At 40.0% G+C, this 112,455-nt stretch overlaps 4 protein-coding genes and 1 long non-coding RNA gene across 7 annotated transcripts; 1 reads left to right on the plus strand and 4 right to left on the minus strand.

The window, feature by feature from the left end:
* Positions 1–7,513: 7,513 nt before the first annotated feature.
* On the minus strand, positions 7,514–26,460 carry mterf3 (mitochondrial transcription termination factor 3). 2 transcript variants are annotated; one of them, XM_060823697.1, is made up of 8 exons: positions 26,306–26,460; positions 21,378–21,730; positions 18,706–18,855; positions 17,474–17,663; positions 15,144–15,291; positions 12,411–12,482; positions 11,602–11,763; positions 7,514–10,685 (listed from the first exon to the last, which is right to left on the minus strand). In XM_060823697.1, exons 2-8 carry the CDS (start codon positions 21,706–21,708, stop codon positions 10,491–10,493), a joined length of 1,248 nt encoding a protein of 415 aa, XP_060679680.1. In that variant the 5' UTR covers positions 21,709–21,730; positions 26,306–26,460; the 3' UTR covers positions 7,514–10,490. The 2 variants fall into 2 exon arrangements, with proteins under 2 accessions (XP_060679680.1, XP_060679679.1); XM_060823696.1 differs by lacking the exon at positions 26,306–26,460 and adding an exon at positions 21,845–22,484.
* On the minus strand, positions 23,315–26,297 carry LOC132815230 (jerky protein-like). Its single transcript, XM_060824043.1, has 3 exons — positions 26,247–26,297; positions 25,581–25,647; positions 23,315–25,462 (listed from the first exon to the last, which is right to left on the minus strand). Exon 3 carries the CDS (start codon positions 25,106–25,108, stop codon positions 23,315–23,317), a length of 1,794 nt encoding a protein of 597 aa, XP_060680026.1. The 5' UTR covers positions 25,109–25,462; positions 25,581–25,647; positions 26,247–26,297.
* A 10,288-nt stretch (positions 26,461–36,748) lies between the features above and the next one.
* LOC132815038 (uncharacterized) lies at positions 36,749–46,716 on the minus strand. Its single transcript, XR_009644622.1, has 5 exons — positions 46,361–46,716; positions 45,907–46,244; positions 43,245–43,394; positions 42,290–42,456; positions 36,749–36,875 (listed from the first exon to the last, which is right to left on the minus strand). It is a non-coding gene; the product is annotated as an uncharacterized LOC132815038 (long non-coding RNA).
* A 2,347-nt stretch (positions 46,717–49,063) lies between these two features.
* Positions 49,064–53,055, minus strand: LOC132815037 (jerky protein homolog-like). The gene is made up of 2 exons (XM_060823698.1): positions 53,012–53,055; positions 49,064–51,795 (listed from the first exon to the last, which is right to left on the minus strand). The coding sequence occupies exon 2, from the start codon at positions 51,680–51,682 to the stop codon at positions 49,889–49,891; it is 1,794 nt and encodes a 597-aa protein (XP_060679681.1). The 5' UTR covers positions 51,683–51,795; positions 53,012–53,055; the 3' UTR covers positions 49,064–49,888.
* Positions 53,056–55,258: 2,203 nt separating this feature from the next.
* ptdss1b (phosphatidylserine synthase 1b) lies at positions 55,259–106,439 on the plus strand. Of its 2 annotated transcripts, none has more exons than XM_060824435.1 (13): positions 55,259–55,456; positions 55,782–55,873; positions 55,998–56,042; positions 58,652–58,776; positions 61,790–61,948; positions 65,371–65,522; positions 69,779–69,920; positions 71,808–71,920; positions 80,337–80,402; positions 85,534–85,633; positions 88,384–88,452; positions 93,044–93,122; positions 104,983–106,439. In XM_060824435.1, exons 1-13 carry the CDS (start codon positions 55,278–55,280, stop codon positions 105,090–105,092), a joined length of 1,431 nt encoding a protein of 476 aa, XP_060680418.1. In that variant the 5' UTR covers positions 55,259–55,277; the 3' UTR covers positions 105,093–106,439. The 2 variants fall into 2 exon arrangements, with proteins under 2 accessions (XP_060680418.1, XP_060680419.1); XM_060824436.1 differs by having other exon boundaries at positions 55,370–55,456; positions 55,782–55,848.
* The last annotated feature ends 6,016 nt before the right edge of the window (positions 106,440–112,455 follow it).

Raw genomic sequence — 112,455 nt, forward strand, 5'->3', positions numbered from 1 at the left:
CATCATCAGTGCGGTGGGAGCCTCGTGTGAAGCGCTGCTTTGATGTTTCTTCCGGTATTTATATTGGTTTGTTCTTGCCGCTTCCGGGTGTCAGTTTCAGCTGCAGTGATTTGTATCTGGGGTCCAGGTCGATGTGTCTGTTGATGGATGTTCTTGCCGTTTCCGGGTGTCAGTTTCAGCTGTAGTGGTTTGTATATGGTGTCCAGGTCAATGTGTCTATTGATGGAGTTTGGGGATGAATGCCATGCTTCTAGGAATTCTCTGGCTGTTCTCTGTCTGGCTTGTCCTATGATAGTGGTGTTTTCCCAGTCAAATTCATGTTGCTGGTTGTCTGAGTGTATGGCTACTAGAGATAGCTGGTCGTGTCGTTTTGTGGCTAGCTGATGTTCGTGGATGCGGATTGTTAGCTGTCTTCCTGTTTGTCCTATATAGTGTTTTGTGCAGTCCTTGCATGGTATTTTGTAAACTACGTTAGTTTGGCTCATGCTGGGTATTGGGTCCTTTGTTCTAGTGAGTTGTTGTCTGAGCGTGGATGTTGGCTTGTGTGCTGTTATGAGTCCTAAGGGTCGCAGTAGTCTGGCTGTCAGTTCTGAGACACTCCTGACGTATGGTAGAGTGGCTAGTCCTTTTGGTTGTGGCATGTCCTCGTTCCGTGGTCTATCTCTTAGGCATCTGGTGATAAAGTTGCGTGGGTATCCGTTTTTGGCGAATACCTTGTATAGATGTTCCTCTTCCTCTTTTCGCAGTTCTGGTGTACTGCAGTGTGTTGTGGCCCTTTTGAATAGTGTCCTGATGCAGCTTCGTTTGTGTGTGTTGGGGTGGTTACTTTCATAGTTTAAGACTTGGTCTGTGTGTGTTGGTTTCCTGTGTATCCTTGTGGTGAATTCTCCGTTGGGTGTTCTCTCTACTAACACGTCTAGGAATGGGAGTTGGCTATCCTTTTCTTCTTCTCGTGTGAATCGGATTCCTGTGAGTGTGGCATTGATGATTCTGTGTGTTTTTTCTATATCTGTGTTTTTGATGATTACAAAGGTGATGATGTTCCCTAGCCAGGGAACGAAACGTTTGCAGCAAAAACTTACAGCTCGGCGAGCAGAACCACAACAACGGATACCCGAGCTACAAATCTTCAATCAGATTTTAAACACTTACGGGCGAGAAACGCTGAAACAAGCCAGGAGATGGGAATCCTGCGCTAACCGCCTCAGCGCAACATATGAACAACTCCGGTTCCTCCACGAATGCAGAAAAAATCAAATCCTTCCACAATGTGTCAAGTACAGACCTCCAGTAAATAACCCACAAGCCAGGGAAACAGCCAAGAAGAACGGATTCAGGATGGTCCAGGTAATGATCACAGACGCTCACAACCGACTGCACAGATACAAGCAAGAAATTGCGCGCCAAAAGTCGTTAATTTCAAAAACCACTAATCAGGAATGGACCCGGACCATAGAACAGGCTATCACTATAGGACAGAACAGGACAACACTCCGCAAAAAAACAGCACTAAGAGAAAAAATGGACAAACTAACACACAAAAAGGAGGACACTACAACACACAACTGGGTTAAAAACCTCTCCCACAGACAGCTCACAGACATGGAAAGAACTATACTGGCCAAGGGACTCAAATACAACCACAGGGATGCCAACACAGCAGACTTCCTAGCAGCACTAGAAAGCACACTCAGGAACAATGGACTGACAGAAGAGACACAACAAACAGTGAGACAAACGGTAGTACCCATGATGATAAGAAAACGACAAACACATAACCTCAACACCAAGGAGAGGGAAGCACTGAAAGCACTGAAAAATGACAAAAACATAATCATACTACCGGCAGATAAAGGCAGAATGACGGTCATCCTAGATAAATCAGACTACATCAGTAAAGCACAACAACTACTCGCAGACACCAACACCTACCAAATGAAGGATTCCGACCCCACACCACAACTCACCAGTAGAATAATCAACACACTAAGGAATCTACAAAAAAACGGACAGATAACCAAAGTGGACCAGCAAAGAATGAAACCTGAAAGCAACAACACCCCCAGATTCTATGGACTACCCAAAGTACACAAACCAGACATCCCACTCAGACCCATAGTATCACTACCAGGGACACCAGCATACAAACTTGCCAAAGAACTACAACAAAAACTGAAACACCTAGTCAGCGGATCCAAACACTCCATACAATCAACACAGGAATTCTTGGACGTCATCAGGAAGACACACATAGACAAAGAAGAAACCATGGTATCATTCGACGTGACGGCACTGTTCACTTCAATTGACAAAACCCTAGCCAGAGAAACAATAGCCAACCTACTGGACATACATAACAGAACACAGGAGGCCGAACCTATCAACAAGGACGGCATACTTAAACTACTGGACCTGTGCCTCACCACACACTTTACATTCAACAATCAGATATACGAACAAATCAACGGAACACCCATGGGATCACCAATCTCGGGACTCATAGCAGAGGCAGTTATGCAAAGATTAGAACATACAGCCATATCACAAATCCAACCCAAACTCTGGATCAGATATGTTGATGACACCTTTGTAATCATCAAAAACACAGATATAGAAAAAACACACAGAATCATCAATGCCACACTCACAGGAATCCGATTCACACGAGAAGAAGAAAAGGATAGCCAACTCCCATTCCTAGACGTGTTAGTAGAGAGAACACCCAACGGAGAATTCACCACAAGGATACACAGGAGACCAACACACACAGACCAAGTCTTAAACTATGAAAGTAACCACCCCAACACACACAAACGAAGCTGCATCAGGACACTATTCAAAAGGGCCACAACACACTGCAGTACACCAGAACTGCGAAAAGAGGAAGAGGAACATCTATACAAGGTATTCGCCAAAAACGGATACCCACGCAACTTTATCACCAGATGCCTAAGAGATAGACCACGGAACGAGGACATGCCACAACCAAAAGGACTAGCCACTCTACCATACGTCAGGAGTGTCTCAGAACTGACAGCCAGACTACTGCGACCCTTAGGACTCATAACAGCACACAAGCCAACATCCACGCTCAGACAACAACTCACTAGAACAAAGGACCCAATACCCAGCATGAGCCAAACTAACGTAGTTTACAAAATACCATGCAAGGACTGCACAAAACACTATATAGGACAAACAGGAAGACAGCTAACAATCCGCATCCACGAACATCAGCTAGCCACAAAACGACACGACCAGCTATCTCTAGTAGCCATACACTCAGACAACCAGCAACATGCATTTGACTGGGAAAACACCACTATCATAGGACAAGCCAGACAGAGAACAGCCAGAGAATTCCTAGAAGCATGGCATTCATCCCCAAACTCCATCAATAGACACATTGACCTGGACACCATATACAAACCACTACAGCTGAAACTGACACCCGGAAACGGCAAGAACATCCATCAACAGACACATCGACCTGGACCCCAGATACAAATCACTGCAGCTGAAACTGACACCCAGAAGCGGCAAGAACAAACCAATATAAATACCGGAAGAAACATCAAAGCAGCGCTTCACACGAGGCTCCCACCGCACTGATGATGTTCCCTAGCCAGGGAACGAAACGTTTGCAGCAAAAACTTACAGCTCGGCGAGCAGAACCACAACAACTTGTAATAGACCTGTTAGTAAGTTTAAAGTCCATAGGACAGTAAACGTGTGGATACAAAATATCTTGGGGTATAGAAAGCAGAGTATAATTGAATGGTTCTTTTTCAAACTAAAAGGAAATGTGTTGTGACAATTTTTTTTAATACAGAATAATAAGACCATTAGACATAGGAGTGGAAGTAAGTGGTGGGTCCACTCCGCCATTCAATCATGGCTGATGGGCATTTCAACACCACTTACCCGCACTTTCCCCATATCTCTTAATTCCTTGCGTGATTAAGGATTTATCAATCTCTGCCTTGAAGACATTTAACGTCCTGGCTCCACTGTATTCTGTGGCAATGAATTCCACAGGCCCACCATTCTCTGGCTGAAGAAATGTCTCTTCATTTCCATTCTAAATTGACTCTTCTAATTCTGAGGCTGTACCCATGGGTCCTAGTTTCTCTGTCTAACGGAAACAAATAGCGTCCATCATTTCTAAGCCATGCATTAATTTGTAAGTTTCTATTAGATCAACCCCTCAACCTTCTAAACTCTAATGAATACAATCCCAGGATCCTCAGCTGTTCATCATATGTTAGGCCTACCATTCCAGGGATCGTCTGTATGAATCTCAGCTGGACATGCTCCAGTGCCAGTATGTCCTTCCTGAGGCCCAAAACTGGGCAGAGTATTCTAAATGGAGCATAACCAGAGCTTTACAAAGTCTCAGTAGCACATTGCTGCTTTTACATTCCAACCCTCTTGAAATAAATGATAACATTACGTTTGCTTTCTTAATTATGGACTCAACCTACAAGTCAACCTTTAAAGAGTCCTGGACTAACACTCCCAGATCCCTTTGTACTTTGGCTTTAGGAATTTTCTCACCGTTTAGAAAAAAGTCCATCCCTGTATTCTTTTTTTCGAATTGCAAGACCTCACATTGAATTACATCAGCCTTTTCTTGGACCTTTTATCCCAACTCTCTGCCTTCTGTCAGACTGGCCAATCCTCAATCCATGCCAGCTCATCTTGAACACCATGGGCTCTCTCCTTACTCAGCAGCCCTCATGAGGCATCTTATCAAAGGCCTTTTGGAAGTCTAGGTAGATAACATCCACTGTGTTTCCCTGGTCTAACCTACTTGTTATCTCTTCAAAGAATTCTGAGTAAAATATATGATCTGGATTAAAATATATAGTGCATAATCCCAAAATTTTCACATTAGACAAACTTTGGAATTGTTGTTGTGGTTCTGTTCGCCGAGCTGGGAATTTGTGTTGCAGACGTTTCGTTCCCTGTCTAGGTGACATCCTCAGTGCTTGGGAGCCTCCTGTGAAGCGCTTCTGTGGTGTTTCCTCTAGCATTTACCGAACACTGAATGGAGAATTCACCACAAATGTATACAGGAAGCCACACACACAGACCAAGTCCTAAACTACGAAAGCAACCACCCCAACACACAAAAGAAGTTGCATCAAGACACTGTTCAAAAGGGCCACAACACACTGCAGTACACCAGAACTGCAAAGAGAGGAAGAAGAACACCTATACAACGTATTCACCAAAAACGGATACCCGCGCAATTTCATCAACAGATGCCTAAGGGAAAGACAACGGAACGAGGACATGCCACAACCCAAAGGATTAGCCACACTCCCAAACATCAAAAATATTTCTGAACTGACAGCCAGACTACTGCGACCACTAGGACTCATAACAGCACACAAACCAACAGCCACCCTCAGACAACTACGCACCAGGAAGAAGGACCCAATACCCAGCATGACCAAAACCAATGTAGTGTACAAAATTCCATGCAAGGACTGCACAAAACACTACATAGGACAAACAGGAAGACATCTAACAATCCGCATCCATGAACACCAACTAGCCACGAAACGACATGACCAGCTATACTTAGTAGCCACACACTCAGATGACAAACAACATGAGTTCAACTGGGACAACACTACTAATATAGGACAAGCCAGACAAAGAACAGCCAGGAATTCCTAGAGGCATGGCACTCATCCACTGATTCAAACAACAAGCACATCGACCTGGACCCATTATACCGGCCACTGCAGCGGACAGCTGGAACTGACAACCGGAAGCGGCAGGTACAAATCACTATAAATGCCAGAGGAAACATCATAGAAGTGCTTCACAAGAGGCTCCCAAGCACTGAGGATGTCACTTAGATAGGGGATGAAACATTTGCAACACAAATTCCCAGCACGGCGAACAGAACCACAACAACGAGCACCCGAGCTACAAATCTTCTCCCAAACTTTGGAATTGTTGTAAGGAGATTAGCATCAAACTTTAGAGGAATACAACGGGATCATGGTAGAAATATCAGACATATCAGATTAAAGCAGAGACCTATGGTCGGCTTTAGGGAAGAATAATAAGGAAAGATAATATAAACTCAAGTGGTACAATTTAAAGTCAGTTCTGAAGTGGACCCAGGCTGTAAGTACAAAATTTGTGGAAAAGAAAGTCCAGTTGAAGAAGTCACTGAAAGGGAATTTATGAACTTTAGTTTCATACATAGAGGCAGTGCACAAAACCAAGTTTTGCTAAACTTTTATACAACACTTGTTCTGTCCCCACTGGGGACTATTGCAGCCAATTCTAAACACCACAGTTAAATAAAAATGTCAAAGATTGAAATAAGGTACATTGGAGCATTAGTAAAACTGAAGCAGGTAGTTAATAAAAACAAGAAACATACTGCAGATACTGGGAGTCTGAAATAAAACAGGAAAATGCTGTAGAAACTCAGCAGGTCCAGCAGCATTTTTGAAGGGAAAAACAGTAAATATTCTGGATCCAAAGGTATTTCTTCAGAAGAGTCTGAAGACATTCTGAAGAGTTGTTGGGTTAAAAATGCTGACTCACTTTCCCGCTTCACAGATTCAGCCAGATCTGAGTTTCTCCAGCATTTTCTGTTTTTAATTCAGGTATTAAAGACTTCGGTTACATGGAAAAATCTGAAAAACTGGGATTATTCTTCTTTGTGCAGACGTTTAAGAATAGACTTAGGACAATAAGTCCATAAGAAATAGGAACAAGAATACGCTACTCAGTTCCTTAAGCTTGCTGTACTATTCAGTAGGATTATGGCTGATCTGATACTCCTCACATCCACTTTCCTGCTCTTTCCTATAATCTTTGATTCCATTACTATGTCATCCCTAAAGAGACTTCAGGACTCTAACCCCACAGCTCTCTGTGGCAAACAATGCCAAAGACTCTGAACCTTCAAAAGAAATTCTTCCTTATCTCAATTTTAAATTAGCATTCAGAGACGATGCTTTCTGGCCCTAGATTTCCCCATGAGGGGAAACGATTGTCAAGCCCCTGAAAAATCCTATATATTTCAATGAGATGGTGTTGGGGATATTAGCACGGACAAGTGATTGGCTAATGAGTAGAAGAATAAGATTGGGATAAAAGGGGCAGATTCAGGATGGCAACTTGGAAGTAGTGGAATGCCACAGTGATCAGTGCTGGGGCCACAGTTATTAGCAATATATATTCATGATTTGGGTGATGGAAGTTAAAGTACTATTGCCAAGTTTGCAGATGACACTGAAACAGATGAGAAGATACGTATTGAAGATGACAGTCAACAAAGGGATACAGAAAGCTTAGGTAACTGGACAGATGGAAGATAATGTGGAAAATGTGAGGTCGTGCACTTTTGTAGGCAGAAGAACTAAGTCTAATTTAAATTGAAAAATACTGCAGAAAGCTGCAGTACAAAGAGAGGTCTTCCTAAAACATACAAGGCACTAATCGGTCAAATCTAGAATACTGGGAACAGGTTTGAAGCATTTATCTAAAGAAAGAAGCACTGGCATTAGAAACATTAGAGACATAGTTGATTTCGGTAGGGAGAGATTTTCTGAACAGTAAATATTGAATAGGTTGGGCTGATACTTACTAAAGTTTATAAGATTGAGAAAAGACTGTCTTTAAACATATATGATTCTTGAGACATTTAGCAGGGTAGATGAGAAGAGCTTGTTTCCCTTTGGGAGAGTCTGGCACCACAGAGCATAAACTCAGGAGTAATGTAATGCCCATTTAAGACAGATACAAGAAGGAATTTCTTCTCATAATAGTGAATCTGTGAAATTCTGTACATCAGAGAGAGCTGTCAAGGTTGGGTCATTAAGTGTGGTGAAGGCTGAGGTAGACAAATTTTTACCCAGCATGTAACAGATTATGTATAAAGCAGTCTTCACTCCCTCCACCACTGATACACAGCAACATCTACAATTTGCACAGAAGTAACTCATCAGGTTATTTTGAAAGCACCTTCCAAACCTGTAACTGTTATTAGCTCAAAGGACAATGTCGGCACATGGGAACACCAACACTTGCATGTTTCTTCCAAGCCACTTGCATTCCTGACTTGTAACTATATCTTCAGTGCCACTGGCTTAAAATTTTGGAACTCGCTCCCTAACAGCACTCAGGTTGACCTACAACACACGGACCACTCAACAAGGTGCCTATCACCACTTTCTCAAGGACAATTAGGGATGAGCAATAAATGCTGGCCTAGGCAGCAAAGCACATATCCCTGGAATGAAAGATAAACTGTAAGTGCCATCTTAAATAGGATACGTCAAACCCTACACTTGGTCATTCATCACTTCAATGCTCAGCAGCAAAGTTTCTTCCAATCGTATTTAAGTCTGACTGCTGTGAAGAAAATCAAGCAGGTTAAATACATTTATCAATATGAATCTGTAATAGCACTTTTATTAAAATGTTCCAAGGAGCTTTACAAGAATGTTTTCAAACAAAACTTGAAATTGAGCTCCTCAAAAATATTAAGGCACGTGGTAAACAGGAACATGTTAAAGGAAGAGATGGAGACAGTCTGTTGGAAATGGTTGACGGAGAGTTTAGGTCCTTGCCAGCTGAAACCACAGCTGCAAAGTGGATTAATGAAAATTGGAGATTTGCAAGAAGCCTCTGTTGAAGAAACCAGATGCCTAAGGATTATTGGGCTGGAGGGTGCAGGGAGAGGGAGAGCCAAGACCATGAAGACATGTCAAAATAAGATGAGAATTTCAAAGTGACAAGCATAGGGTCTTGCGTGAACAGGAGTTTTTAAGAGTTAGGATGGAAGCAACATAATTTTGGAGTAGCTGAGGTTAAAGGGATGGTAGCTAGGAGAGCACTGAACCAATTAAACCTAAAGGTAACAGCTACATGTGACAGTGACAGCTATGGCTCAGTCAGTACCTTCAAGTCAGAAGTTATGGATTCAAGTCCCACCTCAGGACCTGAGTTACAAAACTCACATCCAATGCAGTACTGAAGAAAATGTTATATTTCAGTTGAAACATTAAACTATGGCCTAATCTATCCTTTCTGTCGGACATTAAAGATCCTATGGCACTATTTCAAACAGCAAAAGAATTATTCCCAATGTCTTAGCTAATAATCATCCTTAAATATCACATTATCTTTTCAATATTATTTTGTTGCTGTGGGAGCCTTCAGCATACAATTTGGCTGCCATTTTTCCCACATTTATCTCTCAGGAAAAAAATGAATTTAATCAGCTATAAAGAGCTTTGGGATTTTGTGTAAGGCACATATCTTCATGGATGATGATTTCAGCAATAGGCGGAGACAGATCATTTGACAGTGGTGCAAGCACTCTTGGTCATATATAGAATACAGAGTTGGACTCTCAGCTCAGGGTTGCAAGTTAATAGTTTAATTTAGCTTCAGAGCGACCAAAGAGAAGAATGGCATCAGTGGTGATGGAATTTGTAGCTGTGTCTCAAAGACAATAAAAGATTAACAAAATATTGTGGACGCTGAAGATCTGATAGACAAACAAAAATTGCTGGACATACTTATCAGATCTGGCAGCATCTGTGGAGAGAACAGAATTACATGTGTGCTCTGATGAAAGGTCACATATGTTACCAAACCCAATAGAGAACTGGGGAATTTTCTGTGTGCTCCATATTGGATAAAAAAAAGGTGGCAGATCAGAAGTAGTGGAGAGGTCAACAGAGGTGATAATATACGTTGCTGAATAAAAACATGTCTACCATTGTCAATAATTGTTGAGTAAAAGCCTTCAAAGTTTCACTGAAATAAAACAGCAGCTCAAGAAACATTGTCTTGACCTATGTACAATCCTGATAGAGGCACTGTCTACCTTCAGCAATTGCTTTTTAGGTTAGCTGCAAGTCAAAATACACAACTAAGGGTTTAGAATATTAGTTGCAAAGTTACAGTTTATCTACATTCAAGATTATTCAGAGCCAAATAACACTGCATCATTTCACAAATATAAATACCTATTTGCATCAAGAAATTATTGAATTTTAACCCGGTGGCTTTCAAAAGAATTCACATAATTTTCAACATTTTTGGGAGAAATTCTTAGTCCAACTGCCATTAAAATATTCTTACCAAATGTGTAGAATATTCACCTCTTGGCCCTGGAATAAATCCTGCTCATAATAAAAGGATAAAGGTAGCAGTTTTCTGGCAAGCATTGACCGCAGAAATTAGTTCGAGGAAAGTTAAATCCATTTCCCAATGAGGACTGATTCAGAGTAATGAAACTAGAGGCAAAATTGACAATTGCACTCAGAAGAATTACAGTTTTTTTTTGGATTCACTGTCAGATAGCTCTCTTATTGCTACTAAGCAAACTACTGGTCTGGAAGTAGTTGATTTAGTTATCGGATATACAGGAAAATAGTCATGACTCTACATTTACTTATTTTTTTTGTAAATGAGCACATATTGAAACCATTTAACAGAATTTAAAGTGTTTTTTGGAATGCCTCAAAGTCCAGCAATGTGCCTTTTGCTATCTCCACGCAGAATACTTCATCAGGTGTTGCAACCAACTTATCCAGTGAGACGTAGTTAGGCTGAGTTGGATCATATTGCGCTCGTCCCAAGTGTTCAAGAAACAGATGTCTGTCTTTTATTCTCAGAAATTTTGCATTAAAAACCTAAGGCAAGAATAAAGTTTTTTTTAAAAGTTAGATGCAGAAAGTTAATTCTCAACACATGCTGTAACAAAAATAATAAGTAATAACATTTCTCCATCACCTTAACACACATTCTTTTATAACACCAAAGCCAATAAGTTAATATTCAAAATGAATAATTTTGAAGTCTTTAATTACAGTCACTAATATGACAAGAAAAACTATTTATCCATATTAAATTACATAGACAAGATATTTTGTGAAAAATTAATAAATCTCTATACCACTGATTGTGTTAAGATGTTGATGGTAAGGAGATGTGTTCCCTCATGGTGTTGAATGGAGAGGTTTTGGGTTTTGGCAAAGATTGGAAGGAAACTGGGGTGTAAAGTGGTGGGGGAAGAGGGAGAAGAAAATAATAACCATTCCTACATCAATAGTGCACACAAGTCTATGCAAGGAGAGGATGCTGGTCACCCATCCAACCTCGTATGCGAACACAGACCCTGATAATGATGGAGCTCAGAAATAAAAAAAAATCCTGAAAGGTTTGACCAGGTGACTGACTCATAACCCTTTTACATTTTGTAGGAATAGTAGGCTGTTCTTAGGTTGGTTGCTATTATGCACTCCCTCACTACAGCTAAACATATTTGCAAACTTACATGTTATAAAGTCTTTATTATCAGCACAGTTTCATTGAATGAGACACTGCAGAGGGAAATTCATTTCTCAGACTGCATTGGTCCAATTCAATTGAAACGTGCTGTGGTAATGCCATTTTAATTTTAAAATAATTTCTCATTATCTAAAAAGGAATCAATATTAATAAAGCAATAAATAATTACTTCAATCATGATCCTGGATTCATTGGAATATTGTTAGATTAGGACATAGTACAGTTAACATAAAAAGGTGAACAGAATGTCATGCATACCTGAGGAAATTTTGTAATTAGGTGGTGGGGGATTCCCATGGTATTGTGTAAGTAATCAAACAGTTGAGTCAATTTTTTCTTACTAGCCAGGAGGAGTTTGGGGACGCTGATTGCCATGTGCTGGATTTCATTATCACGAAATCCCAATTCAATCCGACAAACCTGGAAAACAACAAAATTGCCTGAGGGAGAGCTTTGCAATGATAAAATTGGCACAACTGAATGGAAAACTAGCTACTACAGCCGTTAGATAATAGTCAAAGTTAAATCGGTTCAATTTTGGTTCAAAAATAGGAAGTAGGAAATCTGTACGACCTGTTGACTATTTCCAGCATTTTCTGCTCATAGTCAAGATGAGCTTGTCATGTAACTGTTTGTAATGGCTTTCCTTTTAAATAAGAAACGTTGAAATACAAATTGTAAAATGCATTATTTGAAGTATTAATCTTTTTAACAGAAATTGCCTTTGTAAACTTAATGTTGAAATCTTGGGATTTCTATTGCATTTAAGATTAGGACACTTCTTGCCTTGACTTTTGTAATGTTTATGTTTTTGTGTATGAGTTTAAAGTTAATCTTTTTCCGATATAAATTAAGTATAATTGCATAATGAAAGGGTTAGGGATTTTGGGATGACCGTCTTGAGACTTAGATGCTTTCCAGCAAAGGCAATTTGATGTGGGTTGTGTGATCCTGCTCGCTGAGACTCGCAGGAGAAAGAGGATCAATATCTCACAGGCAACAGAGGGACCGAGCGTCTTGTAAATACCTTTACTCTTGGGGGGAAAAAAAGGAGTCATTCCACCTACTTTCAGATTTTCTTTGACTGGTTCCAAGCTGCCAGTTAACAATTTGGGAAGACGGGTGACCAGATCACGTGTCTAGCAGAAAATAAAAGACACTCAAATTAAAATTTAAGGTAAAAAGAGAAGAACATGTCAAATGCAAATGAAAAACAGAATTTATAGACTCTGGAAAAAAAAATGTTAACATTTAGATAAAGATCCATTATCAGAATCTAATCTGGTGAGAGCGAAAGGTTGAATGAAGACCCATTATTACTTTTTCTTGATAAAATAGTATTTTTCATTTAGAAAGAATGGGGAATAAATTCATAGAACCCCTACACAGTGTGGAAGCAAGCTATTCAGCTCATCAACACATTGACTCTCCATTCAGCATCCCACCCAGACCCATCCCCGAACCTATCCCGTAACCCTACATTCACTATGGCCAATCTAGCTAACCTGCACATCTCTGGATATGAGGAAATCGGAACCCACGAGGAAACCGACGCAGACACGGGGAGAACATGCAAACTCTACACAGTCAGTTGGCCAAAGCTGGAATCAAATCTGGGTCACTGGCGCTGTGAGGCAGCAGTACTGAACACTGAGCCACTGTACTGCCCTTTGTAATCTTGCTCTAGATTATCACCAAGTGTCCAATCAATTCACTACTAATTAAATTGAATATAACACCTGCTGAATGTTTCCAGCGTCTTTTGCCTTAGATTCATTATTCCTCTGCTCATGCCACTGTCCATCACCTTTTGCTGTGAACTATCGACCCTTTCATTACAATTAATCTCTCTCACCTTCCGTCAGAGCACTTACCTTCCCTTTTCCCATTCCCAACATTCATCATTTCTACATTTTGTTTGTTGCTTAAAATTGGTTCCATCTGCAACCTTGTCCGGTTTTGAAGAAAGATTATCGAACTGAAATCTTAAATGTTTCTTTTCTTTCCACGGATGCTCATCTATGGAAGATTGCCAGTAATTTCTCCTTTTACTTCTTTTGACTTGAGCCTTGACTTCTCAACACCCTCAACTGTGTCACCATTCGCTGCTAAGCCTTAAAGTGCTACAATTTTCTCCATAAACCCCTCTGACTGTTCTCTTCCTTTCAGAAGATTCTTCCATTGGTTTAACCAAGCTTTTGATTTCTGTTGTATTCTCTCTATGTGGCACAACAATCAATTTGTTTGGAAACAATTCGTAAAAGTCTCATGGGATATTTTCTCTTCTTAAAATGCATTGTATAGCTGTTACATAGAAGAATGCTGTAGGCCATCATCTAGCATAGCAAAAGCAAACAGCAATACTGATGAAGAATAATGTTAATCTAATTTCAGCTGAAAAGGCATTTCAACATTTGAAAAATTCACATTAGAGTTCAAATCTACTTTGATTTTACCACAAACAGCAAAAAGTAAGCACTCTGTTAGCTGTATATTTACAATAAAACCATATTAAGTTCTGCTAGAGGAACATAAAGATCCACTTGCAGTTCCAACTTGATGGGCTATAACATTCGAGTGTAATTCCTTAATAAGGATTCTCCATATGATAAACTTTCTCTCAGCTGTGCACTTGAAATGCTCTGAATTCCAAGGGGTGTGTGTGTGTGTGTGTGTGTGTGTGTGTGTGTGTGTGTGTGTGTGTGTGTGTGTGAGAGAAAGAGAGAGAGAGAGAGTGGGTGGTGATAGTATTCACTTGTTAGGATGTTCGCACGCATCAAGAAGGTAATGGACAACTGCCTGGTAACCTTTTCAGCTAGATTCATTTTACTAGATGGTACTGAGTATGTGTGCAAAAGAGAGAGGTCTCAGCAACCTCAGATTAATAAGTATTTCACCAAAGACTCTCTAAACAGAATTTCAGCAGGAATCTGTAACAACGAGGATGCGGATCCCATGAAAAAGGAATGCTGCCTGTCGCCAGTGCAAAACAAAGTATAACCTTGTCCTTTTACATTGTCAACTATTCATATCATATTGTAACATGCTGTCGCAACAAAAATATTCACTTGTCTCATATAACTCTTACTTCTTACAAATGTAGTAAGGCTCAGTTTAAAACACTCTTACAATGGAGTCTGAATGTTGACAACTCAAGGTCTATTGCAGAAAAACAACACACCATGTAAACTGGCAGACCAGTACAATACTAAAAAAGCCTTGTATTATTGAAGGAGTCACTCTTTGGTGAGGTGTTAAACTGAGGCTGGTTCTCTTGTCTCAGTGATTTAGTTGGATATTAAAAATTTCATGTCAGACCTGTGAATATTAAGGAATTTTTGTTAGTACACTGGTCAATCTCTCCAGATCACCAAAATTAAATTAATTAATCGTCCGTCACACTGTTCTTTATGGTATCTTTGTTGTACAACCCCTATAATGCACTTCAAAGCAACTCATTTCAGATGAAGTATTTTGAAATATGGTAAGGTGTCAAGTAAAACAAGGTTTCCTTTTTTCTTTTAAATGCCAAAGTAATTAAGCATCACTTTAAAATCAAGACTGCCCATTAACAGGCCATCCAATTAACAGTCTCATGCTATGGGTAACATTGATGATAATGATTAAATACATGTTAAGTGGCGTTAAGGTTTGGTTATTCTGTGTCCATGACTGGATTACAGAAACAGCAATTATAGAAGGTCTCCTCAGCCCATAGCATCAAGTCTCAACACATACTGCTTCACTTCCCTCATGACAGCCACATATACACAGTGTTAAAATTCATCAGACAGCAGTACCTTTTGCACATTTAATCTCAGTTCTCTCTGGTAGAATGCCAGCCTATTGTCCAGTCTTTCCACACTGAAATTTAGCAAATAAGGGGCTCCTGACACCATCCTTGAAATGGCTTCTTTGCTGAATTTCTTTGATTGCAAATACTGTACTCTAAAAGAAAATGAAAAACCATTAGTACTGAATTGAGAAAAAAGGATACTTAAACCAAAGATATCACCAAACATCTTGCATCTATATTTGGATTTTACAAAGTTTATTTTAGGATATAGGGGAACATGTTATTTATCTGATTATTTGGTACAATGACTGATGACAGCTAAGAAATCATGGAGTCAAGAGGCAGAGGGCAGAGTTGATTACTACTGGCTTCAAGGCTAAAAGCAGAGAGTGAGAATAACTGGTAATTAATCTCAGTTGCAGCAATGGGAAGTAGTGTTCCACGACGATCAGAATTGGTATTGCTGCTATTCAAAATTTACATGAACAACTCAGACTTCAGAATCAAAAACATAACTTCCAACTTCAGTGCAACAAATTGGAGGAAGGGCTATTCATAAACCACATTGAAGAGGACTGGACAAATTAAGGAGGACATTAATACGCTTGTAAATGGACAAATAATTAGCAAATGAAGTTCAACATAGGTGAATAATAAATGTGAGGTAGTTTTTTTGATAAAACATAATGTGGTCATTTATTACTTTGAATGGACATGTCTTAATGGGAAGGAGGAACAAAGGGATATTTCAGAATACAAATACACCTGAACACTAAAAACCATGCCATATGTTAGCGAGGGATAGAATAGAAAAGGATGGGATTGATGCTAAATCTGAATTGATGTGTGCATTCTTATTGGAAAAATTGACAGGCTAGACCTCTTTTCTCTATGAAACAAAGAGGGCCGTAAGTGACGATATAAAGCTTTCTAAAATTGAGAAACATTTTGATACACAAAGAGCATTTTTCCACTGGTGAGGAAGAACATAACTTCCATCATCGGGATAAGCACCAAGAAGTCTAATAGGGAATTCAGAAGGATATTCTTTATCCAGAGTTGTGAGAATATACAAATTGCACCACTGTGACAGTCTGAATTGAATAATACAAATACATTTAAGGAAAATTACAGAAGAATATGATGGAGAAGGGTTATAATGGCAGATTTAGATGAGGATATGTGGGAAGGGGAGAGAGTGGAACATAAGCCTTGATGTTAACTAGGTCAGTCGGTTTGGTTGTGACTGTGCCGTACACCCTATGTAATCCCACAAACAATGTCCTGACATACCAGTTAGTTAATAGGTTTTTCTTAATGAACTTTATCTCAACAATCTTTGTAGCTTTAACAAAATTATCTTTTAATTGTAGTTTATCTAGACTTGTTTAATACCCTGTAAATAAAGCAGCATTATTATATCAATTTAGTGGTAATACTACTACCGCTACTGCCACATCAACTTGGATTCACACTGGTCCTCTACAATACTCAATTGTTGAGAAAAAACATTTTAAAATATTTATAAGGGAAAAAAATCAAACTCAAGAGAAATTAAGATAAGAAAATTTTGCTCAAACTCATTTGATTCAAGGGGTTCTTAATAAGAGAAAATGAAGATGGAAAGTTTAAGGAGTGAACTCTGGAGTGTTCAAAGACATAACAATATTAGGTTGGGACAGGGGGATCCCCCAGAACGCTGGATCCAGAGGAAAGGAGAGTCGCTGAGTTGTTTTATATTGCTGAAGGGATTGGAGAGGTAAAAGGGGAATAAATCATAATTTTAAAGTTGAGACAGAGGGGCTGGGATCCAAGATGTTCATAAAGAAAAGAAGTGACAAGTGATCAGGACTTGGTATAGGAAGGAGTACAACATTTTGCCTAAGCTAAAAGATTAGAGGGTGAAGGATAGATTCATTGGAAGAGATTAGTTTGGCAATAACAAAGATATGTATGAAGTTCACAACGACAAATACATTCCTAGAACTGGACTCAAAAGTCTGAATCATGTCCTCCCATGCTGGAATGACCAAGACTCTATGTCTCATAATCTTTAAACTGCAGGCCAAGTCTTGCAGTCTCCCACTATTTTATTTTACAAGCATTAAGAACCACAGAGAACCACAGTACTTCAGCTTTTTTTCCGTCTTTAGATGGCATTTCTCCATTGATATTTATTGGGCGAATACCTCTTTTTACCTATTATGCATTCTTGTCATTCTTGGAAATAGCTCTGTTTTCTGCTTCTAGCTAGATTTCCCTTCTGATTTTTTCTTTGCCACCAGTTTCTTTGTATTTCTTATGCTAGATAGATCTCAATATCCCTTACATTACCTCATCCATAGATTCTCCACATCCTCAGTCAGAATGAAGGGGTTTCTGGTGAGGAATGCTCCAAGCAAATGATCATCTACTCCTATATCTTTTAGGAACAGAAGTCTCTCTTTTACATCTCTGTTAAAATCCAGTCTTAATAGCATATTGGCCACATTTGGTCGCCTTTCTAGTTTAGACAGATCTACACCTGTAAGATAGGATTTATAAGAAAATTGATCAATACAGCACAATGTTAATCACAGTTATTTGTTTTCTGGCTGTGACAATTAGTTTAAAAGAAAGGCATTCTGCTTTTATAGATGTTAACAGCATACTTTTGTACACAGCAATACTACTTGTCCAGAATTCTAACAAAAATTTGTTCATATGTGGAGTTTGAATGAATATGGTATACACTAGCACAGACAGGGAATCTAGAGGACGTGATCTAGGAGATGAAGAAACAAGTAACGTCAAAGTGAATGATGAGTGTTCCCTATTTGAAATTTCCCCACAAGACTCGAAAAACTTATGATGAGAGCCATCAGGCTTTAATAAAAGCTAATAGAATCCATGCATGCATATTCTAATGCTGAACAAAATCACCATAACATCCTTCCACAAGAATGCAGTTAGGCTTCATTCAGAACATGACGTATGGTTCGAGACCTGTTTTGTGATGGAGAATTACAGGAACTTAAAAAAGGTCAGAGAAAGGCCATGAGAATAATACCAACTTTGAAATCTCCTAGCTATCAGCATAGAATTAGACAGCAGAAAATGTTTTCACCTAAATAACTGGACTTTGGAGAGATTTGAAAAAAAATATTAAAAGTAATGAAAGAGTTAGTCAAATAAGCACAGAACTATCTTAGATTGCAAGAGGTTTTTTTTCTATCAAGGATCATCAACCTCATTTTCTTTTCTCCAGTACTGTCCAGCTGTTTTCCTATGTTTTTGCACCTTTTAGGAGTTACTTTCCATTTGGGATCGTAATTCTTAATAACACCATGTCTGTATTGGAAATACTCAGTGGACTGAATGTCCTCTTTCCTCTCGTTTCAGATGTCTGCAATCCACAAGAATTTAATTCTTGAGTGGAAGTTAAATAAAAGAAAATTAACCATGAAGCTTGGGCAAATAAAGATAGCTAGCACTTGTGAGGAAGAGTCAGCTAGGAGAGTCTGCTGCATCAATGCCCCCAAAGTACTTTAATTATTTAGATTTATTTTCATAGAATCATTACATACCTAGAAGGACCAGCTTGGTTAGCGTCTCTGACTGGTCAACATATTCACACAAGGTAAATGAGGTAGGAGGGAGTGAAGGACTTGCCTCAATTTGCAAAGCCTCTTCTTCAGATAATTCATCAAATGGAGAATGAGGTGGAACATCTAATTCTGAGATTTGAATAAAAATATTAAATTAACTGAAGAGTACAGTTGTAAAGCAGAACAGATGCAAAGTCCTCTTCATACTTAACACTTTTTTCTTTTAACCACACATGTAGTAGATTTCATGGAATTATAAGGCACAGAAATGGGCTATTTGGGTCAACCAGTCAATGCCAGTGGTTCTGAAAAATCATGCTGGACTCAACATTAATTCTGTTTCTCTTTTCACATATACTACCAGACCTGCTGAGTTTCTCCAGCATTAACTGTGTTTGTTTCATATCAGTGGTTTTGTTCAACTTGAACCTTCTCACCTTACCTATTCAAACCTTTACTCCCTTCTCCCAAATCTGCTTGTTTACCTGTGCCTTGAATTCTTAACTATAGGATTTAACCAAATCCTGTGGCAGGGAGTTTCACAATTCTTCAGGTAGATTGTTACTTTTGATTTCCCTTTTGAATGTGGTGACATCCTATATTGATGGCCTGTAGTTATGCTCTTCCCCACAAGAAGCAACTTTCCGTGAGCACTCTATCAAAATCTTTAGTAATTTTAAAGGTCTCCTTTCAGCCTTTTTGCCTAAGAATAATAGACTCATCTGTTAATCCTTTCCTGCTATGTCTATCCATGCCTTTATGGTATCATCCTTATAATTCTTCTCTGCATTCTTTACAGTCTTACTCTATTTTTCTCTGATAAGACACTTCTGAGTACTGAACCCTTTTGGTAACCTGATCCAATATCTCACCTGTCTCTGTGACATACATTGTTTATAATGCTCCTGTGAAGTGCCTGTTCATTACATTACAGATGTTATACAAGTTGTTGCTGTACAGCAATTTACATAATATAATGACCAGAACAATATGCAATACACTCAGTGTAGTCTAAGCAAGGTTTGATATAGGTTGAGCATAGCTTCCCTACTCTTCAATTCTGTCCCTCTTGAAATAAAACTAATATTTGGTGTACTTCATTTTTAATGACTTAGCTAACTTTTGGCACAACTTTTAGCAATTGTTGCATTTATTCTCCCTGGACCCCTTTACAGTGTACCTCCACCTCATGTAGACTGCACCTTCCAAGTAATTAGTGACCTCCTTATTTTCCCTAGAAAATATAATCTGTGTTGAAATTGATTTGCCAATTATTTTTCCACTCTGCAAGTTTATTAATGCCCTTCTGTAATTTGTTAGCAGACTTCCTCAGAATTGAGTATCCATTCTCCCCCACTCCTGTCCGAATTTGCTTTTGATTCTAGACCTGTTTATTTCCATCAGTTTCTGTTTTCGTTTCCGATTTCCAGCATCCACAGTACCTTGCTGTTGTGATCTGTTAACCTTCCTACTTTCCTAACAATCATGAGGCACTTTATTTGTGGTCAATGTTGTAGAACTTCTCAGATCTAATGTGATTCTTAACACCATTCAAAAGTAAGACCTGTAAGTATGTAATCAGGAAACTCCATTATGAGACATGTATAGCTCCATTGAATGTTACTGGAACTAATCAATGTAATTTCTTTCAGCTCGATAAAAGTACAATGTAGTGCATCACTCATTCATACAATTTAGGGACATTACAAGTATCACGCAGGATTTATGTACCTGTAATGTTGCTACCTCATGGGTGTGCACTGCATAGGTTTTGTCTGTAGTTTGAACACAATCACATCACAAGTACATGGAAGGGATAGCAATATATATCTAAATCTCAGGTGAAAACAGGCTTAAGCCTATGTGATAGGTGAAATTGGATACTGCAGATGCTGGAGATGAGAGTCACGATTAGAGTAATGCTCGAAAAGCACAGCAGGCCAGGCAGTATCTGAGGAGCAGGAAAATCAACGTTTTGAGATTCCTGATGAAGGGATTTTGCCCAAAATGTCAATTTTACTGCTCTTAGGTTGCTGCCTGACCTGCTACGCTTTTCCAACACTACTCTAATCTTAGACTATATGGTGCTGACCTCAGTTGGTCAAGTAGTCTACGGATGTTTAAGACTTCAGCTTATTAGAAAAATAAATTGATATTTGACTGAGGTACCACAAGATAAAAACCTAAAAGCACATTTTAATTATGGATAACTGATACAAAGGCATTTAAAAAGCACCTTTAACAGAATACAATATTCCAAGGAGCTTCAGGCTATTAAATAAGATTTCACACTGAGCCACTCAAGGTGCCAGTAAGATAGACTTGATCAAAGGAAGACAAAGATAGAGAGGTTTAGGGAGGGGTTCCAGAGTTTAGGACCCAGCCAGCTGAATGTCAAATGAAGATGAACCCAGGTCAAAGGCACCAACACCATCGTTCTGTATGTGTTCACATGAAGGTGCTGAAATATTCTTGCAATGGCATTTCATTGATCTAATGGATCACCCCTGGTTCATTGGCTGAATTAAAGATGTGCAACTAGTGGAGTGATCTATGAAGAAGAAACTGTCAGCATCTAGTTGTTCTATAATGTATTAAATGTATGTCAATTTACATATTGAATGCATTCAACAAAACAAAACATAGCTTACCCACAGATTGTACATCTTTCACCACACAAGGCAGTTCTGTTTTGCCATGGGTATGATCTGTGTTTAGAAAAATACAGCTTTCTGTGAACCGGTATCCACTGTCATCTTCTTTACTTGGTGGCAAACTTGATGCTGAAGAATTCAAGTCAGATCTTTTCAACATCCAGAGTTTTTGAGTCAAAAGGCGTTGACGTGCATCTAAACCAAAGCGACTTTGAAGACTATAGGATGCTACAGGCACCACTTTTATTTCTTGCTTTGAAGACCAAACTAGACCAACAATTCTCAATGAAGACCATCGGTGACAAATGCGGTGGCACAGTGAAGACATTTTTGTTCAATTTAACATGAACCTGTAAACAATAAACGTAATGAGTAAATAGTAGTTGTATTCATGAGAACTGTGGTAAATGTTATGCTAAAGTTAAAATTACGTGTTTCAAAGCATTAACCCTTTGGATACTTACAGATTTGAAATAGTTGATAAAAATATAAAATGAAGATCATGGGCTGAATTTTCGTTCTGGAATTGCAACTCTGGCACGGGTACATTTCCGGGTCCTGACCCCATCAAATACGCCTGATGTGCAACACGAGTTTTAACCAGAAGTACAGTGTGTCCATCACCAACCAATTAAAGATGGTGACTAGAGGGCCAACAGGAGGCTATCGAGCACTGAATGATCAGATTGTTCACCTGTTAGAGTGAAGCTATGTCAATGTAGTGGAGGAGGCTGTCGATGTTAGTAGGACAGTGATAGAAGGTGCCCTTTGAAGACCAATTCATACATTTTTAACATAAAAAGTGACACAGCTGCCAGGCCAGCAATGAGGATGGGCAATCTTTAGAATAGCTATGGTGGTTATGGAGGTTAGGGCTCTCTGACAAATATCATACTAAAAGGGAGCATAGCCTCAAGGTTTCTGATGGAAGTAATGGTGAAAATCACCCAGGCTCCGGCCACAATCATCAACTCCTTACCATATACTGGGGTGCTGCCAGAAAATTGGAATCATAAAAATGTTTAATACCTATGTTTAGAGAACTCAATAACTGCAGACCTGACCAAAAAACATTGACAACAGGGAATTCTTTTGAGACAAAATGCAAAATTATTGGTACTTGGAAAAATTTGGGTTAAGAAACATTAGCTTTGTGAAAAGTAAATCATGTTTGACTAGGGTTCCTTGATGCAGACTGTTTAAATGTACTTTTGAAAGGTCTGATGTACTTGTTAACAAAATTGAAAAGGACAGTGGTTACATGGGTATAAAGATGGTTAAGGGTCAGAAAGAAACTCCAAACTGCATGTGCTGTAGTGTTACCCCAGAGCTCAATGGCTGAAACCACAGCACTCTGATAAATACAGTGCGGGAAAGTAATAGGTGTTGTGGCCAACAGTGATACCACGAACAAGGACATAATCTAGCAAACAACTGGGAGATAGAATTTTAATACGCAGAAGTGAGAGGTGATTCATCAGGCAATAAGGACTTAATGGCATAAACTAAATAAGTGCAGGAACAATGAGAAAATCATGTACATATGCATATACCATTGAAGGTTTCAGACATATTGAGAGAGTGGTTAGCAAAGCATATCAGATCTTCATCTTCATAAACAGGAGTATACAAAAATACAAAATGAATTTATGCTGAACCCTTATAAAGCTCTGATTAAGCCATACTGCAACCTTTCGAGTCTACAATGTTTGGGACCAAGCCATTTCTGGAGAATGGATATTAGAATTCTGAATCAAAAGTAATAGGATTGGAAAACATCATGGATATAAAATTTTTTATGAAACATGAAATACTTCTCAATTCTGTTACTACTTTATAAATATTATTTTACTTATTCAACTATGCTTTTTCATGTCCAGTTCCAAAGTACTTTATCAAAATGTTGTTGATGACGTAAAGGGAATAAATGTATGTTATTCCATACATTGCTTTATTTCACCAATATTTAGAAGAGGTGTAGGAGAGAGTGGATGATAATTGATGACAAGAGCAGTCAAGTCTGGGTCCTTTGTGTCATCGCGTCCACTGGTTGATGGGATCGAGCTCAGTGATGCTAATGGTGTGTGCGCAAAGGATTTTCCAACTTCATCAAACATTTGCTGCAACCTCATTTGTTTCATGTGTTTCGGCTGCTCATTTATCAACTTCTCTTGGATCCTGTGTATGTGCATTACATCTTGCTGGCTTACAAAACTTTGTTGCTCAAGAAAACGAATGAAGCGGGAAGCTAGACTGATTCCCTCTTCCAAGGTAATCTTATCCCCAGTAACATTGTCTTCTTCATCACTGTTGTCACTATCCTCAGACTTGTAGTGTAAAACACCCTCAATTATCTCTGAATCTGTTACTTGTTGTACAACTGAAGTATTATCTTCACCATTTAACCACGCCAAAATGTCTTCCTCATCCAAGTCACTTCCTATTTGCTTAGTACAACACAAGAGGTCAGTCACCATTGCCTTGGTTTCACTTAAACTAAAGGCGTCAGAGCTTTCACCCATGTCCTCATCATTCAATATAATTTCAGGACACAATTTACGCCAGGCATTTTGTAAGGTTCTCCTCGTTACACTGTCCCATGCATTTGTCAAACACCATATAGCATCTTTGAGACTGAGGGCAGTCTTAAAGGCATCAATACCACCAGTATTGTAGCTGGTCACAAGACGACGTAAAAAACTCTTCCTGTAGTGACTTTTCATTGACCTAATAACTCCTTGGTCCATTGGCTGAATTAAAGATGTACAACTAGGGGGTAGATAGGTAGGGAAGACATTGTCAGCATCTAATTGCTCTCTAGGAGGATGAGGTGCACAGTTGTCTAAAAGAAGAACAATTTTGCAGTCTGCAGCCAAACCAACCTTTTGACAGTGTGCACGAGCCTCTGGAACAAAATGATTATGGAACCAGTCGCTCAATATTTCCTCGGTAACACACGAACATTTATTAGCTTCATAAAGCACTGGCATAATTTTCATCCCTTTGAAAACACGAGGCTTAGGACTTTTACCAACAACCAAAAGTTTACACTTATGTGTTCCAGCAGCATTTGTGCATGCAAGCACAGTTAGTCTTTCTGTTGATTCCTTGTAATCATGTACCATCATTTCCTCTGTACCAACAGGCCTGTGTTGTGGCAAACATCTCCAGAAAATATCTGTCTCATCCACATTATATATTTGTTCAGGGCTAAGATCCTCATCTTTCATCAACTTTGCAAAGTCAGTTATGTAACATTTGACAGCCTCTGTATTTGCAGAGCTCTTTTCACCAGTCTCTTTCAGATGAATTCCATGCCTATGCTTAAATCTCTGCAACCAGCCTTGAGAGTACTCGCACACAGAATTAATCTTCAAATCATTATGAAATTGTTTGGCCTTTTCCATAAGCATTGTCCCTGAAATAGGGAGTCCCTCGCTACGACGTTGTCTGAACCATTTATACAGGGCATCATCATGGTCAGTAGACTTAGCACGATGCAGCGTTTTACGCTCACTAATTCCTTGAACTGTGTCACTTTCAGCACAGAATTTAAATAGCTTTTCACGTTGCTTCTTGATGTCATAAATTGTTGTGATTCCCACACCATATGCCTCACACAACGTTTTTACTGCAGAACCTTGATCTAGTTTATTTATGATTTCAACCTTTTCTGATATTGTAAGTGTAACATGCTTACGTTTTGCTGTACTTTTCTTACATGCCATGGTGAGAGATTAAAAAAACAAACTATATCCTGAGAATAAAAAGGATATTTTTATTCCTGAAGAAGAGCTCATGCCCGAAATGTCGATTCTCCTGCTCCTTGGATGCTGCCTGACCTGCTGCGCATTTTCGGCAACACATTTTCAACTCAAAAGCCTGAGAATAATTGGGTCTGCTCAAAAACACTTCAGCAAAGAGAGTTTGCGTGAAAAATGGTAGTTGGTAGAGAAGGTGAGATGATCCTGTCGGGTGTGAAAGTACAACACAAGGTTACAAAGTCACTCAGCCCTCGAAATCCTGTGCTCTCCTCAACCAGATGAACTCATGCTTCCCGATCTGCTGCAGCTGGCTCTGGTCTGCTCAAAGAAAAATTCCAGAGAACTTTTTTTTAAGTTTCTAAACAATAAGTTTCCAGACGGAGAGATTATGCAACTAGTTCTTGTGATCACAGTTGAGGGTGCAGGGGGAACTTACCTAAATGGCTGCATGGATGAGTGATATTAACTGCAAAGTTAGTTTGGAAAAGTTGGGGGTTGTTCTCCTGAAACAAAGGAGATTTAGTAAGAGCTGTAAAAGACTGTGACAAGATTGAATAAAGTAGACAAGGAAAAACTGTCCCCAACTAAGCGATGGTGCAAGGGCTGAGGAACACAGAATTTAAAGCTTTGGGTAAGACAAACAGAGAGAAAGTGAGGAACAATCTTTTTTAAAGCAACAAGTACAAATGACCTTAAAGATGCTGCCCATCAGGGTGTTGGAAATAGAGACCATCAATGATTTATAAAGGAGATTGAACAGGCACTGTGAGACCTTACAGTGATTGGGAAGGGGAATGGGATGGAATGATTGTTCTGAAGGGAGCTGGCATATCCTCGAGTGGCCAAATGGTATCCTTCTATGTCCCCAATGACTACATCCTATTCATGTTCTAAATTGTACTCATTTAAAAGAAGCGGCGGGGGAACAGAAACGAGTTGGGAAAGCTGTTAAAAACGCGTTGAGGCCTTTATCAGGCGCCGATTATTCAGCAGCTGGAGGATCCCGTCCATGTGGGGACAGCAGCCCACTTTCGGAAGGAGATGTCAGTCTGGGGGAGTTTATCGGAGCGGTAACAGGGATTAAATACTTAGGTTGGAGTACCTGGAGAGAGTAGGGTCAAAGCACCAGATAGTGCAGACAACAGTCCTCCCAGTACTCACCTTAATCATTCCGACCGGGAAACACAGAGTCAATACCGAGTCAGCACTGCTCCAGGGAGGAAGAGAAACAGGACAGCACAGGCTGCAGCTCCGCCGTACGGCACATGGTCTCCCGGCTGCAGCTCCGCCGTACGGCACAAGGTCTCCCGGCTGCAGCTCCGCCGTACGGCACATGGTTCCCCGGCTGCAGCTCTGCCGTACGACACATTGTCCCCCGGCTGCAGCTCCGCCGTACGGCACATAGTTCCCCGCTGATTCACTGCTTAATCATGGTTGATCTGGTAATCCTCAGTTCCACTTTGCTGCCTTCCTCCTCAATCCTTGATTCCCTTATACTTATTAAGTATTTTAAGTATGTTATATTAAGCATACGAGAATTATACTCAAGTTATTAAACTCTAATAACTTGAATATATTTTAAACCTCTGCCTCAAAAGCCTTTTTGGATGAAAAAAAGTCCAAAGAATAATTGACCCTTTAGAGAAAGAAAATCCTCCACGTCCTTGTTTTAAGCCCCTTGTTACGATTATGCCCTCTGGTCCCAGTCTCTCCCAAGGGGGAAACAATCTTTCCTCATGTACCCTTTGAGTCCTCTAAAGAATCTTGTAATATTTCAGTAAGGTTGCCTTTCATTCTTCTAAATTCCACTGAGTACAGGCATAACCTACTCAATCTCTCTCTCTCTCCACTCTGTGTCCTGCTGGGCTGGATAAGAAGGTCTCTTTCATCTGCTACAGTTTAGATTCAGGATGCTTTTTCAATCTACGAGTCTCAAGATGAATTGAGAGCTATCTCTTTCTCTCTCCTGATAGGGGTGGCTGGGAGATGCCTCTCTGTGTGTCCTGCTAGGCTGGGTTCGGAATTTTCTCTGTCTCTTTGTGCTGTTGATCTGGGTTAGCTGGTGCCTCTGTCTTAGTTAAGAGTGTTTCTGTGTGTAATCTGTTGATCTGAGTGAAGTGATGGCTTTCCATCTCTGTCTAGATTAGTAAATGTATCTCTTTGTGTACTGAATATCTTGGGCCAGCTCCTGCTATCTTGGTTAGGAAGTGTGTGTGTTTCTCTTTCTCCCACTCTGTCTGTGTGGCTGGGGTAGGAGGTATCACTCTGTCTGGCAGACTGAATATCTGGGTTACAATGTTTGGGTATCTCTCTTCCTCTCTGTTTGGGTAAGAAGGTGTCCTACTGTCTGTCTAGCTTAGGAGGTCTCTCTCTCGGTTAGATGTCTCTCTCTCGAGAGTGTGGCGCTGGAAAAGCACAGCAGGTCAGGCAGCATCCGAGGAGTACGAAAATAGACGTTTCGGGCAAAAGCCCTTCATCAGGAATGAAGTCTCACTGTCTGTCTTTCTGGAAGAGGAGGTGTCTCTGTCTCTCTGGGTTCAGAGGTCTCTGTTTCTCTGCATTAGGAGGTATGTTTCTGTTTCTGTCTGACGTAGGACGTATCTCTGGGTCTGGGGGTTTGGAGGTCTCTCTCTCTCTCTGTCTGGGTAAGAAGCATCTCTCTGTCTGTTTGGGCGAAGAGGTGTGTCTCTGTCTTTCTCTCTCTCTGTCTGGCTGTCTGTTTGGATTAGGAGGTGTGTCTCTGTCTTTCTCTCTAGCAGTCTCTAGCACTCCCACACTCACACATGCACCTCCTCACAGACTCACATACACATATATATATATACACTCTCTCACATTCACAATGTGAATCCAATCCAGACAGACTCCTATACATACACACACACAAAAACCCACATGCACACATATACATATATGTTTGTGGAGTGAATTTGTACTTGCAAAGTTACATTATACTCTGCTCAAAAACTGCATAAGTTCATGTAACACTCTTGTTAACTAATTTTTTTAGATTAGAATCAGTCCAAACATTATGGCACAGACAGAGAACACAGGGGGCTAACACCTTCAACATAGTATCTGGTGAACACCAACTGTTACAGTTAACCTGAGAATGTAACTTTAAAAACAACGTTTTGCCATTTACATATGAAAGGAGTGAAACTATCATGGTATTCAAACAGATGAAAGACTCAACAAACAATCAAGGTATTTTTCAATGTATAATTTCAGCTATGTCACACTATAAACTTTTGCTATAAATTCTGTGTCTTATAATTGTGTACTCCACAACCATCTGATGAAGGAGCAGTGCTCTGAAAGCTAGTGCTTCCAATTAAACCTTTGGACTATAACCTGGTGTTGTGTGAGTTTTAACTAATGGTAAGTTGTTTGTTACAAGTGAGAATTGTGATTGATCACACTTCTTATATATTATTTTCCACATTCTAAAATAATTTGTTTATTCATGCAATGTTGTTAAGGATATTTCCATTAATGTTTCAGGTCCTTTCACCAGACCACATCCAGCAATATGGAAGATGGTTTTTAGTCAGCTCTAAAGCTAGAATAAAAGCTGCAAGTCTTTCCTGACATTTGGGACTTGAATTTCTTTCTTCTCCCAGTTAATTTTCAAAAACATAACATACTAAACTATTTGTGAATTGTTTATGAAAACTTAGCAAGTGAGTCCAAAAGGTGAATCATTGATTCCTGGTTTGAATCCATATGAATAAATGGTTGTGAATGCTTATAACTTTTGCCTAGACCTAGCTGATATAGAGGAAAGAGTGAGGACTGCAGATGCTGGAGATCAGAGCTGAAAAATGTGTTGCTGGAAAAGCGCCACAGGTCAGGCAGCATCAAAGGAGCAGGAGAATCGATGTTTCGGGCATAAGCCCTTCTTCAGGAATGAGGAAGCTGTGCCAATCAGGCTAAGATAAAAGGTAGGGGGAGGGGCATTGGGAATGCGATAGGTGGAAGGTGGTTAAGGTGAGGGTGATAGGCCAGAGAGGGGGTGGGGGCAAAGAGGTCGGGAAGAAGATTGCAGGTCAAGAAGGCGGTGCTGAGTCTGAGGGTTGGGACTGAGATAAGGTGGGAGGGGAAATGAGGAAGCTGGAGAAATCTGCATTCATCCCTTGTGGTTGAAGGGTTCCTAGGCGGAAGATGAGGCGCTCTTCCTCCAGGCGTCGTGTTGCCATGGTCTGGCGATGGAGGAGACCAAGGACCTGCATGTCCTTGGCGGAGTGGGAGGGGGAGTTAAAGTGTTCCGCCACGGGGAGCTAGGGTTGGTTGGTGCGGGTGTCCCAGAGGTGTTCTCTGAAACCTTCCGCAAGTAGCCGGCCTGTCTCCCCAATATAGAGGAGGCCACATCGGGTGCAGCGGATGCAGTAAATGATGTGTGTGGAGGTGCTGGTGAATTTGTGATGGATATGGAAGGATCCCTTGGGGTCTTGGAGGGAAGTGAGGGGGGAGGTGTGGGTGCAAGTTTTGCATTTCTTGCAATTGCAGGGGAAGGTGCCGTGAGTGGAAGTTGGGTTGGTGGAGGGTGTGGACCTGACAAGGGAGTCAGATTCACACCCCCCACCAACCCAACCTCCACTCCCAGCACCTTCCCCTGCAACCGCAAGAAATGCAAACCTTGCGCCCACACCTCCCCCCTCACTTCCCTCCAAGACCCCAAGAGATCCTTCCATATCCATCACAAATTCACCTGCACCTCCACACACATCATTTACTGCATCCGCTGCACCCGATGTGGCCTTCTCTACATTGGGGAGACAGGCCATCTACTTGCGGACAGTTTCAGAGAACACCTCTGGGACACCAACCAACCAACCCAACCATCCCCTGGCGGAACACTTTAACTCCCCCTCCCACTCCGCCAAGGTCATGCAGGTCCTTGGCCTCCTCCATTGCCAGAATATGGCAACACGATGCCTGGAGGAAGAGCGCCTCATCTTCCGCCTCGGAATCCTCCAACCACAAGGGTTGAATGCAGATTTCTCCAGCTTCCTCATTTCCCCTCCCACCTTATCTCAGTCCCAACCCTCAGACTCAGCACCGCCTTCTTGACCTGCAATTTTCTTCCCGACCTCTCCGCCCCCACCCCCTCTCCGGCCGATCACCCTCACCTTAACCTCCTTCCACCTATCGCATTCCCAACGCCCCTCTGCCAAGTCCCTCCTCCCTACTTTTTATCTTAATCTGCTTGGCACGTACACCTCATTCCTGAAGAAGGGCTTATGCCCAAAGCGTCGATTCTCCTGCTCCTTGGATGCTGCCTGACATGCTGCGCTTTTCCAGCAGGACATTTTCTAGCTGATATAGAGTCATAGAGATGTACAGCATGGAAGCAGACCCTTTGGCCCAACCTGTCCATGCCGACCAGATATCCATAACCCAATCTAGTCCCACCTGCCAGCACTCAGCCCATATTCCTCCAAACCCTTCCTATTTATATACCCATCCAAATGCCTCTTAAATGTTGCAATTGTATCAGCTTCCACCACTTTCTCTGGCAGCTCATTCCATACACGTACCACCCTATGTGTGAAAATATTTTCCCCTTAGGCCTCTTTTATATCTTTCCCCTCTCACCCTAAACCTATGCCCTCTAGTCTGAACTCCCTGACCCCAGGAAAAAGACTTTGTCTACTTACCCTATCCATGCCCCTCATAATTTTGTAAACCTCTATAAGGTCACCCATCAGCCACCGATGCTCCAGGGAAAACAGCCTCAACCTGTTCAGCCTCTCCCTATCACTCATTTCCTCCAACCCTGGCAACATCCTTGTAAATCTTTTCTGAACCCTTTCAAGTTTCACAACATCTTTCTGATAAGAAGGAGACCAGAATTGCATGCAATATTCCAACAGTGGCCTAACCAATGTCCTGTACAGCCGCAACATGACCTCCTAACTCCTGTACTCAATATTCTGACCAACAAAGGAAAGCATACCAAACGCCTTCTTCACTATCCTATCTACCTGCGACTCTACTTTCATGGAGCTATGAACCTGCACTCCGAGGTCTCTTTGTTCAGCAACACTCCCTTGGACCTTATCATTAAGTGTACAAGTCCTGCTAAGATTTGCTTTCCCAAAATGCAGTACCTCACATTTGTCTGAATTAAACTCTGCCACTTCTCAGCCCATTGGCCCATCTAGTCAAGATCCCGTTGCAATCTGAGGTAACCCTCTTCGTTGTCCACTACACCTCCAATTTTTGTGCAGGTATCTGTGCACACGTGCATGTGCAGAGAGTTTGGGACAGGAGTACATCATCTAAGAATAAGAGATCACACACTTAAATTGGAGGTGAAAAGGGATTTCTTCTCTGAGGGAAGTGAATCTGTGGAATTCTTTACTGCAGAAAGCAATTGAAGCTGGATCATTAAGTATATTCAAGACTTGGATGGATAGATTTTTAATCAGTGAATGAAGGGTTACATGGAAAAAGCAAGAACATAGAATTGAGGATTTTTTGGGTCTGTCAAGATTTCACTGAATGGCAGATCAGATTTAAGGGATTTATTTGGTGAATTGATGAGATGCAAAATTCAGATGCAACTTGACATAATGGATCACTGCTGACATCTTGTGTTGGAGTTTCAATTGCAAACTGGGTGATTCCAAATATGAAATTTAATTCAGCTTCTGCTTTGACTTACACAATGTAAAATCTGTACAGTACAGATAGAGGCAATGTTGCCCATCAAGACCATACCGTCCCTTGAAGAGCATCCTACCCTTTCCCCATAGCCCCATATTTACCACAGTTAGCCTATCTTGCCTGGGCACTACAGTATGGCCAATCCACCTAATCTGCACATCTTTGGACTGTGGGAGTAAACCAGAGCAGCCGGAGGAAACCCACACAAGCACAACGTACAAACCCCACACAGTCACCTCAGATTGGAATTGAACCGAGGTCCCTGGCATTGCATTTACTAAAAGCTTGTAGATCATAACAAGTGCACCATTTGAGCTCACCATTAGCTAACATGTTGTTTACTATGGGTTTTGCTTTATCTTGTGCATCACTTCAGGCCTCAGTGTGCTGTATTTTCTTTTCCTGGTACTTTTGCCATTCCTGAATTTTGAACAAGTGAAATCTGTAATGTATTGGCTGGATCCTAATCTACGCTATGCCACACGTGAAGCAGATGTAATGGTATGTAGGACAAGAAGGCGTTCAGATTATCAAGTTGCTGTCTGTTGTAACAATACTTTCATGAAGATGAAAAGCCTGCGGCTCTTATCATTTGTCATTCCTTAGTAATATTCTATAATGAGAAAAATCCAAGATGCATTAAAGTTATTCCTTAATTTAATTTCATTCATTTTGCATTCATTTATAGTATCCAGCTGTCTTTAGCACTTTTGTATTCTTATTTTTCTTCACTTTCACGATGGGTATATGAATAGGAAGAGTTTGGAGGAATGTGGGCCAGGTGCTGGCAGGTGGGACTAGACTGGGTTTAGATATCTGGTGGGCATGGACGAGTTGGACTGAAGGGTCTGTTTCCATGCTGTACATCTCTATGACTCTCTGACTCTAAGTGACTGACTTGTATGATTTCTATAAACATCACATGTTTTATTGTTTCAGTTGATGTGATGCTCCTGGAGTCTGTCAAACCTAACTGATGAGCATTGATGCAGTTAGACCCTTGGACGTACAAATGGCAGTGAATAGTCAAAGCTTGTAATCAAAATTAATTTAGAAATATTCTTTTGTTATCACTAGTTGAAAATTTTTAATTTTTTTCATCTCATGTTGTTCTTGGTAGCAATATAACCAAACATATTTGTAAAAATACTTGTCGTATATATCCTGACATTTATTAAGAAGGTGAGAAGGATATTACACAATTTGGAATCCAATGCCTACCTATTCTGTTGTAAATAAGTACCTTTGAAGGGTAATTCTATGGAAATTCTTGGCTGAGATTGCTGGTTTGTTCTAATATAGGTCAGTACCTAGCAAGGAGACTCAATTCAACTATAGTCACAGCTCGTCTTTTGCAGTTGAGTTTTCTTCCTATTTTTAATCAGTTTCTGTGATCACTATTATCAACATTTTAGGAAGAAAAGTTGAATCTGCAGTGCTACTGAGAGGCAGTTGAGGTTTCTTTCCCCCTGGCTCAATGAAAGGAACAACATTCATAATTTTACAGAAATATGAATTTAATGTTTCTTTGCTGATTTGCAGTTGAATTTTAAAAGATTTTGAAGCAGTGTTGTGTTATTTTGGACGGCATCTGCATCTTGACATCTCAATCTCAATTTAATCCATTTTAAATAAGGGGACAGAATATAAACTAGACATTATTTTTTTAACTACCAAACCAAGGAACAGAGTGACAATACATTTTCTTGTGCTGTTACACAAAACCATATGAGTGGCAGATGGTTGGTGTTTGTTATATTATTTTGAATTTTACCAGCATTAAATCTGAAAATTGACACAATCTAGGTTCAATCTGTGCTGAAAAAGCAATTTATTTTCCATTGCTAAAGAAAATTGTGACACACTTTCATCGACTAGTGGGGGGGAAAAAAATCGAAGTCCCCGATCCTGTTTGCAATCAAGTTTCCCTTGCTTGGAGTAAATCTGTAATGATGTTAAAACATTGAAAATTTGTATAAATGTATAAATCTCAATAGTATTTAGGAATTAGGAACAAATGCTAATAATGTCCATGACCGAATAAAAAAACATTTGATTTTGTAAAAATAACTTTGATAAGAGAAAGCGCTGTGGTGGTGGGAATCTGTTATTGGAGCAAGTGTGCTGCTTTAATGAAACCTTCCTCAATTACAGTTTGCAACTCTTTTGTATACATTAAGACACTTAATCCCAAGGAGACTATAGCAACCGTTGAATTTACAGGTCGATTCCAGGAGCATTTGCTCATTAGATATTGTTCAGCCAACATTATAATTGATCACCAGACATTTTGTAAATGACCCAAGAATTGTTCCCCGGAGAGTATTATGTGGGTTTGTGTTTTCTGCTGCAACTATTCTTTGTCAGTCTGCAGAAAGTGTTAATCTGTAACCCTGTTATTCATGGTAGCAGTTCCAGTTTTCATCACAGAATTGAGTAGTGGAATAGCATTTATTCGGTGATCTAATTTTTAAATTGGTTCTTAAGATGTACACAATGTTACAAGATCCCATTTATTCACATAAACATTTTAATTTTTCTGCTGAGTTGTGGGGATAGTTTCCTTCTCAGTAAAGGGTGGAAAGGGCAGAGTAATCCCCTGGTAACAACTTTGTGTTGTTCTAATTCCAACAGATAATCATCCTGGAAATGTCATTTCATATTCCAGAAAGAAACCTGGATTGATAAGATTTTTTTTTCAACATTTTGTGGTTGGTTAATGTTGTGATTAGTTACAGAAACTCATGTATTCTCTTAACATGAGGTTATTGTGCAAAAGATGAACAAAAGCAACCAAAGGTAGACATATATAGAACACAGTTGGAAACATCTTAACAAGCAGAATAAAACAGTTTCAACCTGTTTCCCAACACTCTATTTGTTACAGACACTCCATTCCAGAGAAAGAGGAACTTTTACCTCTATATCAACTCATTAAGTTGTTACAAAATTAACTTTCCCCAATTTCCTTTCATTAATTACATGCCTCCCTATCAAGAAAAAGTTTTCATCTCAAACTGTGACATTTTACTTGCAGTTCTGAATGACAAATTCTCTGTGTACCTGGTGAATGGTGGTGGTCCCATTGCTGATTCTTGTGAAATACTGCTAGCTACCTTTTTCTATTCTATCTGATCCTTATTATCTTTTTCATTTGTAACCAGCATGCTGTCCGTTTCGTTATTTGTTTCCCTAACTCCGTATGTTATGATATAATAATGATTCTACTGTGCAGTTTCAGAAATGTTTCTGAATCCAAATATATTACATTTACTGCATTACCTTTAGCTATCCTGTTATTTCAAATCATTTAATAAGGTTGTTCAGGCATGACCTTTCCTTTTGGAATTCACGCTGACTACTCTCATTTTTAGTTTCTCAATGTTTTATGCATATAAATTTTATGCATATATCATTATCTCTTTCTTTTGCCTTTAGCATTTAACCAATTTATGTATAGTTCTCAAGATGTTTTCAATTTCCGTTTTTATATATATAGGAAGCATGTAAGCACACTGCCAGTTCTCTCACACTATTCCCTTTTCTAATGACTTTTTATGTGTGTAGTAATGCCTAATGTACTTTAATGTGCATCTTGAGGATAAAAGATCTATTATTACTTTATCTTCTCTAATACAAGCCTTTACTGAAATTTCAACATAAGCCCAAAAAACAGCTTGTCACCTTAGATTAAGTATATTGTAGTCTTCCACATTCAAACTGAAGTTTGTTGATTTCAGACTGCAATCTCTGCCTGCCTTTTGTTATTCCTGCACAGTTTTCGGTTTTCCCACCTTCTCCTTTACTCCAGGCTGGCAGCTGTCCATCACACCTTCTCCAGCCATTTCGTTTGTTTCTTTCCTTGTTCGATTACTACTGACACAAAAACTAAAATTGCTGGAAAAGCTCAGCAAGTCAGACAGCATCTGTGGAGAGTTAACATTTTGGGTCAGTTTTCCAGCAATTTCTGATTTGCTGCATCTGCAGTTCTTTCAATGTTTTATCTATTATTACTGTTCTGGCCTTGCACCACAACACTTTAATTTAATTTAATTTCGCCTCTCTTCCACGTTAGGAGAGCTTCCCTTTTGTTCTTTTCCAACCCTCCTCATTTCACGTATTTAAAAACAAGCATGTTGCCTGACTTGAGTAGTTCCAACATTTTCTGTTGCCTTCTTTTCCATTCTCCATAATGATTACTTTATCAATTCTTCTTCCCCTCTATCCCTCCCAATCTTTCTGTCCTGTATGTCTTTACACCTTTTCTCAGTATCTTTTTGTAATATCATGTCCACCATGTTAGTTTCCTGGGTAATTACTGACAGAAAGCAAATTGGCAGAAATATTATCAACTGTATTCTTTAGTGAACCCATCCCAAACCTGAACTGTAATTTTTAAAATGGTGCTCATGGACTAATTTTGTTTTCCTTTTCTATCCCTTCATGGTTTTTCTTAATTCTTTCTCTGCAACTTTTCTCATTCGCCTTTGTTGTCATCTCCTTTCTTGCCTTTATAGATCAACCTGATTCAGGCATGTTATGACATCGCTCTGAAACAGGTGGGACTTGAACCCAGAGCTCCTGGCCCAGAGGTAGGGACACTACCACTGTGCCACAAGGGCGCTATTATGCACCTTTTATTGGGAATTCTTATGAGAAGTGCACGCTCACAAAGCGAGTGGAACCTATGAGATTGCAGATGTAACGCTGTTTAATAATAAGGGCAATGTCACAGCAGTTGGGGTGGTCAGATGGTTCATGAGTTATTTTCACCGACCTACCCGGACATAATCTGGCAGTGACACTGCTGCTATGCCACAGGACCTCTTTGTTTATTTCTCTTTCTTTAGTTTCAGTTTTACTTTTATTTGCTTCTCTATCTGTTTCTCTGTGTGTTGGTCATGGCTGATTTGGTAGAACACTCACCTCTGAATCACAAGGTCACAGGTTCAATACCCGCTGCAGATCTTGATCGTGAAAATAAAGATGGACATTGAGTGTAGTTGTGAAGAGGTCCCAGCTGTCTCTTTGGACGGGATGAAAAATTCACGGCACTATTCTGAAGAAGAACAGGGGAGTTATTTTCGATGCTCTCATTAATGCATCCTTGATCAACATCACAAAAACTACAAATGGTCAGGTCATTATTTTTAAACACCAAAAGAATTCTGGATGCTGTAAATCAGAAACAAAAGAGTTTGCTGGTAAAGATCAGCAAATTTGGCAGCATTTGTGGAGAGAAATCAAAGTGAACCGTAACATTCTGAAGAAGGGTCGCTGGATCTGAAACATTAACTTTGATTCCTCTGCGTAGGTGTTGCCAGACCTGCTGAGCTTTTCCAGCAAACTCTGTTTTGTGTAAGACATTATTTTTGTTATGCATAGGAGTTTGCTGAGACCAAATAATTAATACCTGCATTAGAACAGTTTGTACACTCTGAAAAGTATTTAATCATCTGTCAGGTACAGGTACTTGAAGGAGTCCTGTGCTTGTGAAGAACACTATATAAATGCAATTTGTCTTTCCTTATTTATACTGTGCTGTTATTAGCTTTGTCTTGTTTTACGTGCAATATATTACTTTCCTATTTATCACCATTGTACATGCTTCCTATTACTCTTCTATTTCTTTGTTATCTTTTTTAATTATTATTTTCCCTAATTGCAATCTTATCACCGCAAAATCTTTTTTTTTTCCCAATTTATTAGTTTGGTCTTGGACCTATTTGCATCCTTTTTGACCCTGATTTTAATACACTATAATTGCTGTTGCCTAAAGGTACCCCAACACTTGCTTCTCATTATGACCCCTCCTACCAGTTTTGTAACTTCACAGCCACTACAACAGCTAACAAAAGCAATGATTTAAAAAACGTATACTTTTTGTGTTGGATGACGAAAGGGTTTTTCATTTTCTGTTATGCCCGTACTAATATTACATGTCTTCATCAGGGCAATACACACAACCAGTGGAAAGCTGAAACGGGCAGTGTTGCAGTTTACTCCGGCCAGCTGGACGTACGTTCGGTGGTTTGACCCAAAATCTTCCTTTCAGAGGTTGGCTGGAATCTACCTCTTCCTAATTATCTGGCAGGTAACAAACATAAATTTGCAGAGCAAATGTGACGTCTCATTCTGAGAAAGATGTTTCTTTGTGACTTATTGGATGCAACTTTCAATTTCAGTGGGGCTAGAAATTGGGCGAAAGCAGATCAGTCCCCCATCCTGTTGTGCTGATGATGGATCTGCCTCAGCACTCTACCTTCTAGATCATACCCACTCCTCCTGAAATTGCACCTCTCACTCTTTTGTCACTTTGTTTAACCCCATGTTGTAGTGTCAATGGTGTGGGAAGTGTGGGATAAAAATGAAGGAAAGAGAGGAAACACCAAATGAGAAAGAAAGAACACAATGGGAGAGAGTAAAACAAGTGAAGTGGAGAGAGAGGGACGTCTGGCCGTGCCAGTAAGAGAACTGTGAAATCTCGGACCCATTTTCTCACTTCCATAAGCCAGTGGTTTGTGAGTTAATAAAACCTTTTTATTGGTTTGGCCTGAGCTGGACTATTTTGAAAGCACAGTACTGCATCATCTTTGGTTGAACATTCTGCTGGTGTTTGCCCACTTGCCCAACTGCTCAATGCTTGAGACTGTGAGGTACGTGAAATGGTGTTGTTCCTTACGGGAAATCTAACTGACATTTAACAGTTCAGCTCTTTGCTGTATGTGGAGAAAGTGAGGACTGCAGATGCCGGAGATCAGAGTCGAGAGTGTGTGCTGGAAGAGCACAGCAGCATCCAAGGAGCAGGAGAATTGATATTTCAGGTGTTTTGGGCTTATGCCCAAAACGTTGATTCTCCTGCTCCTCGGATGCTGCTTGACTTGCTGTGCTTTTCCAGCACACACTCTCAACTCTGTTGAATGTGGAGCTTTGAACTGATGGGATGAAAACCTGATGAGAATTGAAGCATATTTTGGTAGTTATTAATTAATTTTAATTTAAGTCTGGGTGGAGTGGAGGGAGAATGAAAGCTGGTGCTTTAAATTGTATGGAACCTTCAAAATAGATACTATACTTGGTTGGAAATCTTGTAGTTATAAGGATAGCAACAGTCTCTGCAGCCTAATTTATCTCCTGTTAGTGGTGCAAGGAATTAATGTTCATGTAACTGTGAAGGATGTAGTCTTATCAAATTTCACTGCTTATTTTTAATATACGATGAAATAAATGCAAATCTGATGTCTAGTTTGCATTTCTACAACATGTTACTTCACTGATTTCGTTCTTCTCTGAAATGATATTGAAATCCCTTCTTCTTGCCTTTGTTATCTGCAGACTCCATTATTCCAGTACACTCCTGGTTAATCTCCCACATAAACTTCATAAACTTGAGCTTATTTAAAACTCCAAGGCCCGTATCTTAACGTGCAGCAAGTTCCATTTCTCTGTCACCATTGTGTTTGCTGATTTTCATTGCCTTCTGATCAAGCATCATTATGATTTTAAAATTTTCATCCTTGTTTTCAAATTCCTCCATGATTTCATTCCCTCCTGACTTCTTAGTTTATTCCAGCCCCATAACTCTCTGAGATTAGCACTCTGCTCATTCTGCCAACGTCTGCCCTTACATTTTGCAGCATTTGTGGATATGTTGTGGTTCTGTTCGCCGAGCTGAGAATTTGTGTTGCAGACGTTTCGTCCCCTGTCTAGGTGACATCCTCAGTGCTTGGGAGCCTCCTGTGAAGTGCTTCTGTGATGTTTCCTCCGGCATTTATAGTGGTTTTTCTCTGCCGCTTCCGGTTCCAGCTGTACTCTATCAACATGTATGTCATTACATACAGGTTTCATGTCGGTAACATGTTTCCTGTATATCCAGTAAGCTTTGATTTAGTAGATTACATTAATATCAACCAATTTTCATTAGAAAACCTTGAACACATCTGTTGAATATTTTATCAAGTTGTGTAAGTTAGCTGGGAGACATCCAAGTTTTAGCTTGTGAAAGTTAGCAAGTATATTGTGAAATAGTTAACTGTTCTAATACCTCCATGCGGGACACTGAAATTATTTACAATTTCATGGCATATTAAGAAAGTTCAAAAAGTTATTTGAGTTCATTATACGTTTTTTTCTGTTTTTTAGTTGACTGAACTGAACACCTTTTTCTTGAAGCACGTCTTTGTGTTTCAAGCAGGCCATGTGCTGAGTTATGGTAGAATTCTCTTCATTGGTGTGATCACAGCTCCGACTGTACGGTAAAGCTCCTTTATCACTTGTTTTCAAATGTACTGTTGATCTCCTGTAGCATTGCTTACATGTATAAAATTAATAATTGTTTTCTAATTTTAATCTGCTGCTGATAATATGTGTTTTCTTCTAATTATTTGTCTCCAGTCTTTTTCTCCTAAATTTTCCTCACTCTTGTTCATTATTTTTCCCTCTCAAGTATCACCCTTCCGTACCATCCCTTTTGGAATAGCTACTTGTAGGAAGTTTTATATCAGAGCAGTAGAAGACTTTCAAAAAGGAAATCGTGAAAACACAGGACCAACATATTCCTGTAAAAGTGAAGGGTGGGACCAAGTCCAGAAACTCCTGGATATCGAGGAAGTACAGAACTGGAAAAGGTTTATGTAAAAAAGGGAGCTTGTGGTAGAAGTGGAGGGCTCAAAGCATCAATAGCTCTAGAGGTGTATAGAAAGCTCAGGACACGTGAAGAGACTGTAGGTCTGTAATACAGAGGAGGTGGTAGGACACTGCGAACCGGAATTTCTGAAACTAATACAAAGCATCAGAGGAATCGTGGAAGCAAGTGGAAAGGGACTAGACAAGAGGAGAAACGAAAACCACAACTCAGCTTATGCTCACCCTGGACAACTTCTCTTTTAACTCCTTTCACTTCCTTCAAGACAAAGGTGTGACCATGGGTACCCGTATGTACCCCAGTTAAGCCTTTTTTGTTGTGGAGTACGTTTTCATGTTCCAGTCCGATTCTGGCTCCCACCCACAACTCTTTCTCTGGTACATCAATGACATCATCAATACTACCTCCTTCTCTCATCTGGAATTGGATAAGTTATTGATTTTGCTTCCGATTTTCACCCCACTCTAACGTTCACATGGTCAACCTCTGACTTCTCTCTTCCCTTCCTCGACATTTGTTTCCATTTTGGAGATAGGCTGGCTACCAATGTCCATTATAAACCAATTGACTCCCACAGTTGCCTTGATTATATACCCTCATACCCTGCTTCCTGTAAACACTCCATCCCATTCTCCCAGTTCATCTATGGCACATCTGTTCTGATGATGGCAACCTCAATAACGAGTCCTCTAAAATGTCCACGTTCTTCCACAAGCAAGGATTCCCCAGTGCCGTAACTGACAGGACACTCAACTGAGTGTAACCCACCTCTCACACCTGAGACCCTCTCTTTCCTTACACAACAGTGATAGGGTCCCCCTTGTCCTCACTTACCATCGTATCAGCATCCATATCTGAGAGGATCATTAGCCACTATTTCCAACACCACATTAGGGGTGTTGCTTGAGACACACATTCTCCTCCCTTCTAGTCAGTCTTCCGCAAGGACCATTCCCTCCAGACCACCTGGTCCACTCCTCCTGCACTCCCAATACATCCCCACAGTCTCACGTCCCTTCCAATGCAATTGCAGAAAGTGGTACCATCTGCCCATTTACTTTCTCCTTCCTCAGTATCCAAGGTCTCAAACACACCTTCCAGGTGAAACAGCACTTTATCTGCACTTCACTGAATCCAGTCTACTGTATTTGCTGCTCACAGCATGGTCTCCCCTACATTGGGGAAATAAAGTACAGCTTGGGTGACTGCTTCACAGAATACTTACTTTCTGTCGACAAAAAAAGGCCTTGAGCTTCCAGCTACTTGCTACTTCAACATACCACCTTGTTCTCTGGCCAACATTATCTCAGGCTTCTGCAGCGCTCCAGCGAAATTTGATGCAAACTGGAAGAACAGGAGGTCAGTTTCCGAGAGTGGTCAGTGAAAACTTGCTACAAGTAGCAATCGAGGGGAATAGCCTTTCAGGGAAAACTAGATAGGGATAGAAAAATATGCTGATTGGGTTAAATGAAAAGTGGTGGAACCGCTGTTTGTGAAATGTGTCTGATGGGCCGACTGGCCCTTTTCTCTGCTATTGATTCTAAATCAGACCCAGTGAGGAGTTCCTGTTGGTTCGAATCCAGACCTTGCTCCATCAAAAGGGCTGGAGAAAGAAAAAGGCAAGATAAACGAACCAGCCGTGACTGTTTTCTAAGTCAAAGGGTTCATGCATGCTGTAGGTGCTTGGGTTAAAGATAACTGTCAAGGAAATTACAGCGTAGCTGGTGGGACTGAAGTACACAGGTGCAGCAAAAGGACAAACAGAGAACAAATGCTATTGCAGTAAACATTTTCCTTTTTACAGAAATCAGTACTAATGCCGAGATTACCTGCTCATATTTTGTCCACATCTCCTTTGGAAGGATTGGATGCTTCAGGCTCAAATCCAAAGCTCGCTTTATGCGGAACATTCACTCATTGTAAAGGTTTTCAGGTAATCGTTTTATAGCTTCTTGCACATCATCATCTTCATACAGTGTGTCATTCCGCACGAGTCCTAAAAACAAACACAGTTTATTTTTTGTGGTAATTTAGAGAATGTATCTTACTGAATGGTAATTCTTTAAAACAAGAAAATATATAGTACTGAAGGAGAATTGACTTACGAGATAAGAATGATGGATAATGGTAGTAAACCATAAATAAAAATGGGAAAAGCTATGTTTTAAGGTTGCATTTTATGGTTCATATGGAAGGTCTCTATTTCAAGAAATGGATTTTTCTTAATTATTAAAAAAAGGTCAGAGGAAGGCCATGAGAATAATAACTACTTTGAAATCTCCTAGCTATCAGCATAGAATTAGACAGCAGAGAATTTTTTCATCTAAATAACTGGACTTTGGAAAGATTTGAAAGGAGTATTAAAAGTAATGAAAGAGTTAGTCAAATAAGCACAGAACTAACTTAGGTCACAAGAGATTTTTTTTCTCTATCAAAAATCATCAACTTCATTTTCTTTTCTCCAGTACTCTCCAGCTGTTTTCCTATGTTTTTGCACCTTTTAGGAGTTACTTTCCATTTGGGATCATAATTCTTAATAACACCATGTCTGTATTGGAAATACTCAGTGGACTGAATGTCCTCTTTCCTGTCGTTTCAGATGTCTGCAATCCACAAGAATTTAATTCTTGAGTGGAAGTTAAATAAAAGAAAATTAACCATGAAGCTTGGGCAAATAAAGATAGCTAGCACTTGTGAGGAAGAGTCAGCTAGGAGAGTCTGCTGCATCAATGCCCCCAAAGTACTTTAATTATTTAGATTTATTTTCATAGAATCATTACATACCTAGAAGGACCAGCTTGGTTAGCGTCTCTGATTGGTCAACATAGTCACACAAGGTAAATGAGGTAGGAGGGGGTGAAGGACTTGCCTCAATTTGCAAAGCCTCTTCTTCAGGTAATTCATCAAATGGAGAATAAGGTGGAACATCTAATTCTGAGATTTGAATAAAAATATTAAATTAATTGAAGAGTACAATTGCAGAGCAGAGCAGAACAGATGCAAGGTCCTCTTCATACTTAACACTTTTTCTTTTAACCACACATGTAGTAGATTTCATGGAATTATAAGGCACAGAAATGGGCTATTTGGGTCAACCAGTCAATGCCAGTGGTTCTGAAGGATCATACTGGACTCAACATTAATTTTGTCTTTCTTTTCACATATACTACCAGACCTGCTGAGTTTCTCCAGCATTAACTGTGTTTGTTTCATATCAGTGGTTTTGCTCAACTTAAACCTTCTCACCTTACCTATTCAAACCTTTACTCCCTTCTCCCAAATCTGCTTGTTTACCTGTGCCTTAAATTCTTAACTATAGGATTTAACCAAATCCTATGGCAGGAAGTTTCACAATTCTTCAGATAGATTGTTACTTTTGATTTCCCTTTTGAATGTGGTGACATCCTATATTGATGGCCTGTAGTTATGCTCTCCCCACAAGAAGCAACTTTTCGTGAGCACTCTATCAAAATCTTTAGTAATTTTAAAGGTCTCCTTTCAGCCTTTTTGCCCAAGAATAACAGACTCATCTGTTAATCGTTTCCTATGTCTATCCACGCATTTATGGTATCATCCTTATAATTCTTCTCTGCATTCTTTACAGTCATGACTTGGAGATGCCGGTGTTGGACTGGGGTGTACAAAGTTAAAAAATCACACAACACCAGATTATAGTCTAACAGGTTTAACTGGAAGCACACGAGTTTTTGGAGCGCTCCTCCTTCATCAGGTGGTTGCTTCCAATTAAACCTGTTGGGACTATTTCCTGGTGTTGTGTGATTTTCAACTTCTTTACAATCCTTCTCTACTTTTCTCTGATAAGACACTTCTGAGTACTGAACATGACCCAATATCTCACCTGTCTCTGTGACATACGTTGTTTATAATGCTCCTATTAAGTGCCTATTCATTACATTACAGATGTTATACAAGTTGTTGCTGTATAGCAATTTACATAATATAATGATCAGAACAATATGCAGTACATTCAGTGTAGTCTAAGCAAGGTTTGATATAGGTTGAGCATAGCTTCCCTACTTTTCAATTCTATCCCTCTTGAAACAAAGATGAGTGTTTGGTGTACTTCATTTTTAATGACTTAGCTAACTTTTGGCACAACCTTTAGCAATTGGTGCATTTATTCTCCCTGGACCCCTTTATAGTTTACCTCTACCTCACGTAGACTGCATCTTCTAAGTAATTAGTGACCTCCTTATTCTTCCTAGAAAATATAATCCCTCATAGTTATCTGTGTTGAAATTGATTTGCCAATTATTTTTCCACTCTGCAAGTTTATTAATGCACTTCTGTAATTTGTTAGCAGACTTCCTCAGAATTGAGTATCCATTCTCCCCCACTCCTGTCCGAATTTGCTTTTGATTCTAGACCTGTTTATTTCCAGCAGTTTCTGTTTTCGTTTCAGATTTCCAACGTCCGCAGTACCTTGCTGTTGTGGTCAGCTAACCTTCCTACTTTCCTAACAATCATGAGGCACTTTATTTGTGGTCAATGTTGTAGAACTTCTCAGATCTAATGTGATTCTTAACACCATTCAAAAGTAAGACCTGTAAGTATGTAATCAGGAAACTCCATTATGAGACATGTATAGCTCCACTGAATATTACTGGAACTAACCAATTTAATTTCTTTCAGCTCGATAAAAGTTCAATACAGTGCATCACTAATTCATACAATTTAGGGACATTACAAGTATCACATAAAATTTATGTATCTGTAATGTTGCTACCTCATGTGTGTGCACTGCATAGGTTTGGTCTGTAGTTTGAACTCAGTCACATAACAAGTACATGGAAGGGTTAGCAATACATATCCAAATCCCAGGTGAAGACAGGCTTAGACTATGTGGTGCTGACCTCACTTGGTCAATTAGTCTATGTATGCTTAACACTTATTAGAAAAATAAATTGATATTTGAGTGAGGTACCACAAGATAAAAACGTAAAAGCACATTTCAATTATGGATAACTGATACAAAGGCATTTAAAAGGCACCTTTAACAGAATACAATATTCCAAGGAGCTTCAGGCTATTTAATAAGATTTCACACTGAGCTACTCAAGGTGCCAGTAAGATAGACTTGATCAAAGGAAGACAAAGGTAAAGAGGTTTAGGGAAGGCTTCCAGAGTTTAGGACCCAGCCAGCCAGCTAATTGAAGATGAACTCAGGTCAATTTGATATTGAAGCCTTCTTAACAGCACAAACACCATCGTTCTGTATGTGTTCACATCAAGATGCAGAAAAATTCTTGCAATGGCATTTCATTGATCTAATGGATCAGCCCTGGTTCATTAGCTGAATTAAAGATGTGCAACTAGTGGAGTGAGCTATGAAGAAGAAACTGTCAGCATCTAGTTGTTCTATAATGTATTAAATGTATGCCAATTTACATATTGAATGCATTCAACAAAACAAAACATAGCTTACCCACAGATTGTACATCTTTCACCACACAAGGCAGTTCTGTTTTGCCATGGGTATGATCTGTATTTAGAAAAATACAGCTTTCTGTGAACCGGTATCCACTGTCATCTTCTTTACTTGGTGGCAAACCTGATGCTGAAGAACTCAACATCCAGAGTTTTTGAGTCAAAAGGCATTGACGTGCATCTAAACCAAAGTGACTTTGAAGTCTATAGGCTCTGATAGACACCACTTTTATTTCTTGCTTTGAAGATCAAACTAGACCAATAACTCTCAATGAAGACCATCGGTAACAAATGCGGTGGCACAGTGAGGACATTTCTGTTCAATTTAACATGAACCTGTAAACAATAAATGTAATGAGTAAATAGTAATTGTATTCATTAGAATTGCGGTAAAAGTTAAGTTAAAGTTAAAATTAAGTGTTTCAAAGCATTAAAACACTTTGGATACTTACAGATTTGAAATAATAGATCAAAATATGAAATGTAGACCATGGGCTGAATTTTCATTCTGGGATTGCGACTCTGGCACGGGTACATTTCCGGGTCCTGACCCCATCAAATACACCTGATGTACAACACGAGTTTTAACCAGAAGGCCAGTTCAAACTTTGTGAAAAGATTTGTAGCTCGGGTGCTCGTTGTTGTGGTTCTGTTCGCCGAGCTGGGAATTTGTGTTGCAGACGTTTCGTCCCCTGTCTAGGTGACATCCTCAGTGCTTGGGAGCCTCCGGTGAAGCGCTTCTGTGATCTTTCCTCCGGCATTTGTAGTGGTTTGAATCTGCCGCTTCTGGTTGTCTATTCCAGCTTTCCGTTGCAGTGGCCGGTATATTGGTCGATGTGCTTATTGATTGAATCTGTGGATGAGTGCTATGCCTCTAGGAATTCCTTGGCTGTTCTCTATTTGGCTTGTCCTATAATAGTAGTGTTGTCCCAATCAAATTCATGTTGCTTGTCATCTGCGTGTGTAGCTACTAAGGATAGCTGGTCGTGTCATTTTGTGGCTAGTTGGTGTTCATGGATGCGGATTGTTAGCTGCCTTCCTGTTTGTCCTATGTTGTGTTTTGTGCAGTCCTTGCATGGGATTTTGTACACTACATTGGTTTTGCTCATGCTGTGTATCGGGTCCTTCGTTCTGGTGAGTTGTTGTCTGAGAGTGGCTGTTGGTTTGTGTGCTGTTATGAGTCCTAGTGGTCATAGTAGTCTGGCTGTCAGTTCAGAAATGTTCTTGATGTATGGTAACGTGGCTAGTCCTTTGGGCTGTGGCATGTCCTCGTTCCGTTGTCTTTCCCTTAGGCATCTGTTGATGAAATTGCGCGGGTATCCGTTTTTGGTGAATATGTTGTATAGGTGTTCTTCTTCCTCTTTTTGCAGTTCTGGTGTACTGCAGTGTGTTGTAGCCCTTTTGAATAGTGTCTTGATGCAATTTCTTTTGTGGGTTGGGGTGGTTGCTTTCGTAGTTCAGGACTTGGTCTGTGTGTGTGGCTTTTCTGTATACCTTTGTGGTGAATTCTTTGTTCAGTGTTCTCTGTACCATCACGTCTAGGAATGGGAGTTAGTTGTCCTTTTCTTCCTCTCTCGTGAATTGGATTTCTGTGAGTGTGGCATTGATGATCCGGTGTGTGTTCTCTATTTTTGTGTTTTTAATGATTACAAAAGGTGTCAGCCACATATCTGACCCAGAATTTGAGTTGAATTTGTGTTAAGACTGTTTGTTCTAATCTTTGCATTACCGCTTCTGCTATGAACCCAGAGATGGGTGAGCCCATGGGTGTGCCGTTGATTTGTTCATATATTTGGTTGTTGAATGTGAAGTGTGTTGTGAGGCACAGGTCCAGTAGTTTGAGTATGCCGTCTTTGTTGATAGGTTCAACGTCCTGTTGTCTGTTCTGTATGTCCAGCAGGTTGGCTATTGTTTCTCTGGCTAGGGTTTTGTCGATAGAGGTGAACAGTGCCGTTACATCGAATGAGACCATGGTTTCTTCCTTGTCTATGTGTATATTTCTGATGATGTCCAAGAATTCCTGTGTTGATTGTATAGTGTCTGGATCCGCTGATCAGGTGTTTCAGTTTCTGCTGTAGTTCTTTAGCCAGTTTGTGAGGTGGTGTCCCTGGTAGTGATACTATGGGTCTGAGTGGGATGTCTGGTTTGTGCACTTTAGAATCTGGGAGTGTTGTTGCTTTCAGGTTTCATTCTTTGTAGGTCAAACCTGGTTATCTGTCCGTTTTTTTGTAGGTTCCTCAGTGTGTTGTTTTATCCTATTAGTGAGCTGTGGGATGGGGTCAAATTCCCTCTTTTGGTAGGGGGTGGTACCTGCAAGTAGTTGTTGTGCTTTTGGATGTAGTCTGCTTTGTCCAGGATGACCATCATTCTACCTTTGTCTGCTGGTAGTATGATTCCTAGATGTATGGTATTCATCCACAGATTCAATCAATAAGCACATCGACCTGGACCCAATATACCGGCCACTGCAACGGATAGCTGGAACTGAAAACCGGAAGAGGCCGATTCAAACCACTACAAATGCCGGAGGAAAGGTCACAGAAACGCTTCACAGGAGGCTCCCAAGTACTGAGGATGTCACCTAGACAGAGGACGAAACGTCTGTAACACAAATTCCCAGCTCAGCGAACAGAACTATAACAGAAGGCCAGTCTCCATCACCAACCAATTAAAGATGGTGACTAAAGGGTCAACAGGAGGCTCTAGAACACTGAATGATAAGATTGTTCACCCGTTAGAATGGAGCTATGTCAATGTAGTGGAGGGGGCTGTCAATGTCAGGAAGACATTGATAGGAGGTGCTCTCTGAACACCGATTCTTACGTTTTTAACATAAAAAGGGACACAGATGCCAGAATGGGCAATCTTTAGAATAGCTATGTTTGTTGTGGCATTCAAGGCTCTATGACAAATCTCATACTAAAAGGGAATGTAGCCTCTAGGTTTATCATAGAAGTAACGGTGAAAATCATCCAGGCTCTGGCCACAATCACCAAATCCTTACCATATACCAGGGTGCTGCTAGAAAATTGGAGACTTAGAAATGTTTAATACCGATGTTTAATAATGAAAGAACCCAATAACTGCAGGCTCAACAAAAAAGCTATTGACAGCATGGAATTTTTTGAAACAAAAATGCAAAATCATTGGTACTTGGAAAAATTTGGGTGAATAAACATTAGCTTTTTGAAAAGGAAATCATGTTTGACTAAGGTTCCTTGATGCAGACTGTGTAAATGGACTTTTGAAAGGTCTGATGTACTTTTTAACAAAATTCAAAAGGACAGTGGGTTACATGGGTATAAAGATGGTTAAGGGTCAGAAAGAAACTCCAAACTGCATGTGCTGTAGGGTTACCCCAGGGCTCAATGGCTGAAACCACAGCACTCTGATAAATACAGTGCAGAAAAGTAATAGGTGGTGTGGCCAACAGTGATACCACGAACAAGGACATCATCTAGCAAACAACTGGGAGATAGAATTTTAATACAAAAAAGAGAGAGGTGATACATTTTTGCATAGGTCTAAGAGGCAATATGGACTTAATGGCATAATCTAAATAAGTGCATGAACAATGAGAACATCATGTACATATGCATATACCATTGAAGGTTTCAGACATATTGAAAGAATGGTTAGCAAAGTATATCAGATCTTCATCTTCATAAACAGAAGTATACAAAAATACAAAATGAATTTATGCTGAACCCTTATAAAGCTCTGATTAAGCCATACTGCAACCTTTCGAGTCTACAATGTTTGTGACCAAGCTATTTCTGGACAATGGGTATTAGAATTCTGAATCACAAGTAATATGATTGGAAAACATCACGGATATAAAAAATTTCATGAAACATAAAATACTGATCAATTCTGTTTTTCCTTTATAAATGTTATTTTACTTATTCAAATATGATTATTCATGCGTCCAGTTCCAAAGTATTTTATCAAAATGTTGTTGATGGCTTAAAGGGAACAAGTTATTCCATACATTGCTTTATTTCACCAATATTTAGAAGAGGTGTAGGAGAGAGTGGATGATAATTGACGGCAAAAGCAGTCAACTCTGGGTCCTTTGTGTCATCGAGTCCACTGGTTGATGGGATCGAGCTCAGTGATGCTAATGGTGTGTGCGCAAAGGATTTTCCAACTTCATCAAACATTTGCTGCAACCTCATTTGTTTCATGTGTTTCGGCTGCTCATTTATCAACTTCTCTTGGATCCTGTGTATGTGCATTACATCTTGCTGGCTTACAAAACTTTGTTGCTCAAGAAAACGAATGAAGCGGGAAGCTAGACTGATTCCCTCTTCCAAGGTAATCTTATCCCCAGTAACATTGTCTTCTTCATCACTGTTGTCACTATCCTCAGACTTGTAGTGTAAAACACCCTCAATTATCTCTGAATCTGTTACTTGTTGTACAACTGAAGTATTATCTTCACCATTTAACCACGCCAAAATGTCTTCCTCATCCAAGTCACTTCCCATTTGCTTGGTACAACACAAGAGGTCAGTCACCATTGCCTTGGTTTCACTTAAACTAAAGGCGTCAGAGCTTTCACCCATGTCCTCATCATTCAATATAATTTCAGGACACAATTTACGCCAGGCATTTTGTAAGGTTCTCCTCGTTACACTGTCCCATGCATTTGTCAAACACCATATAGCATCTTTGAGACTGAGGGCAGTCTTAAAGGCATCAATACCACCAGTATTGTAGCTGGTCACAAGACGACGTAAGAAACTCTTCCTGTAGTGACTTTTCATTGACCTAATAACTCCTTGGTCCATTGGCTGAATTAAAGAAGTACAACTAGGGGGTAGATAGGTAGGGAAGACATTGTCAGCATCTAATTGCTCTCTAGGCGGATGAGGTGTACAGTTGTCTAAAAGAAGAACAATTTTGCAATCTGCAGCCAAACCAACCTTTTGACAGTGTGCACGAGCCTCTGGAACAAAATGATTATGGAACCAGTCGCTCAATATTTCCTCGGTAACACACGAACATTTATTAGCTTCATAAAGCACCGGCATAATTTTCATCCCTTTGAAAACACGAGGCTTAGGACTTTTACCAACAACCAAAAGTTTACACTTATGTGTTCCAGCAGCATTTGTGCATGCAAGCACAGTTAGTCTTTCTGTTGATTCCTTGTAATCATGTACCATCATTTCCTCTGTACCAACAGGCCTGTGTTGTGGCAAACATCTCCAGAAAATATCTGTCTCATCCACATTATATATTTGTTCAGGGCTAAGATCCTCATCTTTCATCAACTTTGCAAAGTCAGTTATGTAACATTTGACAGCCTCTGTATTTGCAGAGCTCTTTTCACCAGTCGCCTTCAGGTGAATTCCATGCCTATGCTTAAACCTCTGCAACCAGCCTTGAGAGTACTCGCACACAGAATTAATCTTCATATCATTATGAAATTGTTTGGCCTTTTCCATAAGCATTGTCCCCGAAATAGGGAGTCCCTCGCTACGACGTTGTCTGAACCACTTATACAGGGCATCATCATGGTCAGCAGACTTAGCACGTCGTAGCATTTTACGCTCACTAATTCCTTGAACTGTGTCGCTTTCAGCACAGAATTTAAATAGCTTTTCACGCTGCTTCTTGATGTCATAAATTGTTGTGATTCCCACACCATATGCCTCACACAACGTTTTCACTGAAGATCCTTGATCTAGTTTATTTATGATTTCAACCTTTTCTAATATTGTAAGTGCAACACGCTTACGTTTTGCTGTACTCTTCTTCGATGCCATAATGAGAGATAAAAAACAAACTATATCCTGAGAATAATTGGATCTGCTCAAAAACACTTGAGCAAAGAGAATTTGCGTGGAAAATGGCAGTTGGTAGAGAGAATGAGGTGATCCTGTAGGGTGTGAAAGTACAACACAAGGTTACAAAGTCACTCAGCCCTCGAAATCCTGTGCTCTCCTCAACCAGATGAACTCATGCTTCCCGATCTGCTGCAGCTGGCTCTGGTCTGCTCAAAGAAAAATTCCAGAGAACTTATTTTTTAAGTTTCTAAACAATAAGTTTCCAGACAGAGAGATTATAGAGTATGCAACTAGTTCTTGTGATCACAGTTGAGGGTGCAAGGGGAACTTACCCAAATGGCTGCATGGATGAGTGATTAGATTAGATTACTTAGTGTGGAAACAGGCCCTTCGGCCCAACAAGTCCACACTGACCCGCCGAAGCGTATACCACCCAGACCCATACTCCTCCATTTACCTCTTCACCTAACAATTTGGGCAATTTAGCATGGCCAATTCACCTAACCTGCATATTTTTGGATTGTGGGAAGAAACCGGAGCACCCGGAGAAAACCCGAGCAGACACGGGGAGAATGTACAAACTCCACGCAGAGTCGCCTGAGGCGGGAATTGAACCCGGGTCTCTGGTACTGTGAGGCAGCAGTGCTAACCACTGTGCCACTGTGATATTAACTGCAAGGTAGGTTTGGAAAAGTTGGGGGTTGTTCTCCTGAAACAAAGGAGATTTAGTAAGAGCTGTAAAAGACTGTGACAAGATTGAATAAAGTAGACAAGGAAAAACTGTCCCCAACTAAGCGATGTTGCAAGGGCTGAGGAACACAGAATTTAAAGCTTTGGGTAAGACAAACAGAGAGAAAGTGAGGAACAACCTTTTTTAAAGCAACAAGTACAAATGACCTTAAAGATGCTGCCCATCAGGGTGTTGGAAATAGAGACCATCAATGATTTATAAAGGAGATTGAACAGGCACTGTGAGACCTTACAGTGATTGGGAAGGGGAATGGGATGGAATGATTGTTCTGAAGGGAGCTGGCATATCCTCGAGTGACCAAATGGTATCCTTCTATGTCCCCAATGACTACATCCTGTTCATGTTCTAAATTGTACTCATTTAAAAGAAGCGGCGGGGGAACAGAAACGAGTTGGGAAAGCTGTTAAAAACGCGTTGAGGCCTTTATCAGGCGCCGATTATTCAGCAGCTGGAGGATCCCGTCCATGTGGGGACAGCAGCCCACTTTCGGAAGGAGATGTCAGTCTGGGGGAGTTTATCGGAGCGGTAACAGGGATTAAATACTTAGGTTGGAGTACCTGGAGAGAGTAGGGTCAAAGCACCGGATAGTGCAGACAACAGTCCTCCCAGTACTCACCTTAATCATTCCGACCGGGAAACACAGAGTCAATACCGAGTCAGCACTGCTCCAGGGAGGAAGAGAAACAGGACAGCACAGGCTGCAGCTCCGCCGTACGGCACATGGTTCCCCGGCTGCAGCTCCGCCGTACGGCACAAGGTCTCCCGGCTGCAGCTCCGCCGTACGGCACATGGTCCCCCCGCTGCAGCTCCGCCGTACGGCACATGGTCTCCCGGCTGCAGCTCCGCCGTACGGCACATGGTCCCCCCGCTGCAGCTCCGCCGTACGGCACATGGTCTCCCGGCTGCAGCTCCGCCGTACGGCACATGGTTCCCCGCTGATTCACTGCTTAATCATGGTTGATCTGGTAATCCTCGATTCCACTTTGCTGCCTTCCCCCTCAACTCATGATTCACTTAAATTTAGTACAATATATTTGGTATCTCTAATCATGTGAATATACAATATCTCTGCCTCAAAAGCCTTTTGGTGTAAAGAATTCCACAGCATAATTGCCCTTTTAGGGAAAGAAAATCCTCCACATCCCTGTTTTAAGCTCCTTGTTGAGATCATGCCCTCTGGTCCCAGCCTCTCCCAATGGGGTTAAATAATCTTTCCACATCTACCCTCTTGAGTCTTTTAAGAATCTTGTAACATTTCAGTAAGGTTGCCTTTCATTCTTCTAAATTCCACTGAGTACAGGCATAATCTACTCAGCCTTTCCTTAAAGACAGTCTTTCATACCCTCGTATCAGCCGAGTGAACCTTTGCTGGATTGCCTCCAAAACCAGGATATCATTCTTCAGGTGAGAGTCCCATAACTTCCCAGTATCCCAGCTATGGTCCAACTAGTGCCTTGTATAGTTTGGGCAAAACTTCCCTTCTTCTCTACTCCATTCTCTTTGAAATAAATGCCAACAATGCATTTGCTCTTTTCCTGGTTATGGATGAAGAAAGTGAGGACTGCAGATGCTGGAGATCAGAGTCAAAAACTATGGCGCTGGAAAAGCACAGTAGGTCAGGCAGCATCCGAGAAGCAGGAGAGCTGACGAATTGGGCATAATCCCTAATCTATGCTGCTCCACACAGTTGGGGAATTATTTCTTTCTCTTGTCAAGTTTAGTAGGCCTCTTGTTCTCTCTCCACTCTGTGTCCTGCTGGCTTGGGTATGAAGGCCTCTCTTTCTCATCTGCTACAGCTGAGATTCAGGACACTCTCATTCTAGGAGACTCAAGATGGATTCGGAGCTATCTCTTTCTCCCTCCTGGTAGAGTTGGGTGGAAGATATCTCTCTGTGTGTCCTGCTCGGCTGGGTTAGGAATTTCCACTGTCTCTTTGTGATGTTGATCTGTTAGCTGATGCCTCTGTGTCTGTTTTGAGAGACATCTCTCTGCCTTCGTTCAGAACGTTTCTGTTTATGGCCTGTTGGTCTGAGTAAAGATATCACCTTCTGTTTCTGTTTAGATTAGTAAACGTATCTCTTTATGTCCTGAATATCCTGGGCTAGGGTGCATCTCCCGCTGTCTTTGTTCGGAAGTGTGTGTGTTTCTCTTTCTGCCGCTCTGACTGTGTGGCTGGGGTAGGAGGTATCACTCTGGCAGACTGAGTATCTGGGTTACAATGTTTGTGTATCTCTTTTCCTCTCTGTTACGGTAAGGTGTCTGGCTTAATAAATCTCTCTCTCGGTTAGTTGTGTGGATGAAGAGATGTGTCTGTCTATCTGTCTGGGTTCGGAGGTCTCTATTTCTCTCTGTCTGCGTTCGGAGGTGTGTTTCTGTTTCTACCTAGGAAGTATCTCTGGGTCTGGGGGTTTGGAGGTCTCTCTGTCTGTCTGTCTGTGTTAGGAGGCGTGTCCCTATCTTTCTCTCTATCTGGGTTAGGAGGTGTCTGCAAATTTTCTGGCGCTGCTCCCGTACCCCCACGTGCACCAAGGACGTTCTAAAATGTAACATTTACCAGAATGGAATAGTCCATCACAAAAAAAGAGGAGAGACATGTACAAATCACTTTTAGATTTGCTATCAACAATACCTCTATTCAAAATATTCCAGCTTTGTTTTAAATAAATTGCTGTTTAATATCTGATAAATGTCCCTCCGTTTTGTCCTGAGGGGGTTGTTTGTATTTGAGGATGAGCTGATTTCTCCACCCCCCCCCCCTCCCGCAGAGTGTTTGGGTGGAGTCTCTCGGCTGCTGCTGGTAGTGGGAAGCGGAGCGGCGCAGCTATGGCGTCCAGTACAGGCAGCAGGACAATCAGCAAGGATGATGTGAATTATAAACTGCATTTCCGAATGATCAACGAGCAGCAAGTGGAGGATATCACCATCGACTTCTTCTACAAACCTCATACTATCACCCTGCTCACTTTCACCATCGTTAGTGTCATGTATTTCGCTTTTACCAGGTACTTGTTGTATCCGGCTCTCTGTCTGCTATTTAACAGCTGACTCTTTCCATATCAATGCATGTGTGTCAGGCGAGTTCTGCTGCTAGGCCTGCTTGATAATGTAGCATTTTTCAAGCTAATGATTTGCTGGTTTGGGATATATGTCTCAGGTGGATCTCCCACCCCCGCGGTACACAGCCCGCTTTCGACTTTACCTCTCAAAAGCACATTTTTGCGAATGGATTGTAAAATGAATCTTTTTCATCACTGTGAAATTTTATGTATGACCGATGCATTTCTAATACATTGATATCACAAATCCTGCAATTATTTTTACATCTAGGGATGATTCAAGTCCGGAAGACAATATATGGAAGGGGGTTCTTTCCGTGGTGTTCTTTTTTCTAATTGTAAGTGTTTTAGCATTTCCTAATGGTAAGTTGTTTGTTACAAGTGAGAATTGTGATTGATCACATTTCTTGCATTTTATTTTCCACATTCTGAAATAATTTGTTTATTCACGCAATGTTGTTTAAGGATATTCCTTTTAATTTTTCAGGTCCTTTCACCAGACCACATCCAGCAATATGGAGGATGGTTTTTGGTAAGCTCTGAAGCTGCACTATAAAGCTGAAAGTCTTTCCTGACATTTGGGACTTGAATTTCTTTTTTCTCCCAGTTAGTTTAGTATGTTATGATTTTGAAAATTATTTGCGAATTGCTTATGAAAACTTGGCAAGTGAGTCCAAAAGCTGAAAATGTGTTGCTGGAAAAGCACAGCAGGTCAGGCAGCATCCAAGGAGCAGGAGAGTCTTCAGGAAGGGCTCATGCCCGAAACGTCGACTCTCCTGCTCCTTGGATGCTGCCTGACCTGCTTTGCTTTTCCAGCAACACATTTTCAGCTCTGATCTCCAGCATCTGCAGTCCTCACTTTCTCCAAGTGAGTCCAAAAGGTGAATCATTGATTCTTGATTTGATTCCATATTAATAAATGGTTGAGAATACCTACAACTAATGCCTAGACCTAGCCAATACCCTCCCAAATTAAAAAGGTTTTGTTCCAGGAACTTTTAAAAACTTGAGCTGTGTTTGTTGCTTCTGATTTAAGGTGACACTTTAGTCATTGTACTGTACAACACCGGAGAAGAATGATCAGCTCATTGTGCTGGGAATTCCTTCTAGTTAGACCTCACTGACCTGTGAGAAATGCTGAGACACATAGCATATATTACGACAAGTGACCAAAAGCTGAATCAGAGATGTTTTATTGTCAAAGTAATTTACATGCAGTACAATTTCACAAATAGATCACAGCAAATTCTTTTTTAATAGCTTTGGTTTCGGAACAAATATTGCCTAAGATACTCAATTTCTCAACTGTTCGAAAAAAACAACTATGCAATCCTTCCCAATTAGCTGACCAGGAATACAAGAAATAATTTAGCACCTTTGCCTTTGTGGATCATTTTGGTCCTTCATCTCTTCACTGATAAATGCTCATGCCCGTCATATTTGCTCTATCCATCACTTGACTTGTAATGTTTCCTGTAATTTGCAGCCACATAACAACACTGGGCATGTTGCATGAAAATGATAGGCATTTGTCTCCAATGTACATGTAAAACCAGTATAGGAGCCCACAGTATTGGAAGTAGTACATTAGTATTGACCGTGTATTGATAACTAATAGAGACTTGGGATAAGGAGTGCATTTTTAGGGTGGCATACGGTAACAAGAGATGAGCCACAATTAGAGTTTGGAGTCCTCATCCGTGAATCACAAAAAGCTAGCATTTAAGTTCAGCAGGTAATAGGGAAGACAAATGAAATATTGCCTGCTATTTCAAAGGGAGTGAAGTATAAAACTGTAAAAGACACTAATCATGCCATAATTAGAATAATATGAGGAGTTTTTGGCCATTTATCGAAGGAAAGATATACTGGCATTAGAGACAATCCAGAGAAGGTTCTCTCAGTTGATGGAGGGACTGTCATATGAAGAGAGTCTGAGTAGATTGGGCTTGTACTCTGGAATATAAAAGAAAGAGAAGCGACCTATTGGACACACAAGATTCTTTGCAGACTTGAGAGGAGTTCTCTCTGTTTACTCTTCTGCACAGACCTCCGAGGACAGTGTGTGGAAGCCATTTCCAGAACCGGAAGTCAGTGCTGTGAACTGCGTCAGCGTACCAATTGTGGTGCGCAGAACATTGGAGTCACTGCATGTGGATGTGCAGGTATCTGTGCACACGTGCATGTGCAGAGAATTTGGGACAGTAGTACATCATCTAAGAATAAGAGATCACACACTTAAATTAGAGGTGAAAAGGGATTTTTTCTCTGAGGGGAGTGAATCTGTGGAATTCTTTACTGCAGAAAGCTATTGAGGCTGGATCATTAAGTATACTCAGGACTTGGATGGATAGATTTTTAATCAGTGAATGAAGGGTTACGTGGAAAAGGCAAGAATATAGAATTGAGGACTTTTCGGGTCTGTCATGATTTCACTGAATGGCGGACCAGATTCAAGGGACTTATTTCCTGAATTGGTGAGATGCAAAATTCAGACACAAGTTGACATAATGGATCACAGCTGACATTTTGTGTTGGAGTTTCAACTGCAAACTGGGTGATTCCAAATATGAAATTTTAATTCAGCTTCTGCTTTGACTTAGACAACGTAGAATCCGTATAGTGCAGATAGAGGCCATGTTATCCATCAAGCCCATACCGACCCTTTCCCCATGTTTACCATAGTTAATTTACCTTGTCTGGGCACTATGGGCTGTTCAGTATGGCCAAACCACCTAATTGGCACATCTTTGGACTGCGGGAGTAAACCAGAGTAGCCGGATGAAACCCACACAAGCACTGGCAGTCACCCAAGACTGACATCGAACCCAGGTCCCTGGCTCTGTGAGGCAACCGTGCTAACTGCTGAGCCACCACATTGCGGGTTGCTTGTTTGAAAATTTGCACATAATATGTATATTGGTGTACATTTTTGTTCTTATGCCATTGAATGACTCAAAGATTTAGTTCTTGAATTTTCACTTACTCTAAGCTGTATTCTCACTTGGTTGTTCAGAGGGTCCATTAATTGCATTTACTAAAAGCTTGTAGATCTGAACAAGTGCACTTCATGATTTCACCTCACCATTAGCTAACATGTTGTTTACTATGTGTTTTGCTTTGTCTTGTGCATCACTTCAGGCCTCAGTGTGCTGTATTTCCTTTTCCTGGTATTTCTGTTGTTCCTGAATTTTGAACAAGTGAAATCTGTAATGTATTGGCTGGATCCTAATCTACGCTATGCCACACGTGAAGCAGACGTAATGGTATGTAGGACAAGAAGGCGTTCAGATTATCACGTTGCTGCCTGTTGTAACAATACTTTCATGAAGATTGAAAGCCTGCGGCTCTTATCATTTGTCATTTTTTAGCATTTTCCTATAATGAGAAAAATCCAAGATGCATTAATGTTTTTCCTTCATTTAAATTCATTTTGCATTCATTTACAGTATCCAGCTGTATTTAGCACTTTTGTAATCTTATTTTTCTTCACTTCATGATATTTAATGAAGTGGCTGACTTGTATGGTTTCTGTAAACATCACATGTTTTATTGTTTCAGTTGATGTGATGTGCAATTCTCAAGTGTCAGGATATTATTTCATGGATGAGTAGAGTTGCTGTTACTTTGCCGTAAATTGAATTAATGGCAAATGTGTTGTACATGAAATGGAATACTCCTGGAGTCAGTCAAACTCAGTTTAACAGAAGAGCATTGATGTAGTTTGATCCTTAGATGTACAAACGGTAACATTTTCATTGCAGCAGTGACTAGTCAAAGCTTGTCATCAACATTAGAGTCATAGAGATGTACAGTGTGTAAACAGACCCTTCGGGCCAACTCGTCCATGCAGGCCAGATATCCCCAGCCAATCTAGGCCCCCTGCTAGCATCTGGAACATGTCCGTCCAAACCCTTCCTATTCATATAGCCATCCAGGTGCCTTTTAAATGTTGCAATTGTACCAGCCTCCACCACTTCCTCTGGCAACTCATTCCATACACGTACCACCTTCTATGTGAAAAAGTTGCCTCTTAGGTCTCTTATCCCCTCTCACCCTAAACTTATGCCCTCTAGTTCTGGACTTCCCCCATCCCAAGGAAAAGACTTTGTCTATTTAACCTTTTCATACCCCTCATGATTTTATATATCTCTATAAGGTCACCCCTCAGTTTCTGACACTCTAGAAATGCAATCCCAGCATATTCAACCTCTCCCTATAGCTCAAATCCTCCAATCCTGGCAATGTCCTTGTAAATCTTCTCTGAACTCTTTCAGGTTTCACAACATTGTTCCGATAGGAAGGAGACTAGAATTGCATGTATTATTGCAAAAGTGGCCTAACCAATGTCCTGTACAGCCACAACATGACCTCCCAACCCTTGTACTCAATACTCTAACTAATAAAGGAAAGCATACCAAATTAATTTAGAAATATTACTTTTGGTTATCATTAGTTGAAAATGTTTAATTATTTTCTTCTCATATTATTCTTGCAGCATATAACCAAACGTTTCTCTAAACACATGTATATATCCTGACATTTATTAAGAAGTTGAGAAGAAAATTGCACAATTTGGAATCCAATGCCTACCTATTCTGTTGTAAATAAGTAACCTTTGAAGAGTAATTCTATGGAAATTCTTGGCTGAGATTGCTAGTTTGTTCTAATATAGGTCATTACCTAGCAAGGAGACCCAAATTCACAATAGACACAGTTGGTCGTTTGCAGTTGAGGTTTCTTCCTATTTTTAATCAGTTTCTGTAATCACTATTATTCAGAAAAGTTGAAACTGCAGTGCTTTTGAAAGGCAGTTGAAGTTTCTTTCTCCAGCTTAGTGAAGGAACAACATTCATAATTTTACAGAAAATGAATTTAATGGTTCTTTTGTTGATTTGAAGTTGAATTTTTTAAATTGTCTAAATTTTTTTTAAAAATTATACTTTTAATCAATTTTATTTTAGTTTCAGGATTTTAAATTCTCTCTTTCTCAATGATTTTGGGTTCAATTCACGGACACGTTGTATAAAAAAATTGCAGATAAAACAATAAGTCCCATATAATTATGCTCATTTCCCCTCCTCCCACATTATCCCAGTCCCAAGCCTCCAACTTGGCAGCGCCCTCCCGACCTGTCCATCACCACCCCCCACCCCACCCCATCCCACCCCAACCTACCGCCTTCTCCCTCACCTTTATCCATCTATCGCTTTCTCAGCTACCTTCCACCCCCCCTCCCTCCACAAACTCCACCCCCATCCATTTATCTCTCAACCCCGGCCCACAAGCCTCATTCCTGCTGAAGGGCTTATGTCTGAAATGTCGAATCTCCTGCTTCTTGGATGCTGCCTGACCTGCTGTGCTTTCTCAGCAACATACTCTCGATTCTGATCTCCAGCATCTACACTCCTCAGTTTCTTCCCATATAATTATGCTGCATGGATCAGCCTGAAACTTTCTTCCTGTAGGTACTCTGGAGAGTCTACATTACATTACCTTACCTTACATTAAAAATCTTCCCAAAGTTTGTATTTTCCACTGGCAAGGGGAATGGAGAAAATTTCTGTTCAATAAACATTGGATGGCTTTGAATAGAAAGACTGATCTAAACAAATCACTGTGCCTGGCTGTGCATCTGGTGGTAGAATAGTTTCGTTATTTTAAGTGAATATACACAGAACTTTGATCTTTGGGAATGAATCACATTTTAAATTAGATTGTCTTTGATGAAAATATTTATACTGTCTCAGCTTAAATATTCATTTAAATTCATTCATTTTGCATTCATTTATAATATCCAACTGTATTTAGCACTTTTGTAATCTTATTTTTCTTCACTTTCACTATGGGTATCCGATTAGGGAGGGATTTGGGCTGGGTCCTGGCAGGTGGGACTAGATTGGGTTGGGATATCTGGTCGGCATGGACGAGTTGGACCGAAGAGTCTGTTTCCATGCTGTACATCTCGATGACTAAGTGACTATGACCTGTTTATAACAACAGCTCAGCAAATTTACCAGCCTGGTTATTATGTTTGTTGTTCAAATCATGTAAACAGAAATCCAGTTAGAGTAATCAACCCCTCTGCCTTTGAGAACTGTTCCTCCTTTAGTTAGTGTGCTGTTTTATTGTTGCATGAATACCTCAGTTTAATGTTTTTCTATGATCTTGAAGTTATGCGAGAGGAATGCTGGATAAGGCAATCGTCTATGTCAGATTTTTATCACGCCTAACTTTTAAAGATGATAGCAATTTCCTTGAATATTTTGTTTTTAATAGGAATATGCAATAAACTGCCATGTCATCACATGGGAAAGGATTCTCAGCCATTTTGACATCTTTGCATTTGGACACTTCTGGGGCTGGGCTATGAAAGCATTACTAATACGTAGCTATGGACTCTGCTGGACTATTAGCATCACTTGGGAGTTAACTGAGGTAGGCATTAATAGAGCAATAACTGCAAATGCAAATAAGTTGTATTAACCAAATTACAAATTGTATTGTTTAAACAGGACCTCCTTAAGATTTTGAAGTGTTGTATTACAATGTGTTGTGTAACAAGATCTACATCTTGATATCTCAATCATTTTAAATGAGGAAGGGGACAGAATATAAACAAAACATTATCTTTTAACTACCAAACAAAGGAACAGAGTGACAGTAAATTTTCTTGTACTGTTACACAAAACCATATGATCGGCAGATGGTTGGTGTTCTGTTATTTTGAGTTTTACAAGTATTAAATCTGAAAATTTGAGCATTTAATAAGGGGGATGTTTCTTGACACAATCTAGGTTCATGCCCCAATCTATGCTGAGTAAGCAATTTTTTCAATTTGTAAATTGTGACACACTTCCCTCGACTAGTGGGGTCGAAATAACAGTCCCTGATCCTGTTTGCAATCTAGTTTCCTATTGCTTGGAATAAATCTGTAATGATTTTTCAAAAATTGAAAATTTGTATAAATTTATGAATCTCAATAGTATTTAGGAATTCGGAACAAATGCCAATAATGCCCTTGACGGAATAAAAAAATCATTTGATTTTGTAAAAATAATTTTGATAGGCGAAAGCGCTGTGGTGGTGGGAACCTGTTATTGGAGAAAGTGTGCTGCTTTTATGAAACCTTCCTCAATTACAGTTTGCAATCTCTTTTGTATACATTAAGACACTTAATCCCACGGAGACTATAGCAACCGTTGAATTTACAGGTCGATTCCAGGAGCATTTGCTCATTAGATATTGTTCAGCCAACATTATAATTGATCACCAGACATTTTGTAAATGATCCAAGAATTGTTCCCCGGAGAGTATTATGTGGGTTTGTGTTTTCTGCTGCAACTATTCTTTGTCAGTCTGCAGAAAGTTAATCTGTAACCCTGTTATTCATGGTAGCAGTTCCAGTTTTCATCACAGAATTGAGTAGTGGAATAGCATTTATTCGGTGATCTAATTTTTAAATTGGTTCTCAAGATATACACAATGTTACAAGACCCCATTTATTCACATAAAAGTTTTAATTTTTCTGCTGAGTTGTGGGGATAGTTTCCTTCTCAGTAAAGGGTGGAAAGGGCAGAGTAATCCCCGGTAACAACTTTGTGTTGTTCTAATTCCAACAGATAATCATCCTGGAAATGTCATGTCATATTCCAGAAAGAAACCTGGCTTGATAAGATTTTTTTTTCAACATTTTGTGGTTGGTTAATGTTGTGAATAGTTACTGAAACTCATGTATTCTCATAACATGAGGTTATTGTACAAAAGATGAACAAACATTTTGTACACAGATCTCTGAAAGTTGCCACCCAGGTAAATAGTGCTGTGAAGAAGGCATATGGCGTACTGGCTTTTATTGGTAGAGGAATTGAGTTCCGGAGTCCTGAGGTCATGTTGCAGTTGTATAAGACTCTGGTGCGGCCGCATCTGGAGTATTATGTGCAGTTTTGGTTGCCATGCTATAGGAAGGATGTGGAGGCACTGGAACGGGTGCAGAGGAGGTTTACCAGGATGTTGCCTGGTATGGTAGGAAGATCGTATGAGGAAAGGCTGAGGCACTTGGGGCTGTTTTCATTGGAGAAAAGAAGGTTTAGGGGTGACTTGATAGAGGTGTACAAGATGATTAGGGGTTTAGTTAGGGTTGACAGTGAGAAGCTTTTTCCACGTATGGAGTCAGCTATTACGAGGGGGCATAGCTTTAAATTAAGGGGAGGTAGGTATAGGACAGATGTTGGGGTAGACTTTTTACTCAGCGAGTTGTGAGTTCATGGAATGCCCTGCCAGTAGCAGTGATGGACTCTCCCTCTTTATGGGCATTTAAACGGGCATTGGATAGGCATATGGGGAATAGTGGGCTAGTGTACGTTAGGTGGCTTGGGTCGGCGCAACATCGAGGGCCAAAAGGCCTGTACTGCGCTGTATTTTTCTATGTTCTATGTTCTAAAAGCAACCAAAGGTGGACATATATAGAATACAGTTGGAAAGATCTTAACAAGCAGAATAAAACAGAGTGTTGGGAAACAGGTTGAAACTATCTGTTACAGACACTCCATTCCAGCGAAAGAAGGACTCTTACTTCTACCTCAACACTTTCAGTTTTTACTGAATTAACTTTAACTTTCCCCAATTTCTGGAATTGGAGGCACTTTTACAATTCCTTTCTGAGTCTGCTAGCATGAGCTCATCATAATTTTGAGAAACTAAACTTTCTCAATTCTAACAATTTAATTCCTATTCTGCCTGCTTTGGCTTGTAAGTTCCATTGAGTAGAAACCACTTCTGCTAATGTCACTAGTTGAATTCCCCTGAACTGAGTTGATTGTTTTGTGAGGAGAAATTGTTCTCTCTTGTGAATGAGCACTGGATTATTCTGAACTGAGACATGGAACCTTCTGTTTTGAAGTCAAAACTGAACTGCTTTTTTGAGTCATAGTTATACAGTACAGAAACGGACCCTCTGGTACAACTTGTCTATGCCGACAAAGTTTCCCAAAGTAAACTAGTCCCGTTTGTCTGTATTTGGCCTATATCCCTCTAAGCCTTTCCTAATCATGTACCTGTCCAAATGTCTTTTAAATGTTTTAACTGTACCTGCATCTACCACTTTGCTGGGAGTTCATTCCACATATGAGCCATCCTCTGTGCGAAAAAGCTGCCCTTCAGGTCCCATTTAAATCTTTCTCCTCTCACCTTAAAAAATGCCCCCTAATTTCGAACTCCCCCACATAAGGTAAACAGAAAGGTCTTTTTCCTAATCTATACTCCACATGATTTTGCACATCTCTACAAGTAATGCCCTTCATGTTTTATTGTATCAGTTATGAACTCAATATTATAAACATTTATCCATCAACTCTACAGGCTTCTCGCAAGTGCTTAACTGAAGTCATGTAATCTACCTGGAATTGACATATCCAGGTCACTATTCAAATGACTTTCTGATCTTTCTTTATTTAAAATAAAATCTTGACATAACTGACCAAAGTCCATCTGCCTCTATTTTTTTTGAAAATCCAAATTCCAGAAGTACTGTTGCATATTGTACATCTTAATGTGTAGTGACCTTGAGGCAATGCCGGATTTCTAATTGCTTCCTTACTATACCTGTGTGAAACTTGGTGTAATGGAGAGGTATTTAGGGAAATTTTCTAATCAACCTGTTCAGGGTTGTTATTACATCGCTCAGGAGCAAATGAGATGTGAACGCAGATCTCCTGGCTCAGATATAAGGACAGTACCTGTGGAGCCCTGTGAGAGATATTTATATTATTCTGTTAATATGTTTTAAACTGTTAACTGCTGTAAATTACCTTTGAATTTATTCTTTATATGATGTAGCATTCCTTTTGTTTGTCTTTTAGCTGTTCTTCATGCACCTGTTGCCCAACTTCGCTGAATGCTGGTGGGATCAGGTCATTCTTGATATTCTTCTGTGTAATGGGGGTGGCATTTGGCTTGGTATGGTGGCCTGTCGCTTCTTAGAAATGCGAACCTATCACTGGGGAAGTTTTAAGTAAGTGCTTTTAGTTATATGTTTATACATAGCACAGGGGCTTCTTACTACTTTATCTGACCCCACCAACTAGCATTTCTTCCTCTCTTATGTTTCCATTTAAAAGCATCAGTGTTATTTATCTTAGCCAGTCCTCCCACTCTCTGGGTGTAAACATTCCTCTTGAATTTTCCATTGCATCTCTTAGTGACTGCCTGGCATCTATGGCCCTTATTTCTTGTCTGGAGCACAAGTGGAAGCATTTTTCTTCATCTTTACCCATATAAAACCTTTTCAAAATTTTAAAGAGACCTGTCTTGTAATTTTCCTTTTCTAACAAAAAGAGCCCCCAACTTTCCAGTCTTTTCTTATCACAGCTTGTTGTTTCTGATATAAGATCACGGGATGTCGGAGCAAGTATAGCCCAATTGTCTCATCAAATCTGCTCCACCATTCAATGTTGTCGTGGCTGATCTGATAATCCCCAACTCCACTTCCCTGCATTTAACCCATAACCTTTGATTCCCTTTACTGATTACAAATTGTCAGTATTGGCCTTGAAGAGATATAATGATTCAGCCTCGACAGCTTCCTGCAGTAAAGAATTCTACAGATTCAATATCCTATTAAAGTAACAAACAAATCCTGGTCATCTCTGTCTAAATGTGTGACCTCTTATTCTGAGATTATGCCCTCTGTTGCCAGACTCTCCCACAAGGCTAAACAACCTCTCAGCAGCTATCCTGTCTAAGACCCGAGGAATCTTGTATGGTTCAGTAAGGCTATCTTATTATTCTAAACTCCAGTGAATACAGGTCCAGTCTACTCGTCCCCTCCTTCTTAAAAAAAATACTGAATAACCTGGCTTGACGTAATGTTCCTTCCCTGGAGTGTCTCCAATAGTTCAGATTTTTGCTGTGGTTTAACTAGTGCCCTGTTTAGTTTTGGCAAGACAACCCTACTTCTATATTCTATTCAAATTAATTATATTAAGTCTCTTTTTGCACCATCCATCTCCATTGACTTAATATCCTCCTCATGATGTGGAAAATAATATACTTCATAGTGTTCCAAGTGAGATCTAACCGAAGTTGAGACAGGTTTATCGAAGCTTCTGATTTTCAGTTCTGTTCCTCTGGAAATTTAACTTTGTTACTTTGTTTGCTTTTGTTTTTAAGAATCATTGATCTGTGTACCTACTGGTAATGATCTCCTTTCTCTTCTATCCTATTTTGACTCACTGAGGAGGATGTTGCCTCTTATTTATCATACTATTGTAATTTAAGATCATTCTGCAAGTTTATTAATGTGTTTTTATATTTTGTTGTATTTCTGTATTAATTACATGTCTTCCCTCCCAAAAAAAGAAAGGTTTCACTCTCAAATTGTGACATTTTACTTGCAGTTCTGAATGACAAATTCTCTGTGTACCTGGTGAATGGTGGTGGACCCATTGCTGATTCTTGTGAAATACTGCTAGCTACTTTTTTCTATTCTATCTAATCCTTATTATCATTTTCATTTGTAACCAGCATGCTGTCAGTTTTGTTAATTGTTTCCCCAGCTCCATATGTTCTGATATAATAATGATTGTACTGTGAAGTTTCAGAAACGTTTCTGAATCCAAATATATTACATTTACTGCATTACCTTTAGCTATCCTGTTATTTCAAATCATTTAGTAAGGTTGGTCAGGCATGACCTTTTTGGAATTCATGCTGACTACTCTCATTTTTAGTTTCTCAATATTTTACGAGTATAGATTTGAGTAAGAATATCATTATCTCTTTTGCCTTTAGCATTTAGCCAATTTATATATAGTTCTCAAGATGTTTTCTATCTCCATTTTGACACATATATATATGAAGCATGTAAGCACACTGCCAGTTCTGTCGCACTATTCCCTTTTCTAATGATTTTTTATGTGTGTAGAAATGCCTAATGTTTTTTGATCTGCACCTTGAGGACGAAGGGTCTATTATTATTTTAATCTCTCCACTACAAGCCATCAATGAATTAACAAATAAGCTCAAAAAAAAGATTGTCACCTTTTTAGATTAAGTATATTACAGCCTTTCAGACCTAAACTTGACTCCGTTGATTTCAGACTGCAATCTCTGCCTTTTTTTTGTGTATTCCTACGCAGTTTTCCCACCTTCTCCTTTGTTCCAGGTTGGCAGCTGTCCATCACACCTCCTCCAGCCATTTCTTTTGTTTCTTTCCTTGTTCTATTATTACTGTCACAAAAACAGAAATTGCTGGAAAAGCTCAGCAAGTCAGACAGCATCTGTGGAGAAAAATCAGAGTTAACATTTTGAGTCAGTCTTCCAGCAATTTCTGATTTACAGCATCTGCAGTTCTTTTGGTTTTTATCTATTATTACTGTTCTGGCCGTGAACCATCAACACTTTATTTCATTTAATTTCACCTCTTTTCCATGTTAAAAGAGCTTCCCTTTTGTTCTGTTCCAACTCTTCTCGTTTCACATGTTTAAAGACAAGTATGTTGCCTGACTTGAGTATTTCCAATATTTTTTGTTTCTTTCTTTTCCATTCTGCAGAATGATTACTTCATTAATTATCATTGCTTCTTCTTCCCCTCTATCCCTCCCAATCTTTCTGTCTTGCATGTATTTATGTCCACCATGTTAGTTTCCTGGGTAATTACTTAAAAAAAGCAAATTGGCAGAAATATTATCAACTGTATTCTTTAGTGAACCCATCCCAAACCTGAACTGTAATTTTTAAAATGGTGCTCATGGACTAATTTTGTTTTCCTTTTCTATTCCTTCATGGTTTTTCTTAATTCTTTCTTTTCCTGCAACTTTTCTCATTCGCCTTTGTTGTCATCTCCTTTCTTGCCTTTATAGATCAACCTGATTCAGGCATGTTATGACATCGCTCTGAAACAGGTGGGACTTGAACCCAGAGGTAGGGACATTACCACTATGCCACAAGGGCCCTATTATTCCCCTTTCATTGGGAATTCTTATGAGAAGTACGCGCACAGGAAGCGAGTGGAACCTATGAGATTGCAGGTGTAACGCTGTTTAATAATAAGGGCAATGTCACAGCAGTTGGGGTGGTCAGATGGTCCATGAGTTATTTTCACCGACCTACCCGGACATACTCTGGCAGGGACACTGCCGCTATGCTATAGGACCCCGTTGTTTATTCCTCTTTCTTTAGTTTCAGTTTTACTTTTATTTGCTTCTCTATCTGTTTCTCTGTGTGTTGGTCATGGCTGATTTGGTGGAACACTCACCTCTGAATTACAAGGTCACAGATTCAATACCCGCTGCAGATCTTGATCATGAAAATAAAGATGGACATTGAGTGTAGTTGTGAAGAGATCCCAGCTGTCTCTTTGGACGGGATGAAAAATTCACGGCACTATTCTGAAGAAGAACAGGGGAGTTATTTTCGATGCTCTCATTAATGCATCCTTGATCAACATCACAAAAACTACAAATGATCAGGTCATTATTTTTAAACACCAAAAGAATTCTGGATGCTGTAAATCAGAAGCAAAACGAGTTTGCTCAGCAGATCTGTCGGCATATGTGGAGAGAAGTCAAAGTTAACATAATGTTCTGAGGAACGGTCGCTGGACCTGAAACGTTAACTTTGATTTCACGGCATAGGTGTTGCCCAACCTGCTGAGCTTTTTCAGCAACCTCTGTTTTTGTGTAAGACATTATTTTTGTTGTGCGTAGGAATTTGCTGAGACCAAATAACTAATACCTGCATTAGAACAGATTGTACACTCTGTAAAATACTTAATCCCCTGGAAGGTACAGGTACTTGAAGGAGTCCTATGCTTGTGAAGAGCACTATATAAATGCAATTTGTCTTTCCTTATTTATACTGTGCTGTTAGTAGCTTTCTCTTGTTTTATGTGCAATTTTTTCCTATTTATCACCATTGTACATGCTTCCTATTACTCTTCTATTTCTTTGTTAGCTTTTTTAATTATTATTTTCCCAAATTGCATTCTTATCACCTCAAAATCTTTTTTTTTCTCCAAATTATTAGTTTGGTCTTGGACCTATTTGCATCCTTCTTGACCTTGATTTTAATACACTATAATTGCTGTTGCCTAAAGGTACCCCAACACTTGCTTCTCATTATGACCCCTCCTACCAGTTTTGTAACTTCACAGCCACTACAACAGCTAAAAAAAGCACTGATTTAAAAAACGTATACTTTTTGTGTTGGATGACGAAAGGGTTTTTCATTTTCTGTTATGCCCGTACTAATAGTACATGTCTTCATCAGGGCAATACACACAACCAGTGGAAAGCTGAAACGGGCAGTGTTGCAGTTTACTCCGGCCAGCTGGACATACGTTCGGTGGTTTGACCCAAAATCCTCCTTTCAGAGAGTGGCTGGAATCTACCTCTTCCTAATTATCTGGCAGGTAACAAACATAAATCTGCAGAGCAAATGTGACCTCTCATTCTGAGAAAGATGTTTCTTTGTGACTTATTGGATGGAACTTTCAATTTCAGTGGGGCTAGAAATTGGGCGAAAGCAGATCAGTCCCCCATCCTGTTGTGCTGATGATGGATCTGCCTCAGCACTCTACCTTCTAGCTCATACCCACTCCTCCTGAAATTGCACCTCTCACTCTTCTGTCACTTTGTTTAACTCCATGTTGTAGTGTCAATGGTGTGGGAAGTGTGGGATAAAAATGAAGGAAATGAGAAAGAAAGAACACAATGGGAGAGAGTAAAACAAGTGAAGGGGAGAGAGAGAGAGACGTCTGGCCGTGCCAGTAAGAGAACTGTGAAATCTCGGACCCACTTTCTCACCTCCATAAGCCAGTGGTTCCATTCCTTATGAAGGGTTATGTCTGAAACGTCAATTCTCCTGCTCCTCGGATGCTGCCTGACTTGCTGTGCTTTTCCAGCACACACTCTCAACTGTGTTGAATGTGGAGCTTTGAACTGATGGGATGAAAACCTAATGGAATTGAAGCATATTTTGGTAGTTATTAATTAATTTTAATTTAGGTCTGGGTGGAGTGGAGGGAGAATGAAAGCTGGTGCTTTAAATTGTATGGAACCTTCAACATAGATACTATACTTGGTTGGAAATCTTGTAGTTATACGGATAGCAACAGTCTCTGCAGCCTAATTTATTTCTTGTTTGTGGTACAAGGAATTAATGTTCATGTAACTGTGAAAGATGTAGTCTTATCAAATTTCACTGTTTATTTTTAATATACAATGAAATAAATGCAAATCTGATGTCTAGTTTGCATTTCTACAACATGTTACTTCACTGATTTCGTTCTTCTCTGAAATGATATTGAAATCCTTTCTTCTTGCCTTTGTTATCTGCAGACTCCATTATTCCAGTACACTCCTGGTTAATCTCCCACATAAACTTCATAAACTTGAGCTTATTTAAAACTCTAAGGCCCATATCTTAACTTGCAGCAAGTTCCATTTCTCTGTTACCATTGTGTTTGCTGATTTTCATTGCCTTCTGATCAAGCATCATTATGATTTTAAAATTTTCATTCTTGTTTTCAAATTCCTCCATGATTTCATTCCCTCCTGACTTCTTAGTTTGCTCCAGCCCCATAACTCTCTGAGATTAGCACTCTGCTCATTCTGCCAACTTGACCCCCTCCATTTTAACTTCTGCAGCATTGTTAGATGAAGTTCAGCTGCCTAGACCTCAAAGCTCTGGAATATTTTTCTTGCATCTCTCTGCCAATGTCCCTTTCCTCCATTAAGATACTCCTTTAGAATTACCACTCTGACTAGTACTTGATCACCCGATCGAGTATCATCACATGTGACTTGCTGTCATATTGTGCTTTATGATGTTCCTGTAAAGTGTCTTGGGACATTCCATACTTATATTTATATTATGTCTTCAATTAAATTGTTGATATAGTTGCTGATCACAGATTTAGAAAGGTAAAGGTGGATATTTAAACTGCTCTTCAGGTTAATTCTGTACTCTTTATCAATATACGTGCCATTACATACAGGTTTCATGTCGGTAACATGTTTCCTGTATATCCAGTAAGCTTTAACTTAGTAGATTACATTAATATCAACCAATTTTCATTAGAAAACCTTGAACACATCTGTTGAATATTTTATCAAGTTGTCATTCAGCCTGTGGACGATCCAACTTTTAGCTTTTGAAAGTTATCAGGTACATTGTGAAATAGTTAACTGTTCTAATACCTCCATGCGGGACAGTGAAATTATTTACAATTTTATGTCATATTAAGAAAGTTTAAAATGTTATTTGACTTTATTAAACTTTTTTTCTGTTTTTTTAGTTGACTGAACTGAACACCTTTTTCTTGAAGCACATCTTTGTGTTTCAAGCAGGCCATGTGCTGAGTTATGGTAGAATTCTCTTCATTGGTGTGATCACAGCTCCGACTGTACGGTAAAGCTCCTTTATCACTTGTATTCAAATGTACTGTTGATCTCCTGTAGCATTGCTTACATGTAAAAAAATTAATAACTTGTTTTCTAATTTTCATCTGCTGATAGTTTGTTTCCTTCTGTTTATTTGTCTCCAGCCTTTTTCTCTTACATTTTCCTCACTCTTGTTCATACTTTTCCCTCCCAAGTATCACCCTTCCGTACCGTCCCTTTTGGAAACAGCTACTTGTAGGAAATTTTACATGAAGGCAGTGGAGGACTTTCAAAAAGGAAATAATGAAAGCACAGGACCAACATATTCCTGTAAAAGTGAAGGGTGGGACCAAGTCCAGAAAATCCAGGATATCGAACAAGTACAGAATTGGAAAAGGTTTATGGAAAAAAGGTAGAAATGGAGGGCTCAAAGCACCAATAGCCCTAGAAGTGTATTGAAAGCTCAGATTATTTTATATTAAAAAAAATTGTAAAAACGAAAGGGGCATGAAACTATATTGAATGGTAAAATAAAGAGAAGTTCATTTTGTAAGCATATTAGGGACAAAAGGATGACTAGCGGAAGAGTAGGGTCCTTTAGGGACCAAAGTAGAAAACTGCATGGAACCAGAATACACAAGTGAGGTTTGCATCTGTATTCATGATAGAGAAGAATGATGTAGGATTAGAAATCAAGGAGACGTACTATGACATATTTGAGTAAATTACAATTGAGAGGGAGGGAATATGAGCTAGAAAAAAAATGTCCCTGGCTCTTGTCAAATGCAGTGGAGCTGATGACAAGGACACTGACATTATTTTTCAAATAGTCTGACATCTAATGTAACAGTGTTCAAATGGGTGATCGGGATAGACCAAGGAACTGTCGACCAGTAAGTCTGACATCTGTGGTAGGGAAACCTTTGGGTGAAATTTTGAGCAACAAAATTTGACCTACTTGCAGAAGCAAACATTACTCAAAGATAGCCTAGCTTTGTCAGTGGGAGATAATGTGTGATGTAGTGTATGTGGACTTCAGCAAGGCTTTTTACAAAGACTTGCATGGGACATTGGTCAAGCAAGTAAGAACTCATGGAATCCAGGGCAATTTAGCAAATGGATCCAAAACTGGCTTCATGGCAGGAAGCAGAGGAATTTGCTGCCTGAAAAGTTGGTAGAGACAGGAACCATCACAATATTTAAGAAGTATTTAGATGAGTTATTGAAATGCCATAGCTTAAAAGGTATAGACAAGTGCTGGAGACAGTAGGAGGAGAGTAGATAAGTGTTTGATGAATGGCGTGGAGATCATACTTTGAAGGGCTGTGCTGTAAAACTGTATGACTCTTGCTTCCCTGCTTATTTCACACTTTTTTGCAGTGTTCAGTTTCTCACTTGATCCTTTATTGATGTCCTACATTTTGTCTCATCATTTTACAATATAAGTCACACACAACTGGTTGGAAACAGAAGTTTACTTCATGAAAGGTTGACATTGAGATGGGTGAAGACAGGCCATCGCTGGTCAGATCAGTCTAGCAAATTTGACAGAGTGCAGAAGCTATGAGTTTGGGGCAAGACTGAGGGACAGGAGACAGGAGGAGGAGGAGTTTTGAGGCCTTCCATTGAAAAGGAGTAATAGCACTGGTATGGGCAGGGAGTGATGGCAGGTTGGAGCATTTTTGGAGGAAGCCAGACCCACCAAATTTTGGTTTGTTCTAGAGTCTTGACCTTGTATGTTTTAGGTCAGATGGTGTCCTGTTGATAAGCTAGAATTGGTCAGGACTACATTATTATGGGACCATTGAAATACCAGTAAAAATGAAATTAATTTGGAGAGCATCTTTGAGTGGAAAGAGATCAGAAACTGTGGTTTGATACGAAGGGAACACATTGTTTCCCAAGGCCTAATGCAAAAGTAGGGCATCAGCAAAGCTCTGACATTGATCTAATGCAAGTAGTGAAGAGGGTGAACATGAAGTCTAAAAAAGAATTAATGAAAGTGTGATAGTATATAAACTTATACTGCTTTAGTAGTGCAGAACTTGAGTATTGATGAAAAAAAGCACATTTTGTCAAAGCTTTACATCTTGCGCTCATCAGGACAAATCACAAGAAATACCAAAGTTAAGGGAAAACAGCAGTTATGAGAGGAGAGTGCTAATTGGTCAGCAAGTGGACTGTGATTGATAGGGCTGTTGCCATGGGGAACACAATTAGAGTCATAGAGATGTACAGCATGGAAACAGACCCTTTGGTCCAATAGGCCCATGCCGACCAGATATCCCAACCCAATCTAGTCCCACCTGCCAGCTCCTGGTCCATATCCCTCCAAATCTTTCCTATTTATATATCCATCCAAATGCCTCTTAAATGTTGCAATTTTACGAGCCTCCACCACTTCCTCTGGCAGCTCGTTCCATACACATACCACCCTCTGTGTGAAAAAGTTGCCCCTTAGGTCTCTTATATATCTTTCCCCTCTCACTCTAAACCTATGCCCTTGAGTTCTGGACTCCCCGACCTCAGGGAAAAGACTTTTCCCACTTATGCTTTCCATGCCCCTCATAATTTTGTGACCCTCTATAAGGTCACCCCTCAGCCTCTGCGCTCCAGGTAAAACAGCCCCAGCCTGTTCAGCCCCTCCCTATAGCTCAAATTCTCCAACCCTGACGACATCCTTGTAAATCTTTTCTGAACCCTTTCAAGTTTCACAACACCTTTCCAATAGGAAGGAGACCAGAATTCCAACCGTAGCCTAACCAATGCTCTGTACAGCCGCAACATGACCTCCCAACTCCTTTATTGGTCAGAGTATTGAGTACAGGAAAACATACCAAACGCCTCCTTCACTATCCTATCTACATGCGACTCCACTTTCAAGGAGCTATAAACCTGCACTCCAAGGTCTCTTGTTCAACAACACTCCCTAGGACCTTACCATTAAATGTATAAGTCCTGCTAAGATTTGCTTTCCCAAAATGCAGCACCTTGCATTTATCTAAATTAAACTCCATCTGCCACTTCTCAGCCCATTGGCCCATCTGGTCAAGATCCTGTTGTAATCTGAGGTAGCCCTCTTCGTTGTCCACTACACCTCCAATTGTGGTGTCATCTGCAAACTTACTAATTGCATCTCTTATGCTCGCATCCAAATCATTTATGTAAATGACAAAAAGTAGAGGACCCAGCACCGATCCTTGTGGCACTCCACTGATCACAGGCCTCCAGACTGAAAAACAACCCTCCACCACCACTCTCTATCTTCTACCTTTTGAGCCAGTTCTGTATCCAAATGGCTAGTTCTCCCTGTATTCTGTGAGATCTAACCTTGCTAACCAGTCTCCCATGGGGAACCTTGATGAACGCTTTACTGAAGTCAATATAGATCACATCTATTGCTCTGCCCTCATCAATCCTCTTTGTTACTTCCTCAAAAAACTCAATCAAGTTTGTGAAACATGATTTCCCACGCACAAAAGCATGTTGGCTATCCCTAATCAATCTTTGCCTTTCCAAATACATGTACGTCCTATTCCTCAGAATTCCTTCCAACAACTTGCCCACCACCAACATCAGGCTCGCTGATCTATAGTTCCCTGGTTTGTCCTTACCACCCTTCTTAAACAGTGGCACCATGTTAGCCAACCTCCAGTCTTCCGGCACCTCACCTGTGATTGATTAATGACATTGACTGTTGAATTTAAACAAAACTTGGCAGTTGATTATCAATTATCTTTAACTAAACATTCCATTGATAGATGTTTTCTGTTAAATTTCCCATTATATTCTGACAGGGTTCATTATTTTATTTTATTTTCAGTGTCCTTTATCTGATTATGGGATATAGATGTTGTGGGCAAGGCCAACAATAATGCCATTTTTAATTGTCTTTCAGAAAATAATATTATTAAAACTGGAGTGTTTAAAAGAAGATTTACCAGGATGTTGTCAGGAATGGAGACACTAGATAGACTGGGACATTCCACACTGGAGGTTGAGGGATGACCCATTGAGGTTTATGAAATCACTGGGTGTATAGATAACATGAATGGCAGGTGAAGTTTCCCTAGGGTGGGGGATTTCAAGAATAGGGGGCATATTTTTAAGGTGAGAGGAGAAAGATTTTAAAAAGACATGAGGGGCAACTTTTTTTTTAATATAGCGTGGTTAGTGTGTGGAGTTAACTTCCAGAGGAAGTGGTGGCTGCGGGTACAGTATAATGTTTAAAAGACATTTGGATAAGTATTTGAATAAGAACTGTTTGCAGGGATATGGACCCAGTGCAGGCAGGTGGGACTAACTTGCGATTGCATGGCTGGCATGGACCGGTTGGACCAAAGGGTTTGTTTCTGTGCTGTATGCCTTTATGTCTATGAGGGATAGAAGCAGGAATAGGTCAGCCAGCCTTTTGGCTATGCTCTGTCATTCCGGAAGATTGTGGCTGATCTTTGACCTTGATTCCACATTCCCACATATCTGACATATTCCCACATTTCCCGTCCTACATCCCATCCCCTCCCTTTAGTGTCCAAAGATCTGTATTGAACCACTGACCATCCCCAGCTTGCTGCAGTAGAGAATCCCAAAGACTGTTAAGCCCATTGACTGACCAGTTGTTTTGAAACTGTGACTCCAAGTTGGAAACTCCCCAGTGAGGGGGAATTTCTTGCTGGTGTCTATCCTATCAAGTCCCCTAAGAGTTTTGTGTTTCAATTAGATCATTTCTCATTCTTCTAAATTCTAGGGGAATATAGGTCTACTCTACACAATAAATCTTCATAGGACAATCCTCTCATCCCAGGAATCAGTCTAGTGAACCTTCGTTGCACTCCCTCCAAGGCAAGTATATATCCTTCCTTAAGTAAGGAGACTAAAACTTGATAGAGTACTCTGGGTCTGGTCTCATCAGAGCCCTGTGTAATTACAGTAAGACTTCTTTATTCTGAAACTCCAAGCCCTTTGTGATAAAGGCTAGCATTCTCATTGCCTTCCTTAAGCTTGTTGTATTGACATGTTGACTGTCTGTTATTCCTATTCAAGGTCACTCAAGTCCCTCTGGCTAACAACATTTATCAGTCTATCACTATGAACATATGTACTGTAAACAGAAGCAGGCCATTAAGCCACTCAAACCTACTCTGCCATTCAGAACAGTTGTGGCTGATCTGATTGTGTTTCAGATTTCTCATTCCCATCCATCTCTGATAATCTTTGACTCCCCTGCCTAACAAGATTCTATCTACCTCAGTCTTAAAAACATAACTCAATGATACTGCCTCCACCACCTTCTGAGACAGAGTTACAATTTTTTTTAACAAAGTTCTATTTCTGGATTTTTCCTTGCTAAGTTTCCACATGTTAATATTCCTTTGTTCTTATCCACTCACTGATAATGTCTATATTCCTTGTTTTCCCACATATTGTTAGTAAACCTGGTTTGTGAAAACCAGTCCCCTCATCATTATTGATTTAGATTGTAAATGATGTAGCCCAGGCACTGCTCCTTGTGGGCCAGCTACATACAGCCTGCAAACCCAAAAATTCCCATCCATTCCCACTCTGTCTTCTGTGAGTAATTAATCCTCCATTTATGCTAATATATTACTCCCCATGCCATGTGCAGTAATTTTTGTGATTTCTTCCTGAGTGGCACTTCATTGAAGGGATTTTGTAAAATCCCCATACACTACATCTACTGATTTCCCCTTGTCAAAGTTTCCCTTTCCTGACTAAAAACAGAAAATGCTGGAAATCACAGTGAGTCAGGCAGCATCCGTGGAGAGAGAGCAAGCTAACATTTCAAGTCTAGATGACTCTTCAGTTTGCTCTGATGAAGAGTCATCTCGACTCAACATTAGCTTCCTGTCTCTCCATGGATGCTGCTTTACACACTGTGATTTCCAGCATTTTTATTTTCAGTTCAGATTCCAGCATCTGCAGTGATTAACTCCTTTTTCTTTCATGTTAACTCCTGTTAATCACATGATGTTTGAAATAGTTGAATTACATTTGCTACCTTCTGGAAAATCACAACAATTTGTGCATTCCCATTTTAGTTATCCCTTTTAAAACCCTACAGTGCAGACCATCGGATCTAGGGGATGTGTCAGCTTTCAAAATCACTTCTGCACTATTCCTTTACTAATACTAATTTCTTTAATTTTCTCATTCTTACTAGTCTCTTGATTCCCTACTATTTCCAGAATGTTCTTTGTGTCTTCTGTGGGAAGACGGACACACAGTTCTTGTTTGAAGTGTCTGTCATTTCCTTAACTTGAAATCTGTCAAAGGACAATAAGAGAAATGTTGAGGTAATGGAAATATAGGAAGGAATGGTTAAACATTAATAGTGTCTGTGCTTGGAAGTAACAAGGAGCCTAACAACAACAGCATGGCATTTTGATCTAAAGTGACATAAACAAACACTAGAAAGAGTTAAAGCTACAGCACTATAAATGAAGAATATTTCCAAAATAATGCATAACACAGGTGGAAGGTACTGGGTTTGATCTAATCATTGTGACAACAGAGAATGGAACTTCAACTCAATCAATTGAACTCACTTAAACTCACGCATTTTCGAAGTTAAAATAGACCCACGATTGCAGTGTGGATTAAGTTGGGTACAATATATTGCAGGATTTTCTTAAGAAGGCAAAAAGAACAATTTTAAAGCAGAATTTCTATATAAACTTCCTTGGGATGCGTAGGAATCTAGATGGTGAAATGGAACCAAGGGCTAATGGAAGAAACTGTATCGAACAAGTGATCTTTAAAGAGGAAATATTTCAGGGATAGACTTCATACATTCCAACAAGTTCAAGAGACAGAAGTTTGAGGTGATTCCTTTTGGCAGGAACAATACTAATATAAAGAGAAAAGTATAATTTTCTGAAGAGGTGTAGAAGCAGAGCTGAAGGGTGTGGTGCTGGAAAAGCACAGCTGGTCAGGCAGCATCCAAGGAGCAGGAGAATCGAGATTTCAGGCATTAGCCCTTCATTAGGAATGCTGATTCTTCATAAAGGGCATATTCCTGAAATGTTGATTCTCCTGGTCCTTGGATGCTGCCTGACTGGCTGTGCTTTTCCAGCACCACAATCATCGACTCTGATCTCCGGAATCTCTGTCCTCACTTTCTCCATATAGAAGCAGAGCTTCTGTGTATAAATGTGTATCATTGGAGCTGGTTGGAAAGGTTTAGAGTGCAGTGAAGCAAACATGTAGAATCTGAGACTTCAGTAACAAGAGTTCAAGAGCAAGGAGGTTATGCAAAACCTCGATTAAACACTAGCTTAGTATCAGCTGGACTACTGTATCCAATTCTAGCTACCGTGCTTCATGAAAGATATGAAGGCATTTGAGACTGTACAGAGAAGATTCACAGATGTATCTAGAGATAAGGAACTTTAGTTAGCTAAGTAGTTTGGAGAGGGTGACATGGTTTCCCTTGGAGAAGGTTAAGAGCTGATGTAATAGAGATGTTCAAAATTATGAGGGATCTGGACAGAGTAGAACTGGTGGAAGGCTCAGAATTCAGAGAGTGCACATTTAAGAAAATTGGTAGAAGAAAAGGGAGATATCAGGGAAATCCTTTCACGTAAAGTAGATAAGATTTAGAATGTGTTGCCTGTGAGTGAGGTGGAAGCTCAATCAAGGCATTTAAAGGGAATTGAATTACCCTCTGAAAAAACATGAGCAATTCTGTGATTCATCATTAAGGATCATTGGTTGATGATTGCCTGTCTGCAAATTTCCACTTCTGTTGCACTGCTCACAACACCAGTGACAACCTCTGTTGTGTCACCATTTGACATGGTCTTGCATAACTTTCAACCGTTGTTTGCCTTCTCAGCATTGTCTTTGCCTGTTGCCTGTCACAATCTAACTAGCACAAGTTTAGCTTTAGCATTAGTATTAGCATAGCTTCCCTTCCACTCCTGCCTCATCCACCTTCAGTGCCCAGGTTTGCAGACTTGGATTCATTTTTTCATTACACAGTACTCATCCACTGTCATCAAATCAGTTTCCGCATATTTTGGATAGTGCGGACTCACCACTGGCCTGAATTTGCAATCCTTCATTCTCCTCAGACGCATCTCTATTGTAAGGTTGTGGATGAACTTGAACTTTTCTCAACTTTTTTCCCAATTTCTTGCTATATTACAGAGAAAGCCTGAGCTCTAAACATATCTGTTCATTATCAAAGTCAGAATAACTTCAGTATTACACTGAGCACTCTAGTTATAAGTAGCTGTTGAGCAAAACTCACTTCTTGATGCACATGAGCTGTTTGGTGAAGATGCTTGTTATGAGAGTGTTGAATGGCAAGTTATTTAATGTGTAGTAAAATGTCACATGAACTACAAAAATGAATGTGACATGCAGTATAGGTTTTGTAACACTTTTGTGAATAACATACTTGTTTAATGCGTTGTTTTCAGGCAGTATTATGCTTATCTCACTGACACTCAATGTAAAAGAGTAGGGACACAGTGCTGGGTTTTTGGGTAAGTTGGTTATTTCCTTAACACTCTCTTCCTCAGCTGTGTTAATTTTATGCATGTTTTCTATGAATAATTGACTAAAAGCAAAACCAGATGCTCTTCCTAATCAGCAGTGCAGCTTTCCCTTGAACATTTTGATCAGTCCCCAATTCATCTCGCTCCCAGAAAGAAAGCAGATGTTCTTTCTATCCTTGTTTCAAACCTCCTGATTATCTGCCCTAATACAAAGTGAACCAAAACTTTAGAAATGGAGAGATTGTGAATTAAATACAAACCTATCTAATAGTGTTTGTGTGCCCTCTGGTGGTAGGTTGAAATAGATAGAAAATATATTGTGAAGTTTATTTTAAGATATGGAGAAAGCAAAATAATTTTACAAGTAATGTGTGATAGAATTGTATGATAGCTGATACCTTAATCACCTAAAAACATAGATTATGGAATAATTGATTTATGAAATTATTATTATTATTATTATTATTATTATTATTGCTACTAACAGGAGCATCATGAAATGTATCATTAAATTCAACTTTATAGAACTGAAATTTAGGGAGACATTGAAAGTATAGTTAATATAATCCTGGATTAAAGCAAACATCAGGAAGGTTTATTTAAACAAGGCTGGGTAATAACTATATAAATACGAGTCTTTTTCCTGCATATACTTAAGCATATGCCCTAAGGGGCAAAGAACTGTGTTTATACCATTCACAACAATAAAACTGGTTGGATGGTGAATGTAAAAGAGAATGTTGGAAAAACTCAGCCGGTCAGGGAGTATTTGTGGAAAGAAACAATTTTAGATCGATGAAATCATCGGAACCAGGAATGCTGCTTGCAGTTAGAACATGTTGTCAAAATCCAATTTTTTTTTTATCACTCTCTACTACAAATGTTGATAAATCCATTGTGTTCTTAAATGTTCAATATGATTTTGTGACTAGGTTGTTAGCAAAGTTCTACTTGAAGGTAGAAAACAGTGGTACAATTAGACAATGAATTTGTGCTCGTAATGTGTTATAGAGTGTAAGTAATTTAACTAAGAATAATGTGCTGCTCGTCATGGATTTGTACTTGGTGCCAGAAATGACTCTGTGGTAATTTTTTCTCGTTGAGCCACCAAGTTGTGAGTCAAAGACCTATTCAAGAGTCCTGCGAACAAAATCTAAACTAACACTCAAGTGAAATCATGCAGGAGTGCTGCACTGTTGCATGTGTGGTCTCCCACATACAATATGTTCTCCCTGCTACTGGGCCCTAAATTGTAGAAGGAGGGGATGGCATGGCGTTAATGTAATTGCACTAGTATTCCAGGACCCTAGGCTAATGTTCTGAGGACGTGGACTCACTGTGGCAGATGCAAATAAAAAAATCGGTAAATAAAGGCTTGTCTAATGGCAACTGTTGATTGTCATAAAAGCCCAGAAGATATAGAAGCAGGTGTAGGCTATTAAATTTGTTGAGACTGCTTGGTCATTGGTTTATTAATGTCCTTTAGGAAAGTAAATATGTCTATCTGATCTGGCCGATGTGTGACTCCAGAGCCATAGCAATGTATTTGAGATCCCATTAATGGAAACTTAAAAAAAAACATTCATAACAGATTATTTGGGCATCATCACATTGCTGTTTGTAAGATCTTTCTGGATGCAAATTAACTACTGTTTCCTACGTTACAAAGTGACTTGGATGTTGATAGATTGAGAAAGGTTGATATACAAAATGACCTGGGTGTTCTTGTATACCAGGGCACTGAAAGTAAACTTACAGGGGCAGCAACCAGTTAGGAAGGCAAATGGTATCTTGGCTTTCATTCCCAGAGGGTTTAAGTTGATATTTTCCTTATCAGCCTATTCAGAGATGTTACTGCATACCTCTGGAATAGGTGGGATTTGAAACCAGGCACACAGTACTGTTGCTGTTTCATACCATTCTGGCATAACCTCCCTGCTTTTAAATTCTATGCCTAGATTAATAAAGGCAAGTATACCGTATGCCTTCATAACCACTTTATCCACCTTTCCTGGTATTTAAGGGACCAGTATATATGCACACCGAAGTCCCTCTGATCCTTGGTTTTTCCCACGGTCCTACTGCTCATCATGTATTCCCTTGCCTTGTTTGTTCAAGTGCATCACCTCACACTTAATCAAATTGAATTTCATTCGCCAATGGGTGGCACAGTGGCTCAGTGGGTGGTCCTGCTGCCTCACAGCACCAGGGACCTGAGTTCAGTTCCACCACATGGGCGACTGTGCAATCTCCATATAGACATTCTCCTCGTGAGTTTTCTTCGGGTGCTTCAATTTCCTCCCACAGTCCAAAGATGTGCAGGTTAGTTTGCCGAGAGTGTCCAGGTTAGCCATGGAAAATGGAGAGTTGTGGGGATAGTGAAGTTGGTGGGTTTGGATTGATTCTGTATGAAGGATTGGTGTAATCTCTATAGGCTGAATAGCCTACTTCCATACTGTAGGGATTCGGTAATCACCCCGTCTGACCAGTTCATTTATATCCTCCTATAATATAAGGCTATCCTCCTCACTATTTACCCCACCACCAATTTTCACAACATCTGCAAACATACTGATCAACCATCCTACATTCAAGACTGAGTCATTTATATAAACTACAAATCGCAAGAGACCCAACACTGACCCCTGTGAGACAGACTTCCAGTCAGAAAAACACCCCGCAACCATCACCCTTTGCTTCCTGCCATTCAGTGTCTTGTGGATCCAATTTGCCAAATTTCCTTGGATCCCATGGCCTGTTGTCTTTGTTATCAGTCTCGGATCAGGGACCTTATCCAAAGCCTTGCTGAAGTCCGAGTAGACTGCACCGAATGCATTACCCTCGTCTATACACTTGGTTACCTTAGTTAAAAACTCAATCAAGTTGGTCAGACATGAATTTCCTTTAATAAAACCATACTGACCTTTTCCTGATTAATCCCTGCCTCTCCAACTGCAGGTGAAATGAGAGCCCTATGCCTGCTCTTGTTTTAGGGTTAGAATTAAATGTTATTGTCACATGTTAAGGAATACAGTGAAAATTGTACAAAGTTGCTTTTCTCCATTGCCGTTTTGGTAATGAAAACCAGATTTTCTTTAAAAAAGCAGTAATAATGAAACCGAGTCAAAAGGAAAGAATAACATCCAGATACTAAAGAAAGAATTATGTCCTGATTTAAAAGTCCCATCCCGGAACGCTCAGCCTCCGATGCAGGCTCTCTGGCCTAGCTGTGGCTTACAGCTTTTTTGCTGACGCTGCCACCTCCAATCGCTGGGAGGCGTTTTACTGCTTTCCACTTCTGCATAAGCTCAAGAAACAAGAAGTTAACTGTTTAGATACTTTACAGCCATTCTTAATCATGGTAGAATTCAACAATTTATGAAAGGTGATGATTAAAGCTTCCCCATTTATACCTCTTCTGTACACTACCTTTTTGTTTCTTTATTTGTTCCATAACAACATCTTTTTGCCTTTCACTATCTCCTGCTCTTTGGTTCATCTTTTAGGCTGTCCATGCCTTACTTTAAAACTCGTCTCTGAGCATTCCGTTCCAGGAGAATACCTTTCATGGTCACAGGTACTCCCATGGTGCTTTGCAACTATTTTTGAGGTGACCCTTCCTCAGAACTGACCCAAAACCTTAAGTCTGATTTCTCTCCGCAGATGCTGCCAGACTGGCTGAGTTTTTCCAGCAATTTTAGTTTTTGTTTCTGATTTACATCATCCGCAGTTCTTTTGATTTTTACTTTTGAAGTGTATTGTAGGAAATGCAGCAGATGACAAATCCCACAAACAACAATGTGATAATGATTGAGCATCTGTTTTTTATTTTGCTTGAGGGATAAGTTGTTGTCCAGGATAATCAAACTCTCCACTGCTCTTTTTGAAATAATATTACGGAATCCTTTATATTCAGTCTGATGGGCAGAAAGAAGGCACCCAGAATAGTGCAGTACTTGCTCAGTTTCGCACTGGAATGATAATCTTGATTTTTTTTTGTGCTTCGCTCCTGGAGTATGTTTGTATCCCAGTCTTGTCACTTCAAGAGCTGAGAGTGAAATTCTTTCCCAGCCACTGTGATGCACAGCAGTTCGCAAGTTCCTGCTCATGCCATTCACAAGTGCTAAAATGCCAGTGGACTCCAGAGAAATGAGTGAATATGTTATGTGAGAATAGTACTGATGGAGCCACAGCTAACACCTGCATACCAGTTTTAACCTCCCATCCTCCCAGAACTCAAACATCTTGTCTAGACTTGGAATGAGGAACTATACAAGTTTTCCACACCACCATCACCATAGTCTCGTTTCTGACTCACTGCCAACAATGTGACATTAAATTTGTTATTGTAGCCATGATGATACTATGGCTTTAAGAGGTGTATTTTATCTTTTTTGTGAACAGGGGTTTGAGGCAGAGGTGTTGAGCTGACTATTGAAAGTTCTTAAATTAAACAGCTTCGAAAGCCTTGGGTTTGTTTTTTTTAAAGTTTGGAACAATAGAGGCAGCCTGAATGGGTGGGGAAAGCTCCCGCAGAACCAAGAGTTTTCAGCAGTTGTTGCTGGCATCTCCACGCATCTCTCACTGACTCTGGAGATAGTTTTCTCTTGGTGTTTTCCTGCTACGAGAGTTGCATGTGGGACCATCTGTTTTCTTAGTTTGCCTTTGTCAAGGATGTGTTTATGGGATGTTACTATATTGGAGCAGTTAATTAGTAAAAGTTAGTGTATCTATTATTTTGTTAAGCATTTCGATAGTGTTAAGCCAATTCTCCTCTACTTTTTCTTTTGTATTTTACCTATGGTGTACGAATGAAGTGTGTTTTGCTTAATGTCGAGTAGTTTGACCAAATTGCATCTGGAATGCAACAACTTACGCTTACCTTTTAAAATAAGAAAAGGTTAGAGTCTAGGCTACCTTCTTAATACGTTTTGAGGGAGTTTGGTCTTGTCCATAACACAGCAAACTACATAGCATGAAGAAATTTGTTTTTATTGAATACATTTTGTGACATCCAGAAAACTTCAATTTAACCCTAAAAGCTGTAGACTATGGACTGTAGGTTGTGACTTGGACTTATTTGATGAGATCTGTCTAACATTTTTTTAATTGTTAACAGTGCCATTTCCTTTCTGGAAGCATTAGTGTGCATCAAGTCTGGTCAAGATTTGTTCTCCAAAACAGTGGGACTATATGTTATTCTTTGGCTTATTTGCATGGTAAGTATTTTGGTGTTATTGTTCTGGTAAGTTTCATATTAACTTCAAGTTGTAGCAGGATGTCTACATTCAGCCTTAAGCCCAGTTGTTAACTGAGGCCCTGGTGTTTATGTTAGGCTGGCTGTCATGGGATAGTGTGTAGTCACAGTAGCCATGAAATTCTGGCTTAGTTTGACAGCAAGGGCTCAGTAATTTCTTTTCTCCCTCCATGTCCCAACAACAGTCAGTTGGATTGAGGCTTCAGCTGGCTGGCTGTAGGGTGAGAAGTCTACACCAGAGGGTCACAGTCAGGAAGTGGAGAGGTGTGAGAGAGGATTGGGGTATGGAGAGACCCTTTGTGACGATTCCAGATTGCACAGGGTCATTTCTGGGGTAAGGCATTGATTTTGTTTGTGGAGTGAGGGGAAGTGCACCACCATCTGAGTTGGGGTTGGTGTGGAGGAGATGGATGCTCAAGGGCAGTCATTTTTGTTTTCCTTGTGAGCATGTGCAACATGGCTATTGCCCGCCTGTTCTTGTCACTTGGTACTGTTCTGGTCACTGTGTCAAAGTATTTCTTTTTTATTTAATGAGAGTCGGTCACCTTATTGGGAGAAGAAGGTAATTTGGGAAAGAGTAAATTTATTTATAACTGATAGAGTACTTTTACCATTTAATTATAATTGAGGGAAGTTCAAATTTTTGTGAAATTGTTTCCTTCACTGCTATTATTGTGACTCAGTTTCCCTCAAGTTATAGAGTCATACAACATGAAAACAGACCCTTCGGTCTAACTAGTCCACACCAACCATGTTTCCCAAATTCCTGCTCGCCTACATTTGGCCCATATCCTTCCAAACCTTTCCTATTCATGTACTTACCCAAATGACTTTTAAGTGTTGTAACTGGTATCCACATTCATCACTTCCTCTGGCAGTTCGTTCAACACAGTGAGGGACTACTTTTATCAGTCTAGTTACAGTATGAAGTTAATACTCCTTTCAAGGTTTAATATATAAAGTTGAAAATACCTCCGGTGTGATTTTGTTCTATAATTTTGTGACAGAAAGCTGGCAACCTTTACATATTACAGTGTAGTGTTTTGTACCCAAAACTGTTAATGTTTCACTTCTGTAATATTTCTGGTTTATAGCTCAGCTTCAGTCTCATAGAATAGAGATTTTCAAAGTTTTTGCTTCTGATGCATTCCTGCCTTGTTATGAAAGTTCCACAGGCATCTATAACTTAATCAAAATTCTAAATTAAACTTATTATTTTATCATTTTTGTTTTACTTGGCATGAAACTTGTTACCAATGCCTAACTACATTTATATTAAGATATGGGTGATATCTTTGACAGTCACATTTGTCTTGGTCAGTGTTCACTCAGACTCAACATTTTATTTTGATTGGTGTCCCTGTTGAACATCGAGCTTTGCATATGTAGGTTGTACAGTAATAAATGGGGCTAACCATTTGTACTGCTGCACAGGCAGCAGTGTATTCCGATGCAGGAGGACCTCCACTTCCTGGCTGCCCCAGATATCACGAGCTCCCTTTGCATAGAAGCTTAAATCACTGAACAGTCCAAAAATTCAAACACAAGAGTTGATTTAAATTCAGGGCTGAGAAGGTTGGGTCAGATAATGTCAGCAAATACCAGCTTTTATTGGTTGTAAGTAGTGAAAATTTATTTAAAGCATTGTCAGCTGTATAGTTTTAATGACTTTGTACATGACTTGATGTAGGCAAGTTTAAAGATTAGTCAATTAGACACTGCAGATTTCAAGCTTCAAGTGTAACACACAAAAGAAAATATCTGCATAGTTCACTGAGTGGATAAGTTTTAAAAAATGAAAAGCTTCCAACTGGAAATCTAAAATGAAAGCAGAAATGTCTGGAAATGTGCTCACTAATCTTCTGCACATGAGAGCGAGAAAAGGCTAGTTGCTGTTTCAAATGAATCATTTTCCCAAAATAGAACCACACAGCACAGAAATGGACCCTTAGGTCCAACCAATCCACGCTGACTGTAATCCCAAGCTAAACTAGTCCCACCTGTTTGTCCCATATCCCTTCAAATATTTATTATTCATGTAGTTATCTGAAAGTCTTCTAAACATTGTAACTGTATCCACATCCTCGGGAAGTTCATCCCCCACACACAAAAGTTGCCCCTCTTGTCTTTTTATAGCTCTTTCTCCTCTCACCTTAAAAATGTGCCGCCTAGTCTTGAAATCACTCACCCTAGGGAAAAGACACCTGCCATTCACCTTATCTATGCCCCTCATGATTTTATAAACCTCAATAAGGTCACCCCTCAACCTTTTATGCTCCGGTTGACAAAGTCCCTGCTTATGATACAGTGTATTTGCAGCATGTTTTGTTTAATGAAAAAACATTTTGTTACCAATATGTTTCTAGATAAAAGGGAATGATTTAATTATTCGATCATTTTTCCTGCCTATATATACGAGAGGAATTTACTTACAACCTAATGCAAATTAAATTGTATGCAGACCTCTTGAATAACGCCGGACATAGCTTTAAGAAAGCTCCTTAGCCAAGTCCTGGTCTTTTGAAGTTTACTGATTAACTCCCAGCCTTCTCTAAAAATATCATTTTGTGGTCTTGCAAGAGTTTTGTACACTGGCAAAAATGAGTGAAGGTGTTAGACTTCATTTTATTTTTGTTAGATTGCTTGTGAGGTAGACCTGGAATATATAGAATTCAGTACAGACTACCTAATTAGGTTTTTGGTTTATTTCAGGCCTTCATTACCTTCCTTTGCCTTGCTGTAATGGTGTGGTACGCTGAACATTTTGGACAACGTGAAAAAGTGAGTTTTTGAACATGCTATAGACCCCCTTGTAAACTTTGTTTTGCTGTAAGGTTATTTAGATTTGGGGTACATTACTGTTGAGTGTGAGCTCTATTTTAATTCCTTGTGCATTGTGAAATCACAGAAGTGTTATGATGCAGAAGGAGGCTATTCGGCCCATCAAGCCTGTACCAGCTCTTCGAACATGCATCATTACTTAAAGCCAGTCTCCAGCTTTTTATTTCTATCAAAATAATCGTCCAATGCCGCCCTGAATGCCTCGGTTGAACTTGCCTCCACCACATTTCCGGGCAGTGCGTTACATACTCCAACTACTCACTGTGTGAAGACGTTTTTTTTCCTCCCAGCACATCACCTTGCTTCTTTTGCACATCACTTTAAATCTTTTCCCTCTCCTCCTTGTTCCTTTTAGAAGTGGGAACAATTTCTCCCTATTTACTCTATCCAGCCTGCTCATGATTTTGAATACCTTTATCAAATCCCCTTTTAGACATTTTCTCTCCAAGGAGAGCAGTCTGAACTTCTTCAATCTCTTTATCCTCAATTGCTGATCATTGTCAGGCCAGCCATGAGAATGCTCTAGTTTGCTGTCTTTCTTCTGGATTAGTGAGAGGAAAATGTATCAGGTTTCTGCTCCTTAGCTGTTATTCTTGGGTTGCTCAAACAGACTAACAACAAGTTTTGAGAAATTAACTAATGCTAATTATGTTTTTCTCCTCTTGGTATTTAGGTTATAATGACACTTAGTGTCCATTGAGAGATCACACCCTCTTTTTGCTCTTTGAATACTTAATAACTTTGTGATTTTATTATGGTCATTGGTGAAAACTGATGCAAAGTATATAGAGAGCTCCTCTGCCATTTCTCGAATCCCAATTATTTCCATAATCTCATTCTCTAAGGGGCTGACAGTCACTTTGACTTCTCCCATCCTTGTTCTCGATCTTGATTGTATTTACAACCTTACCCTCAAGGTTTACTTCCTTTTCTTTTGGTTGTGTTTTATTGGTTCTTAAAACTTTGAATCCTCTGGCTTACCACAAATCTTTGCCATGTGTGGTTTACCTTTCAATCTTACGTTATCTTGATACTTAGTTGATTAACCAGCTCAAAGAATGAAGAAAGTTTATATCCCAGGAATAGGCCCTTCGGCCTTCCAAGCCTGAGCTGATCCAAATCCACTGTCTAAACCTATCGCTCAATTCCTAAGCATCTATATCCCTCTGCTCCCCACCTACTCATGCATCTGTCCAGAGCACCTTAAATGAATCTATCATGCCTGCCTCTACTACCTCTGCTGGCAACGCGTTCCAGGCACCTACCACCCTCTGTGTAAAGTACTTGCCGCGTATATCCCCCTTAAAACTTTCACCTCTCACCTTGAACGTGAGACCTCTCGTTATTGAATCCCTCACCCTGCGAAAAAACCTATCTCTATCTACCCTTTCTATTCCTTTAATGATTTTATAGACCTCAATCAGGTCTCCCCTCAATGTCCTTTTTTCTAATGAACACAACCCTAACCTACTCCACCTCTCTTCATAGCTAGCATCTTTCATACCAGGCAACATCCTTGTAAACCTTCTCTGCACCCTCTCCAACGCATCCACGTCCTTTTGGTAATGTGGCGATCAGAACTGTACACAGTATTCTAAATGAAGCCAATCCAAAGTCTTGTACAATTTTAACATGACCTGCCAGCTCTTATACTCAATATCCTGTCTGATGAAGGCAAGCGTACCATGTGCCGCCTTGACCACTCTATCCACCTGTACAACCACCTTCAGAATATGATAAACCTGAACTCCCAGATCTCTCTGCTCATCAACTTTTCCCAAGGCTCTTTCCAAAATGCATCACCTCACATTTGCCTGGATTGAACTCTATCTGCCATTTCTCCGCCCAACTTTCTAGTCTATCTATATTCTCCTGTATTCTTTGACAGTCCCCTATGCTTTCTGCTCCTCCTCCAATCTTCGTGTCATCTGCAAACTTACTGATCAGACCAACTATGCCCTCTTCGAGATCATATCTGTATATCACAAACAACAGTGGCCCCAGGACTGATCCCTGTGGAACACTACTGGTCACCTTTTCCCCATTTTGAGAAACTCCCTTCAAGTACTATTCTTTGTCTCCTGTTGCTCAACCAGTTTTTAATCCACCTAGCTAGAACACCCTGCACACCATCTGACTTCACTTTCTCCATTAGTTTACCATGGGGAACCTTTTCAAACGCCTTACTAGAGTCCATCTACAGTCCTTCCTTCATCTATCAACTTGGTCACTTCCTCAAATAACTATTACGTTTGAAAGGCATAATCTATCCCACACAAAACCATGTTGTCTATCACTGACAGGCCCGTTCGTTTCCAAATGTAAATAGATTTTATCCCTCAATACCTTCTCCAGCAACTTTCCCACTACTGATGTCAGGCTCAATGGTCTGTAGTTACCAGGAATATCCCTACTACCCTTGTACAGGGGGACAACATGAGCAACCCTCCAGTCCTCCGGCACTTCACCAGCTGCTACAAAGACATCGGTCAGGGCCCCAGCTATTTCCTCTCTCGCCTCCCTCAGCAAGCTGGGATAGATCCCTTCCGGTCATGGAGATTTGATCCTTCTTTGATTAACCAGGTTGACTTAACCCCTCCTTAGGATCCTCCTTCCTCACTGGAATTTGTATTGGCTATGAGCTATGAACTATTCTCTTAAACATTGCCCGTTGTTCTTTAACCACTTTTGCTGTTTCCCCAGTCTATGCCAGCCAGTTCTGCCCTTATTCCTTAATAATTCCCTTTATTTAAGCAGCCGTTTCTGACCTAAGTTGCTCCACCTCAAACTGAACGCTAGGTTCTACCTTGTTTCAGTCACTGTTTCTGACGGGATCTTTTACTCTGACGTCATTGGTCAATGCCTCATTACACATTCACTGATCCAAAATAGTCTGATTCCTCTTCGATCCATGACATAATGTTCTATTAAACTATCCTAAATATACTCCATGAATTCTTCCCCATGTCTTTCTCTTTTGATCTCACAACCCCAATCTCCATGAAGATGAAGATCTTCATGAAGGTAAAAGTTACCAAGATTAATTCACTGCCTTTGTAAGTCGTCATCTCCTGACTTATTCTCTGTCCCACCATATAGCTACTCCTAACAGTGTCTTCTTTCCATTTTTTGATTGATGTTTTATACTTTCTCAGCAGTTTTCATCTCCCATATATATTCTGCTGTCCAAGCTGAAACCTAAAGTTGTGCCTAATGAGGCGACAAAGGACTAATTTCTGACTTTCAATTGAATCTGCATACAATATGTAGTAGTAAAAAGTGAGGTCTGCAGATGCTGGAGATCAGAGCAGAAAATGTGTTGCTGGTTAAAGCACAGCAGGTTAGGCAGCATCCAAGGAACAGGAAATTCGATCTTTCGGGCCAGAGCCCTTCATCATTCCTTACCATATTGTATTTGCAAAGCTCAGGTAATAGTGACCAACATTAGATGTGATTCCGTCGTCAGCAGTAACTGAACAATTCTGAGTATCCCAAGAATTACACTAACAGCCAACCTAAGCTTATCAGTCACGCTCAAGTGTGGATCACATATAGAGTCATAGAGATGTACAGCATGGAAACAGACCCTTCGGTCCAACTCGTCCATGCTGACCAGATATCCCAACCCAATCTAGTCCCACCTGCCAGCACCTGGCCCATATCCCTCTAAACCCTTCCTATTCATATACCCATCTAAATGCCTTTTAAAGGTTGCAATTGTACCAGCCTCCATCACTTCCTCTAGCAGCTCATTCCATACACGTACCACCCTCTGCATGAAAAGTTGCCCCTTAGATCTCTTTTATATCTTTCTCCTCTCACCCTAAACCTATGCCCTCTAGTTCTGGACTCCCCACCACATATGCTTGTTTAAAAACTACAGATGTTCATACATGAGACCTGATCCTCTGCAAAATAAAACATTTTGACAAGGCATTGTGCCTTTTCAATTAAACAAAACATTGTGGATCAATCTGAGCCATGTTTCCTTTTCTGAATTTAGACAGAAGCTTTGGGGATATTGCACCCTCATGTGTACACTGTGGTGCCATTTAGGGTCCACTTGTCGAACGATCAGCTCCCTTTTTTTTAACGCAATGTAAATTGTTCCCTTTGAAATTCTTATGTCTGTCCTCATTAGTGCAAGATGCAAAATTTCAACAGTATTCCTCTTTGAGCAACAAGAAAGGACCTTTTTGTAATGGAATCTCCAGAAGTGCAGAAGGTGGAGTGTGGGATAATTCTAAAGCTTAGCCCTTGGTATTATTATTATTATTATTATTGTTATTATTATTATTGTTATTCAGGGTGTTTCACTTCAGCACTCTGTTATTTTCATATGCTGATATTGTTAAATTATATATGCTAAGAGGAGATGTTCTGGGGTCTTAAACCAGTTGGACCCAATAGAATGTTTCACTTCTGTAATGACAAAGTAACTGAAGTCTGAAATTGCCTAATCATGCTTGAACATTGCTGAACAGGACGCTTTTCACTGACTCCCACACTCAATATTTTCTTTCTTTTTTAGACTCTTTCTGAATGTGAATGTGATGAAACAATCAGCAGCACTGATTCCTCACCAGTACATTTTGATGCATATGCCAAAGGTTTGTGAATTCATATATATAATTGAAAACACCTCGTTAGGCAGAAGCCAACTGCAGGTTACTGCAACCGGTTGTCTGTTATCAGTCTACTTATGAGACCACTGATTCAGTATTAGTGATAACATTGAAATTGTTGTTATCCCTTCAAACTGGCACAAATTCTGCAGATCGCACATGCACAAGTATGATCATAAAATGCCAACAGTGTTAAAGCAGACTGTTAAGTCCATCAAGTCCACCAACCCTGCAAAGAGCTCTCCACCATTCCTGTGACCCTACATTTCCCATTCACATTTCGAACGCCCCTCCTCCCTACCTTTTATCTTAGCCTGCTTGCCACACTTTCCTCATTCCTGAACAAGGGCTCATGCCCGAAACGTTGATTCTCCTGCTCCTTGGATGCTCCCTGACCTGCTGCGCTTTTCCAGCAACACATTTTCAGCTACATTTCCCATTGCCAATCCACCTAACCTGCACATCTTTTGACTGGGAGGAAACCAGCAAGCGGAGGAGACCCACACAGACACTGGGAAAACATGCAAACACCAGACAGGCAATTGCCCAAGCTAGAATTGAACCCAAGTCCCTGGTGCTGTGAGGCAGCAGTGCTAACCACTAAGCCATCATGACTTACATGCAAAAATTGCTCTGTGATTCATCACTGTAGGATGCACTGTTAAAGTTCTTACCCCACCCCAGCAATTAATTAAGTAGAAATGGCAGAATTTGCCAAAGAACATTCCATTGACAGAATTAGTCTCACTAAAACATTGGAAAAGCTATACCGCTCTGATCAGGATGCTATTGAGTAGAAAGTTAAATATTACTGCTGAATAAACGCAATTTTGTATTTGTGAAATGTTATGATAGGAAAGGAAATTACATTTTTTAAAGCATATTTAAAAGTTATTTGATAATTTTCACTTCTTCCTTAACCCCACGTGCATATCCTAGCCACTTATTTTGTTCCCAGTGAAAACAAAGATTGGTGCATTTTATTTTCAGCTTTATTGGCTTTGAGAATATTGCAGTGTGATTGGCTGCTTGCCACACTTGATGACATCACTGTTGGTTGGCAACGAGACAAAGTGGAAATCCAGATCACAGAAATGGTTAGATAGTTAGAGGCAGCGTTTGTCAGGGCATGTGGTGAACACCATCTTTTTGCCATTGACTGTAAAATGTGTGTCAATGACTTCTGAAACTGATAATATCGATCCTTCTATCATTAAACAACTCTATTGGTTTTGGTTCTGCAGTCAGTATTTACTGTTTGACTCATTTTTACACAAAACTTGAGTGGAAACACTCTGGATTCAAGAATTCCAGTTCTTTTTGTGATCGGAACATCATGCTCTGTGCCACAGAACTATCAGTTAACCAGGGAGATACTGTGTTGCAACAACTACGCATGAAGTCTTAGAGTAAAGATTCAAGCTGATGCTTGGAATTCATAACTATGCAGAGTCTTTTCATTGTGAGGAAAGACAGATCATCACAGGAAAAAGAAGAAAAATTTTGAAGCCATCATTGGGCCACTCAGTAACGGTCCTGTTGGTCTAGTGCAGGATTATGAGGGGCATCATCACCATCCATCCACAGATATAGTTGGTGTGAGAAGCATTCCTTTTGAAACAAAAGTTGCAGTTTTTAATTTATATTTGTTATTGTCCTCTTAAACTGTGGATATTTAATTGTCCCTTCATTGGTTTCATAAGTGCTCACATCATGCCATAATACTGAAATAAAAGAATGAACTGCATAAATATCACAACAGCAAAGCACACCAACCTGCTGTGAGGGTTCGACCCAGGTTAAAGCAGTCTCCGCTATCTGGAGGAATGCAGAGCACTGTAGGAAGAAGGTCAGTGGCCTTCACTATTCTGCTAGGATTAGTGCCACCATCTTCTCTCTGATAGCTCACACTCTGCTCTCTTTACTAATGTACTCTTTTCACAATACGATTCTTGCTCTGGCTCTCCATTATCTGCAACATCTTTCCTCACCTGCTGTCACCTATGCCCAACCCTGCCAACTCTGCATGCCCTCTGTGCTACCTGCTCACTCCCCACCTTCCCACCTGCACCAACAGTCATAGCTGTGGGACCCACTTCCATTTCTTGTTATGGCCACCTCTCTCTCATTCCATTGGAATAGCTCCCAATATGGCAGAAAGATTCGAAGGCTGGTGCATTACTTGTCATTTGATTTCTCACTCCTTATTAGGAAATGACTGCACCGCGCAGGGTCTGGACTGCCATCCGAGGCAGCCCTTGACCTACTGTGCCAGGAACCCCTGAGTGAAGGTTATCTCTCTTGATTTGATCAAGACTCGCTGACAACTAAAGGATATTAAGGTGGACAAATCCCCAGGACCGGATGGGATCGATCCCAGGTTGCTGAGGGAGGTGAGAGAGGAAATAGCTGGGGCCCTGACAGATATCTTTGTAGCATCCTAAAACACAGGTGAAGTGCTGGAGGACTGGAGAGTTGCTAATGTTGTCCCCCTGTACAAGAAGGGTAGTAGGGATATTCCTGCTAACTACAGACCAGTGAGCCTGACATCAGTAGTGGGGAGAAGGTGTTGAGGGATAAAATCTATTTATATTTGGAAAAGAATGGGCTTATCAGTGGTAGGCACCATGGTTTTGTGCCGGGGAGATCATGCCTCACCAACTTAATAGAGTTCTTTGAGGAAGTGACCAAGTTGATAGATAAAGGAAGGGCTGTAGATCTCATATACATGGACTTTAGTGAGGCATTTGATAAGGTTCCCCATAGTAAACTAATGGAGAAAGTGAAGTCACATGGTGTGCTAGCTAATGGATAAAGAACTGGTTGAGCAACAGGAGACAGAGGGTAGTAGTTGAAGGGAGTTTCTCAAAATGGAGAAAGGTGACCAGTCGGGTTCCACAGGAATCAGTCCTGGAGCTACTGTTGTTTGTAATATAAGTAAATGATCTGAAAGAGGGCATTGTTGGTCTGATCAATAAATTTGCGAATGACACAAAGATTGGTGGAGTAGCAGAAAGTATAGGGGACTGTCAAAGAATCCAGGAGAGTATAGAAAGACTAGAGAGTTGGGCGGAGAAGTAGCAGATGGAGTTCAATCCAGTCAAATGTGAGGTGATGCATTTTGGGAAGTCGAATTCTAGAGCCAACTATACTGTGAACGGAAGAGCCTTGGGAAAAGTTGATGAGCAGAGAGATCTGGGAGTTCAGGTCCATTGTACCCTGAAGGGGGATAAAATGGTCAAGAAGGCATATGGTATGCTTGCCTTCATCGGATGGGGTGTTGAGTATAAGAGCTGACAGGTCATGTTAGATTGGCTGCATTTAGAATACTGTGTACAGTTCGGATCGCCACATTGCTAAAAAGATGTGGATGCTTTGGAGATGGTGCAGAGAAGGTTTGAGGATGTTGCCTGGTATGGAAGGTGCTAGCTATGAAGACAGGTTGAGTAGGTTAGGACTGTTTTCATTAGAAAAAAGGAGATTGAGGGGGACCTAATTGAGGTCTACAAAATCATTAAAGGTATAGAAAGGGTAGATCGAGATAAGCTTTTTCCCAGAGTGAGGGATTCAATAACGCGAGGTCACGCGTTCAAGGTGAAAGGTTTACGGGGGATATAGGCAAAAAATACTTTACACAGAGGGTGGTAGGTGTCTGGAACGCGTTGCCAGCAGAAGTAGTAGAGGCAGGCACAGTAGATTCATTTAAGGTGCGTCTGGACAGATGCATGAGTAGGTGGGGAGCAGAGGGATACAGATGTTTAGGAATTGAACGATAGGTTTAGGCAGTGGATTTGGATCGGCACAGGCTTGGAGGGCCGAAGGGCCTGTTCCTGTAAATTTTCTTTGTTCTAACTATAACAAACTTCTTGGCTTTGTGTCTGTACTTAACAGCATGGCAAGGTCAACAGTAATATGAATCGATACCCCTGGCTGAGAGGGCAAAGTGCACAAAGGCAAGGCAGTGCAAAATAGGAATGTTGTGAGCATCCAGATGGCTTAGAGCAACTGAGCACTGAAATCAGGCAAAGTGCCTGGAGATGTAAGCTGGCCCAGTCCTTGTGCTGTGTGCATGTCCCTTTGGAGTGCACACCGTCCTGCAGCAGCAGCAATGATGCCTGATTCTGTCACACATCTCACCATAGCTCATGTCACTCAGACTCCTGTAAGATTCCACCCTGTATTTCACATCAATGACTCATCAACAGCCCCGAAAACCTAGCTCCAAAACAACCATAACTTGTATTTATCTGACACCTTTGACATAATAAAACATCATAAGGCAATTCACCAATAAAACAAATTAGGACACTAAACCGTACGAGCTGATTTGAGGGCAGATGACCAAAAGTTTTATCAAAGATGTAGGTTTTGTTCAGTCATGTCCTAAAACAGAAAACTGAGTTGGAAAACGTAGGGAAGAAATTTCAGAAATTACATCCTCTGCAGCTGAACACAGATTAAAATCGGGGAGCTCCAGAAACCAGAATTGGAGCAGCAAAGGTATCTTCCAGGAAATTAGAAAGATCGGGACGGATCAAGGAATTACCCATGTAAGATCTGTACATTTGCCAATGTGCATAGGGTGACTGGAACTTGAGTATGTAGAAATCTGGTAACAGAGTTTGGATGTCCTCAAGTTTACAGAGATTAGAATGTGGGAAGCCAAACAATTGGGTATGAGAATCATCAAGTCTGAAGTTGAAAAGAGATGATGATTATTTCAGTAGCAGTAAAGCTGAGGCAGCAACAGACGTAGGCAGTGTTATGTAGCTGGAAATTGGTAGTGGTTGTGTAGATATGTGATTGAAAGCTCATCTTCAGGTAAAATACAACACCAAGGTTCTAAACCATCTGGTTCAGCTTCAGACTGTTGATGGATGGAAGTGGTGGTGAAAGAAATGGGGATTAAGTTATTAGATCAAATTATTTGTTCTGTGGAATGTCAGAAATCAGACACATGACTGAAGGTAAGCTTTGGCACTCCATAGAAGTTCTCATCTGCAGGGAGAAGAGTCAGGGAGGAATGTTTCACCTTCCAAAGTGAAATTCTCCTGCTCCTTGAACAATATACCAACTCTAATTCAGACTTTGGATGGTTTCAGTGTACCTATCTGGATAATTGCACAGGAAGTGTTCGGCCAATTCCAGTCACATCCACGAGCTGGAATTATGTAACTGAATATCTTGCTACTCCTCCTGACCCAATCTGAATACTTCTGCTCTCCCCCTAACTCCGAAACAGACCTGACCTTTCTACCACCTCTCCCCACATTCCTCTCAAACTACCATTCACCTCATTCACTTACCAACCCTTTTGCCGACTTAGGGGAGAAAGTGAGGTCTGCAGATGCTGGAGATCAGAGCTGAAAGTGTGTTGCTGGAAAAGTGCAGCAGGTCAGGCAGCATCCAAGGAACAGGAAGTTCGACATTTCGGGCATAAGCCCTTCATCAGGAAACTTTCCTGATGAAGGGCTTATGCCCGAAATGTCGAACTTCCTGTTCCTTGGATGCTGCCTGACCTGCTGCGCTTTTCCAGCAACACACTTTCAGCCCTTTGCCGACTTATCCATTCACCCAACTACTATACCGCCCAATCATCTCTACCTCCCCTACTCAGATATCTCAGCCTGCTTTCCCCACCCACCCTCACTTACCTAACCCACCTATTCATTCATTCACTCATCCCTTTGTAAATGTTAAAAGACTAGGCATTTTATAATCATCATATGGCAGATAGTGCCATGAAAAGGACACACATTCTGTCTTTCTTCAATGATCATTACCGTCGCTAAGTCCCCCATTATCAATATCCTGCAGTTTAACATTGACCAGAAACTGAACTGAACTGGCCATGTAAATACTGTGGCTACAAGAATAAGTATGGGTCTAGGAATCCTGCAGTAAGTAACTCACCTTCTGCCACCCCAAACCAGTCCACCATCGACACGACACAAGTCTGGGATGTGATGGAATGCTTCCCACATGCCTATATGGGTGCAGCTCCAACACCAGTCAAGAAGCTTGACACCATCCAAAACAAAGTGGATCAATTGATTGGCACCATGACTACCAACTTCAAGATGTACTTCAATAACTCACCAAGGCTCATTTTCCAAACCCACAATTCCTACCTCCAAAAAGGCAAGGGCAGTAGAGGCATGGGGACACTACCATAGAGTCATAGAGATGTACAGCATGGAAATAGACCCTTCGCTCCAAATTGTCCATGCTGTCCAGATACCTTAATTAATCTAGTCTCATTTGTCACCACGTGACCCATATCCCTCTAAAGCCTTCCTATTCATATACCCATCCAGATGGCTTTTAAATATTGTAATTGAACCAGCCACTACGACTTCCTCTGGCAGCTCATTCCATGAACACACCACTCTTTGTATGGAAAAAGTTGCACCTTAGGTCCCTTTTATATCTTTCGCTCCTCGCCGTAAACCTATGCCTCTAGTTCTGGACTCCCCCACCCCAGATAAAAGACCTTGTCTATTTATCCTATCCATTCCCCTCCTGATTTTATAAATCTCTATAAGGTCACCCCTCGGCCTCCAACATTCCAAGGAAAACAGCCCCAGCCTGTTCAGCCTCTCCCGATAGCTCAAACCGTCCAACCTGCAACCACCTGCAAGTTTCCCTCTAAGCAGGTAAATAGATTAGATTATTTAGAGTGTGGAAACAGGCCCTTCGGCCCAACAAGCCCACACCGACCCTCCGATGAGCAACCCACCCAGACCCATTCCCCTACATTTATCCCTTCACCTAACACTACGGGCAATTTTAGCATGTCCAATTCACCTAACCTGCACATTTTTGGACTGTGGGAGGAAACCGGAGCATCCAGAGGAAACCCACGCAGACACAGGGAGAATGTGCAAACTTCACACAGACAGTTGTCTGAGGCAGAGTCTCAGGCGCTGTGAGGCAATAGTGCTAACCACTGTGCCACCATGCCTCATAGTTTAGGGACAATATAATAATCAGGCGCGATAATTTAGAGCTGGATCCTTTTAGTGTACATATGGAACTTGACTTGTTGCTATCAAGGTGCTTCCAATAATTAAGAAGTGGAAAGTGACCAAGAATCAATATTTGAGGGACACCAGATTCTGTCATAATACTCTTAAGAATTAGACAAATACTGATTTAGATGTGAATAATTTTTTTTTAAATGGGTTAGTTCGAAATCTTGGAATGACTTGGCATCAATGTTAATAACTATAATTAAATGAATCACAGTGAGAAGAACTTTGGAGGATGTGAGATTTGTAATTAATGGTTTGTGTGACATTGTAGTTTACACTCTTGAAAGATGAGTTAAAGGGCACAGTAACAGTGGGGAATTCTTTATGGCTTATATTAGACAAGCAACTCTAATAATGTTTGTGGGAGTGCATGATGGCTGTACTTAATTCAGCGCAGATAATGCAGACTGGTGGTTAGTACTGTAAAGACAATTATTACAAAAGATGTAGAATAATACTCCGAATACTACATGAAGGATAATTCCTGCCCCTCTTTCAGAAACACAATACGATGTAAACTCCAAAAGTGAGCATCTTTGTTCCTCACTAGTCATTTTGCTTAATCTGCAAGAGTGGCATTTCAATTTATAAATTTACTGTTACCAGAAAATTGCTTTAGTTACGAACAGTAGTTGCACATTGTAAATGGAGCCTCTTGAAAGATATTTCACTGGAAATTGGGGAGGGAACTTTTAACCTACGCTCACTTGCGTTTTTAGTTTCTGTTAAGGAAAGAATTACTTCTAGGAGCTTCTAAAACTAGGACATTTGAGCTTTTATATATATTCACTAAAGTGGCTTTGATTTAATATTTACTGCATTCAGAAATAAAATTGTAACTTAACAGTTGGTACAATGAATTGAAAATTGTCTCTTTACGTCTGTGACCTGGTCCAAATACAGTTCAGTTGGATAGACTTAATGAACCGGACTTTGTGATCAGGATGAATGGATGAGTTACACTTGCAGCTGTCCTGGATTGTACCTTACTCTTTAATTCTTATAAATTTTGTTAATGTCAACGCAGCATCCTCTATGGGGAATTTGGAACAAATGTGAATGAGTGTCTCTCAATCAATTCAGTTGAAGAATCCTTTTTGAGAATTTAAACCAGAAAGTCTAAGTGAGAATATTTAATTCAGTATAAAGCTATCGAAAGAAAGCAAAATAAATAGGAAGGAATTAGAATTAAAGGATATGTGTCATTAAAAAGTAACAAAAGTAACTCAAGGATTTCTGTGCCAGAGAACTGATAATTAAGACCGATGACACTGTTAATTTTTGACTTGCACTAGAATGGACAAGTCCTTTTTCTCGATATTATTACTGGATATCTAGTGAGTAAGCAGCACATCTTCAAACCCTTCATGTGTTTGAACACTGAATCTTTCAAAAATATACCAATATAGAATACTTCAGGAGAAGCAGGATATGTCCAGCAGTAATTTCCTGTAATTTTACCATATTGATCCCCCCCCCCTCCCAAACCGCCATCGCTTACCTTTTGCCTGGATTTCTATACTTCCTGCAGCAGCCACTGCTGCCCATGTGGCGCTGCTGAGTGCGAGCTGTCAGCAGCTCTCAGCTGGTGGAATTTACCCCAGGAGATTTGATCCTAACGATGACCACTAATTACCTGTTTGACTCATAATTCAGCAGTTCTCCCCCAAAGGAGGCAATGCAGGTTTCCCACTGTCTACTTGCATAAAATTCTCCCCATGGATTTGAAAATAGGTAACAACACATGACAACACCTTTGAAAAATGTAAATACTTCTTTATTGTTCCATAACCCGCATTAATAAACTTGTGCTCAAAATAGTTTAAAATCCTGATTTACTTAGCCTAAAGCCAAGCACATACAGATAGAAGAAATGTCCATGAGTCTTAATGCTGGCATTAAGAGGAATTCTCTGTATTCCTGAGAGAAAACATATTTAGCATAAAATATTTTATCAGAATCACAAAACATATGCAGTCAGTGATAATGGACACTTGGCAATTTCTGATTTTAAATTATTCCCATTGAGACTGCTAGGAGGAAGTTGTGCAATATTTTTCTTCTTGACCTTGGGGATTGTGCTTGCTATTGTTGCTACATAGCAAGACAGTAAATAACAACAGAAAGTGTCTGGCAACATCTATGAAGAGAGAAACAGAATTAACATTACGAGTCCATTATGACTCTCAGTAAGTAAATAAATTGGTTTTGGCTGATTTTAGGGCATTTTAAAACTGTGCTGCGTGATAATGGCTACTGTGAAGTCATTCGCTGCTATATATCAAGTAAACCCAAGACTACCACCTTTGGCCCTGGTAGATGCCTGGTCTACCACAGAACACCCTGAAAGGTGAGGGTGTCACAATAATTTGAGCTTCAAATGAAGCTAGCTGTCTCACGCTGCTATTTTTCAGTAAATACACAAGTGGTATTCTCCATAGACAAAATGCAGCTGTCATGCCAAAAGAATATTCTGTCTACAACACAATTAAATGATGTTTGAGTCTCCATACCAGTATTTATGTAGACCATATATCTCATTAATTGGCAGAACATACAAAACTTTGGCAGTGTGCCAGCTGTGTAAATGCCTGCAAAACTGAATGTAGTGTCAAACCATGCATGTGTTTCTACTATTGTACAAACATAGAACATAGAACAATACAGCACAGAACAGGCCCTTCGGCCCACGATGTTGTGCCGAACATCTATCCTAGATTAAGCACCCATCCATGTACCTATCCAATTGCCGCTTAAAGGTCGTCAATGATTCTGACTCTACCACTGCCATGGGCAGTGCATTCCATGCCCCCACTACTCTCTGGGTAAAGAACCCACCCCTGACATCTCCCCTATACCTTCCACCTTTCACCTTAAATTTATGTCCCCTTGTAATACTCTGTTGTACCCGGGGAAAAAGTTTCTGACTGTCTACTCTATCTATTCCTCTGATCATCTTATAAACCTCTATCAAGTCACCCCTCATCCTTCGCCGTTCCAACGAGAAAAGGCTGAGAACTCTCAACCTGTCCTCGTACGACCTATTCTCCATTCCAGGCAACAACCTGGTAAATCTTCTCTGCACCCTCTCCAAAGCTTCCACATCTTTCCTAAAGTGAGGCGACCAGAACTGCACACAGTACTCCAAATGTGGCCTAACCAAAGTCCTGTACAGCTGCAACATCACTTCACGACTCTTGAATTCAATCCCTCTGCTAATGAACGCTAATACACCATAGGCCTTCTTACAAGCTCTATCCACCTGAGTGGCAACTTTCAAAGATCTATGTACATAGACCCCAAGATCCCTCTGTTCCTCCACCTGACTAAGAACTCTACCGTTAACCCTGTATTCTGCATTCTTATTTGTTCTTCCAAAATGGACAACCTCACACTTGGCAGGGTTGAACTCCATCTGCCACTCCTCAGCCCAGCTCTGCATCATATCCAAGTCCCTTTGCAGCCGACAACAGCCCTCCTCACTGTCCACAACTCCACCAATCTTCGTATCATCTGCAAATTTACTGACCCACCCTTCGACTCCCTCATCCAAGTCATTAATAAAAATTACAAACAGCAGAGGACCCAGAACTGATCCCTGCGGAACTCCACTTGTAACTGGGCTCCAGGCTGAATATTTACCATCTACCACCACTCTCTGACTTCGACCAGTTAGCCAGTTTTCAATCCAATTGGCCAAGTTTCCCTCTATCCCATGCCTCCTGACTTTCCGCATAAGCCTACCATGGGGAACCTTATCAAATGCCTTACTAAAATCCATGTACACTACATCCACTGCTCTACCCTCATCCATGTGCTTAGTCACCTCCTCAAAGAATTCAATAAGACTAAGTTTACTAAACAATTCTGACTGTAATAAACATTACACTGGGACCCAAACTAAAGTCAGCACTCAGGCTCAGTGTGATTTATTTGCATTTTTTTTTCGCAGAAGTTACATTTATTTCACAGTGTATTGATCTCTGTGGGCAAATATATGCCCCTTTCTCCTGTGAAAAAACGATGCAGTGATGATCAATCTGTGCTCCATCCCAAGGCAAAGCCCTGATTGATCAGAATCAAATTGCCTCTTTTGAATGGAATCAATTAACTAAGTTAACAGTCTATTGTTGCAATTACTATTAGGTTGGCAGTGTTTATAATTTTTTTTGTTTAACTAGGAACACATAATTTGGTGGAGGATAAAAAGTAACATGGGTTATTTTGTGATGGTTAAAAAGCAACATTCAGAGGTGCATAAAAACCTTTTCTGAATGGAAAAGGTAAAGCAAATAAATATACAGTTAAGGGCTTGTTGCAATACAGTGGACCTGGTTTTCCATCTCACCTGCTTTGGAGATGTCTGAACAGATTGGTCAAAAATATCGAAGACAGTTGATGGTTTCTGTGCGTCGCCATTTCAACCATGGTCCAACCAATAGCCACCCTCCTGTTATGGTGTGTACATTTCATTTTCCTTTTTAAAAGGTGATCTTCCCGTGTTTCAGTCCTCAAAGTTGCAGGACAAAATCTTCTGATTTTTGGCTCTTTTGAGCAATACTTAAAATGGTTTTGACCATTTTTAACCCACCAACCTTTACATGATTCCATTGATAACTTTTAAGGAACCAGCTAAAATGAGTGAACACAATGAACAGGAGTACAACTTTTACGTTGCCTGTAATTGTCATTTGAATGAAATGCTTAGCATGCAGACAAAGCGAAGTGATTAATGTAAACTTTGTAAAGGGCAGCCACCCATTTATCTTTGACATAGAATTATCGTGGTCTTTCTGCTTCTTCTTTATCAGGTGAAGGAAAGTCTGAAGTCTTGCACCTGAACACGTCCGACAAGAGTGTAACTAAGCGGAAAAAAGCTTCTGCTAAAAGTAAAGTCAGTAATGGTTTCAGCAGAAAGTAAGGCGGTTTCATAGAGAAGGAGACTGCCTCGCACAAGGAAATTTGGAGCTGGATCCAAAAGCATTTGGAATGCCAGTGAGCACAAGGAAAAGATTGAGTCTGGAATAATTGTTTCAGTAGTCAAGGGACAGCACTTGAAGACTAAGCAGTTTCACTGTTTTGCTAGATACCAATTCATAGGCTTACATTATGGTAAAATGTTTCTGCATTAGATCTTGCATTTTTAAAAAAAAGAAAAGTAAAGAAAAAATGCTGGAAGCCTTTTTTATATTTTTATTAAAAAAATTTAAGTTTTTCAGATTTTGTTTCATTAATATGACTGAATACAACATTAACAAACATTGACCTCAATTTAGTTAGCTTGTAAAGTTTAAAAGCAATATTTCACAAAGCACATGTTTAATGCACTTTCTGACTAGTATCTGCTGCAAATTATCTTTCTGCACATTTCATGTGTATCAAAGTCATACCATGTTGAATAGAGCTTGCTTCACTTGTACATATTGATTGTACAAATTGCTGTATTGACTTGATTTCAATTTTCATTGACCAAACTTGCTTAATACTGCTTGGTTTATGAAGGTACAACCCTTGCTGACTACTTAATTGCTTTTATAAATTTAGTTTCTGATTGACTATTTTTTCCCCAAAAATAATTTTTAATTCTTGAACATTTCACCTATTTTTATCCAATACATAATATATACATGATGAAATTGAAAGAGGTATACAATGCAAATCAGTTACTGCTGTACACTTGAATCTGGTTTAAAGGAGAAATCCTAGATGGGTTGTGTGTGTTACTTTTAATAACTTGATATATACCATTGTAATAATCTTGTGTCACTATTTTGAAGGGAATGAAATAAATATTATCCTTGCTGCATCTTTCATGAGTGCAAGTTATGGATGAAGTGAATTTGCCACCTCTGGTATAATAAGCAAAATGAGACATTAAATTCTTCTGCCAAGTGGTAAGGATTACTAATTTTTATTTTTAGGCCAATCATTTTGTAAATTTCAGATGCAGTGAGAATAATCTTATAGAATATCAGTTTGGTGAAATGCAGGACAATGCAGAATCTAGATTTGCTGCCATTCTGTGTTTGTAAAATGATAATCCAAATCTGAGATCCTGTGTACTTTTGAACTGCTGAGTGATACAGTACACTATCAAATGCCCAAACACTGTCCATTTGTTGCAGTATGCACAGTGTTACTTGTACGGTGAACCTCTATATCATAAAGTGAAATTTATTACAGAAACTGTGACTGTCTTTTCTCAGGAAACTGTTACATTTGTGATACTAACAAATTAGTTCCAAATAAAACACTTGGGGAATAAAAAGATCTCTGTCTGGTTTTTAAAATATTTTATATTCAAAATAAATGATTTAAAGGTGCCTTGTGTACTATAGGTTTCTATCGTGGACGATTCATTGTGTCTTTAATATGTTGTGTTAAGTTCAGAAATTTCTTCCTCTTGTGAAAACAGGAGGGACCCACAGGTGATTCAGGAATAATATTACCAATTTCTCCTGTCTTTTGAGACTTGCTGTAAAACGTAACACAGAGACTATCTTTAGGTTGACTATCTGCCCAAGTATGAAGTTGAAACAATAGGTAGCACCGCATAATTAATGAGGACTCTGGTATTTAAATTCTAGTTAATGTGCATCACCTTTTTCAATGTGTTATGTTCTCAATGGAAAATGGATTCTCTAGGGCAATGCTCACTGTAAATGAAATGTTTTGATTTGGAGCAGAGTGCAGTATTTTAAGGTTTTCGGAAGGGCACTGGAAGCAGTTCAGGCTGGCTAGGAAATTGAGAATTTTGGGGAGGAAAATGTGAATATTTGAGCAATAAAGATTACTTGTTAGAGAGGTTGTACATGAGCTAGGAAATATTGTAAACGTGGAGTAGAGCGTCACAAGGATTAATTTTTTAATGTTAACTTATCTCAAATTATTTGTAATTTTTAAAATTCATTTAATGCACATTCATAGAGAAGATGCTGCTAAACTGGCTTCATGCACTTGCAGCATTCATCAGAGTGTAGGGTAACCCAACATGACTGTTTGGAAGTTTCAGGATTTTCACCCAGTGAAGATATATTTTCATGTGTGACTAAAGTGGAACTCTTTAGTAATGGTGTTTCCATACATGTTGACCTTGTTCTAGAATATAGGTTTGGAAGATGCTGTCTCAGGAGCCCTGGTGAGTTACTTTAGTACATCTTGTAGATGGTTCACACTGTTGTCACTATATACATCAGTACTGAAGGGAGTAAATGTTGAAAGTGGTAAATGGGATAGAAATCAAACAGGCGGCTATGAATTGGATGGTGTCCAAATTATTGAATGTCGCTGGAGCTGTACTTAGCCTGTAAATAATAAAAAAATTCCATCGCATTCCTGACAGCTTTGAAGATGATGGACAGGTTTCATGGAGACAGAAGAGAAGTTGTTCACCACACATTTCCTAGCTTCTGACCTGCTTTTGTCACAGCATTTGTGTGTCTCACCTAGTTCAGTTTCTGGTCAATGGTTATTCCCAGATTGTTGATAGTAATGCCATTGAACATCAAGGTTGATGGTTAGGTACCCTCTGGTTGGAAATCGACATTGTATGGCACTTATGAAGTGTAAATGTTACTTGCTTCTACTCACCCAAAGCTTGGATGTTGTCCAGGTCTTGCTGCATATGGACATCGACTGTTCAATGTTTGAGCCGTGAATGGTGCTGAACGTATGTTTATTGTTGTTTGCACAAAGTCTGTAAGTTAGCTCACTGAGCTTGAAGGTTTGTTTTCAGAAGTTTTGTCACCATACTAGGTAACATCAGTGACAGTCTGGTGAAGCGCTGGTGGTATGAAAAAAGGAACTGGCAATTACATCACCCACCCTAAGAAACCAAGACATATAAATAGAGAGGCAGAACATATCAGCAGCGCTTCACCAGAGACTCACTGATGATGTTACCAAGTATGGTGACGAAACATCTGAAAACAAACCTTCAAGCTGAGCAAAGTAACTTACAGACTTATCATCAATCTGAGCTACTAATCTTCTCAAAAATTGCTAACAATGAATATCCCCAGTTATCACCTTAAGATGGATGGAAACAGTTGGAGGTGGTTAGACCAAGAACACTACCCTGAGGAACTCCTTCATTGATGTGATGGGGCTGAGATGATTGATTTCCAATGACCATCTTACATTGTACTAGGTTTGACTCTAACTCATGGGGAGATTTCTTCCAATGCCTATTAACTCTGGTTTTGCTAGGACTCCTTGATGCCATATAATGTTAAATGCAACTTTTGTACGAAGGCGAACCACTCACTTCACTACTGTTCATATCTTTGGTTCATGTTAAGAATAGGGCTGTGATCTGGGTGGAATCTAATCAAACTACTATTTTGTAAGTTTGTGTCTTGATAGCATTGTTAATAATCTCTCATTATTTTACTGATGAACAGGAGTGGACTAGTAGGTCAGTAATTAGCTAGATTGGATTTGCCCTGCTTTTGAGCACAGAACATACCTGGACAATATCCCAAATTGTCAGGAAGGTATCTGTAGCTGTACTGGAACAACTTGGCTAGTGGCATGGCTGGACCACCAGTCTTTAGTACTATTACAAAGAGCAAAAAAGTTGTCCTACAGTACAAGAACAGGCCCTTTGGCTCACCAAGACTGTGCTGATACATGATGTCCAAAATGATCAATAAGTTGCATAGTTCAACACAGACCTACAGGCAAATTGAGAATAAAAATCTGCTGACAGATTGAAGACAATGGTACATGCAACTCCATGGAAGCCACGTGAGAAAGGATAGCCAATGTCCACCAGTTCAAGGTACTCTAAGGAAGAAGTTGCCACTTTTGTAGATTTAGGATACTACAGAGTGGAAAACGCCTCTTTCAGCAGGAAGACATCTCTATAAGGGAAATCCAAAAGATCACTAGTTACCCCAATTTATAGAGACCTAAAGCCGTCAAACCACCAAGAAAAGAATCAAAATTAACAATCTTCTAGCCAGCAAACAGGCAATCTCCCAAGGATGAATAAAATCCACTTTAAGAAAATAATGAAGCCTTCAGATCATCTGAATTTGTAAAGGCAGAAAATTGAATTGACATTGGGTCGTGGTAAATGTGAACATATATACAAATGTATAATCCTAATAATGGGAAAAATAGTCTGGAAAGGGTGAGATGAAGTATATTGGCTTGAAAGGGTTAATACTGAGGAGTGCCAATAAGCACCACCACTTTGATGTCATATGGACTTGTGGAGAGGAGTAAGATCTAAAATCCAGGTCCTCCTCATTGCCCAAAACGTCAACTCACTTGCTCCTCAGATGCTGCCTGACCTGCTGTGCCTTTTCCAGCGCCACACTTAATCAACTCTAACTGTCCAGCATCTATAGTCCTCACTATCTCCTGGCTTTTAGGGAGGGCCAGGTATCCTCCTTTGGTGCTAATATCATTTTATGGGAAGCATCTTTTGCATGGCAGAGTTTTCCAACCTACCTCCAAAGCATTCATGGTAACCCCATAATCACAGCAGCTCTGGTGTTATTTAATTCTCTAGGGGGAGGAGTTCTACCTTGGACTGTTGCTTGCCAATTTGATTAGCCAATAGTTGTAGTCCAAACACCAGAAGCAAAACAGGCCAGTACATAACATTACAAGCAGTTCCTTGTAGGAGGGTATTTACACAGGTGGATTCTCATATGTAATTATCTCTGACAATCGGCCAAACTTCACTTACAAGTATTCCAAATGTTTATGGCCTCACCAAGACTTGTCCATGTTACAACTTCACTGAGGTATCTTGAAGCCAAGTGATGGGTATGCATCCCTTCAGAGTAATCCTCCTGAGAAATAATGAAGGTTTTCATTTACCTCTAGGCAACTGCTAATCAACATCATAACAGAACAGTTCGTGCAACTTTTCAATCAGGCCAATAAAGTGTAGACCCATGAGCACGTATTACAGAAAAAGAAACACTACTGGGCAATCAAACTCGCATCCTCAGAGACATCATGCTCATGGCCTTCCCACATGTGAAGGGGAGTGCAGGTGCAGCACACTGCTACAATGATTGTGATTTCTCAAATAGCCAAGGTCACACCTTGTCTGAATACTGAAGAAACAGGAGTGTATTGATTTCACTGATAATGATGGCAATACTGGACACTATGGCAGCATAATATTAACCACAGACCCAGGGGCTGAAAACTGTCAGCAAACAAATTTGGGGAAAGCAACTGGTCATCCAAGTAAGACCATTGCCTATGTACTAAACTCTACCCTGAAAGATCCATTCACAATCATGAACAAGTTGTCAGTTCAAACCATTAATTAGATGGTTAACTTCCATAGTGAATAAGAAATAGCCTTCCCAGTCATATGAATGAAACAAAACGTTTAAGTGGAATAATGAATAATGGTGGAAATTAGTAGCACAGTAAAACTTAAGCAGAGATGATAAAGACAAAATTCAAATAATTGAAGTCTTAATATGAGCAGAAAAATACCACATTATAAAGTTGTTTTTAACACTGCAATGTTTCATTTTGATATTCTTTGACCTACCATTAGGTGGTGCTGTAGCTCTGACAATTATTTTAAGAAATTCTGCCTGCAAAAGTGTCATGAATGAAAAAAAATAATTACAATAATTGTTGAAAATAACATAATATACTTATACTATGGCAAATATTTTGCACTGATTAAAACACTGTGTGCAGTACAAAATAAAATTAGTCAGAGGAATATACAATTTGCTTTTCTTCTCCATTTTTTCTCATCTATTGATGACCACCAAAGTTACACTGGTTGCTGCTTTCCTCCGACCTATTGTAACATTAGAAACAGCATACTACTTTCTTATTCCAAAACCAGGCAATGCAGCTCTGTGTAAATGGGGAACCTCAGCAAAATATAATTGCCTAGAAACTTTATGAAATCATTTTATCTACTACCACAATTGGTTTTTGTATGACTAAATACTCACTAAAACTAAGAGTCCCAGAGTTGGTTCACTATGAGTGATTTATGTGTTACTATCCTTGAAGCATTATATCACCTTTACTATGTTCCCAAGGACAAAACAGAAATATTTATGATATCAACAATTCAAAACAGATTTCACAGACCAATGGGAAAACCTCTGCAACATGAGCATGTAGCCTACAACCTGACAGCTCCATATGGTTAATATTCATAGAAATGTCACTGTGTTTGTTGTTTCTCAGTCACCTTGTGATAAATGTAGTAACTGAAATCTTCCATTGTAATGGAGGGATGTTAAAGATTCCAGGCACTGTTACAGAAACAGCTTGAATGATCTACATACAAATGTATGCATTACAAGCAGGACTGAGTCACTTAGTCCCTCAAGCTGTCTCTGCCATTCTATAAAACCAAGTGTGCTCAGATTTCTTCACCCTACCCCGATAACATTTCACCCCTTGCTTATCAAGTATCTATCCATCTCTTCCTTAAAAGTATTCAAAGGCTTTGCTTGTATTGCCTTTAAAAGAAGAGAGTTCTAAAAAAAACACATTTCTCGTAATTTTGGTCTTAATTTTAATTTTTAAACACTGACCCTAAGTTCTAAAATCTCCCACAAGAGGAAACGACCTTACCACATGCTTCTTGCCAAGACCCTTCAGGATCTTATAGATTTCAACCAAGTCAACTCTATAAATTCCAGTGGATATGAGCCTTTCCTAAAATGCAACTTGCCCATTCCAGATATTGGTCCAATAAACTTTCTGAATCCTATTCATCTGCAGCTCAAATGACATAATTGTGATTATACCTATACAATTACTGCAGTACATCTGTCTTACCAGTGCTTCCAGCTGCACTGCCACATCAAGAAAACAAATGATAAGCCCTATTTTCCAAATTTAGGAAAATGGGACTATACATGTTGATGTGAAGGAAAACATGTAAGGTGAGTAAAGCTGGAAGTTAGTTAAAGAATTGCTCAGCCAGGTATTTTGAAGGCTGTTTCTGTGCATAAGGGGAATTTCTCCATGTGAATGGGAATACCACAGACTGGTGAAATGGAGTGCAATGCTTGGCATGGGACTAATGCTTAGGAGATCTCACTATAGGAGGTGTGGCAAAAGAAGTTGGCCAATTCTGAGGGTGAAGATGTTGAACACAGAAAGCACAGACTCAAATTATTTAGGTGGAGGAGGAGGAACAAATCCTTGCATTCACTCAAATCTACCGTCCAAGATAACAAGTGATGAAGGGCTCATCATCAATAATGAAGTACGATTAGGTTCCCTACAGTGTGGAAACAGGCCAGTCGGCCCAACAAGTTCACACAGAT

Source organism: Hemiscyllium ocellatum, chromosome 4 (genome assembly GCF_020745735.1).
Source record: "Hemiscyllium ocellatum isolate sHemOce1 chromosome 4, sHemOce1.pat.X.cur, whole genome shotgun sequence".
Taxonomy (NCBI): Eukaryota; Metazoa; Chordata; class Chondrichthyes; order Orectolobiformes; family Hemiscylliidae; genus Hemiscyllium; species Hemiscyllium ocellatum.

Excerpts from the sequence above, each read along its gene's own strand:
- mterf3 (XM_060823697.1), bottom strand. The coding sequence starts at position 21,708 with ATGTCTTCACTGTGCCACCGCATTTGTCACCGATGGTCTTCATTGAGA. Across the intron at positions 15,292-17,473 it reads GTGGAGAATCTATGGATGAG|AGTACAGTATTTGCAATCAA; the intron begins GTAATGTAAGGG and ends ATTTTCTTTTAG. Across the intron at positions 11,764-12,410 it reads CAGTCAAAGAAAATCTGAAA|GTTTGTCGGATTGAATTGGG; the intron begins GTAGGTGGAATG and ends GTTGTTTTCCAG.
- ptdss1b (XM_060824435.1), top strand. The coding sequence starts at position 55,278 with ATGGCGTCCAGTACAGGCAGCAGGACAATCAGCAAGGATGATGTGAAT. Across the intron at positions 69,921-71,807 it reads TCTTCCTAATTATCTGGCAG|TTGACTGAACTGAACACCTT; the intron begins GTAACAAACATA and ends CTGTTTTTTTAG. Across the intron at positions 85,634-88,383 it reads TTCTTTGGCTTATTTGCATG|GCCTTCATTACCTTCCTTTG; the intron begins GTAAGTATTTTG and ends GGTTTATTTCAG.
- LOC132815037 (XM_060823698.1), bottom strand. The coding sequence starts at position 51,682 with ATGGCATCGAAGAAGAGTACAGCAAAACGTAAGCGTGTTGCACTTACA.
- LOC132815230 (XM_060824043.1), bottom strand. The coding sequence starts at position 25,108 with ATGGCATGTAAGAAAAGTACAGCAAAACGTAAGCATGTTACACTTACA.